General features: G+C 37.4%; 1 protein-coding gene across 1 annotated transcript; it reads left to right on the plus strand.

Annotated features, from left to right (window-relative positions):
• Positions 1-8,002: 8,002 nt before the first annotated feature.
• On the plus strand, positions 8,003-90,368 carry SI (sucrase-isomaltase). The gene is made up of 49 exons (XM_069864963.1): positions 8,003-8,067; positions 9,977-10,148; positions 37,608-37,731; positions 39,352-39,425; positions 43,312-43,432; positions 43,520-43,629; positions 44,325-44,476; positions 47,175-47,346; positions 48,606-48,705; positions 49,292-49,404; positions 50,206-50,331; positions 51,157-51,288; positions 51,456-51,575; positions 52,006-52,119; positions 55,625-55,709; positions 56,325-56,442; positions 56,846-57,017; positions 57,661-57,777; positions 58,329-58,483; positions 59,081-59,165; positions 60,443-60,499; positions 61,140-61,264; positions 61,653-61,741; positions 64,501-64,550; positions 65,878-66,048; positions 67,086-67,235; positions 68,852-69,058; positions 69,866-70,020; positions 71,155-71,323; positions 72,163-72,259; positions 72,366-72,478; positions 72,580-72,705; positions 73,519-73,647; positions 73,765-73,872; positions 74,155-74,217; positions 74,473-74,607; positions 75,107-75,191; positions 76,105-76,243; positions 80,324-80,457; positions 80,897-80,931; positions 81,024-81,140; positions 82,525-82,673; positions 83,637-83,721; positions 83,817-83,873; positions 84,540-84,664; positions 84,930-85,018; positions 86,427-86,476; positions 88,500-88,670; positions 89,787-90,368. The coding sequence occupies exons 1-49, from the start codon at positions 8,003-8,005 to the stop codon at positions 89,847-89,849; spliced, it is 5,670 nt and encodes a 1,889-aa protein (XP_069721064.1). The 3' UTR covers positions 89,850-90,368.
• The last annotated feature ends 53,811 nt before the right edge of the window (positions 90,369-144,179 follow it).

Here is a 144,179-nt window from a genome sequence, read left to right on the forward strand (position 1 = left end):
CAAGATTACAAAATCACCAAATCAAGGCTGTTACTGCAATGTCACGATTATGAGTCAGTGGTATCTTGCTACACGAGAATCTCCACTAGGGTCAATGGATAACCCTTGTATTTGTTTATTGATTAACTTTTGAAACTAAACTGAAAGAATACACAAAGATTGTATGACATTTCAGAAAAGAAACCACACAAACTCCAGACCATCTCAGCAGCACCGAAGCAGTTTTCAATCCAATAAGTCAGTCACCTCTCAAAATTCACTCCTTTTTATGTACTAACTATGTATAAACCCCCCTCAACAATTTTATTTACATATACATAAACTTAAGCATACATATTGGAAGTATTTTGCAGGTGTACTCAGGACTCCAGAACATCTATGTGTCTTGGACTCTTCTCAGAAAGATGAAAACCTGTTAAAAATATAACCGGCTCATAGTAACCACAGAGAGCCAAATTCATTGCTTTCTTACAAGATTTGTCACTGTTTTGTGAAGTACTTGACTGGGCTTTTTGTTTAACTAAAGAAAATGTATAAAGAACTGATTAAGTCCTATGCTATTGTCTTCAAGACAACATTGTAAACTCTGCTTTCCTTAAAGTGCTTACAGTAGTTTCATTATTTGTTAAAAATCATAACAGGAAAATAAACCAACATCTTGTCTTTTTAAGGCAGACTTCTTTTGCATCTTCTTAAGCATTTCTCTTCATTGGATCACATATTTTACAATATAATTGTAATACAGTCAATATAAAATTGACAACAGTTATTCCATTTTAATTTACAGATATGAAGCAGATTGTCTTCACTGAAAGAGCACCATAATGAGCTGAATTACCTTCATGTTAATTTTCAGAAGATGTGACTTTGATGCAAAGCACTGAACTGTCAGGAGAAAATTCCCAGCATAATCTTCACTTATATACAAACATTTGTTACATTGAATGCTCACTTCATTTATACCCTTGTATTCTTGTTTAACATTTTACCTTGGAAATAAACATATGTCCACGGGTGTTTAGCTATAACGAGATATGAATTAGAAGGAAATCTAATAGGTCTACTGGCTATGAACTACTGCAAAACAACAATAATCAATTTGTTTTTTTCTTTGTTTCATTAAAATACTTTCAAGACAAACAGTTGAGTATTCAAATGTTTTAAAGCATTATAATTTTTTTTTTAATTGATTTGGTTGTGCAGTTTCCCCAATAGCCACAGATTTTGGGAGGGGTGCCGGCACGGTAGGCTACGAGCATTTTTTCTTCAAGCGTCTTGAACTCTGGGTGGTTTCAGCTCAGAAAGCCACCAGTAAATTCAATGTACTGATTTCACCTCAACCTGAGGAAGCCAGCTTTGCACTTGCTCCTTTTACCGTGGAAGGAAGAAAGGGACAAGAAAGCAGCAGCTAAAGAAAAAGGAAAGATCCATCAATGTCACCAGTTCAGGGGCAGGTCACTCAACTCCAGAGCAAGAGCTGTGCCTGCAGGTGTGATACTACAATGTGTGGCTGCTCCCTGGGTGTGTGAAAAGCAGCTTTCTGAAAAGCCGTTAGACAACTGAAAGCTCCAATATGAACAGTGGGAGCTGAAGGTATGAGAAATGTTTGAATCCTTACCTGGAGCAAATAGCAAGTCTGAGCCTTCTTTGTGCACGAAGTAGATGACAGAGAGGAGGTTAGTGATATGTCTCATTTAGTCAAGTGTCACACCAGAACATTTCTGACACTAGGTTGTTTCTGTAGAAGCTAAGGTGAAGAAGTAAGCCCTTGGCTGCAGGCAAGAGTGAGAGCAGCTCTGAGAAGCAAGAAGCCTCGTGCAGTATCAGGAGCACCGTGGACTAGTGGCAGCACAGGTGAGAGGACCCACTTATTTCGCCATCTTTCCAGGAAGAGCAGATATATACACACAGATAACCAGAGTGCCCAAGAAATAATCCCATCTGTGATTATATTGCCAGCCTCTGGGATCTGCAGCTACTGATTCCTGATTTATAATCCTGGGCGAAAGAAGTTACAAAACCAAGCCAGGAACTGCAAGTGAAAGGAAGTAAATTTTCCACCCAGCTGTCTTTTCAAATGTCAACCCAGTAAATAACTAGATAGTATTATGTTTTTTTCATTAAATATTTCCTTGTCCTTTCTCCTATTTCTTGTTTACACAATACAATTTAGAGGTGAAACATGCATAGCACTTTTTAAAATTTTTTTTTAAGCATTCTTTCACAATCTGTATAATACGAGTCTTTTTTTCTTTTCCTCATTGCTTAATGCACCTTATTCCATGGTTACTCACATCCTTTCTTATCGTGCATCTTTAAATCTTTCTCCCTATTGCCTGTGATAGCAAATCACGTAGATGTGCTTAAACCTCTGTAGGTGTTGGATACATATCTGCCTCTTCTTGGGTGAGCAAAGCTGCCTATACTGTTTCCCAAAGCCACAAAATTGTCTTGATAGGAAACAAAGCCCCCATGTCTTTTGTCTGGGCTTCTGGTCTGTAGAAGATGCAGGTGACAAGCCAATTGAAACCCACCTCGTTCCCGGCCAATCAGATTGTACCACTTGCCTGTCCAGCCAATCAGCATGGGCATAAATACCCACCAACAGGGCATGCTCTACTTTGTTTGTTGGCTGACAGGTCAGTGGGTGTGAGGTCCTTGAGTTCCAGGTTTCTAATAAAGTGAGAAGGCATGCAGATGCTCAGCTGGATCACATGGGCCACTCAACCTGACATGTTTCTTGCTGTGATATGGCTTGGATGTTTATGTACAGCTTTGAGTTCTCTAACTGTGTCATGCTAGTTTTTTCAAGGTCTTAAGTTAGAAGAGTTCTGTGGATTTTTAGACTAGAGCTGCATGACTGCTTTTGAATTATTACCTGTGCTGCAGTTTTGGGGAACCACATTCAGTAGGCTGCTTTGTTCCTTCCAGTGATCTGTTTGGGTGATGGAAATGGGTTGATCTACTAGGTGATGGAAATGCAGGATTGGCTCTTTCCTGTGATGACTCTTACTGAAGCAGATAGCAATAACCCCCCTTCTACATGGAGGCAGCTGTAAGCTGTTCTAGCATGACCTTCATTGGGATATGAAAGGTGCTAACAGTGCTGGTGATTTTAGTGCTGTCCCCTAGGTAATGCACAAAGATTGTTGTTGACTTATTCTAACAAAACAGAGATCCCACAAAATCCAGATGCGTTCCCTCCTAGGGTGATCACCAGGAAAGAGCAGGGATGGGGCTTGTTTGGTGTAAATGATGAAGCTGTCTTCAGACCTTTTAAATCACAGTCCACACCTGTGAAAACACATCTGGTTGAGTAATTCCCACTGAGTCTTTGCTGTCAATGCAAATAATCTCCTATTCCAGCATTTCAATTAATTTGAAAGGTTAGGGAGCTGTGGGTTAACTTAATAACCTTTTTCATATATTTGTCATCTAAAAAGGAATTTGAATTCTCATTAGAGAATGAGAAGGCTGTTCAGCAAATCATTCCTATTTGGCTATATTATAGGTTTTTCTCATTTAAAGCTACCGTGTATTTGCAGTAGAGGTACCCAAACTGCTGTATATAACAGGCCTCTATTTAAAATGATTGTATACCTTGTCCTCTGTTTTTTTTTCCTTCGTGTAGTTAGGATTTCCCTTCAATCCTACTTGTTTCACATAAGCACCAGAAACTGTGGTAATGCTGTAAACATGCACTTGTTGACATCCTTTTGACATCCACTTTCATGTAAGTAGTATTATGTTTTCCTTTGGAGACTTCAATTTTTTGTGCTAGTACAGAAGTAAAAAAAAGTAAAAAAGAAGAGGTGCTTTGCTATAAGGTGAAGTTCTCATAAATGTGGGCCCCAGGATGGCAGTCTTACAAATCAATGCTCTACTGAACTTGCTCCCTTTACGTGCCCACAGCAGTGTTCTATGCGTATTCTTTGTTTTCCTTATAGTGAGATGGGGGGGGGGGGAAAAGGGTTGTTGGATACCCAGAAAGTGTTTGGATTTTGAGGTTTCTCAGAGTATTTGAATGTGTTCAGCTTAGACCTTGAAGGGGAAGAGACTATAAAAACAGAAATTACTTCTTGCTGCTAAGCTTGCTTCTTCCTTTAGAGTGGCAAGCAAATGATTAGAAGACTTTTCCTTCCTGCTTGCTGTTCTGTAAAGCTTTTCAAACAGAAATGCATATTATTTAAAAGATAAAAATGCAAATAACTTTTCACCTCAGATTTATATACAAAAAGGCAATGTTTACAGCAGAAAACTTCATCATCTTAAAAGCTGATAATAAAAAATTTTATGTCAATTTTCGTCACGTGCATTACCAGAATGTTTTCCGCTTAGCCTATACTATGTGCACTAGTGTAGTTTTTCTTACTTGGTATTAAATTCTCTCCTTTCCTTGGTTGGTTCCTCTGCTTCTGCCCTTCAATCCTCTGTCTCCCCTGACTTTCTTTCAAAAGCCTTTGTCTGCTAATCTTGTGGGACATGTAAGTGTCCCATTCTCTGCAGACCATGACTCTCTCCAGACCCTACTGTATGCAGTGGAGTCACTCAAGCTGCAAGATCATTTTGCCGTAGACTGGATTGGGAGCTTTGCTCTCCCGGCAACCATCAAAGAGGAAAGGTTTGCCTCAGGACACTGGACTGAGTCTCTAAGCTGTTTTCTTTATTTGATGATGTTAAGGGCAAGAGCTTGAGTCAAGGAATGCAGTGTTAAAACAATTTGCCATGCAAATAATGTAGTTTGGACTTATGATTTTGTAGAGGAATTTAAAGGAGGAGAGATTGTATGAGAGAGCATCTTAGTATGGAAATAAAGTGGCCACACAGTAATATACTTGTGCTGGGAGATTTGTCCTGTAGAGAGTGTAAACACATATTAAGAACAAGGTAAAAAATGTCCTATATTAATGGCATAGAACAATACAAAAAAAATTATGGTGCTGAGCCTTTGTGGTGGCTGTGGAATTAAAGAACCTCAAATGAACTTCAGGACACATGAGTCTTCTGATGTTAATGATGATGTTAATAGCTCAAGGTGTAGAGAGAAGGGGATTTTGTGTTGTCCTTGAACGTGTAAAAACTGCATGTTCTGGTTTTGGCTGGGATAGAATTAACTTTGTTTTTTGTTCTTGCTAAGAAATCAAAGACTTGTTCAACTTCCCATGCTCTGCTAGGGAGCAGGTGTACAAGAAGCTTGAAGGGAGCATAGCCGGGCAGCTGACCCAAGCTGGCTATAGGGATATTTGGTAACATAAAATGTGCTCAGTCTATAAACAGGAGGTTGACTGGTGGCTAGAGCTTGCTGATCTGTGGTCATTGCTCAGGGATGAGCTGCACAATTGATTGTTGGGTCATTAAGCAGTGAGAAATTGCATTGAATTGTGCATCACTTGTTTTGTATATTGTTTATTGTTATTATTATCTCTTCTTTTGTTGTCCTATTAAGCTGTCCTTATCTCAAGCCATGAGTTTTACTTTAAGTCCCAATACTCAGCTGCCATCTGGATCTACTGTACCTTGACTGTGTTTTTGTGGTGTTGACTATGATATGACAAGAGTGTCAAGAAATAAGCATTATTGAGAGAGAATGGCAGCCCAGCAAGTGCTTCATGCCATGCAGCTATGTATTGTTTATTACTTCTATTGCTAAAGTAGCTTAGGACTCAAAGAAGGATAAGCATACCCACAGAGCTTTCAGAGAAAGATCTAATGGGCTGAAGAAAAGCATCACATTTTCTAATTGGGAAGAGGGAATATGAGTAGTAACTTTCTACCAAACATGCCAGATCTTCAGTGAGTAGAAAGCAATTCTGTTAAGCAAAGTCAGTCAATGCATGAACTTGTGTCTAATATGAACATGAATGTTTTGATATGCCAGTGCAATGCATGTGTATCTCTGCACTTTATTGCTTTAACTAGTTTATCTGTACTTAAGGCTGTTTTATAAGGTTAAATGCTCTTTAACCAAATGTTATTAGTAGTAGCAGCTGCCAATATATATTGACCTGGATGCTGGAGATTAGTTCTAGTTTTATTGCTGATGTGCAGTTCAATGTTAATGTTACCATGTTCTTCACAGAGGGGTTAGCAGCTGGCTTTGCCTCCTGTGCGGCATGCTTTGCTCTACTGTGCCTCTCAAAAAAAGCAAAATGGGAAAACCCACAAGTTTTACAAAGCTTTTTAAGGCATTGACACCATCTACATTCTCTCCTTCATTTCAGTGGTGATTTTGGCAGTGGCCAGTGAACGTCTTGTGGCAGTTTCTTCTCCTTTCACTGAACTGCAGCCCCTGTGAAACTCCAGGGGCTTATTTATATACATGACATTCTTCCGCTTCACCAATAAGCAGCTTACCCTGTTACCTACTTCTTGCCTGCCCCATGTGTCATGAGCAAGAAATTAGAGCTATTCAGACATTTTGTCAAGTATGCTTTCAACAAATCAGCATCTACCTGTATAAAACAGAATATAATCTGTTTGACTAAAGAAGGAAAGAAAACTTGCAAAAAAAAAAAAAAAAAGTGGGTGGAAGAATTCTGTTTTCTGTTTCAGATGTTTCCATACCATCTTAGAAATTCCTTAGCTAATCTCAGGAGAAAAAATGTTCTTTGTGTGTAAAGTGGTTTGCAGAGAATACTAGTGTTATATTGCAGTAATCTGCGTTATATGAATTGTCCTCAGTAGGATGTTTACTGCACATAGTCCTTAAGGAGTGTTATTTAAACCTTGGGATTAGGGGACATGGTTTAAAACTTGAATAATTGATAAATTTTGCTAATTTATTAGATTAGTCATCTAAGTGATAGAGTTTTCAAAGCTCTTACTTCTGTTTTTCTTGTTCCAATGGTGTTTCTCTGGGTCTACATGGGCAAGAGGAAGTTCAGTGGACTGGAAATCACCCTGATTTCCTCTTCTGCTGGGTGGTGATTGTAGCCTGTGTCCTTATTGGGTTTTTAGCAGTAGGTCAATCCTGAGTTAAAACTACAGGTAAGCACTTCCCATTGCTGCTGTAGGACCTGAACAAAAACCCAGGGTGTGAACTGCTTATCTCTGCTAGCTGAGACTATTGTAAATGCCACAGTTTCAGGAACTGTTGGCATCACTTTTGTCCCTGTTTCAGACTTTTCAAGAACATGTATGCTCAACTGAATAGATGAGGGAAAAGTAAACATAAACACAAATATTTCTCTGCTGTCCTTTGCAAAATCACTGCCGTAAGTGAAACCTTTGACATACTTGCATATTTAACACTTCCATCCCATCTAAAGTCTAAAAATAAATAAATAAAAACCAATACAAACTTAAAGGCACGTCTTCAAGTCTCATTAGAGGGGGGAAGTTTCAGGATGAACATGCTTATTAAGTCAGGCCAAGAATGATTACCTGTCAGAATGGTAGGCCAGTTGGATTATCAATGCTTCCAGTTTAATTAGCAATTACTTTTGTGCTCTTATTAGTATTGTTTTCTTGCTCAGAGTTCTCCATTATGATTGATTTGCAATTATAGGGAGCACAAAAGATGGACGTGGTGTTCAGTTGTGCGTGACTGATTAAGGGGGTATATGGAGGGGGAATAAGAAACTCAGTCCAATGGAACCGGGCTGAAACAGTGCTCTGGAAGATCATCTGTATTTTCTTTAGGCTTCTGTATGGTTGAATAAAAGTGATTGCATTTGATAGATCTAAAGAAAAATTAACATGATGCCTGAATGTGGGTACCCGAAAGAAAGCTGCTGTTATCATGGGATAAGGGCAGCCCCTTAGATATAGATCCTTGATCAGCTTGTTTACTCAAGATGAGTGCTTTCCCCCAGCTCTGAAACAATCAAAGGGTGACCTCTTTGGACCTCATGTATTGTTGCAGTTCACTAGAAAAGTCTTGAATATCCGGACAGTTATAAAGCCTGTGAATTTACATAATCAGTTGTTCCACTTGGCACCCCAAAAGTTTAGAATTGATAATGATCACCATTTGCAAGACAACCTGAGAGACTGCTATAGTATGATCAGAAATACTTTCCTCTCAAAGAAACCCTCCCAGTATAAACGCAGTTTGCGAGAGGATGGGTAAGATGATTTTTTTAACTTGTAAAAAACCCTAAACCAATGTAATGTAAGCAGATTGCAATTGTAATAAGCCCAATCTCCCTTGTTTTTTCTCTTGTTTGTGCTATGTTTGTAATTGTAGTGCACTGTATATTTATGTATATTTGAAGGATTTTGTTAGGCATAAATTTACTAATATTGTCATACTTGGTGATAAATGTAGTTATATTGTACTAATATATCTGAAATGATAAAGTCCCTTAAAAATAATATGGCTGTGTTTGCATAAAGTCAAGAGAAATATATTTCTCTCCCCCATCTAAATATCATGGCTGTTAAATGTCACAAATATCACAAGAAAATGCATTCATAAAGTGTTTCTAATTAAAATGACATCAGTGAGTAGATAAAATCATATTCCTTTGAAATTGTATATGATATGAATACACATTGAAGTAGTCTGCCATCTCAAAGTAAGTAATTTTCTCTGCTTTCAAGGAAAGACTATGTTTCTGCAGATCCCTGTAAGCTCTTGGTTTAATGAAGCTGAAGATAACCTTCAAATCTGAGGATCAGCTCCATTCCAATTGCTCTCTGCTTTAAATCTGGTTTAGCTCTAAGATTAACATGACAAAAATTGCAGTGTTCTTGCCACATGATAGAAAATGAGCACATTTTGGTGCTGTTGTGGGCACCCACCTGGCTGCAGAAAAGATCTCTGCCTATTGTTTCCTCCTTGCATCAGGAGTGAGGAAGCCTAAGATGCCCAATGAAGCTTTTTTGGCACCCTAGGAGACCACAGGCAGGTCGTAACCTGAACCTTTGCTGGTCAAGGGACTCTAGAGTCTGGTTCACTGTGACAGGTGTGACAGCTCAGCGGAGCTAGTGGAAGGAGGGCAAATCAGTGAGTCCATTGCCTTGCAGTGAGCAGCTCCTTGGTGCACCTGGGAGCAGGAATTGGGCTGCCTCCTGCTGCTTTCTGCCTCAGCAATGCTCAGATTTCCCCACTGTTCAAGTTCTTCCCATAGAAACAAGGAGAGAAATGGGATTTTACTTAAGTATTTAAAGCTCTTGTAATCCTTGCTTGGAAGAAGAATTTTTTGACTGTAATGGAAGGGAGTCATGTAAAGTGCAAAATTGAATTAACAGAAGAAACTTTATTAATGAGATTGACGTTTACTGTCTGTTTTGCTAATGAACGTGAAGGAGGAATATTGATCTTGGGCTTGTTCTCTTTGTACAGATATATACAATAGTCTCTGTATCTGTTTTCAACACCATCAACTTCACGTTTCCTAAAAAGCTTAGCAGTTGCTTTATGCAGAATTTGCTGTGTGGGATGAGACAGCCATCAAGAGGGATCCTTTAATGTTAAGGATCACATTATCACCTTAATTTACACTCATCTATGTGTGGTTTACATGAGAGCTTGCATAGAGCCATAGTTTGCTTTACCCTGTAGTTACTAGCGGGATTTGAGAGTGGGCCTTGCTTATTTTTGCTGGCAAGTAATAGCTGCAGTTGATTTGCATAATCTGATGGAGTGGATTATTTTTGTGATTCTGTCCACCTACAGAAATTTTCCATCTGCCCCGTAACTGTGAGTGTCCATGGAGAGTGGATTCAGGATTCAGTGCAACAGATGCAGGGTGGGAAGCTTTGGTGGAAGAGAGGAGTGCAAACATACACCTGAAAATAGATTGGCCATTTGTATGAGAGGTTTCTATAGGATCAATAAGTGCCACTCACCTCCTTCTCTGTGCAAGGGTTGCTCTGCTCCAGCCATGCACAATTCCACATCCCTCTCCTTTAGGTCCCTGAGTGGAGCCCTGAATGTGCTATCCAGCTCTGTCTAAACAGAATAGAACCAAGTCCTGCATTAACTCTTGTTAAAATATTTTTTTGCTGTTGTTTTTAACTTTTTCATCAGGTTTGATACTACCATAGGACCACTGCAGTACGCCGATCAGTTTCTGCAGCTATCGATCAAACTACCTAGCAGCAACATTTATGGTGTGGGAGAGCATGTGCATAAGCAGTACCGGCATGATGTTAACTGGAAAACCTGGCCCATCTTCAGCAGGGATATTGGTCCCTCTGGGGTAAGGACTGGTTTTATTACATTTCATTCTTTGCAGATGACTTCTGGGATTTAAGCCTGTTATTTGGTAGACACAGTGATAATATCCATTGAGTTTTTTCCCTAAAAACTTGTCAGGCGCTGCATGTTACTACTTAAAAGCTCAATGGGACTGATGGAAGTTCCCTGAGGAATAGGGAATATTTTTATAAATATGTTGATTTTTGTGTTGCTGTGCATTTGAAAACCACTTGATAAACATGAGTATATGAGAGCCTTCTGTTTCTACTGATAAAGAAAAGAAATAGCAATATGTGCTATTGCAGTGCTGGGTGCAGCAGTTAGTACTGTTGTCACATGTACCTTCAGTCAACATCCTGGTAGCCTGGAAAATGATGGAAGCATTCCCTTTCACAGCCGTGTCTTTACAAGATAAAATACGCCTGTTAGTTGTTCTTTGTTTCTATAGTTTGTATGGCTGTCTCTGTCTTGAACAATTTCCAGGGCACCCATTTTTCAGTAATTATAAGATGAGACACTTATATCTGCATGGGGACTTCATTAGGCTTTGATCCAACTTCTCTTAGCAGCTGAATGCTCAGGTACATGGGGTTGCTCTGTCAGTTCCTCACTGCCGTGTCGCTAACAGAGATATATTGAGAATTTGCGGTTAAAAATCATGAGGTGCTGATTCAAACAATGATACTCTTTTTCTGCTTCTTATTTTTTCTGACTTTGTAGCTACACAGACAGTCTTTTCTGGACATTGGGGATGTAAATAATCAGGTCTTATTGCTATGTTCCTAAATAGTTTTTGCTTTGACTAGGGAAATATTTGCTAAAGCTTGTGAGCACTCACTTGAGCTAATGCTTTGGAAAAAAAAACCATTGAAAGCCCTACATGTCTTGTGCATAATCAACATATTACAGACATTTTGGAGGCAGAAATTACTGTAGAGCATGAATGAGGGAATATTTGTTAACATTTTTGCTGGTTTTTTATTAGAGTTCCTGAAGTAATTTATTTATAACTATCTAATGAGCCTCAAATAAACACCAATTGTCATTACTGCCTCGGCGTCATAAAGTAACATTCCAATTGTTTTATTTTGAGAGAGTACTTCAGTGTTTTGCTGAAATAGGAACTACACTAACAGAAACTGGAGGGCAAGACCACTGTATGTAATAATTTGGAATTTGTACCACTTGCCTTAAGACAGCTTCTCTGGGAGGTTTTTTTCTGAGAAGGGATGGCAACATTAATTAGGCATCTAAAGTAGATACTTTTGCAGGTGAGCCATTGAGGTTTGTGTTGCCTTAAGCTGTCCCTCTTGTATTTGTACTACCTGTCTGTCCTCCCCTGTTAGCTAGCAAGGATGGGTCATAGAGGAAAGGTCCAGGCTAAGTAGGAACATCACAGCACCCCTGTGAGGCAACTGTAAAAACTGCTTTTCCTCAGCCACCTCCTCTAGTAGCACTGCTCTAACTCCACTCATGAGACATTCCAGGGCTTGACAGGACCTGAGCCTTCTGCTTCTTACCTAGATCCAGCTAGGGTTATGACAGCTGCAAATATATATTAGCAGTCTTCTGTGTCACTGAAATAAACACACAGATTTCCCACCCCCCACTCCTAGTTTTTATTGCTCTTGTCTTCTGAGTCTTTTACCTTTTCTGTGTTTTGGGTAATCTTTTACTTTCTTTGCAAATTTGGTAGCTGTTGGGGAATTTGACAGGAGTAACTAATTATGCCCTGTTGAGAGAGAATTGCTAGAGAAGGCAATGCAAATGAATTTGGCCAGGTGAAATGTCAGGAAGCTAATTCTTGTTTTCTGGACCAAAATCTGAATTAGCTCACAATTGTCTCACTATAAACAAGCTTTCTTGCAGAAATAATCTATTTTCTCTCTCTAATAAATATTCATCTCATAAACTACTTCTCAATAATTAGTTTAAAGTTGGAAGATAGTTCTTACTGGAATGGCCCTATTGAGTGTAGAGTTATTAAGTTAAACTAACAGTGAAGAGAAACAACTTTAATTTATTTAAAATTGCTCAAGTTCTATTTCTTGTTAGTAATTTCTGGGTTTTGTTTTGCAGAGGAAGAAGCACAATTCTTACAACAAGTGTTAAAAATTCTGAGGTTTTACTGGGTGATAAGAATAGCATAACATTAGAAAGGAAATAAAGAAGCAAGGCACTCTTAGATTAGATAGAGAAATGATGAACTTGCAGGATTAATAGAGATATAGATGAGATGTAAAATCTAATCTGGGATGACAGGTGATGAAAACACCTTTCAAGTTCTGTTGTTCACTTGATATGCATATGTATTACCCAGAAATAGCACTGCAATACATACAGACTTGCCTGAAGATCAGTCGTATCTGCTTGCTTGTGTTATCTGTATTTTTTTGAAAACTATTGCTTTAATGGAAAACGTTCTCATGAAGAATGCCAGGAAATAGAAAATAGAATTGTTGGAAAGTGTCAGAATTTTTATTTTTCAGTTATTTAGGATATTTTAAGAAGTTTCAAATTCTATGAGAGGGTGTTGTGGAAATATCCCAGAACAGTTAACTGATTTTAATCAGCTTACTTATCCCTTTTTGTCCCTTAAGGCAATGCATAACTTAAACAGAGTTCAAACTTTCTTCATGTGTTTAGAAGACAGCAATGGAGCCTGCAAGGTTTGGGGACACTTAAATTGTTTAGGCTGCTTTCACAATCTTTTATTGCATATTTTTAGAAAAATTGGCAAGTAGTTCAAGGGGTTGTTCTGATGTGGTTTTTTGAAGAAAGTTTTACAAAATATTGTATTAAATGAATTCAAGGACTTGTATTTCACAGATTTTATTGTTTTATTTGCAACAAACCATAACTTTAGTTCTGAAAGAGTTTGGTTCACAGCACATGCCAGTTAATACTGCTGCATTTCAAGCAGAACTGATCTCCTCATTGTATCCTACTCTAGCCATAGACTACAGTCAATGACAAAACTGTTAAAGCTTTCTTTAGCTATGCTGGAATAAAATGTAGATTAGAAAATAGGAAAGTCTACAACAGTAAGAATTCACAGATAAGAATGAAGTTGGAGTAATGTTACTGATAAATAACACTTTACTATTATGTGCATGCTTAACTAATAATACAGAAAATTAGGTCCACATCCTGCAGACTGTTGTTTATGGAGGTATTTTGTCTAACCATGCAGGTTCATATGCTGTAATACAAATTGGTGCATTCTTGCCTCTGTTTTCTGATACAACTAACCATCTTCTAGATATTTAAACTGTCCAGTTTCTCTGTCTTACCCTCCAGTTGCTAAAAGCTACCTTTATCCTTAGTCAAAATCTGTTTGTTTTGCATGTGCAGGGCCCAGGGCTCTGACTAAACTACCATTAAAGCAATAGCTCTTGGGATTTAAAACTTCCTCTTCCCTTTCCTAGTTGCGTAGCCACCTTGTCCTCTGCTGAAGGTCCCTGTCCTTGTGACAAAACCAGCAGAAGGGAAAATGTGATTGTTTCACTTCTCGTGCTTCAACTCACAGTGTAAGGTTTTCACGAGGGAGAATGTTGGGGCAGGCAGCGAGAGGGGGCAAAACTAGGAAACACTGCACATGGTTGACTGGACCACCTCTGTGAAAGCCCTCAGCTTCAGTCACTGGTCTCCTTGAAGTATTAAAATCCCCATCAGATGTTCTAGTAGGACGTGTACGTCGGAAATCTCAGCTCAGATATCTGTAGTCTGAAAAAATTTCTGCACCCTGAAAGAGAAGGTGGAGGTTATTGTGCAGTCTGAGAGTGGGATAAGTACAGCAAATACCAAAAAATAAGGTAATTTTCTCCAGAGTTAGTGGTAACAATAATATTAACTTAATTGGAAAGAAAAGAAAATAACCTGAGAAAACTGCAACTTGCTGTTGTTGTTTTAAGTATACCAAACTTCTTTCAAACTTTCAAACCTCTACTTTTTTAAAAATTTTGTGGAAGTTTGTGATGTTTTTAAGAAATAGAGCTGTGATTTGGCTGATTATTGCTGCCATAAATATAAAAGGCCTTGAGTGGTTGCTATATGTATGTGTGACAGCTATATGTACTCCTCTGTCAAGGCCTGAAATAACGAAGCTATTATTGTACTTGCTTCTGTTGAGAAACAAAACAATAAAACATCTTATAATTTTATTTCCTGCCCAAAACTTACAAGCTGCAGTCTTTTTCAGGGAAACTGTTTACAATTTGCTTGCAATGACAGTATTTTTCTTTTTGTATATGGAATAAAATGTCAGATTTCTTGACTCAACTTTATATTTCTTTTTCCCAGTAGTGTGTTATTTCCTCTCTTATGGTCCCATGGCATAGATTATTCATGTTATTGTCATTTTTGCATGAAAAACACTTACTTAGGGTACTTTAAGGATTAACTTTGAGCTGTACATCTACATTTAAGAGAAGCTAAGAAAGATTAACAGTAAAATAAAAATAAATATATTTTAAAAGATTATATCAATAAATTTTTTGAAAACTTTGGAAAATTTGGATCTTCTGAGAGCCTAAACTAAGGAAAAAAAGTGTAAGAGAACTGTCAGTTCGTCAAACAATGTCAATAGCAAAATTTAAAACTATCTAGATGGAACTTGTAGTGAATGTTTTATGTGGCTGAATCATGAGCTTCTCTTTGGCCTGAAGAAATAAACATACAGAGAAATTAAATGGAGTCAAGTTACTACAATGTATACTTAGTCTTCATATACATAAGTTTAGGTGTAATTTATGTTCCTCCATTCCTGTGGAAAGCAATTTTCTGGCTAGAAAATCTGTTCTTATGGTCAGAGCAGAAAAGCAACGAGTAATTGCCCCTCTTAATTTTTGTAGGCTGTAGCTTAAGAGACCAATCTGCTTACAAATTTCACTCCTCTGCACAGATTTAGGTAAATAGGACACCAAAAATGAGCAACAAGAACAATTACAGGTTTCAAAACCATGCTTTGTGAGAAAATCTTGTGTTATCTGAACTGCAAGAGAAGAAAGGAAACACTAAAAAAAAAAAGAATGGAAAACGTTAAAGGCTGTTACATTGCAAACAAACTCCCATGTTCCCATGAAAAGGGATATAGAAAAGGCTTTAATTCTTTTCTGTTAGAAACAGGAAATTCTGTCACAAAGCTTAAGATAATTAATCTTAAATTTTTGAGCCTTAAAAGAATGATAAATAAGAATTAAGACTTGAAGATGGTGAAACTACCAGTAATGCTGCATAAAATTGAACATTTGATTTGGCAGCATGCTAAATATAAAAACTCATAACAATCTCGCTCCTTGAAAAATATAATTTTATATTATTTTGCAGTTTGCACAGAATCAGTTCAGTGCAGCTTCTGAATGCAGTAAAGAATAACAATTTATTGGTCTCTTGAAGTGGCACAGTCCTGTTTTTAATATTGTTCCTTTATGCACAGCAAGTGCAACCTCTTTACCTTTTAGGTACAGTTGAGAGTAAAGCCTACATTCACTGTGAGTTTACAGTTTCCAATATAAGTATTTTATTTTAAATTATCTTATTTTCATCTTCAGGTTTTATCAATAGCATCCTCAAGGGGCATTTTTTTCTCCCTCCTTATTCTCCTGTACGATATAACTGAGAAGCAGGATACTTCACAAAGCCAAAGCAGAGTCATGTTCAAATTACTGTAATTTAACTGGAATGAAAATCTTCTATTTCTCTTTTCCTTGCAGTTAAGTATCTAAAGAACTCTGTTTCTTTTCACATAACAAGCGTGGATGCAGCGTTTATTGAGCAAGATCAGTGGCCATAAAAACAGTCAGAAGGGAGGCAAATGTAGTGTACGTGATTGTCAAAATACTGGAAATCTGAGAAAAATCTTTGTACGATATAAAAATAAAGATGAAGAAAAACAGTGAGAGGAAGGTGCCTTGGCAGGGTTGAACTTCAATGGTCCCTCCAACTAAATTCCTCCATGCGCCTCTAAATCTAAATTTAGCAGCATGGACATGAAGACCAGATTTCTCTACTGACTGCTCTTGAACCAGCAGCTGCTGCAGTGGCTGATGGTCTGTCCCAATTTTGATGTACTACTAGGAATATTTTTTGTAGTTTTGGGCATTTGGAAATGCCTTTTCCTGTGAAATAGAACTTTGGTCCCATTGTGGACTCAGTATGTTTTATGCTCTTCCTCAAGTTAAAAGGTGCTTTGAATTTGATAACAACAGATGAATAAATATTCATTAGCAATTAAGATGAGCAGACCAGGCAGAGTTTCATTTGAACAACTGGGCAGGATTGATGGTAAGTATCCAGAGGTGGAAGGCTAATGCATTAACCTGCATCAACCATCTAACCTCACAATACCTAGTTTGAGTGTTTATGTTCAACTGCAGCAGGAAACTAAGTATAATTTTGATCTTGTTGTCTGAAGATCTTAGATAAATAGGATGTAACTCATATGAATAAAGGTAATGGAAAGGTCTCATCTGATGTTTGCTGAATAACTAATGAGTTTTAGGCACATCCCTTTAGTATCCTGTTAATAGCATTTGTCTATGGAGAAAAATGCTTTAAATACTTGGTTTACTTAGCTTGGCTTTATTACAGTACTGGTACAAAGTAGTGTACTAATTAGCAATTGTTTATTAACGGCTTATTAAAGTACTCCAGCTGCTTACTGTTTTATAGAGTTATGATTAGTTGTTTCTCAGGATTCGCTACAAAGTTAGTAATCAGACTAGGTTCTTCCCCTGACCAACCCAATTTTTTGTTTATATGGAAGATGTGGCAGTATTTGCAAACATTTTCAGCATCCCCTAAATTAGCATATACTCTTCTTATATAGTGTTGGTATTTTAAAAATGTTACAAATGAATATACTGTATCTAAATTCTTATGGCCAAAACTATCTTCTGGTTATTGAACCTCATCCCGTTGGTGTCAGCCCATTGATTCAGCCTGTTTAGATCCCTCTTTAGAGCCTCCCTACCCTCAAGCAGATCAACACTTCCAGCTTAGTGTCACCTGTGAACTTACTAAGGGAAAATTAAATCCCCTCATCCTGGTCATTGATAAAGATATTGAACAGAACTGGACGCATTTCTGAGCCCTAGGGAATGCTATTTGTGACTGGCCTACAGCTGAATTTAACTCCATTTACTCTAACTCTTTGGGCCCAGAAAACCACCAGTTTTTAACCCAGCAGAACCTATGTCTGTCCAGACCAGTGGTAGCCAGTTCCTCAAAAAGAATACTGGGAGATTTCTGTGGTTTCACTGCACTAAATACCTTCTGCAACTTGGGCTAGTTAGAAGAAAAATAACTGTCCCCTCAAGCATGACTATACCTGCAGCTGTATCATTGTCTGTCTTGGGACAAACCAGCAAAGTCTTTATTTTGAATGTAACAGCTTTAAAATCGCTGAGCCTGACAATAGAGTTTTCAAGGTACGCTTAAACTGTTTTAAGACTATTTTCCCAAGTCTGTTACTAAAGAAGCTGGTTGCTTACCTAGCTAGGGAGAAATTCTTGCTATAACATTTCTATGAACTTCATTAATACAAATGTTATGTTGTGCAGGCTTAATTGTTGAGCTGTATGATGTAATAACATGTCCACAGTGTTCTTTCTCATATAGTTTAATTTGGAGGTAATTACTTGCCGTTCAGTGCTTCTTTGTCCCAACACACTCAAACAGGATGTGTTGCCTTTTCAGCAGAGGTTTCTGTTGCCAAACAGCCACCAAGGCCATCCAGGGGCGATGCTCTGCATTGTAAACAAGAGCAGTCAATCCATAGACACCGCTTGGGTATTCATTCACAGGGCAGAATGGAGAACAGGTCTGAATATTTTGACCAGCTGTTGGGAACAGTAATTACTCCATGACAGCCTCACCTAATTACAGTAATTAAAATGTGAAATAATTTTTGCTTCTAAGTCTTTCTAGGATAGCCAGGTTTATTGCTAGGTTTGATATTATTTTCAACTTATGCTCTATACATAGGAAGATGAATATATTTTTTCCAACAATGTTAATTTAAGAAGGGCTTGAGTACATCCTCCTTTGTTTAAAGTAAATGGACTAGTAGTGAAAAGGGAACACAGTGACTTTTAAAATGTGAACTATGCACATAAGTCTTTACTGTTAGAAATATATTTTCTCAGTTCCAAGGCAAACACGGATGTCTGTTCCTTTCTCAATAGTACCCTAGTCTGCTTTAGATAACACCTGATGCTGTTTCATTTCCCATTCAACCAGAAAGAAAGGAACAGTGTTTCTTTATAGGTCTTAAGATCTTTAAAGCCCTTGGTAACTGATTTTACCATAAAGACAGAAACTGTCGAGGCTGCTTGAAATTTGGACTAAGTGGATGATATATTTGGTGCCGCCATTGTGATGCTGCCAGTCACAGAATCATAGAATAACCAGGTTGGAAGAGACCCACCGGATCATTGAGTCCAACCATTCCTATCAAACACTAAACCATGTCCCTTAGCACCTTGTCCACCTGTGCCTTAAACACCTCCAGGGAAGGGGACTCAACCACCTCCCTGGGCAGCCTCTGCCAGTGCCCAATGACCCTTTCTGTGAAAATTTTTTTCCTAATGTCCAGCCTAAATCTCCCCTGGCAGAGCTTGAGGCCATTCCCTCTCGTCCTGTCCCCTGTCACTTGGGAGAAGAGGCCAGCACCCTCCTCTCCACAACCTCCTTTCAGGTAGTTGGAGAGAGCAATGAGGTCTCCCCTCAGCCTCCTCTTCTCCAGGCTAAACACCCCCAGCTCTCTCAGCCGTTCCTCATAAGGCCTGTTCTCCAGCCCCTTCACCAGCTTTGTTGCTCTTCTCTGGACTCGCTCAAGAGCCTCAACATCCTTCTTGTGGTGAGGGGCCCAGAACTGAACACAGGATTCAAGGAGCGGTCTCACCAGTGCCGAGTAAGGCACTGGTCAAGGCAGGAACAAAACTGCTGACAGGACAGGAAAGAAAGTCTGATACCTCTGCTACCAGCCAAATCACATGTGCTTTGGGCATTGTAAGCAGACAATAATTTAACAGTAAGAGGAACATTAGCATTGTTTCTGTGTACTAAGTATGAACTGAAATATTAGTCAGATATTTCCTCTTGATTTGACAGGTAATGTGACAGAAATGACTACGATAAATTACGCAGCTTAGATATTTTACACTTGAAATTTATTCAAAATAGTAGTTTACAAAAAAAATATATATCTCTCAATTCCCAATTTACTCTTTAGTACTAACTGAAGAAATACTTGTGCAGCTGAAGATATGTTGCAATAGTAATTAACTTTAATATTAAACCACCCAAACAGGAGGATGTTTTGCCTGCAAAACTAAACTCTCAAAAGCCTGTAACTTCAAAGGGAACAGCTATTTTGTATGTAACTTGATGTCATTCCAGTTCTCCATCTTTTAGGCAGAGGCACCTTCCAGCTATGGGCTTAATGCTGTTCTTTCATAAGGAGGCTTGGGCATAGGCTTGAAAGCCAGAGTGCTTACTAGTGAGTACAGGAACCGTTTGGAGGTAAATTTGGGCTTTGTGATGTGAGTAATTACTTTTCATGGATACAGCTTTGGCTCAGTCCTGAAGCAGAGAGCTGGCACCTTGAGTCAGCAAAACTCTTGGGCATTGCTCATCCTTGAGCAATTCTACATGCAACATACAGGTATTTTTACATTTGAAATTTTAGCTGCAATTTCCAAAGCATTGTTGAAGTGGAGTAAGCCAAAGAGAGGCTGAAAATCTTTGATAGTAGTTACAAAGCAAATAAAAGATACTAGCAAACCCACTGTTTGGCTTGGAAGAAATAATTACAGCACATTCGTCTAGTTTAATTAGTACAGTAATTTAGGTGACTTGTGTATTTTTGCTGTACTTATAGTGTCACTAAAGCTGCAAATCCTGTAGAAAAATGAATAAATAGTGCCTTATTGAAGCAGTTGTTTAGGCAATTCTTGTGGAGCCAGCACTGGAGAGCTGTGCGATTTAATAGTTGTGGCTTTCTCACTGGTGTTGCAGTTTGGTGTTTTGCTGTAATGGTTCACAGTACGTGTGCATGGCAGCAAAGGGATTGTTCTGAGAAAGTGGAGCAGTAATGCACCCATGCCAGTCACATGGCATAGAGCAACAGCATATGCTGCAGAGAAAGGTGCTCGTGCCCTTGGCAGAGGAACTAGGAAGCAGAGACCCTCGGAGAGGCTGCTCTGGGCTTTGGACCACATGAAGGAAGCCTGGTCTAACTCTGCTTTAACTGAATCAAACTCCTACGTTTTTTTTTTTTTTTTTGTATCCCATTTTTATTTAAATGCACAGCACTGGCAAGACTAAAGTAGAGCGCTTTTATGGCAAACGTGCTTAAAGGAGCAAAACTGACCTTGGTGCTCTCAGCCCTAATTGCCCATAATTATCCAAGTAATGGGAAAATGGAGCAGTGTAATAAGATTCTGGAGTCAAACTCGGAAATTTCTGTACTTTGCACATTTGCCACCATCAGATATTGTATTTCTTTTAAGAATAAAGGAAAATAATTGCCTAAATGTAGATCTGTGCTGGCTAAGGACTATGTTGTAGAAAGCTGTACAACAAGATAACTGGAAAAATTAAAAAAAAAAAATGAAAACAGCACTTCTCTTCCAGTTAAAGCTTCAGGTCTAGCAGAGTAGAGCTATTTATATGGCATATATCTAATGGATTAAAGTCTCCTTTTCAAAAACTGTGTGCTTTATCTTGCAGCAGCACACTTTTCGATAGGACTTTTAAAGCCTTTAAAAATGCAGATTCAGGGTTATCATGTTGCTTCCAGTCTTACCCAATTTGCCAAGGTATTGTTCAATATGTTTAATAAAGACTGGAAGTGCCCCCTGACATCAGTCATTAGTGCTTTGGTATCTTCTTGCAAGTTCCAAGTGCTGCCCTGCAGGTAAGAGGGATAATAAATTATTTACATTGGGATATGTCACACTTTCAGGACCCTGCATTAAACGGCTTTCATATTACTCTCCTCTAGGTTTTTCTCACCTTCCTTCTTTCTATTTCCCGTCTTAGAGCTGGCAGTGAAACCTATTGTTTTTAATACCACTTACTCCTTAATTGAAGAATAAATAAATGAAGGTGCTCTAGGCCAGCAGAGGAATTTCCTTGGCTGTGTCTTGCGAAGTTGATTTTAATGCGCATTTGTTAATTACTAACAGGTTAGATGAAGTCTGAAAAGAAGCATATAAAATGAAAGAAAAGATATGTTAAATATGAAGTCTCTTGCAAACATTAGGAATTCCTTGACTTGGTTTTTGTTATTTTTTTTTACTTTTTTTCTTTTCCCTTTTCTATAGGTTTTCTGAACAGAACTATCCATCATGGCTGGGAATGGTCTCTTTTCTTTCAGAGGCAAGATCCTGTTTCCTAGAATTCGACATTTGAGGGCCTCCTGGAGATATTCAAAGCCCAAATTAAAACAGGCAAAACAAACCCCAGATATATGAAACAGAGATTAAACAATTTACCACAGTCCTTGAAAACCACATAATGCTCAGTAGCTGACTTAGGAGCTTTTCTGTCAGTAGTTCTTAACAACAACACAGTTATCCATGTGGAAACTCCAAGCTGTAAGGACCTGCATTGCTTAGTCTTGGAAAAGGTGTATTATGGTGGTTGCTTCTGCCTTAGAAGTCCTTGGTGTAGCATGAGGTGTTCAAAGAGGAGCTTTAGGAGTAGATGGAAATGGGGGACTCTGGTCAAAGCAATCACATTTCTAGAAGACATATCTGAACATGCTTTCAGCGACAAGACTGAAATTAAACCATCAGATTAGCATTATATTCCTGATTTAAACCACATAATGCTATGTTTTATAATATTAATATATTCTATAAATGAAACTCTGCCCTGGACCTAAGGCAACACAGATAACACAGATTTGTTCTCAAACCTATAGGGAAACTTAACTGTAACCATAGATTATGTGGGAATCTTTAAGTAATTTCCTCACTATCACTGAATTTAAATGGTCCTCAGACAAGAGATACTCGCATGTCATTTATCCTCTCCATACAGAGCGTATTACCTGTCTAATAACAATAAGCTATCACCCAAGATTACTGTAAGTAATGCAGAAAATGGTGTTATTTTGCATAATGATATCTAGGGAGGTCTGCAGGATGCTGTTTGTGTGCTTTGTGATGTTTCATGTACACCACTGCATGTTAGCGCTGGAATTCAGGAATGATGGTCGTGTTTATAGAAGTCCGATGATAGATGAAACCAGCATAGATTACAAGTTGCCTGTCACCAGGATGCCTTTGGTGGTGCAGAAAGGCAAGAACCCATAATGCCCATGATTATCAGCACTACTTTGTATTTTTCTAGTGCTGGGTAATAGGATTGATAAAATACACATCAGTGATTTCAAAGAAGCATCAATGTCTATAGTGGTCATGTGTAACTGAAGGGGAAGGACTCTCATGCTTTCATCAGTGCTGTTTTTTGTACCCTGGATCTTCCTGATGCTGTTTGCTTTCTTTTGCCTTTTACCTCTAAAGTGTTCTTATTTTGGTGTTATTTAGATAGCACACAGTCCTATAAAAAAAGGCATTTTATGTCTAAAAGCATATCTTTTGGAAATGCAGAACTTACTTTGACGTAATGCTTATGTGTGTAGTATAAGGAGACAATTCTTGAAATGATAATCCCATTTCTTCTGTAGTTAGTGGCATGGATTGTGTTCTCCAGGGCATTTGCCCCCCCCCCCCCCGCCATCTCCCTGGACAACAAAGTTCAGTACTCCCAATGACAAATGAAATAAATGTGTATAATTGCATTGTCATTCAATACAGCACTCCTGTGGAGCATCTTTCAGGCATGAACAGAGCTGCTGAAGTGTACACTCTTGCCAGTTTTCTGGTAGAGGAATATTGCCTGACCTCTTCTCTTTCTGGAATCTTACTATCCTTCCTTTGAAATTCGCTGTTCTGTTAAGTCTTAGGTCTGTCATGGAAAACCTGAACTGTACACATTTTGTACATAACAAAAATGATGGGTTATAAATGTAAAAAAGAATGAAAGTATCTCATTGTGCTGTGGCCTTTTTGAGATTGGGGGAAAAAAAAGGGAATTCATATGCACAGCTGAATAACAATGTGTCCAAGTTTTGCTGCCTTTTAAAAACTCCTTTTTTTTTTTTTTCCTTCCCTTTCTTAGATCCAGGGCTTTTGAATGAAGGGAAGGGAACAGAGCCTTATGGTCAGAAATCCAAAAATCTGTGCTGGTTAAATTGTTTGTAGTGATACAAACACAAAACCGAAGGAAGAGGAATCAATTCTTGTAACATAAAATGAGAAGCCCCTATACTCTGTTGAACACAGGCAGAGCGGTGACTCTTCACGGTGAAGTTACTAATTGTTTGTTTTGTCTGTTTTTTTTTTCACAGCTCCTGACCAGGCAAAAACTACACTGTACAATAGAACTAATATGCCAGCAAAACAGCATTAGCCATACCACTGAATCTTCTCATTGTTTTAAAGCTATCTTTCAACTTACTTTTAACTAGAAAAATACCAGTGCAGTCAGTTCGAATTCAGGTCTTGTTTATAAAGCAGCCACGTTTCAGTATTATTGAAGGTTACAACGTCTCTGTGATGCAAAATTGGCATTTTGAACAGTATGGCACTTCAGTGTAACTTCGTATTTCAAAACTGACAACTGAATGTAAAACTGTTTTCTCAGAGTAGAATTTCTGAGTGACTCCACATGTGTCAAATTTTGTGAGAAAAGGTACATGGATCTGTATCCATAATTCTGCCCATGATTTGTTTCTGGGCTAGTCTCATGTTGGCTACCATCAGGCATGGATGATCAACTTGGATAAACTCAAGCGGTTTCCTCTTAAGTGAGAAGGTAATTCTTGTTTTAGCGTGTTCTTCTTAAATAAGCACAGCCAAATATTTTCTTTTTTTTTGTGTGCCAAACCACAAAAATTTCATATTATATAGTCAAATGTCTGAAGACACCTAAAACTTTGCTATTAAAGACAGGAATTGGATGAATAAAATTTTTGTTAATGTTTGGTTTTGATGAAGGTGTAAATAGACTAATTGGTCTAATTTACATAACTTATATTTAATCTTCATGATTTTTTTAATCGTTGTAGCCTGATGGGTTGACAGTATACTTTGGATGTTCTGCTGCAAACAGATAGCAGTCCAAAGAAAAAAGAATTATGGAGTCAAATGTTTCCTGAAATATAGCTCTCAAGAAATATAGGCAACCTTCTAGGACCGTTTTACCGAAAAATGCCTCTTCAGATATTAGCATAACGCTTCATTGGGAGCAAGGTGATATCTGGTGTGAGAACAAGCTTTTTGAGTAATGCTGCTGTTCAAAGTATACTATAATACCCTCTCCTTTCTATAGAGAATTTTGTTCAGATATTCAAGAGTAATTTATAAGATGATTGCAAGAGTGTCTCTACGAACCTACCCTTTTCTGATTTGTTGCACAGGTTTCTTGACTTTGTTTTAAAAATTTAGCCTCTTTGAATTGCAAAATCACCTAGGCAGTGATATTGTTTTGGTGATGCCTCAAGCTTTTGACTCAGACAGTAAACCTTAAGCTATGAAATATTATTTTAAAGTGGCTAACACCATGTTGCTTCAGCTTGGTACAAATACATATAGCGGACAACCGTTATATTTTAAATTAGATGCACTAAATAAAGTAGATTTTTTTTTCTAGCAAAAGGGGAACAAAAATTCCTTTTATCTATGAGTCATCTTTATCTAACAGTATCTGATTGCCCTTTGCTTTATTATTTTTCCATTTTTAATGGCATTACATAACCCTCTTTGTCAACTCTAAGACATTTATGTCTATATAAGACATTTTTTCCATTATGTTCTTTTCATGTCTTTCTCACTCATATTTATCACTGCTGTATCTCCACCTGAACATGTAGCAAAAATGCTTAGCTTATTTTGATGGTGTCAAGTTGGTTTTTTGTGGGTGAATAATATTTTTTCAATACCATCACGCTAGTTTTTAATTTTTTACTTAAAGCTTTGCCATTGAGATTGACTGCTGTTCCCTTTAGACATAGGCCACCAGCTGCATTTTTTTCCAGTTCACAAATTAAAATCTTTCATGTAACAAAGTCCTTATTTAATATTAATTTAGATCTATCAGCCTGTAGCACATACCCCATTGCTGCTAGAGGCCATGCATTCCTGTTACAGCTACACTGTGATCCCACTGTGGCTTTGTAATTAAGGGGACTTTTTATTCACCTACAATCTCAGTTGTACATATACTTTCCAGGTGAAATATCAGTGAGGCTACAGAGAGGATGCATTCTTGACCTTCTAGTCTTTTGTAACTGAGAGAGTCTAGACATGAGCTGGTGTTCACAAGGATGAGGCTGTGAGGATTTCAGCAATGGTCATTGGACTGGAGGAAAAAAAAAAAAAGTATGGGTGGAGGAGCACTCAAGGAGGGAATCTGGGAAGAAAAGTAAATCACGCTGAGCTGCAGCACTAACTGCAGGTCCTGGTAGCATAGTTCCTGGAAAAGGAAAGTCACTAAACAAAGGAGACTATTCTTTTCTAGTAAACTAAGTGGAAGTTTTCCTTGGATTCCTCCAGAGGACTCAGTGATCCTTACAACTACAACTCAAACTAGTACCTTTGGGAAGATTTTGAGGAATTTCTGGATTTCATGGATTTAAAGTATAAGAAATTTATAGAATATATTTGGAGAGCGTGTACTTTTTTTTCTATCATTATTTCTTAAACTGTTTTTAATCAACTGGGTACACACTTATGTCCCTTTGTGTAAACTGAGTTTTTATTGGCTTAGTTGTGTAGACTTTTAATAATCCACAGATTATTTAACAGATGGAAGTATTTTCAATGGATATAATGTGTCTTTTAAAAGCATTATCTTAGAGAATTCAGAATTAACACACCTGCAAGTAGTTTTTTTTCCCTTGTGAGTAGTCTTTCCTTTCTTAAAATAGTTCCATTCAGAAATCCCTGTTCTCCTTTGGCTTGTATCTGACAATGGCATGTAAGACAACTGTAAAGCTGTTATAGTGCAATGAAGTGTCCTGTGTCAGTCAGGTGTTTGATTTGGGATAAATATTCTTGGAATACAGCTTTGGTAACAGTGCTGTACTAAATTTGAACTAGGAGAGGTACTAAAAAATTTATGGAAAGTGACCCCATGTATTCTGAAACTTAGACTTTTTTTCCTTCGTGCATAAAATGATACTGAAAAAAATTTACAGAAGACTTGATTAATCCTACACTACCCATGGGTATAACCCCATACCTATTTTAAAAGACTATACACATTTTTAAAGATCAGTTTACCTTTTCTTTTCATCCTTATGACACTGCAATACCATGAAATTACTAGATATGACAAAGTACAAACACATTAGCATTGCGAGATCTTCTTGGTGATGCTTCAGGGAGCAAAATGTCATATTGCATTCCCAATCTTGGAAATCTTTCTGTAAAATTTCCCAGCTGTGGGGCCCTTTGTTACAGGACGTAGCATTTCAATAAGAGTAACAAAAAAGCTTTCTCAGGCTAAAATTTGTTAAACTTACTCCTTTGTGGAAAGATGTCATGTATTGAATTCATTAGCTTTCATATTTCCTTCATGATAAATTAGGACTGTTATGCAAAGTTTCATATCACTGTAGTGACAACTTCATTTGCTTTAATTTTGCAATTTCTTTATTATTTTTTAAATTAATTTGGGTTAATTATATATGTCCACAAGAGTGTTTTATCAACTGAAATAATGTTTTATTTATTCAGCTCTAGTAAACTTTATAGACTGTACAAGGTAATGCTGGTAGTCCATCTATTCCTTCTTTTGAGCAAAATTTTTCTAGGGTGATGAATTGTTAAATCTATGGAGCTAGTAAAAGATTGTTCCTTCATAAATGCTTCTCTTGGCTTTGACTCGTTCAAGGGCCATTGCTGGCTGATACTGTGGGACATGTCCTATTCTCTGCAGATCATGACTCTCTCCAGACCCTCCTCTGCACAATGGAGTCACTCGAGCTGGAAGATCATTTATCTGCAGGCTTGACTGGGATCTTTGCTCTCCCAACAGCCAAAGAAGAGGGGATCGCCTCATCCTAGTAGCTTTCTACCTCAGAGTGGACCACTAAGGTATTTTCCTGCCTATTTAATTGTATCAAAAAATGGCAAGAGCTTGAGCCAAAGAATTCAGTTTTAAAACTATTTGCTATGCAAATAATGTACTTTGAACTCATGATTTTGCAGTGGTGCTTGAAGGAAAGGAGATTGTATGAGAATGTGTCTTAGGATGGAAATAAAGTAATGTACCTGTGCTGGGAGATTTGTCATGCAGAGGGGCAGAGAGTGTAAACACATCATAACAACAAGGTATAAACAACCTATATTAATGGGAGAGAAAAATGGAAAAAAAAATTATGGTGCTAAGCCTTGCAGTGACAGTGATGTTAAAGAACCTCAAATGAGCTGCAAGATACACGAGTCTCCTAGTTAATGAATGACAGTTGTCGAGGTGTAGAGGGGAAGCAGTGCTTTGTGTCTTCCTTGAACATTTAAAAACTCTACCTGGTGATTTTTGGAGCCACTTCTAGCACTGCTTGGCTACTGTACCTTGACTGGGTTTTTGTTCTGTTTGCTGTACCCATGATGTGACCAGAGTGTCAAGAAATGAACATTATTGAGAGAGAATGGTAGCCCAGCAAATGTTCCATGCTGCATACTTTTGTTTGCTGCTTTTGTCTTTGAACTTGCTTAGGACTCCAGGAATGATAAATGTAGCTATGGAGCTTTCAGAGGAAGATCTAATGGGCTGAGGAAAAGGATCACATTTTCCTAATCTGGAAGAGGGAAAAAAAGTTGTAACCTTCTACTGGACACATCAAATCTTCAGCAAGTAGAAACCAATTCAGTTAAACAAAATCAGTCAATGCTTAGAGATTTGCACAAGAGGAAGGCTGAGGTTTCTCTGCACTGGATGCAAGTACAACCCCTTCTGCTTTGTTGTTTGTGGAAGTTGTGACCTACACAACAAAGTTTGCAGAGTTGACAGCCCCCAAAGCTTGGTTCAAAGGCTGGCACTATTTGACGTTTTCATTGAAACTCCCACTTGAGATTACAATTGACTGTAAAAATATCAGGTTTTGGGCTTTTTTCCTTTTTTTTTTTTTTTTTAAAAAAAAGCTTCCAGCTGTTGTGCTGGAGAGAAAAACTTGAAACCATTATAATCAGAATCTTTATGGATTTATAAGGTATTTCTGTGTAAACCAGCAGCATTTACGGGGATTATTTAACATCTCAGAATTTTAATTCTTCATTGTAGTAGGGTGAATATTACCATTAAGTGCAAGGCCACAGTTTAGCAGTTGCAGTGGAGGAAATGACACAGAAGGTACTATGCTAATGGAGATCATGAGCCTTTGAACTTTGAGATCTCCTACATCTTGAAGAAAGAGCTGATCCATACTGCCTGCATGAGACCTCCTGTCACTTACACCCACCAGCCTGCCTGCTGAGTGGTTACTAAATTACCATATAGAAACAGAAGTGTAAGAAAATTAGGTTGTTGGCATTGGTTTTATTCACATTTTTCAGTTATTTTTACGAATATGGAAATATTAAATGTTCACCCTTTTTTTTTAAAAAAAAAGAACTACTAAGCCTTTAATCCTTTTGTTTTCTTACAGTACACATCTATTATTTTTATTGGAAAAATTCTGCAAAGCTCAATAATATGCTAACAAAATGTCTAAATTGTTACAAAGCTGGCAAGGAACCAGTATTTAATAATGGTGGCTTTGCTTTGTTTCCTGCTCAGTAGCAGCAAGAAACAGGCACTGGCTGGAGGACCATCTGCAGCAAGGACAAGGAAAGTCATAGAAACAGTCAGCAGTCAGGCTTTGACAAAAAAATGCAAAGGGTCAAACCAGTGATTTCATTAAGCAGCTCCTTTCAGAATTACCTTTTCCACACTCCGAAAGCTAGGAGACAATCTGTCATTTCAGCTTTTGTTCAATAATGACCTGAAAATAATGTAGGTTAGTAATTATGGGTAATGAAATTAGGACTTAATAAGGTGTGTTTTGAGTGTTATTTACTAACTGAAGTTTCTTATTGCTTTTAGGTTAATGTCAGCATTGTAGGGCTGTAATTTCACCTTAAAACACTCAGTATTTTTTTAATTAGTTTTTCTACTGAAGTGGAGATATAAACCTTCACTTAAAAAGAATAACTGTTTCTGGCCTTACTGGTTTCAAAGAAAGAGTGAAAAATGTGCAGGTGCAACTTCATGTTAAGAAATTGAGAGATACACCCTTGTTTTGTTTTGTTTTTTTTTTTTACTTGCATTAGAAGATATATTGGTTGCTATTTTGGATCTGATGTATGACTCAATCCTTGGAGTTGGCAGACTCTTGGGCTTCCTAGTGGTCTATGCATATGTGTCTTCAACCTGACACAAGCAGACAGTCATAGAAGTATTTATTTTGTGTTAATGTGCATTTTGACAGCATAAATACAAACTGGGGTGATTTGGGCTCTTAAATCCAAGACTGTGGTCTTGCCTGTGGTTGAGTTATTAAACTGCACATGCTTTAGTTAAGCGCATATGTGAATTCATCAGTTTCTAGAAAGCAAGAAATTATTTGCATGCCTTGGGAGGTTTAAAAGACAGCTTTCCCTCTCCTGTATGGATTAAAAAGAGGGAGTGGAATATTTTTTTTAGGAGAGATTTAATACATTTTTGTTTCCTGGAAGAAGTTTTTAAATTTTTTTACCAGTTAGGTACATATGAAGAAATACACTTCTTTTTTTACCCAAATCAGTGAGCTGTAACTTTAATGTTAACCTTGACACGTCCATGTTCAGAAAATGTCTCTGTCTCCAGATCTGCTAGCAGAAGTGATGATTGCTTTCTGCTGATACATTTCAGAGAGGAAGAAACAATAGAAAAATAATCACATTAGGTCGTAGACCTTGAGAGAATGGAGGCTTATAAGTAAAACCTAACTTCTGTTCTCAGCAACAGGACCTTTGAAGAAGAGCACTTAACCCTTGTTATCACTCTCCTCTTCGTTGAGTATTGTATATGTATGGAGTGGAATACTCTGTTGGTCAGTTTTGAGTCACCTGTCCTGTCTGCTCCTCCCTGCAGCTACAGCCCTTTCATCTATAGCGTTTCATCAGCTCTTGGATGGCCTTGGTTTCTATAGGAGTAAGTATAAGTAATAGTGGCCTTTCTGCATACCATTAATCTCGTTACTTGGGGGTAACTTTAAATGTTAAGCATTGTGACTTCTAGAAACAGACACTGTCTGAAAATAATGAAGATACTTAGAGGGTGCTTGGTTGAAAAGTTGGAGAATTGGTTCTGCTTTAGCTCAAATCAGAATACATGGTAGTTTAATAATTCAATGCTATTCACGCCAGAGAGAATATGCAATGACTTTAGCTAAAAAGCTAAAATACTCTTTTCAAATTAAAGAATCTCTAACCTTTGCTTCACCACTGTGTATTTTATTCACTGTTTATGCAAAATAGAGAAATAAGTCTGAAAGCATCCAGTCTTCTCTCCAGATGAACTGAAGAATGGGACTCTGGGGTTAGCTCTAATAGAGTTTCTAAAACATGATCTTTTTGTGTATGAAGAGGAGCTGTGCTCCTATTTTTGAAATTTATTTTTTTTTAGCTGAACACTGGAACAAGTCTTTCGTGATTTCAGTGTCAAAGAGGAAGATTTGGGAAGGAGGAGTAACATCCATGTGATTTGCTTGTTATTTGATGGTGGAATTTTATCAAGGGAGTTCTCTAAGAATTATGCTGAATTTGAACTAGTTTTCTCCTTGTGTGCATCTGCTTCATTAGTTTGCCAATATGTCCTGAAATTCTTGGGAGCGAATTTATCACCAATATAAACTGTCTTATGGCAGCAGAGTTACAGCAGGAACAGACTGGGTCTACTGCCAACAACCTGTTCAGTTGTATCAGGTAGAATCTGAGACTCTCACCAAAATGTTGACTTGACTCAGTTATTTAACTTTTGTCCAGTATTTGTTTTGTCTCAGAAGTAGTAAGTTATTACTCAATGTATGCAGGGGCTGTAATGTTCAGATATATACAAATATATTTAGATATAAACTGTAGAACAACTGTGCCCGTACTGCCAGGGAAGGACCTGTGCATAGTCCCCCTGTCCCCATACCTGGGAGAGAAGCCATGGGATGCTCCTACTGGAGGAAACCAGCACCTCAACTCACATTCTACAAGGCATTTGTTCAGCAGGGCATAACAACCAGAAACTTCAGGGGCTGTAAGGCTCGCTGGCATAACAATCCAGTGACTCCTTGGAGAAGCTGGGCCTTCTTTGAGTCTCTAGGTAGAAAGCTTTGTATGTCACTGATCAAACCATAATTCACTTATATGTCATTCTGAGGTCACATTATTTTTCATTGAGGCCCTGAAATATTCTCTGCATGCCAAAGTAATGCAAGTCTATTCAGATCTGAACTATGCAAGTTGTTAAAGCAGAATCTTCTCACAGCTGACACTGAAACTTTCCCATTATTGCCTGGTCTTGTCTCAGGTTGTCTTGATAAGACTATTACCCTTCTTTCACACAATGCCAATCATCTAAAGACTTCAGAAGCATTCACAGAACTATTTTCATCTTCACTATCTGTATGGAAAAATCATGAAACAAGTGGATGATGAGAGCATGATGATTGGCAGCTGACAGTTAATAAGTAGCTCACCTGGGAGTGGAGTGCAGACCTATGGCTCTTTGCACTGAACTTGTGCTCAATACACAGGAAGATGATAAAGGCTGATATCTCCTTCTCCTAAAGGAACAAGGGCTGCATCTAGTATTTCAGAGAAGGAGACCTCAGTTGGCAGCTGCCTTGCCATGTGCAGAAGGTAAATCAAGATAATTTTTTTCCCAGGCTTGAGGGATGAATCTTCCCCATTTCTGTCTCTAAAAACTGCTCAGCCTCCTTCCTTCCTTGAATATGACCATGCTGAAGAGCTCCCCATTCGCTTAACTGTGACTGCAGAGTGGTTTCAGCCATGCAAACATTGCGTGTGGGAAGTATGGGAGCGTGATCCTGTTGGATCTGTGATAGACGTCTTTCCATGCTGGTTAATGATTATGTTCCTGACTGAACTGGTATTCTGCAAGCCACTTCTTGTAGGCATTAAGGGCTCCAAACTGTAACTTAAAGTAAATGTTCGATACCAAAACAGTGAAAAAACTAACCATAAAAAAAACATAAGCTATTTCTTTTTCCTTGAATGTTCCTTGGCTGAAAACTCTATTATTAGTACAACCACGAGGGACCTAAAGCTTTTTTCAAGATGCATGTGATTTAATTAAAATGGAACTGTTAAAGCTAAGAGATAAATGTCACTTTTTAAATCACTACATTTTTAATTATGCCCAATATCCTACCTTGTTTTCCTACACCATTCTCTACAGTGTAGCCTGTACTCTTGTGCTGGTAATTCTGCTTTACCAGCTGTCAAACATTTATCGGCTCTTAATTTCTGCAAACCAAAGCAGGGCACAGCAGAGACCATGCTGTTCCATCTCGTAATTTATTAGAGTTCTTGGTTGTCTTTATGGTCTCTTGGCATCCCTGAATAAAGAGCCTTCACCATACTTGCTTCTTGGAGGTCAATATTGCTTCTTGGAGGTCAATATCACATCTTGACCTGAAAGACCTCTTGTTGATATCCTTTGTAGACTAATGAAAATACACTTGGTTAGGAAACCTGCTGGTTAACCCTTTTGTAGGACCTTTTTGTTCAGTGGTTTTATGTTCTCAAGTTGAATAGAAAATGTTTCTAGGTGATTGATAGCAGAAGTGTGTAGCACTGTGAATTCAGGAAAGCACTTAAGCAAATGGTTATATTGATGGCAGCGTGATTGCAGGCATGTTTAAATGAAACACAAGGTCATGGGCTTTGCTGGACTGAGTGCTTTCCTGGAACAGTTAAGTGGATATGAACCCTGGAAAACAGGTATATGTCAAAGCAAGCCCCCAGGACTCCCAAACCATTGGTATCTTCATAATCCATGTGAAAACATTATTTCTTAATATGCATTCATAAAGCTGCATATTAACAATGTTGAGGAGGATTTCCAGAGCTTACTTGTGCACATGCAGCCTTGCACTATGTAATGAAATGGAGAGTGAGACAACTAAATAACAGGCTGCATTTCAAAAACAGGGTTACTGAGAGTGGTAGTATTGATTTGTGAACAGATGAATGGTTACGGGAGAGACCCAGTGCTCTATACATATGATTGATTTTCTTTCTTTTAAGTGCTGACTAAGGAGAAGAGAACCACCCCCTTTGTGCTCAGAGAGGACAAATCTCATTTCTGCACTTCACAGTGGGAGGTGAGACATTCAGGAAACTGGATAAATTTGTGAACAGTTCGAAAAATAGAAGTGGCACTTCTCAGCCATTTTCATATAACTGAAAAATAACTTAAATACTGTAACTGTATGAACTGAAAGTTTTGCTTTGGAAAATACAGTTAAGATTCTCTCTGTTGTGAGAAAAAGACAAAACTCAGTTACTTATGAAAGTTTCATATTAAGATGATTGAAGCTTCTTCAGTATAAACTCTTTTCCATGTTACTCTTTCATCTTTTCCTTCTGCTTTTGACATTTATTGTTAATATCTCATGAAATCTGTTCACATTGATAGTAATTTCAATGCTGTATAGTTCATTCCTAAAAACATTTTAATGGCCATAAGTTCATCTCTCTTTTGGAACTGTTTTAATAGCTCTTTTCCTCATTTGGGAACATTTAATGACCTCTTGTGGTGTTTAATCCAGAAGTGATTGACAAAATGTCAAGGTTCCATGGAGGTTCTAGTAGCAATATGCAAAGTTATTTGTGTGTCTTGTAAAGATACGCAAAATAAAGAAAAACGTTTTAGTTATGCAGTATGAATAAGTTTATTGATATTGTATTGCTGCATTTCTCTCATTTGCGGAGTGTGATGCGTCACATAGAAGCAAAATATTATTAATTAACCAGCTATTCTTTGGCTGCAATAATCACAGTGACTATGTTTAGTCCAAAGAGTTTCTGTAATCTGCCTGTAATTATGTATATACTTGCCATTGGTAGTTGGGTTAGCAAACAGCGTAATAAACTGATAACAGCACAGGATAAAGCATGGGTTTTGATGTTGAGCTTTACAATCAAGAGCAGCAAATGAAGGAAGCAGATGGGCTTTAAGGTATGTCATACCTTCTATTGCATCCTAGTTTCTGGAGACCTTTACTTCGCTGCTGAATACACATCATGCAGCATTACTTAGATTTAAAAATTATAAAGTCTTGTTTCCAAGGTCTCGCATGCTGGGAGAGACCATGAGAAGGAAAGAACTGAAATGCAATGTTACAGTGGTTGCATGCCTGATGACATGAACTTTAATAAAATTCTAGTTTTCAGGAAAATGAACGTTACTTTTTATGACTCCTAATCAACATATATTCAAGCAGTGTTAAAGGGAACTCAGGAGGGGAACTACTGGAGTGACATTTCCTCATCGTAAGGAAACAGGTCTTAAGATGTATACTTTTCTATGTACAGTGCAGTTTCAGTCTTTAAGTACAATATTCCCTGGGGCAGTAACAATTAATATAATATTAAAAATGGCAGCAAATTTTTATATTACTGGAGAAAATATGAATAGCTCTGTTATTTGCATAAGCTTCTTTATTAATCAGCATACTAAAAAGCAATTAGTTATCTAAGTACTAGCTTTACCCTTCTGGGGACTGCTGATGGGTCAATATTGTCTTTACTCTTCGTTCATTTCTGTGTCTGTGGCATTTCCATGAATAGGGGTGCAGATAGGTTGATGGATTATACTGGGAAGAAATGAGAGGCAAGAATATACAATAGATTTACACTATTATTTCACAAAAAATAAAGTGCTCCTTTGAAAATACTTTTCATTCCTTTGGTTAGTCACTAAAACACATAAAAGTGTTTTGCTATGTCAATGCAATGCAAATGTATTCCCACACATTCTTACTTTAAGTAAAACTAACAAATTTCTCTGTATTTAAGACTGTTTTATAAGGTTAAATGTTCTTAACCAAATGTAAAATGTAGTAGCTGTTTGCCAATACATATTGATCTGGATGCTGGAGATTAGTTTTAATTAGTTCTTTTGCTGGTGCACAGTTAAATGTTAATGGTACCATGTTGTTCTTTGCATGGGGCTGGTCAGCTGGTTCTGCAGCCAGCACAGCTTTGTTGGTGCAGCAAGCCTGTCTTCATTGTGCCTCACCAACAAAAAAGAAATACCGGGAAAAAGATTACTTTCACACAACATTTAAAGGCACTGAATCATTGATGTACACACCCTCATTTCAGTTGTGTAATGTAACTTATAGTTTTCAAAGCTCTTACTTCTGTTTTCCTCATCCCAATAGTGTTTCTCTGGTTCTAGATGGGCAAGAGGAAATTCAGTGGGCTGGAACTCACCCTAATTGTCCTTTTCTGCCTGGTGCTGATTATAGCCTGTGTCCTCATTTCAGTTGTGATTTCCAGAGCTATCTGTGTTTCATGGCCTTATACGTGTGATGTATTCTTCCACTTTATAAATAAGTAATTTGCCCTGTTACCTATGTCTTGACTTTCCCATATGTCATAAGCATGCAATCAGACCTCAGTAGAAGTTTTTGTCCAGTACATTTTTAGCAAATCACAGTCTTCTTTTATAAAACAGGATCTAGTCTGTGTTTGTACTAAAGAAGAAAACTCAAAGAAAAAAAAGAAGGGAAGAGGATTTGGGTTGTTTTCTATTTCAGTAATTTCAGTAACATGTGAAAAACTCCGCAGTTAATCTCAGGAGAGAATTGTTCTTTGCTTGCTTATTAAGTGGTCTGAAGGGAAGAATAAAAAAATTTCTCAGTGATTGCCCACTAGTGTAATAATGCAGTAATCTGTGCTGTGTGAATTATCCTGAAAATCACAGAATGGTGGGAGTTGGAATGGACTTCTGGAGATCATTCAGTCCAAATTCCCTGCTAAAGCAGGCTCACCTAGAGCAGGTTGTACAGGAATGTGTCCAGGCAGGATTTGAATATCTCCGGAGAAGGAGACTCCACAGCTTCTTTGGGCAGCCTGTTCCAGTGCTCTACCACCCTCACAGCAAAGTTTTTCCTCATGTTCAAGTGTAACTTCCCGTGTTCCAGTTTGTACCCATTGCTCCTTATCCTGTCACTGTGCACTAGGGAAGAATATGACTATCATCCTGACACCCACTCTTTAGATACTCATAAGCAATTATAAAGTCCCCACTCAGTCTTCTCTTCTCCAGGCTAAACAGACCCAGGTCTCTCAGCCTTTCCTCATGTGGGAGATGCTCCAGTCCCTTAATTGACTTTGTGGCCCTCTGCTCAACTCTCTGCAGTAGTTCCTTGCTTTTCTTGAGCTGGGAAGCCCAGAGCTGGACACAGTACGCCACATGGGGTCTTGCTAGGGCTGAGTAGAGCACTCTTCTTAATGTACCCCATGATACCATTTGCCTTCTTGTCCACAAGGGCACGTTGCTGGCTCATGGTTAGCTTGTTGTCCGCCAGAATTCCAGCAGGTCAACCCCTGTACTGGTGCAGGGAATTTGTCCTCCTCTAGGTACAGGACTTTGGACTTGCCTTCATTGAACTTCATTAGGTTCTTCTCTATCCAACTCTTCAGCCTGTCCAGGTCTTCCTGAATAGCCGGGTGGCTCTCAGGTGTATCAGCCACTCCTCCTCATTTTGTATCCTCAGCAAACTTGCTGATGGTGCACTCTGTCCCCTCATCCAGGTCATTGATGAATATGCTGAACAAAATTGGACCTGGTATTGACCCCTGGAGAATACCACTAGCTACACGTTTCCAACTAGACTCTGCACTGAACCTCTGAGCTATGTGATCCAGCCAATTCTTAATCTATTTCGCTGTCTGCTCATCTAACCTTGGCTTCCTAATCTTTCCTATGAGGATGTTATGGGAGACAGTGTCAAAAGACTTGCTAAAGCCAAGGTGGACAGCTTCCACTGCTCTCCCCTCATCTACCCAGCCACTCATGCCATCATTGAAGGCTATTGGATTGTCTGAGCATGATTTCTCCCTGGTGAACCCAGGTTGGCCACTCTCCCTAACCCTCTTTTCCTCCAGATGCTTGGACATCTAGAATGAACTGTTCCATCACCTGAGAGATTACCCGTGAGACTTTTGCACATAGTCCTTAAAGAGCGTGTTATTTAAACTCTGGGATTAGGGGATGTGGTTTAAAACTTGAATCATTGATAGATTTTGCTGACTTATTAAATTAGTAATGTAACATAGTTTTCAAAACTCTTACTTCTGTTTTCCTGATCTCAATAGTGTTTCTCTGGTTCTAGATGGGCAAAAGGAAATTCAGTGGGCTGGAACTCACCCTAATTGTCCTTTTCTGCCTGGTGCTGATTATAGCCTGTGTCCTTATTGGGCTTTTCGCAGCAGGTGAACCTGGAGTCAAAACTACAGGTAAGTACTTCCCATTGCTCTGTTCCTACTGCAGCAAAAATCCTGAATGGGACGCTATTCTCTGCCTGCTCAAACTATTGTAAATGCCACTGAGCTTCTGGAACATTGGCACCATTTCTGTCCCTGTTTGATTCAGACTTTTCAAGAACATGCATTTTCAACTGAAGAGATGGGAAAAAAGTAAACACAAACCGCACAAGCATTTCTCTGCTGTCCTTTGCAAAATCGATGTTTTTACTGTGGCTATCAGTGTTACTGTTATAATTTTCCTATAAACCAAGGTTGACACGTGATTGTTTTTACAGATAACATGAATGACATTACCTGTTATAAATTCAAGGAATAAATAACATATCTATGAATTTATAGCCATAAAAACTCCTTTTATCTCTTCCTCTAAAGACTCATTTTTAGTCTATTTATTTTACACGATTCCTGTACTTTTTAAGATAATAAAGAAAACACTCAAAAAGGAGAAAAATGGTCAGGGAGACTACGTGGGAGCAGAGTGTTGAAAAACAGCCTAAAAACATAAAGTCCCTGTATTGGTACATTAGAAACCACTTGTCTTACAGGGATGTGACACTTTGCTTTACCTACAGTTCCATTTTGTCTGAGTAATCCTATTTGCATGTGGCAATAGAAGCAAAAAAGCTTGGAGCTGTAAAATAAAAATAATTGCTAGTACACAACAATTATCATAGTGTTTTGGTAAAGCTGCCCATAAAAACTAATATCTGTGTATTCTAGCTGTTTCAGTCACAGCATGCTTATGTATCTGAGCAAAAGCTACAAGTGCATGTACTGCAAACAGGCAAATCTGTGTGTTTTGTGTGATCTCGGCCTGAGACAAGATTTCTACACTTTGTAGCTCTCATTCTGAATACATATAGTGTTCCAAAATATATATAAAATAACTTTTACTGTTGGGAGAAACTGAGAACAACCATCAGGTTCTATTTTGTTAGTTAAAGCTGTTAAGAAGTCACCTTAAATTTGGTCCAAAAAACCTGAAATCTAATGGGGCATCTTAATGGAGCTTTAAGGTGCTATAAAAGAATAGTATATCAGGGGAAGGAGCACCAATGAAAGCACGAGCAAAGTACCCTTTAAGAAAAAGTCCTTCCAATTGTAATTTTTCTTGTATTTTCACAAAAAGTAATGCATACTGAGCTAGAGGACTTACTGAAAAATAGATGAATATATATCTTAAGAAATAGAATTATAAATTTTACCCATATGTTCAAAAACTTCAAAGTATACTTGTCCTACCTTTATCCAAAATAGTTGTGTGCAATTTTTCAAAGCACAAACAACACTAGCACTCATTTATAATCATTTGAATCTATACTAACACCCTGGAGTTGTAGAAGGCCAGGTTAGATGGGCCTTAGGCAGCCTGATCTAGTGGGACATGTCCCTGCCCACGGCAGAGGGGTTGGAACCAGATGATCTTTAAGGTCCCTTCCAATCCAAACTGTTCTATGATTCTATAAAGGCTAGGTTTTCAAGATGGTGAGAAAGAGCCAGCAGAGGCAGTTACTGAATTAACAAGTAATCACTTTGTTTCTACCTTTTTTGAAATTCTAGTAATAACCCATTGCTTTATTTCCCTAACAGAATTTTTACCAGTATGTCCGAACATATTAATAACAGAGAGAATTGACTGCATCCCCGATCAAGTAGCAACAAAGGTCAGAAAACATTCTAGAAAGGATTAGAAAATAGCCTCATGCTCAATTGAAAAAATTTAACTGATCTCTACTCTATCCATTTTTTTTCTTAACCTTTTTTAATCTGTGATTGATTGATTGATTGAACAATTTGCAGGGATGTGTAACTCCTGTATAACCTGTTGACAGAAGGTCTGATTTTTCTAGTCAATGTAACAGTTTGCTGTCAAAGGTTGAAGACCACTGTCAGAGTACTCCCCAGCGGTTTGGTTTTGGGATAGCTGGAAACAAATTAGTCAGACATCAAGCATCAAAAAAAAAAAAAATCACTCTATTTTGAGAAGCTTTATCTGAGCAGTTTCTTTTTGGCTGATGGTCAAGTACTAGCATTTATAATGGTTCAGGAAGAGCAGGTGAAGATGCTCTTTATCCACATGGTCAGGACTTTTATACTAAAAAGGACATGGTCACAGTTTCCTTTCAGAACCAAACTGAATCTCAGTGTCTTCCTTTTTTGGTTGTGGTGTCTCTCATCTGGGAAAGTACGGAGTTTAGAAATTAGATTTTGAATTATGAATCTATGAATGAAGATTCCCAGTTAAAAGTATCATCTTCGTTTTTGCAGTGCTCTCACATTCGGAGCATTTTTGGAGTGGTTGATCATGAAAGGCTGCCATTATTATTATTAGTAATAATAGCGGGTAATAGTAATAATATACTAATATAATATTAGTATAATTATAATAGTAATAATAATATTATTAGTAGTAATAATAGTAATAATATTAGTAGTAATAATAATAATAATATTTATAATGGATGTTCTTATTTTCTGATGGAAGCTAGTGGATGCCTGGCATCTTTCTTTGGTTTAGGGGGCCAGCTTAAGAGAAAAATAATGAATATATTATGTTGTGTGATGTTAATGTCGTTCACAGAGGTATTAGAAATGATTAACTAGCTGTCTCACTCTCTGAGGAAATTCCCAGTCTAATTCCAGAAACGACAGTTGTTAGAGCTTCTGTCATGCTGTGGGTTTTGTTGTGATATGTAGTTCAATAAAGTCCCGAGGGCAAACAGGTTAGTAAAGCTTAAATCACTGCCCGTTCCTCTACCTTTTCAGTTCCTTCACCCTGGCAAGAGCGAGAACACCCTGGTAGGAGCAGCCATGCAGATCACTTTAATCCTGAAGTACTATTTTTGAAGCAGTCACCCCACATTAAGTGCTGCACTCATCATGCAGTTACCTGCTTAGAATAACACAACTCTTTTGTAGTGGTTTCCATTAGTAGTTTTCAGAATAAACAGCGGCTGGGAAAATTAGGACTTGCATAAGCTCCTATAGCACGTTAGTGTCTGTCCCGATTTCTTTGTTCACTGAAGATGTCCTAGATGAAGCCAGAAAATGAGAGGATTGCAGAGGATAAAAGTATGGAAAGCAAATATATATTTATTAACTTATCACAGGGTTGATGAAGATAGATATGCTGAAAGAAAGTAGATATTTATTAACTATTCACTGCTGTGGAAAATTGCCATGAAATTTGAATAGGCAAGAAGAATGCACTAGTCAAAACTGAACTACCCTAAGCAGAGCTACTGTAGTCCATTATGGGCTGACACCTCTGAAAGCTTGGGGGGAAGGTGTATTGTTTGGATTCTTTTTATTTGTGTTGTTTTTCCACAAAATATCCTGCTGACAGAGGTTTGTTTGGGTGCACATAAGGGAAGCATTTTAGTTCAGCACATAGAAAATCTATTTTTTTAATCCTTTGTGCTCAGTTCAATATTCAGAAGCCATCTCATACTGTACCTCAGCACAAATTGTTGCCTTGTATCTAGGATTATTTCTAATTAAGTTTTGACTTTCTTGTTGGCTTTATTGGGTAATGGTATCTGTTATGCTGGGTTTATGGCTCAGAGGCTGTGATCAGCTCACATCGTTATTTAAACTAAATGATAGCTTTTATAACAGTTTCTGTAGTGTCTTTGAATGAACTCTGCTTCTTTCCCTGTGTCAGGCGTAACCAATCTTACGCTTCTGTGTTTACCTCTTTCTGTAGCAAGCTCAATGTGCCATGAAAATACAAAGCTATAACTTACAAATCCACTAGAATAAGATCTAGCTAGAAGAATATTACTGGACTGTAAAATAACTGCTGAAAGTAGTCAACAAGTATTCTTGAGAAGTAGCTGGGGAAAAAGAAAAGCATGCTTCTGAAGTTAGGAACACAAATGCTTGAACTACCGGGCTTTAGGAAAATCTGTTGTTCAAGCTATTCTGCTTTGCATGGGATAATCACTGATCTAGAAAGCATTAAAAGGATGGAGGTAGCATCACTGTTCTTATGTATTTAGGATATTTTCCTGTGTATGAAGGAAATCAGGTAAGTGAATTAAGGGAGCAAAGCTTTGATCTGTGCAGTCTTGGAGGGTGCTTGTTCTCATTTATTCTGAAATAGTTTATAAAAGAGAAAATAGGGAACTCTCATAGTGGGAGTTGGGAATGTGGAAAGTAAGGATGGGTTTTTCACAGCCTTAGAAAGTGCATTGATTTGTGGATCGATGTGGGTGAGAATGAGTTACTACATCTTTCCTCCAACCATATTTTTTGCTTGAAACCTGATGAAAATGACAGCATACATGCTTTCTGATGTGATGAGTCTACGTCAGAGGCACAAACACTCATCTGTTTGGTGAGTGTGGGGTTTGTCTTGGGTGGTTTTGCAGAGATTACTGGGCTCTGTTCCATCACTACTGAATTAATGCACTAAGGCTTCCCAAGCCAGTAGCTCTGTGAGCTCCCTCTGTGTTTGCTTCACCATTTGCATGATTTCTGAGCTGGAGCTGGGTTATCTTTGTTCTGTTCAGACACTAAGTAAATCATTTGACCTGTACTGACCAGGCTGGGCTCTATAACCCAAATCAAGTGCCAGCAAGGGCAGCAGCAATAAAGATTTTGAACCACCTCCACCTGTGTCAGGCTGCAGAATATTTTAAATAAGCATGGCACAAACACCAAAAAAATTTGGCCTCGCTCGGATGAAGGCAGAAACAGTTTCTGATAGTGAGCAGGTGGAGGGAAAGGTCTTTAAGATCTGTATGTTCAGTTTGGATAACTGAGATCACTTATGGACACTGCCCTTTACCCTCACTTGAAGCTTGTTGTATTACTACTGTCCTTTGTCCTAAGCTGCGGACTTAATGGGAGAAAATGTGCAGTAATTTAGTGACGTATTACCCAAATCTTATCTTCAAATGTAGAACTCATGCAAACAGTGTGTGAATAAGTTAATTTCTAACAGCAAAGCACAGGTACTGTAGCTTAGTGGACCACTGAAAAGTAGTGCAAAGGTTGGTAACACTACACTTTAAACACATATGCTTTAAACAGTTTCTTGGGTTTCTTAAAAAAAAAAAAAGTGTTTTTTGTCAATTTGATGTTCTGCAGAAGCAATCTGAACATTTCTGATCTTGGAAAATTACATCAATATGTAGATATTATACACGACTATCAGTTACACATACACAGAAGTTTAACAAACAGATCTCTACCAGGTTTTAAACCAATTATAACTTTTAATGCCTCTCCAAGTGTGTGAATTTTGGTCAGACTATAATGCATCTGCCACTGCTGAAATTCTTCAATAATTCTTTTTAAATGTTCATTTTACTGGTGGATATTGTTGTTTAAAGAATGTATGCTTAATAACCACATTTCTACTCTGAATCTAGTAAAAAACTTATTTCTGTGTAGTATATTCTGGCCATTGAATTCACCTGATAGATTTTCAGAGAAGGAGTTGATCCCATTGCAGATATTATTAAGGTTCCTGATGTTTGGCTTAAAATGCACTCTATGTCCATTTTAACTGTTTAATTTGTACCCCTCATATCCTTGAATCAGAGCACCTGTCAACTACGTGGCTGCTGCTGGAGTCCCCTGAGTGATGTCAGTGTGCCCTGGTGTTTCTACTCTTCAAACCATGGGTATAAAGTGGATGGGTCAATACGATCAACTCAGGCAGGTAAGATGAAGGCTGAGCTCCCCAGTTTATGCAAATGCGAATATCCAATTCAAGACAATAACATTGCAATATGTGTTTTTTCCGAAGGATTTGAGGCTACGCTAAATAGGCTGCCATCACCTTCCCTCTTTGGAAATGATATCGACACTGTCCTCCTCACAGGAGAGTACCAAACAGCAAATCGTTTCCGGTTCAAGGTTAGGTTTTTTTCTATGCTGTTTTAAGGTTTATGTTCTGTGCAAGATTTTAGGCTGGCTGATATGGTATATTGAGTTTAGGAGGGCTGGATTAATCCCTCTGATGCAGTTTCATGACTCCCACTGAAGTGCTTAGCTCCTCCTTTCTTCATCCTCTATGCTGTTGCAATGCATCAGATTAACAAGAGTTTAGCACAGTGGGACCTCTGAGTGAAAAATTACTGAGAGCTTTGAAAAGCTCTGCTTTTAAACTATCTACCTTTTTTCCTCATCACAGGAAAATTTGGGGTATGAATGTATTTACTTACTTTTTAAGTAAGCCTGGCCATCCCTGTCAATTGTTTTGACAGAAAACATTAACTCTTCCACTGATTTCCATTTTCTATGGAAAACTCACGGTCCATGCCCTAAATATGGGGTATTCATGGGTTCAGGGGTTGAACAGGACTTCTTCTGTGGAAGATCTTTCTCTTGTGGTAGATTCCTGCTGAACCAGGGAAACACAGGGTCAAGTATTATGAGGAAATTGACTGAGAATGAGTGATGGAAGTTGGAAGTAAATAACAATTAAGGCAGGGCAGACTGCAATGGGGTGGGATTATCCTAAGTTAGAACTATGTGTTAATGCTGGGAAATGTTTGAATTGGGCATTAGTTTTTAAAGACCCAGTAATTCTGTTGTTTAAATATGTGCAGATCACTGATCCTGAAAAAAAAAGATTTGAAGTCCCTCATGAGCATGTCCGTTCTTTCACTGGACAAGCAGCCTCCAATCTAAAGTACAAGGTGGATGTGAAGCAGAACCCTTTTGGTATTGTGGTGACCAGAGTGAGCAATGGTAAAGTGCTGTAAGTAACATTGCTGTTCCTTCTGAATGATACAAACGTCTTTGGTTTTCTCTGAAAGTCCATGTTGCCACACAACAAACGTACATCTAAGACGCCACGTGTGAAGTGCCACATTGGACATTTAATCTACTTCCCTTCTTTTGACTGACAGATGTTCTGCAAGGACTCTTGCAAGGCCTTTGTAAACAAATTCTGCAATAGGGAGAGCTCTATCTAAAATCTTCTAGGCCTTGCTCGCTGTTGTCTTTCCTCCAGTACTAGGGAAATCTTTACAGCTACTTTGTTCCATCAGTTTGGGGAATTGTTATTCTTTGAAGGACTTCTTTACCAGTGCTTTAAATTGCATAGGAACTCTCTTCACTGCATCTTTTATTTTATTTGTCGCAATCATTCTGAAGCTCTGAATCACCAAAATGAGACTGCCCTTTAGACCTCTTTATACCTGTAGCAAGCCACTGGTAAGCTGTTTATGTAATACTGTAAGTGAAACCTTTGACATACCTGTGTGCCGAATGCTTTCCTCCCCTTTAGGGTCTAAAAATAAAGAAATAAATAACCCCTACAATCCTAAAGGCATGTCTTTAAGACTCATTACAGGGGCGGATGTGTCAGGATGAACATGATTATTAAGTCAGGCCAAGAATGATTACCTGTCAGAATGGTAGGCCAGTTGGATTATCAATGCTTCCAGTTTAATTAATTAGCAATTACTTTTGTGCTCTTATTAGTATTGTTTTCTTGCTCAGAGTCCTCCATAATGATTGATTTGCAATTATAGGGAGCACAAAAGATGGACGTGGTGTTCAGTTGTGCGTGACTGATTAAGGGGTATATGGAGGGGGAATAAGAAACCCAGTCCAATGGAAACAGGCTGAAACAGTGCTCTGGAAGATTGCCTGTATTTTCCTTAAGCTTTTATATAATTGAGTAAAAGTGATTGCATATTATGTTTTGAAAGAAAAAAAAAATTACAAGGATACCTGCTTCTGAGTCTGAGTATCCCAAAGAAAGCTGCTGTTATCATGGGATAAGGGCAGTCCCTTAGATATCCTTGATCATCTTGTTTACACAAGATGAGTGCCTTCTCCCAACCCTAAAACAATCAGAGGTGAGATCTCTTTGGAAGAGTGGGGACCAATGTGTTGTTGCAGTTCCTTACAAAAGTTCTAATTATCCAGACAGTTATAAAGGCTATGACTTTCTGTCATCAGTTGTTCCACTTGGACCTGCAAAAGCATTAGAGTTCTGATAGACCAATTACCATCATCATTTGCAAGACAACCTGAAAGTTTGGCATACTTAAATAAGTTATACAAACTTTCTCCTCCAAAAAAAACCCCAGTATGCAAAAATGCATCAGGTGAGGATTTGATCTACAAATCTCTAAAAAGTTAGTGTTTTTAACTTTATGAAAAAAAACACAGAAAATGTAATATAAGCAGATTAAAATTGCAGCAAGCCCAAACTCTCTTATTTTTGTCCCTTTTTTGTGCAGTGTCTGTAGTTGCTATTGCAATAGTTGAAGAACTTCTTTAAGCATTAAACAAATTACAGTTAGTGACGTATTCGTAGTGATAAATGTAGTTATAGCATACTAATATATCTGAATTGATAAAGTCCCTTAAATCAATGTGGCTATGATTGCGTAAAGCCAAGAGAAAGTTCTGTTTCTTTCCCCCACGTAAATATCATGACTGTTAAATGTCACAAAGGACACAAGAAAATAGAGTTTTAAAAAGTGATTCTAATTAAAATGACTGTAGTAGATAAAATGATATTCTTTTGAAATCATGTATGATGTGAATACACATTGAGGTATTTTGCAATCTCAAATTAAGTAATTTTCTCTGCTTTCAAGGAAAGACTGTGTTTCTGCAGATCCTCATGTGTTCTTGTTTTAATGAAGCTGAAGATAACCTTCAAATCTGAGGATCAGCTCCATTCCAATTGCTCTCTGCTTTAAATCTGGTTTAGCTCTAAGATTAACATGACAAAAATTGCAGCGTTCTTGCCACATGATAGAAAATGAGCACATTTTGGTGCTGTTGTGGGCACCCACCTGGCTGCAGAAAACATCTTTGCCTATGTTTCCCTCCATTCATCAGGAGTGAGGAGACCTGAGATGCCCAATGAAGCTTTTTTGGCACCCTAGGAGACCACAGGCAGGGTCATAACCTGAACCTATGCAAAGGATCACATTATCACTTTAATCTGCACTCATCTATGCATGAGTTATTTGAAAGCTTGCATGTAGCCATAGTTTGCTTTGCCCTGTAGTCACTGGCAAGTAATAGCTGCAGTTGATTTGCATAATCTGATGGAGTGGATTATTTTTGTGATTCTGTCCACCTACAGAAATTTTCCATCTGCCCTGTGAGTGTCCATGGAGAGTGGATTCAGGATTCAGTGCAACAGATGCAGGGTGGGAAGCTTTGGTGGAAGAGAGGAGTGCAAACATACACCCGAAAATAGATTGGCCATTTGTATGAGAGGTTTCTATAGGATCAATAGGTGCCACTCACCTCCTTCTCTGTGCAAGGGTTGCTCTACTCCAGCCACGCACAATTCCACATCCCTCTCCTTTAGGTCCCTGAGTGGAGACCTGAACGTGCTATCCAGCTCTGTCTAAACAGAATAGAACCAAGTCCTGCATTAACTCTTGTTAATTTTTTGTTGTTGTTTTTAACTTTTTCATCAGGTTTAATACTACCATAGGACCACTGCAGTACGCCGATCAGTTTTTGCAGCTATCGATCAAACTACCTAGCAGCAACATTTATGGTGTGGGAGAGCATGTGCATAAGCAGTACCGGCATGATGTTAACTGGAAAACCTGGCCCATCTTCAGCAGGGATATTGGTCCCTCTGGGGTAAGGACTGGTTTTATTACATTTCATTCTTTGCAGATGACTTCTGGGATTTAAGCCTGTTATTTGGTAGACACAGTGATAATATCCATTGAGTTTTTTCCCTAAAAACTTGTCAGGCGCTGCATGTTACTACTTAAAAGCTCAATGGGACTGATGGAAGTTCCCTGAGGAATAGCTTTTTATAAATATGTTGATTTTTGTGTTGCTGTGCATTTGAAAACCACTTGATAAACATGAGTATATGAGAGCCTTCTGTTTCTACTGAAATAGCAATATGTGCTATTGCAGTGCTGGGTGCAGCAGTTAGTACTGTTGTCACATGTACCTTCAGTCAACATCCTGGTAGCCTGGAAAATGATGGAAGCATTCCCTTTCACAGCCGTGTCTTTACAAGATAAAATATGCCTGTTAGTTGTTCTTTGTTTCTATAGTTTCTATGGCTGTTTCTGTCTTAAACAATTTCCTTAGTGTTTTGCAGGGTTTTTTTTCTGTTTTACTAACCAAAGCTATACAGTAAGACACAATACATAATAATACATAATAATTAATAAGGTGCCTTACCTGGAGGCACCTTTCACTATTTTTTTGCTTTCAGGTTTCTGCCTGAAAGGCTTTATTGAGTGTAGAGTCATTATGTTAAACTAGCAGTGAATGGAATCAAGTTAGGCTAATTTCAAATTGCTCAAGTTTGTTTGTTGTTAACTTCACCTAAGTTTTCTTTTGTAGGGAAGAAGCACAAATATTACAGCAGTTGTAAAAAATCCTACTTTTTTGTTGCTAATAATAACAGGAAAAAATATTAGAAAGGAAATGAAAAAGAAGCAAGGCAGTCTCTTACTTATGTAGATTAGACAGTAAAATTATTACCTTGCAGGATTAATAGAAGTGGAGATGAGATGTAAAATCCAATCTATGGTGAAAGGTGATGATAGCACCTTTCAAGTTTTATTGTTCACTTGAAATAGTATATGCCCAGAAATAGTACCTCAATATACAGACTTGCCTGAAGATCCATCATATCTGCTTGATTTTGTTTTCTGTAGTGTTTGGGAAAATTTTGTTTTAATGGAAAATGTTCTCATAAGGGAGAATAATGCCAGAAAAGACAACACAGAACTGTAGGAAAGTGTCAGGATTTTTATTTTTGGGTTATTTTGTATATTTTGAGAAGTTTCATCTACTATGTGGGGATAGGTTTTTAAATATCCCAGTACAGTTATTGATTTTAATCAGCTTTCTTTTCCTTTTTATCCTTTAAGGAAATGCATAACTTATATGGAGTTCAAACTTTCTTCCTGTGTTTAGAAGACAGCAGTGGAGCCTCCTTTGGTGTTTTCCTAATGAACAGCAATGCTATGGGTAAGAAAGCTTTCTCTGTAGCTCTGAGCATTGCAATTAAGTATCTTATTTGATCTACGGAACTGGGATCAAAACTGTAGTGTTTAGCTTAAGTGATATAAGCAGTAAGTAGTGCACTGGAAAGATGAAGATTGTGCTGGAAACCTGGGGGTCAGAAACCTATACAAAGTCTGTGCAGCTCTGAGCTCATGTTCAGGACGCTGGAATTGGAGCCTAAATTTGGAGTGAGTAATATTTGAAGGTAAATACCTTTTAGTCTCTTTAGGTAAGCATGAATATATGCATGCTTTATAAAGCTCTTCACATCTCTACAGTCTGGAAAGTTGTACTAAAAATTTAAAGATTAAAGGTTAAGCTATCAGACTTCTAATTCTTTTCTCTGCAAGATGTACAGGAATGGAAATACTGGCATTTACAAGAGTCATCTGAATATATTTCCCCTTTATTGCAAGTTCAATTAATTGGTTTGGATTTCTAAGGTATTTTTGTCTTGTAGGTTTTTTCTCCTAATCATCAGATAGAAAACTACAAAGTTGTTTTAGAATTATGGTATTTAGAATTGCTTTTATGCCCTCTTGTTTGGCAGATTTTGTGCTGCAGCCTGCTCCAGCAGTGACCTACAGAACCATTGGTGGGATCCTTGATTTTTATGTCTTGTTGGGGGATACTCCAGAGCAAGTAGTTCAGGAATACCTGAAGGTACCTTTAACTAGAGAGACTTTGCATTTGAAAATTTTTAAAAGTGCTTGACATTTTTTAGGTTTTTTTTTCCCCCTACCACTTTATATGACAGTATGTCTTCACTATGTTATCTATTAACTCAAAATATGACTCAGTATATATTTAACTAAGAATAGCTGTTCATACATCTCAGATGTGGCTGCTGTCAATAGTAATAACTAACTGGGGTTGAGCTGGGGTATAGATGTTTTTAGGTGGCCTTTTATAGGCATCTGAAACCTAATCACTAATTTCTCTGGAGATCCTGGAGCAGAGACCATGCAGCAGTTTGAGGCCCAAGAAGGTTGTTGCTGCTAAATTCATCAGCCTGCATAGTCTGACTGATCTACACAGTGGTAACTGGAGCTAGAGATGGTCTACGTGGAAAAAAAATCTACTTTCTTGCTGGAGCTTACTCTTGTTATAAGGACAAACTCTTACTCATACGGCAATATTATAGGGTAGATAAATATTCTTACAAGAATGTTATGGTTTTATGGTCATAAGGTAACAGTGATACCTTTGTATTTCCAAAGAGCCACTTACTTTTCTATGACATCTTAAAAAGTGGGTGTTGGCCTAAAACATTTTTATTTCTTAGAAAAAATAATAATCATAGAAAAGTATTGCATTTGGAAGTGGGCTGCTCATTTCTCACACTCCAGCTTAGGTTATATCATTCAAATAGATCGTAGGAGTATGAATCTAGGGAAACGGGCACCAAAGTGACACATGCAGGGTCCACTGACAATGTCTGGGATTTTTGCTCTCAACTTGCAGCTCGTGGGACTGCCAGCAATGCCCTCCTACTGGAGCCTGGGCTTCCAGCTCAGCCGATGGAATTATGGGTCTTTGGATGAGGTGAAGGCGGTTGTGGAGAGGAACAGAGCTATTGGGCTCCCTTATGTGAGTATGGGGTTTGAGAAGGGCAGCAACTCCATGAAGGCAGAGCTTTGGAGGAGAAATCATCCACAGATCCCTGACCATGGTGTGTTCCCCATCCAGTTCATTTCTCTTTGATTTAAATTAGTAAATTTCTAGTGCATAGTCTTCTGCTTTTTACACATTTTAATTGTAGACCCATTATCAGAATGTGGAATACGGTGGAGTATAATTACAGTAAGTTATATTTGAGGAATTTACTGTAATACTTCTTCAATTACACTTTCCAACAATATCCTCTTATCTTCACGTGTTACCTAATGCACGAATCTTTCTTTTTAATTGTCCAGTGGACAATTATGGAATGGTATATTATTGTTAATTGACAGCCAGAGGTAAAGTACAATTAACTTTTAAAATTAGATTTCAGATTAAATTAGCCTGATGGCCTAAATAGGATAAAAGTACTCTAATGTTAAGCTGAGACATGAAGAAGAAACATTTGTATTTAAGGGGATAGCTCTTGAAATCAGGCAACTACAATGAAAATAGCCATGCATGCAACAGCTGTTAGAAAAGATGGTAATATACCTATTCATTTAAATTCTGATACTGTTACATGCAGGTCTTTTTAGGCACAGAAGATGTATCAAAACCATTAATTAGGGCTGTAAGTATGAGATAAGATATGCAGTGTTTGCAAGGAGTCCTGACAACGTACTTTCTACCTGATTGCAGCAAATTCACTACAGGACAAATGAGAAACGTCAGAAGAAATTGTATTGTATTAATGAGCAAAATCTTTAGATATCATTTATCAAGTTAAAACTGAACTCCCTTCCCTTTCAGGATGCTCAGATTACCGATATTGACTATATGGAGGGAAAGAAAGATTTTACTTATGACAAAGTGAAGTTTCAAGATCTCCCTAATTTTGCAGCTTATATGCATAACTATGGACAAAAGTATATTATCATCTTGGTAAGCATTTAGCTATTTCTTTTCCCTTGTTAATACTACTGTTATAGCTTTATTTCTTGATCTTTCCTTATTTTATGTAATTATTGCATTTATTGCCTAACATTCTGTAATAATTAATGGAGTGTATCCTGGGTTGTTCTTAATTTCTGCTTTCTAATTTTCTTTAGGATGCTGCTATAAGCACACAAAATCTAGTTGATGGTAGTCCATATGGAAGCTACGTCAGGGGAGAGAGCAAGAAAGTCTGGGTTAATGAATCAGATGGAGTAACAACATTAGTTGGGGAGGTAATCACATTTTTGTGTATTCGAACTTGTTCTCTTGTCACGATTATAACTTTATTTAGGTCAGGGTGTTCCTTTTAAATTTTCATTTTCAGAGTTATTTCTTTCAGTAAAATGAAGAGAACAGAGGCTCTTTTTTCACAAGGAGTCACATGGAGAATATGAGGGGCAATGGGTACAAGTTGCACTGGAAATTTTTTATAGTGAGAACAATCGTTCACTGGAAACCATCCCTGGTAGTTTCCATCACTGGAGGTTTTCAAGATGCAGTTGGACATGGTGCTACATTATCTCATATAGTTTCTCTTTCCTGTGAAAGGTGGAACCACATGATCTTTCAACGTCCCTTCCAACCTGGGCTGTTCTATGATTCTAAGAATTCTTTTTAGTATCATTAGCAGTTTAATTTGTTGTTTCCCTTTTAATACTGCAGGTGTGGCCAGGGGAGACTGTTTTCCCGGACTTCACCAACCCAGAATGCACTAGCTGGTGGGTGGAAGAATGCAAACTGTTCTATAATGTTGTGCCATATGATGGGATATGGATTGTAAGTAATTCAGAACTTTGTTTTTTATTTTTTGCTTTTAGTTTTAAAAATAAGTAAAGATAGGTGTTTATCAAATTCAGTTTGCATTTTTGCAATTTATTTTTACTAACCTGAAATTCATGCAGGATGTGCATGTCTTCTGGTGTTGAATTTGCCCTTCAAATTTGAATTTTAGATTTTAATTTGAATCATTAATTGTGGTATTTAAATGATCAGTATGCTGGTTTTTGGATGTTCAGTGACGCTTTGAAATGCTTCAGTTGATGAACCATTGCTTAAGGCAAATGCTAGCATGCTCCTGTATTCAGAAGGACAATATTTGGATACCTGGTCAGTGAACATGCACTGAAGAGGTCCCGAATAAAGGTTATAACACATAAAACCTATGTATCTATGCTCTAAGTAGCTCATGGAATTTCTGGTTAGTTAATCTGCAATTGTTCTTCTAGATATGGATTTGGAAAAATCAGGCTCCCTAGACAGGTTCTTCCACAAAAGGACTAAAATAGAGTCTGTGACAGTGGATTTTAGGTACAGATCATGGAAATGAGATGAGTTTAAGAACCATTTTGACTGACTGGATTAGTCTTCCAAAGGAATATCCTGTAATAAAACTCAAGAAATGTTTGTGGGCTCTGGAAGAGGGGACAGGCCTCTTGGGTGGACTACAGGAGGGAAGTGAGATTGTGTAGAGAAAAAATCAGAAGGGCTAAGGCTCAACTAGAAATCAGATTGGCAAAGTCTGTGAAAGATAACAAAAAATCCTTCTATAAATATATAAATAATAAAAGGAGGACTAGGGAGACCATACAGTCCCTATTGGATGCAGAAGGAACAACAGTGACAGGGGATGAGGAAAAGGCTGAGGTACTTAATGCCTTCTTTGCCTCAGTCTTTAATTGTAAAGAAAGGCGTTCCCTCTGTGTACAAACCCAGGAGCTAGAGGAGCAAAATGAGGCTCCCGTGATCCAAGAGGAGGTGGTCAGAGCCTTGCTAGCCCGACTAGACACCCACAAGTGTATGGGGCCGGATGGGATTCACCCAAGGGTATTGAAGGAGCTGGCGGATGTGCTGGCCAAACCCCTTTCCATCATCTTCCAACAGTCCTGGCTGACTGGGGAAGTCCCACTGGACTGGAGGCTGGCTGATGTTGTGCCCATCTACAAGAAGGGTTGCAGCGAGGACCCAGGAAACTACTGGCCTGTCAGTCTGACCTCAGTGCCAGGGAAAGTCATGGAGCAGGTGATCTTGAGTGCTATCATGAAGCACATGCAAGAGAACTGGGTGATCAGGCCCAGTCAACACGGGTTCACAAAAGGCAGGTCTTGCCAGACTAACCTGATCGCCTTCTATGACAAAGTGACTCGGCTGCTGGATGAGGGAAAGGCTGTGGATGTATCTTCCTGGACTTCAGTAAAGCCTTTGACACAGTTTCTCACAGCGTTCTGCTTGAGAAACTGTCAGCCTCTGGCCTGGACAGGCTCACACTCTCCTGGGTGGAAAACTGGTTGGATGGCCGGGCCCAGAGAGTGGTGGGAAATGGTGTGAAATCCAGCTGGAGGCCAGTGACAAGTGGGGTTCCCCAGGGCTCAGTGCTGGGTCCAGCCCTGTTCAATGTCTTCATCAATGACCTGGATGAAGGCATCGAGTGCACCCTTAGCAAGTTTGTGGACGACACTAAGCTGAGTGGAAGTGTTGATCTGCTGGAGGGTCGGGAGGCTCTGCAAAGGGATCTGAACAGGCTGGACCGCTGGGCAGAGTCCATGAGGTTTAACAAGGCCAAATGCCGGGTCCTGCATGTGGGGCACAACAACCCTCTGCAGTGCTACAGGCTAGGAGAAGTCTGTCTAGAAAGCTGCCTGGAGGAGAGGGACCTGGGTGTGTTGGTTGACAGCGACTGAACATGAGCCAGCAGTGTGCCCAGGTGGCCAAGAAGGCCAATGGCATCTTGGCTTGTATCAGAAACGGCGTGACCAGCAGGTCCAGGGAGGTTATTCTCCTTCTGTACTCGGCACTGGTGAGACCGCTCCTCGAATCCTGTGTTCAGTTCTGGGCCCCTCACCACAAGAAGGATGTTGAGGCTCTGGAGTGAGTCCAGAGAAGAGCAACAAAGCTGGTGAAGGGGCTGGAGAGCAGGTCTTACGAGGAGCGGCTGAGAGAGCTGGAGTTGTTTAGCCTGGAGAAGAGGAGGCTGAGGGGAGACCTCATTGCTCTCTACAACTACCTGAAAGGAGGTTGTAGAGAGGAGGGTGCTGGCCTCTTCTCCCAAGTGACAGGGAACAAGACAAGAGGGAACGGCCTCAAGCTCCACCAGGGGATATTTAGGCTGGACATTAGGAAAAAATTCTTCACAGAAAGGGTCATTGAGCAGTGGCAGAGGCTGCCCAGGGAGGTGGTTGAGTCCCCTTCCCTGGAGGTGTTTAAGGGACGGGTGGACAAGGTGCTAAGGGACATGGTTTAGTGTTTGATAGGAATGGTTGGACTTGATGATTTGGTGGGTCTCTTCCAACCTGGTTATTCTATGATTTTATGATTCTATGTTTATTAAAGTGGGTGCCTCAAGGAAATCCATACTTAAACTTCTCAGTGTCTTTCTCAGTGCCTTCATCTCTTTAATCTTCTTGCATTTTTCCTACTTCCTTTTAGTAAAAATAAGTAAATATTTTGAAACAAAACAAGAATCTACTGAATATTTTGCCATTACTTTTTAAGCTGTAACAATTTAGCCTGTTTAACATTTTAATCCTGTATGATGACAAAATACAGTAATTCAGCTGACATATGGTAGAATGAGTTTTTCTCACTTATTACTGCTGACTTTTTGGTTCCATCAAACCAAGCTATGAAGTGTAAGACTGCACAACTCTCCTGCATAGAGCAAATAAATTGAGTGAAGCAAAGTGGCCACTAGACTACAGTGTCTCCGTGATGGATTTGCTCTCTTCTGCCATGCATGTTTTTCCTGCAGAACATTCTGGAATGCACATAGAAATACACTTACAACACTGCCAAATAAAATATTCGTGGAAAGAGACAGCAAAGTTTGAAAGTATAATGGCTTGCAAAGTATTATAAAGGAGATTTTTAAGAGTATCTAGTCACCTTGCGTATTTTGACAGAAACTTAAAATTTACCTTTGCTGGTTCTGCATTTTTCTCCAAACACACGTTCCCTACCAAAGATGTTTCCTTGAGAAATGTGTGGAGCTGTTCGTAGGTAGGGACAGTGTATATATGAGTACCTCTTGCAGTTTTTTTCTGTGGAGGGGTAAGGTACAGTTTTTCCAACATGATGCTCACCTGCTTATACAAGTCTGTCCAACACTGTGAGGCATATTACTACAGATATGGACCAGGTCAATATCTGTATTGTATAATTCTTGCCTAATTGTATCATTCTAGTTCTAAGTAATTATTTCCTAAAGGATAAGAGAATAGAACTTAAGACGTTATTGGGAAAATGTACTTGAGGAAACTTTATCACATTCTCCATCTTATGTTTTCAGGATATGAATGAAATATCCAACTTTGTTAAAGGCTCAATAAATGGTTGCGAGCAGAATGACTTAAATTATCCTCCTTTCACTCCCAGTAAGTCTCTCTGTTTTAACCAAAAAGCAGAATACCAAAACCTTTATGAATTGCTATGCAATTGGCTGCAAGGATGCAAAATTATTTTACTGCAGTTCTCATGTGTGGGGTTTGAACACTACTATTGATAGATAATACTGGTATACTTTGGCCTTTGTCAAAAGTGTGGTTTACATAACTGCCTTTTTTCTCTTTTCAAATTATTACTGAACGTTGTCATTACCTTAATTATGTGTGATAATATAATGACCTTTCACTATCAGTACTTTTCAAGATGTATGCAGAACTAAAACAGAGTTCATAGTTTGTTATTAAGTGGTAGGTTTAAGTAAGCATTTGCAAGGTGTTGACAGATAATGATTCAGAAATTTACAGTGTAGTTCTCAGTTATTCCTTGCATGGGTGCAAAGCTTAAGAGTAGAAAAGGTCACAGAGCAGAACTGAACCAGCAGCCAAGAGTAAAATTATTTTTTTTATAGGAGTAATACTGGTCTTAGTGCAAATATTAAAGAGAAAGAAGGACTTGAATGTCATGAATGGGCATTAAAGAAAAGATTGGAAGTAGTCAGAATTAAAATGTGTGTTAAAAGTGATACTTGTATTCCTCTTTTGAAGGTATTCTCGATAAGCTCATGTTTGCCAAGACACTTTGTATGGATGCAGAGCAGATGTGGGGGAAACATTATGATGTTCACAGTCTTTATGGATATTCCATGGTCATATCAACACAGAAGTAAGGAATGCATCCTAAAATCTTTACAAAACTATTTCAGAACAGTAGGTGGCTTGCATTTTCCAAAGCAGCAAGAGTTTTCACTTTTCCAGGAGTTTTCCAGGATCTCAATTCCTGGAAAATAATGTATTATATTTTAGGCAGTGAATCCAAGGCAAAATCTACTTACTAAAGTTGATAGTGAAAGCCACACAGTGGTTGTCGAAGCTGTGCAGAAGGATTATTTAGAATTGATGTCTTGAAATTCACTAAAAGACACCTGGTTAACCGTGAAGCAGTCCACATCCCTGGGATGAATAATTGTTGTAGAATCAGTCAATTTAAATCTGCCCTATTTAAAACTATTGATACCCCAGTTGTCTTTTTTTCCCTTTGCATAATTCCAGTGTTGTTTCCTTTCAAGAGCAATCGAAGAAGTGTTTCCTGGAAAACGAAGCTTCCTTATTTCGAGGTCTACTTTTATGGGATCAGGAAAGCAGACAGGACACTGGCTGGGAGACAATGCAGCAATATGGGATCACTTAAGATGGGCAATACCTGGAATGCTGGATTTTAACCTATTTGGAATTCCTTATGTATGAAATGCTTTTGTGACATACTTGCAGGATATAAGGATAAACAGTAACTCTACCTCTGTTATAACAGATTATCTAATCAAATACTGTCTAGATAACCATCTAGTTTTAACTTTTTTTTTCAATTATTTATTTTTGGCTTAAGTCATGTTTTGATTACTGTGGCTGAGCTTGTATGATGAGATAAACGTGGATAACATATATATTCTTATATATCCCAAGCTACCTGTTATTTCCAGTAATTTTTAAACACTACTGATCAATGTGAAACACTGTTATTTTTCTTATAATTTCAGATTAAATAGATATCCACTTATAAGGGAAATTCCCAAATTACTTTCCATTTCAATTTTCATTTCAATTTGACTCTCAAGCTTTTTTTCCTAATATATGCATATTGGCATCAAATTGGAAGGTTAAAGGTTTGGAAAAAATAAAACGATCAGCAATGTTAACTAGTAAGCAGTTTAATATTTTGTGCAACATAGTTGAGTTTGAAAGAAGAAAGATACAAGAGTGTTTAGCTGCTCAGACACTCTAGCTAGCAATTAATTTTGAATGCATCACTGAAAACTAGAAGTTATGTGTAGAGATAAGAGGTGTAGCATACTCTACATCCAACAGATTCTGTTTTGATTTAAAGATTGGTGCAGATATTTGCGGTTTCTTTGATGACACTACAGAAGAACTTTGTACACGATGGATGCAAGTAGGAGCATTTTACCCGTTTGCCAGGAATCACAATGCCGAAGGATACATAGTAAGTTGCGTTTTCTATTACTAAATGTTTTGTGTTACTCTACTACATTCCCTTTAACAGTATCAGTAGTGATGCTGACCAGTTCAAAAATGACAGAACCTTAAGCTCTCTTTATGAAATCTTAGATCTGAGACATTCAGCTCCATAAGGGTCAATTTTGACTACCCTTGTTTGGCAACAATTTCGTCACCATTAATTGTGCCTATCACCTATGGCAAGCACTCACTGATGTGTGACCCATCAGACAAACACTTGGGAGTACTTTACCATGAACTTGACAGAAAGCCAGGATGAAATCTGAGCTAACCCTGATGTGCCAGCATTGCACATGAGCAAGGAGGAATGTGCAGTGCTAAACATCATCAGCCTGGAAGAGTAGCATGTCAGGTCACACCACTGAGAAGGAAGACGATGCAGTCCTGCACCACTGAATTTCAGCCTCTCTGATACAGCAGCTACTTTTCACATGTTTGGAAGTATTTTCTGCATTATTAAAATAATAATAATAATAATAGTAATAGTAATAATAATAATATAATATTTGTTTTCAGCCTCAGGATCCAGCTGCATTTGGACCTGATTCAGTCTTGGTGAAAACATCCAAGCATTACTTGAACATTCGCTACACTTTGCTGCCTTACCTGTATACGCTTTTTTATAAAGCTCATACTCAAGGAGACACTGTTGTGAGGCCAGTTCTGCATGAGTAAGTTTACTCGTCAGCTTTTGTGACAGTTTTGTGAGGAATAAAATAGTTGGGCACATTAAGTGTTGTTTGAGACTTTCTGAACACTGATGTAGTCTGTGGAAATGTACATTGCATTATATATAGACAAGTTTTCAATTCATGAAATGCCATTTTGGAATCATCAGAAAAGTAATCAGAAACCCTCTGTAATTTCTGCATATCTGCATGTATCATCAGTCACTCTTATGAGTTGCTATGAGATGTTATTGTCAGCTAATCGAATTGTTCTCCACCATCATAAATATAGATTAGAATACATGTTTCTTTGCCTGGACACTCTTGCATAATCTGTGCCTAGAATACATGCACACCTACACTTTCACACATGTGTAGGGAATGCTAGAATGCTAACCGGACTAGTAAGACCTTGTCTTCTCATCTTCAAAGTGCCTCAGATTATAAGGACAAAAAAAGGGCAATGGCGATATGTCACTCTTCAGTCATGATTCTAGACAATTAGTACCCTGAAATATTGGAGTTACTGATAGTATGGTTAATTTAAAAAAGAAAAAAAAAAAAAAAGCATTTACTGCTATATCCTTCCCACTTGCCCAGGTTCTATTCTGATGAAGAGACGTGGAGTGTCGATAGGCAGTTCCTGTGGGGTCCAGGGCTTCTTATTTCCCCTGTACTTGACCCGGTAGGTTTGGATGGTTTGTTATGTATCTTGTAACTACTTCATGGGCCACAGGGACATGCTGAGTTACCAGTTGCAGCTCTTTTCTCTAGTAAGGGCCTGCAACATAAAATCCCCAAGTTTCTGCATTCTTGTCACTTCTATATTGCTCTGATTGAGAACTGAGCCTTTGTTGTCGAGTCTTTTGATAGTTCTGTTACTCAATGGAAAGGCTAGAGCTCCTCTACTATGCATGTATTTCCTGCTGAAAGCACATTCCCCATCTCTTTTTTTATGCTGAACAACCTGAACCACAAAAGTAGGCTCTGCCATTTCTCTGAGGATCTTAGATGTCCTCTGGGCCTATTCTAGTCCAAGCTCTTCTGTCTTGGCTAGACCAGTAAAGGCTGGCAAAGCAATTGCAGGGGGCTTTGTTTATTACCATTAACATCATTCTGTCTCCAGTGCAAACGTGTGGCCCGAGGTCATATTTGTTTTTTCCTGTGTGCATCACTTGACTGACTTATCAGAATCCACTGTTGGTGGATTCTTAACAAACCTAGGTTTACCTTCTTTTTTCTTGTTTACCCTCTCCCTCCTTAATTTGTTTCTTCCAGTAATGGAGCCCACAGCATCTTTTCATCACTGGCAACATGGAAAATAGAAAATCTTGCACTTTCTGCTATTAAATCCCACCCTTATTTTCCAGCCCTCTAGGATGTCAGAGTCACTGGGTCTGATGTTCTGATTCTTCTCAACCTTGTATCATCTCTGAATTTACTTCAGAATCAGCTTCTCTTCCTGCATTTCAACTTGTTTGTGGTGCAACAAGAAAACAAATTGATCGTGGCATACTCTGTGGCAGAATCCTGTAAATAATGTTTGTTAATGCCAGTAACGCATATGGCATGAAGAAACACAAAACATTTGTTAAATACATAAAACAAAAAGAAAGAATCTGGAAGATGCCAGCCCAGAAATATGTGAACATAAATAATATCTAGAGAGCCTTCTAGATATGATCAGAGACGCTCGAATTGAAGCACAGGGATTTGGGGGTTCATATAATGAGCTGCGACATTGCAGAGCGGTGACTCAGTTGTCTCCCAGTAGATGTGCAGAAATTGTACACAGATTGCTCTCTTCCTTTCTGGACACCATCGTAAAAACCATTAAAGAAACAGTGAAGGGGAGAAGTATCAATAATTTTCTCAATGTGGACTTGTGTTTTATTCAAAAATGTAGTGTCTTTGATTAAGTCACCTTCAGATATGAAAGCTGTTTCTTTGTTCACCTTTCAGGGTGTGGATTCAATTCAAGCATACATTCCTGATGCAGTATGGTATGAGTATGATACGGTAAGTAGGTGCAGAGGACACTATGGGGAGATTTTCTAAACAGCTATGCAACAAAACAAGATTGTCAGCCCTGCTTTAGTGACAGAAGCCCACAGGAAGGAAATAGTGAGGCAGGGCATGAAGGGTGGTGAGGTAAGCGCATTAATTAATGCCACAAGAAAGACATGAGGTGTGGAATATAGTACAGGAGATGGGAAGGCAGATTGAGTGGAAACTTTAGCAAAGACCATATTTGAACTACAATAAACTACAGTTGTTATTTTAATACATGAGAATCTGCAGTTATTGTTTACCAGTCTCATTTCTGCTAATAATTTTTCCACTGCTGTGATGATCCTTTTGATAAGCGAAAAAGAACCTTGTTTGTGTCAGTTTCCCATATTAATATCAGAGTCCCAGCAGAACTTGCTTTCTGCATTGGCTGAACCAAAACTAAACAGTGAGAGATATTGATTTATGACATTTGATTATCTTGGTATGCAGTTTTTTTAATCTTTATGTGCCCACTGGCAATTAGCTGTTTAGCTATTTTAGGGCTTTTCCAGAAGGAAGCATTAAGATGAAACTCAGGACTTAAGAAACCTTTCACAGCAGTGAGTAACGCAACATACCCATTCTGTTTTACATTCCTGTCAATAAGGGGGCAAAAATCTCAATAAGAAAAATATGGACCAAGTTGGACCTGCCAGCAGACAAAATGGGACTCCACTTGCGAGGTGGCTATATTTACCCGACTCAACAACCAGCTGTCACAACAGTTGCAAGGTATGCTTCAAAACTAAATGTTTTTATGGGTTTTTTATTCAAGCATGGGCTGAGGACTTTCAGGGTACAGATCATTAGCAGCCCATTGTATTTAGCTTTTTCACTTTTAAATATGGGAATAACTGTGAGCCACACCTCACTTTCATAATTGCTTACATTAAAGCTTCGGTGATTAATTACAGGCTTATTTGCATAACATTTTGTAAACTGTCTGTATATTTTAATCCATTTAAACAAAAAGAGAAAGCAACCAAGGACTAATCTAAGGTAATTCTCAAGGTATTGAAACCCTGTTGAGTGTCACGTCCTTAACATGAACATGAAGGATGTATTAAGACTTTTTAGATGTTTGATGTACATGTAAGACAGAAACCCTGTCTTTCCACAGCCGCAAGAATCCAATGGGACTTATAATTGCCCTGGATGACAACAATGCAGCTGTTGGGGACTTGTTCTGGGATGATGGGGAATCTACAGGTGAGCAGTTATCTACAGTGAAACAATTGTGATTAACAAAGCATTAATATGTACACGTTTCAACCTTCCTGCTGATCTCATGGAGCACTAATAAGACATTGTTTTGACATGCTATTAATACTTGCTCATATGACAATACTTTTTCAGCACTTTTGAGTGGAAAACTAACTACAATTAACTTATTTTATGTTCAGTTTTCGCTATAGCATTAAATAGGTAAAGGTTTGGCACACAAGCGTGTTGACTGTTAAACCATGCTGTGAAGATTGATATATGTTCTGGTATATACCTAAATTAGTTTCAATGGGTGCAAGAATGCACATAATTAGTGTTTGACACTAAGAATAGGTAGAAGATGAAAAACCAGCATTGTTGTTAACTCTCTGGAATTACTTAAATCGTTTCTGAAAATAGTAGAAATTTTGTTATCTCAAAAGTATGGTATTGGAGCCAATGTTTTCTTTATGCCATCTGGTTTCTACAGCGTACTGGTGCATAAACATACAAGTAGGCATGCACGGGTTATACTTGTCATGCTGCCAACCTCGCCTTTAGTAAAGCTTCTGGAGAATTTGTTTCCTCTGGGACAGTCACTATGATTATGCCAACACCGCTCAACCTGATTGTTTGTGATGCGCTGGCATTGATATTACTTACCTCACCAGTTCTATTCTGTCCAATGATTTTAACACACATACCTTTTTTTCCTTAGGGTAAAATTAAGGTCACAACTAAATTCAACACAACATTTGAAAAAAAAAAAGAAAGAAACACAAAACTCTAATTTAAGGTTAAACCTGCTTTTGGAATGCTGTATAAACAAAGCAGAGTTTGTTCTAGAGTAATGGGAGAACTTTTAAAAAATTAAATATTGTCTTAATCTTGAGATGAACAATATTTGGAAAAATTGAATACCTTGAACTGTGGTATTTTCTGTGGAATTAGTTAGGAACCCTGTTTCTATTAAACTGTAAAACTATCTGAGGTGCTTATATCCTTTAGGCTGTTTTTGCCACACAGAGTTCGAGAATTATTCTGGCATGATTTTTTGAAGAAATTTTACAAAATACTCAGGCTTTTATTAAAAGGATTTAAGGACTTTTATTTGACAGATTTTGTTGTTTTATTTGCAATAAACCATAACATTCAGACCTAGGGATTTTGGTTTATGGCGTATGCTAGATAATGCTGTACATTTCAAGTAGACCTGATCTTCTCTACTTCATACCCTACTCTATCCATAGACTGCTCTGAATGGCAAAAATCTCAGAGATTTATTTAGCTACACTGGAATACAATGTAGGTTAGAAAGTAGGAAAATACACAGCAGTAAGAATGTACGGATAGGAATGAAGTTGGAGTAATATTACCATTGAGGTAAAAATAAATAATGCTCCGATATTGTGTTCATGTTTAATTTATAAATCACTAAATTAGACAGAGATCCTTCAGCTAGAATGCGATGGAGGTGTTTGATACACAAGGTATCAAACTATACACTCATGTTTTCAGGAAAGATCTCTGCCCATGAGATGACAGAGATTTGGTTTAGTAGGCATGGTGATGTTGGCCTGATGGCTGGACCTGATGATCTTAGAGAATTTTCTGAACTTGATAATTCTTTGATTTTATGATTCTTTGAATTAACCTCACTGCTGCCTACCACAGGCAGTATCTGAATTGGTGCATTCTTACCTCTGTCCTTTGATACACCTAACCACCTTCTTCTAGGTACTTAACCAATCCAACTTCTCTGGCTTATCCTCCAGTTGCTAGAAGCTACCTTTATCCTTGATGACAATCTATTTGTTTCACGTGTGCATGGCCAGGACACTGACTAAACTTGCATGTAAGCAAGGAGCTCTTTGGCTTCAAAAGTGCATCCCCCATTTCCTAGCTGCGTGGTCACCATGTTATGCATTTGACCTGTATAACTTCCTCTTGTTATTTTAAGAATACCAATCACATCTCTCAAAAAAACTTTCAAGCCTCTACTTTTTTTAAAATTTGTAGAAGTTTGAGGTGCTTTTAAGAAATAAAGCTATAATTTGGCTGATTATTGCTGCCATAAATATTGAAGGCCTTGGGTGGTTCCTGATATGACATCTACGTGTACTGCTTTGTCAAGGCCTGAAATAACACTGCTATTATTGTACTCACTTCTCTTGAGATACAAAGCAATAAAACATTTTATAATTTTATTTCCTGCCCAAAACTTACAGGTTGTGGTCTTTTCAGGGAAACCATTTAGGATTTTCTTGTGATGACAGCTTTTTTATTTTTGTACATGGAAAATATTGCCAGACTGAATCAACTTCTGTATTTCTTTTTCCCAATGGTATTCTATTTCCTCTTGTATGCTTCCATGGCATTGATTATTCATATTATTGTCATTTTTGCATGAAAACTGCTTACTTCAGGTATTTTAAAGGATTAACTTTAAGCCATGACTCTTTATTCAAGGGAAGCTAAGAAGGAATAACAGTAAAATTAAAAAAAACCCCTAACAGTACATCTTAGAAGAGCTGATTTCAACGAGTTTTTTTGAAAACTTTGGAAAATTATGTGTCAGAAAGAAAAAGAGACATTTCAGTTCCTCAAAGAAACTTTAGTAAATATTTGAGTTGCTCAATGCAGCCTCTGAATGCAGTAATAATACTAATAATTAACAATTTATTGGTCTCTAGCAGGGGCACAGTCCCGTTTTTAATGCTGTTCCTTTATGAACACTAAGTATAACCACTTTCTTTGCCTTTTAGGTACAATTGAGAGTAAAGCGTACGTTTATTATGAGTTTACAGTTTCCAATGTAAGTATTTTGTTTTAAAAAATCTTGCTTTCATTTTCCATTTTTATCAATAGTATCCTCAAGGGTCATTCTTTTATCGCTCCTTATTTTCCTGTAAGGTTTACTGAGAAGAAAAATATTTGACAAAGTCAAAGCAGAGTCATGTTCAAATTACCAAAATTTAACTGGGATGAAAATCTGCCATTTTTGTTTCCTTCTCCCTGTTATGTATCTAAAGAACAGAACTCCTGTTTCCTTTCACATAATAAACTTGGCAGCAATATTTATTGAGCGGGACAACTGTAAAACATCAGTGGTCATAAAAACAGAATCAGAAAGGTGGTGAATGTAGGATTTGTGATTGTCAAAATACTGTAAATTTGGGAAAAGTCTTTGTACGCTGTAAAAATACAGCTGAATGTTTCCAGAGTGAGAGGAAGGGCTACTCCTTGTCTGGACCTAAAGAACCTACTGCATGACTAAGTTGCTGGGTTTTTAATTTTTTTAAAGCTGAAACTGCCTTGGCAGGATTAATTTAGGGCAGGTTGCAGTCCAAATAGTGTTTCTATTCAATATTGACCTGAGATACCATGTGTGGCAAGGACTCCAAGTATTATGATAACTATATTTTTTTATAATAATACCTGCTAAAGATATTCTTTCCTTTGCCATGGTGAAGCAGCAGAGCAGCACCTGAGAAAGAATAAATAGAAAAAGGGTAGTGGAAGCAAGGGAATAGAAGGTGGAAGCTTGTGCATTAATTATTTCTAATTTTAATCATCTGTGGTCATATAATCATTTATAGATAAGCAACCTCAGTTACTCTTGGAGTTTGAAACTCTTATAGCCAAATCATCAGTTGACTATAATGATGTTGAATTAAAAATTAACATAAGCTTTCACATGGAGAGTAATAAAATGGTTAAACACTGGCATATGTGACAGCCATAGTACAGTCTGCCCTTTGGACTCTAATAAGATCTAATGAAATTGAATAGAAACTGGTATTTTCATATGAGGAAAAGTGGATATGAATCTTACATGTTAAATCCCAGCAACATCAGAGCTGAGTAGAGGTTTGCTGCTTTGTCACTGGCAATGTGAACCATTTCTTATTTTAGAAAAAAGTAAAAAACTGAAGTTGAAACACAACTATGCAGCATATTATATATATTTTGGAAAAATATTATTGTGAAAATAAAGAGCAGGGTAATAATTGGTGTTAGGAAAATGTATTGGCTTACTTGATGCTACAATATGAAGATTTAATTTGAAAAATTGTTAAATCAGGAGGATATTTGACAGATTTTTTTTTTTATAAGAATGTGATCAATATATTATTTTTCAGAATGTTCTACAAATGAATGCTATACACAGCAATTACACTGATCCAAACAACTTGAAATTTGAAGAAATCAAGATATTGGGAGCGCTCCAAAATATAACTGCAGTTACTGTATCTCAGAACAATGTTGTCGAAAATTCTTCACCTACTATCACATATTTGCCTCAAGAAAAGGTAAATCAATAATAGGAAAATGGGAAGTAAATATCTTTGAAATTGCATCAGCTTTATTATATATATTGCTAAGGACAATACTCAGTGGCAATGTCATTTCAACGGAGTACATAATGTATTTTGCTACAGAACACAAGTACAATTGCATTCAACTCGGCTGCGTAGGAAGTGCCTCTAAGCTTTGCTTTTGGACCCTCAGTGCAAGTTTAGTAATTCAGTTATTCGTGTTGCAAAATTTAGTTTCTAAGAGGAGGAACAGCTTTGTGATTTTGTTTGATGTTGGAGGAGGATACAAAGTATTTATGGTTTAGATGAGTACTTGTGCATTGTTTTGGTTTTTTTTTTTAAAAAAAATGTTGTGCACTGTTGAGATTTCCTTTGTCACTTTATACAGAGTTTTTCACCAAATGTATACAGGATAACAGCAACACAATGCATTTCTGTGTGAAGGAAGTGAACGTGCTGCTGCTACAGGGAAGCTTTCATTAAAAGTGTTTTCCCACACTAAAGATAGTGCTGACATTGCTTTGAACTTGCATTCTACACCCTGTTATTACAAGCCCTTGAGTTACTTATTATGTTATCTCAGTTACTGAATCAAAATTAAAATATTTTAGCTTTTTCTTACCTCATAGAATCATAGAATAGCTTGGGTTGGATGGGCCCTTAGAGATCATTTAGTTGCCAGCCCCCTCTGCAATGGGCAGGGAAACATCCCACTAGATCAGGCTGCCCAAGGCACCTCTTGCATTCATATTTCAAAACATGGAGGAGCTGTGTCCTTATCTTTATTTCCAAGGAAACTGTGGAATAGACTCAGTTTTTTTAGATTCTTAATTTTTCAGATTTTGATCTACAAGAATGTAAGTTTTATGCATTTGTAAAAGCGAGATCATATTAAATGTTACAGAACAGGGGATTTTGTGAATTGTCACATAGCAAAATGCATTGTTCCTGAGTACGAGCATCTCTGCTGACTAAAGTCATGACAAATGTGATGTGGGATTTAATAACTATTTATTGTTTAATATTTATAGGTTGCTCATATAACAGGACTTCAGCTTGAACTGGGAAAATCCTACACAGTAAGCTGGACTCAAATAATGAGTGAAAATGAAAAGTTTAATTGTTATCCCAGCCTCAATCCCACAAAAGAAAAATGTGAACAACTTGGCTGTGTCTGGGATGTAAGTAAGAATTATTTTTCTAAACTACCGAGATGGAAATATTTCCAGAAACATAGCCTTCTCTTTATCATTGTTGCTGTGGAAATATAGCCTGGCAGATTTATCAGATTTAAATAAAGTAGGGGCACAGACGTTAGCTCCCTGTACTAGCAAATTTTATTTACCTCACTAAAACCAAAGTAGTTGGCAACTGTATATGCTCTTCCAAAGTATATCAGAAGTTGAGGAAAAATATCGGGTTTTTTTTTGAAAGGTGGAAAGAAATAATATTAGAGGTATGAAAAAATAGGTCTTGAGATCAGGCTCTTTAGCTACCTCTCCTACTTCACTGGCACCACAATCTACAAGGCTTATCCCTTTTGTCTCATTTTCAGTCAGTCAAGTGCTTTTTAAGTCAAACCAATTCCTCTGGATCTCAATTTGAGAAGAAATTCTTGAATCTTCCAGAAATTTTGATTCTGATGTGAACCTAACTGCTTATATCCATGCCGAGGAAGTATGTCCAAATCATAATCCCTGTCATGCAGTTCTTTACCACATAGCTGTATTTATTGTTATCCCATGCACATAAAGAGCAGTGCACCTTGGCAGGGCTGAACTTCAGAGCATCCCTCCAACTAAACTCCTCCATGCTCTTAAAAAATCTAAATTGAGCAGCATGGACATGAAGACCAGAATTCTCTGCTGGCTGCTCTTAAACCAGCAGCTGCTGCAGTGGCTGATGGTCTGTCCCAATTTTGATGTACTACTAGGAATATTTTTTTGTAGTTTTGGGCATTTGGAAATGCCTTTTCCTGTGAAATAGAACTTTGGTCCCATTGTGGACTTGGTATGTTTTATGCTCTTCCTCAAGTTGAAAGGTGCTTTGAATTTGATAACAACAGATGAATAAATATTCATTAGCAATTAAGATGAGCAGAGCAGGCAGAGTTTCATTTGAACAACTGGGCAGGATTGATGGTAAGTATCCAGAGGTGGAAGGCTAATACATTAACCTACATCAACCATTTAACCTCACAATACCTAGTTTGAGTGTTTATGTTCAACTGCAGCAGGAAACTAAGTGTAATTTTGATCTTGCTGTCAGGAGATCTTAGATAAATAGGATGTAACTCTCAGTGGATATTTTAAACATAATTTGTGTGAATAAAGGTAATGGAAAGGTCTCATCTGATGTTCCCTGAATATCTAATAAGTTTTTGGGTGCATGCTCTCAGTGAGCCAGGGACCAGAGAGCAATGGGATTAAAAGGGAGAAAGCTTTAGGAATTTCAACAGGTCAAGATTAAGTCATGTTTTGGAACTTGAGCTTAAGAGATCACAGAGTTAGGGAAATTAAATCCACCTCCACTGTGCCAGGATTACATTTCCAGACTGAACTACTGTATTTGTATAGTTTGGACTGTATTGTTTGATTATATCTGACTTAGTGTAGAGGTCAGTGTGTTCTGTATTACTTCTTCACTGTTCACCAGTTGCATTAAGTTTTCCTCCAATTTCTACACTTGACAGATATCTGATAAAAATGGAGCTTTGGATTACACCCTAATAACTAACAAAAAATTAGGCCAGACCAACGTAGCTTACTAACCTTTAACTTATTTCTGTTTGCAGCAGGCAACATCAAACTCAGATATTCCACACTGCTATTACAGCTCTGACAATCCTTACTCTACAGACAAAGTAGAATATACCTCATCAGGTTTGACAGCCAACCTCACCTTAAACCGTGCCATGAGCAGAGCTAATGAGAATGTCACTACATCAATTAGTACGCTACGCTTGGAGGTGAAATATCACCTCAACCACATGCTGCAATTTAAGGTAATGTCATTCCAGAATTTCTATACGTTTAATATCTCATTGTAAAAAAAAAAAAAAAATCCTGTTCATGGAAATAATAAAGGCTTTTTATAGTCAATTTTGTATTACACAGACAGTAAAATCCTCACCTAAATATATTTCTTCATCTAACCAAGTAGCTGTTATTGCTTTTAGCTCACAGGTCTTTTTGATCCTATAATCCTCTACTCAGTTATACCATGAATTTATGGTATAATGTCAGCATATGTGTCATGTCAACTAGAATCTCTGGAACTAAAGACATTTCATTAGTGTATGGGTAAATTTATTGATAAAGATTATCCAGATGTACAGGGAAGATTTGCATCAATTATTCTACTTCTATTCTAAAATTTTTAATACACTACCTCTTAGACTAAAATTATTACTCTTCATTTAATAATCCTGATATAATTATGGTGTTTTAAAAAGGTGAGGCATCAAAGACTAATTTCTGTCATCTTTCAGAATACAGAAAATTTTAAAAAACATCTCTTAAAGTTGGCTAAAAGATTAACCAGAAAGATATTTACCAAACTTACTTATATACCTATATATAGAAATTATTAGAAAAGCTATTCCTGATCCAAAATATACCCCTAAATTTGTTTTTTCCCAATCCAAATACTGAGAAATAATTTGTTGAAGAACAGGTATTGAAAGAAAATACTCATCTTGGCAAGTGTTTTCAACTTTTTTTCTGTATTCATTTTAACCAATTCAATTTTATATTACCATAGGTAAGATTTTTAAAAAATTAATTAAAATTAATTTATTTTCATTTCATAGATTTACGATTATCAAAATGCAAGATACGAGGTTCCAGTACAACTAAATACTCCAAGCTCCCCAACCAGCACAGACAAGGAGCGACTCTATGAAGTATCAGTTCAAAATAAACCATTTGGTATACAGGTTCGGCGCAAAAGCACAGGGACAGTCATGTAAGCCATAATCATCTTAAATTATTTCATTTGGTTTTGTTAGCTCTTTTCAAGACAAACCATTTTCTTGTGTACTATGTTTTAAATACATTAAGACTAGCTCTTGTATCCTTCCCATGAAATGGCTGTCTACCAAATGCTAAGTACTCCTCCAGCAGAGGCGGCTTCACCATTGCATTGAGAGTACTGACCAGGGGGAGGACAGAGAAGGTGCACAGAGCAATATCCTATTTTTTCCTCATAATTACATAAGGATTTTCCCCTGTCACTTCACAACCTGTCACTTGCTGAAGGTCCTCTACAAGCAGTTGAAGTGTGGAATAGACAACTCCGATTTCATTCCTTGATTAAGTTTAAGTCAGACCTAGACAACAGGGAACAATTATGTTAGTGGTTGTGTGTGATTTTTTAATTAAAAAAAATTCTTGTCACTTTTTTAAGTGTTCAAAACTAAATTGCAAGCCAATTTCCTTTTCACCAACCACACTAGTCATCAGAGTATAGATGAGGCACTTTAGGACGTGGTTTTGTAGGCATGGTGGTGTTGTGCTGACAGTTGGACTCGACGATCTTAGAAGTCTTTTTCAACCTTAACGAGTCTATGATTCAATGATTCCATGATTCAAATTACAATTCATCCCCTTGGAATGATGTTATTCTTTGGCAGAACACCATCAAGTTGTTGTTTGGCTTCTAACTGTAAAGATGTCAATTTACAAAAAAATGAATACAGTTTCAGTGTAATCTGCATAAAAAGTCCAGTGAACAATAAAAAGTACCTTATTTACTTTATTCAATGTGACACCAAGGATCAGTGTAGGAGCAAAATACGATCATACTCTCCTGAAACACACTTTCTCATTGAATTACCAAAATATGATGCAACTTGCCATGCATAATATATATCTTTCTAAGAGATATAGAAGACTTTGTGCCTCTGAACTGTGTATCGAATTCTTAGACATCCTCATTTCATGTGCTTTAAGTTTTCTCGATAGCTGTAACAGTTTTATTCCACCTTTACTGAGAAGTGTGATTTTCAGAGAAAAAGAGTAGCATAAAAAAGCAACTGCCAGCTAAACATGCAGTGGAAGACACTATGTTCTTGTTTTTATTTTCCTCTTTCTGTTTTAGCTGGGATTCACAGCTGCCCACCTTCACATTCAGTGACATGTTCATTCAGATTTCTACCCGCTTAGCATCCGAGTATATATATGGATTTGGAGAAACAGAGCACACCATGTTTCGACATGACATGAACTGGCACACCTGGGGAATGTTCACGAGGGATCAGCCTCCTACTGTAAGTAGAAGCAAATGTAGCTTTTGCACCAATGAGTCTAAAGTGTGGAGGTGTTTTGCAGGATTTTAAAGTCCAGTGGACGTTCACTGGTATCGGACACACTCACTGACTTTATGAACATTGAATCATAGAATCACCAGGTTGGAAAAGACCCACTGCATCAGGCCCTTAGTCAGATTTTGGAAGAAAACAAATGGCTTAGAAAGAACATTCTTCCTCTTTTTTTTTTTGTTCTTCTCTGATAATTATTCTGAAAGCTACAAATGAGTCAAGACAACTCCCACTACTTTGGGGGTAAAATTGGTACTTACAGAGATAAACCAGAAATGTTATTTCTATGGTGTATACTTGTGTTATTTCAAATGAAATCGCACAATGCTTGCAATTTGCAGGGAATGACCAGTGAAATAGCAGCAGTTGATTATAGTTCTAATTTCCAGTTCAGGTTTCAATATATCTTTTATTAAATGAAAGATAATAGAATGTCACCAGCACCTCCTGATCATATAGACAGCAGGATAGATATCCTGTTACTGTTTGGAAAGAAGGAAAAATTTTGTCCTAGGGAAACAATTTCTCATTAGCAAGTTTTAAAGGTAGCAATACCTTTGCTTTCTTTCCTATCTGGTCAATGTGAACAAGACTGACTCATATTGTGAAGCTGAAAGTGATCTTCTGTAGGCTGTGTTGTGGGTATGTAGGGTGTAAGAATATAGTTTTGGAGTTTATTTCTTGTATGTTTGGCAGTTGTGTCTTTCGTCTTTTAATAAATTTATTCTTAAATGTAAGTGGATGCTTGCATTATTGCCTCAGTAGAATGAATTTTATTTTGTTTGCAGTACAAGTTGAATTCCTATGGTTATCACCCATTTTACATGGCTCTTGAAGAAGATGGCAATGCCCATGGAGTTCTCTTGCTTAACAGTAATGCAATGGGTAGGAAAACCTTTATTTTCTCACTGTATTTTATTTTCGCAGTCAGTATTTTGCAATTTTGGCAAATTCAGGCAACTTTTTTTCATTTCACTTCCCCCATTTCCAGATGTGACGTTCCAGCCGACCCCTGCCCTGACGTACCGCACCACGGGAGGAATTCTCGACTTCTACATGTTTTTGGGCCCGACACCAGAACTTGTTGTTCAGGAGTACACTGCAGTAGGATTCTTACTTTATTACAGAATAATTCTGGCGTATGCCTTGTTAGTGGGTTTCTTTTGTTTTCACCTACTCATCACAAATATTCTTTTTTTTTCTAGCTGATTGGACGACCGGTCATGCCACCCTACTGGTCTCTGGGATTCCAGTTGTGCCGCTATGGATACAGGAGTGACTCAGAAATTGCCCAGCTGGTGGAGGACATGAAGGCAGCTGGAATTCCCTATGTACGCTGATAGCAGTTAACATTTAAGTTCATGCCTGAACTTTTGGCTTCAGTGTATTAACAAAATCAATTTAAACCCCCAAAAGAAAACCAACCGCAAAACCCACCACCATGATGGAGTAGAGCAGACTGGGTTTTATGCCAGAGCTGAGCATCTCTGCACACTCTGGGCTATGTTAAATGTAGACATCAGGCTCCTTTATTTTCCTTATCATTCACACCAAAGGAACACTCAGATGCCTTAGTCAGTCAAAGACTCTTGCCACACCAGATGTGAAAGAGCAGTGATCAACAAGAAAAACAAGCAGGAGAGAAAATGAGGCAGCATCATTTGAATGGTATATTACTCCATGACAGGTCAGCTATGATTTGGCACAAGCTGTTGTTGGGAACATAGAAATAGCACATAGATCTAAGAAAATGATACTGTTCATTGAATGGGTCTTCATATTAAATTCCATCGACATCACTATTTCAATACAAGTTTTCACAGTTTCCTTGTAGATATGGTAACACGTGCAGTTTCTGCATATGTATACACATGTACAAATCCAGGACTTTTTGATCTACCACATATTTGTTTCTACTCTTAGACTAGATGCAATAGTGAAATCTTTGTTTTACACTGGACTTACTGATTGATAGACTATGTAATATTCATTTAGTTGCTTTAGCCTGAAGTTACAGTTGCTTCCAAAGTTGCAGTTCAAATGTTCAGTAGCTTACCTATTTTGGCAATTTATCAATAAATATATATTTGTCAAAAAAAAGATTAAAAAAATCATTTTACATTGATTCTTTCTGTGAACTGCAGGATGTCCAATATGCAGATATTGACCATATGGAAAGGCATCTGGACTTCACCATTGGCACAAATTTTGCTGGATTACCAGCTCTGATCAACAAAATAAAAGAAGAAGGAATGAGATTCATCATTGTCCTGGTCAGTTTTGAATATTGGTTTTAAATTGCAATAAATCCTTGCAGAATGCAGAATTTATTCAATAGTGCTTCAAAATTTCTTTTTTGAGCATAAGGGTAAAAGTGTTTTTAATTTTAGGATCCAGCCATCTCTGGAAATGAAACCAATTATCCTACCTTCTCAAGAGGTTTGCAGAATGATGTCTTCATAAAATGGCCCAATACCAATGACATTATATATTCCAAGGTACTGTTTTTAAAAAGTTGATGGCAGTAGAGACATGCTGTATTCAAGTGAGCAACATGTCAGCTTAGAGTTCAATGCTGGCTCTAGGGGGAAGTCTGCTAATGGTATATTCATTCCAGGCTGTAAATGACACATTGAATAAGTACCACAGACTGAGTTGATGTCAGTATGTGTTGCCATTCACATAGGTATCAAGAAAGAATGGTTTTATCTGTCTGTTGCTGATGCTCAGTTTACATTCAGTGTGGTCTGATTATTTAAAAATGTCCTTTATCCTATTAGGTCTGGCCATTTCTTCCCAATGTACAAGTCGACAAGTCACTACCTGAGCAAACCCAGATAGAGGTAAATGCTGATATTGTTTGGTTATGTTTGGAACATAGCAGCACATTAATTAAGGAAAATAGCAGCAAACTGGTTGATAAAACTTGTGGGATGAATAAAGTGCAAAATCTTGTTATACTTCCTAACTGAGCCAAAAAAAGTAGTGAATAAGTAATTTTTTTCATTTTTTAAAAAATATTTTAAACAAATTCCAACATTTTAATGGCAGGATACTTTCCCTCCTGTATCTGTTTTGCTTTTGTACTATCTTAACAGGTCTATGGAGCACATGCTGCTTTTCCAGACTTCTTCCGCAATTCCACAGTGGAGTGGTGGAAGAGAGAAATCCTGGAGTTCTACAACAACCCCACCAACAACACAAGAAGTGTCAAGTTTGATGGCCTGTGGATAGTGAGTGTAGAAATACATTTGATTTCTGGACTTTTTTTTCCCCTGCCAGACACTAGCAAAGGGGGTCAGATTTCATGGTGTCTGTGCTGCTATTGAAGCTCAGAGGGTATCTGGTGTTAAGTAGCCATTAAGTGAAATTTAAAAATATAGGCTTGAGGGAAAGCAAGTAGAACATGAGGTAGAACCTGAGCCCGCAGCCAAAGGCACATCTTTGGCTCTAGGTTGCACTTGCACTGCCTTAGTGTATTGTGACTTTCTTCCTCTACTGTGACACTCTGCACAGGGAAACAGAACCCAGACTGTTTTTCTATTGAAATGCTTTGTGTCTCCCTACACCATTCCACACGTGAACATGTCAAGAAAACATAGAACAGCAGACTGAGGCTGCAGCTGAAAGGACTACTGAGGAATTCTACAATGCTGCTTGCTTGTAGTTTAGAATTTAATGTGTTTTGTAGGCTTGAAGTAATTACAATCAGGTTGTGCTTTCTGTTTTTAGGACATGAACGAACCAGCAGCTTTTCTGAATGGTGCCATTGGTGGTTGTAGAAATGACCTCCTCAATATGCCACCATATATACCTTGTAAGTCCAATCACTCCTTTAAACAGTGTTAAGTTATTCTGCTTACTGCATTCTTTCTTTCATGACATATGTGGAGTAAATGCCTAAATGTAGGTATATAAAAGCACAGCTCCTAACTGAAAGTGGCCCTTTACTTTTGAGATTACGGACACGCTTCAACTTGATCTCTTTCTGTGGGACCAACAATTGCATGACAGTTTTTAAAACTAAAGTTATTTTCAGCTGCTTGCCTGTATACGGATTTTGATACCTATTTTATATCTAGGTGCTTTGTTTTGGGCACGGTAGAGAATGAAGTTTTCTGTTTCACAGTTTTCTCAGATGAATAATGCAATTCAAAAATATCCTAGTGTCTCCTTCTCATTACCATTTATCTGTATAGTCAAATACTTGAAATATGTAAATTTCTTAGCTTGACTTTACTCAAATACTGGTCTAAAGTGCTAATTAGTAATTATTTATAAATAGTTTGTTAACATACTCCTGTTGTTTACTGTTGTCTTCAGTTATTGACTAGTTTCTTGGAAATTGTCAGAGATGGACCATAACCCATGCCAGAACCATATTTCTATTTATATGGATGATATGACAGCCTTTATAAAGATTTGCAATATATGATTCTATGATATCTTCTGAATTTGGATATCCTCTGTTTATTCTTCAAGCTTCTTCAGTAAGAACATCTGTAATTCAACTATTAAAACAATTGCAGTTACAGTTACTTGCATAGGAATATTAGAAATCTTCCATTTTGGAAATGTTATTTTTATAATTCTAAGTAAAAAAAAGACATTATACGTGGCTTAAAAGAGGCGAGAAGCCTAAGAGGTTGTGAAAATTAAGAGAAGGTAACTCAAACTATTACTGAATGTTCATTATTAAAAAATAAATGTTTTTGTTCCCTTTCCATTAGATTTGGGATACCGATCAGAGGGATTAGCTTACAAAACCCCATGTATGGAAGGTCAACAATATCTTCCAGATGGTACTCCAGTTAGACACTACGATGTCCACAACCTTTATGGATGGTCACAAACAAAACCTACCTTAGAGTAAGTGAAGTTTGCATACTTTCTTGTCATCTCCAAAATATGTTGCAGATGAATATACTGTGTCTACATTCTTATGGCCAAAACTTTCATCAGTTTATTTAACATTCCTGAGAATGCTTTCTTTTCATTCTAATATATTTGATTCTTCAATTCAGCTAGAAATGGCGTTTGCCAGGAACTGGAACAGGCTGTCTGGGGAACTGGTTGAGTTACCATCCCTGGAGGTAATTACAAGATGTGTAGATGTAGTGCTTAGGGACATGGATTAGTGGTGAACTTGGAAGCACTAGATTAAGGTTTGGGTTTGATGATCTTTAAAGTCTTTTCCAACCTGAATGATTCTGTGGTTCTGTTCAGAATCTTGAGCAGCGGTGCTATAGCTCTCGCAGTTGATATAATTTGTCATGTTACTGCTTAATTAGGTCAGTGACCTCACCCATGGTGCAAAAAGGATGGTATGAACCTGAGATTCTGGAAAGGATGTGCAGGAGAAAGTGAGGTGGGTCTGTGCAGGGCTGAGCTGAACCTTTATTTCCATGGTTTCACTGCAATCTGCACTTGGAGCTAGCTAAGAAAAATAACCTGCCTACTCAAGCACATATACACCTGCATCTGCGTCACTATCTTGTGACAAGACAGCAAAGCCATTATTTTGAATTTAACAGCTTTAAAATTGCTGACCCCAACCAGACTCAATTTTCAAGGTGCATTTAAACTGTTTTAAGACAGTTTATCCAAGTCTGATACTAAAGCTGGTTGCTCGCGTATCTGGGGAGCAATTCCTGGTATAGCAATTCTGAGAACTTCATTCATACAAATGTTATGTTGTGCAGGCTTAATTGTTGAGCACTGTGATGTAATAACATGTCCACAGTGTTCTTTCTCATATAGTTTAATTTGGAGGTAATTACTCGCCATTCAGTGCTTCTTTGTCCCAACACACTCAAACAGGATGTGTTGCCTTTTCAGCAGAGGTTTCTATTATCAGAAAGCCACCAAGGCCATCCAGGGGCGATGCTCTGCATTGTAAACAAGAGCAGTCAATCCATAGACACCGCTTGGGTATTCATTCACAAGGCAGAATGGAGAACAGGTCTGAATATTTTGACCAGCTGTTGGGAACAGTAATTACTCCATGACAGTCTCACATAATTACAGTAATTAAAATGTGAAATAATTTTTGCTTCTAAGTCTTTCTAGGATAGCCAGGTTTATTGCTAGGTTTGATATTATTTTCACCTTATGCTCTACATCTGTGAAGGAAGACGAATATAGTTTTCTAACAATGTTAATTTAAAAAGGGCTTGATTATGTCCTCTGCTTGAAACAAATGGAATAGTAGTGAAAAGGGGACACAGTGACTTTTAAAATGTGAAACATGCACATAAGTCTTTACTTTTAGAAATATCTATGTCTGTTCCTTTCTCAATAGTACCCTAGTCTGCTTTAGATAACACCTAATCTAATGATAATATATCTGTGCTGTTTTACTTCCAATTCAATGAGGAAGCAAGGAGCAGGATTTCGTTATAGGTCTTAAGGACTTTAAAGCCCTTGGTAACTTTGATTTTACCATAAAGACAGAAACTATCGAGGCTGCTTGAAATTTGGACTGAGTGGATATTATATTTGGTGTCGTGCCATTGCGGCGCTACCAGTCAAGGCAGAAGCAAAACTGCTGACAGGACAGGAAAAAAAGTCTGATACCTCTGCTACCAGCCAAATCACATGTGCTTTGGGCATTGTAAGCAGACAATAATTTAACAGTAAGAGGAACATTAGCATTGTTTCTGTGTACTACGTATGAACTGAAATATTAGTCAGATATTTCCTCTTGATTTGACAGGTAATGTGACAGAAATGGCTACGATAAATTACACAGCTTAGACAGATATTTTACACTTGAAATTTATTCAAAATAGTAGTTTACAAAAAAAATATGTATCTCTCAATTCCCAATTTACTCTTTAGTACTAACTGAAGGAGTACTTATGCAGCTGAAGATATTGTTGCAATAGTAATTAACTTTAATATTAAACCACACAAACAGGAGGATGTTTTGCCTGCAAAACTAAACTCTCAAAAGCCTGTAACTTCAAAGTGAACAGCTATTTTGTATGTAACTTGATGTCATTCCAGTTCTCCATCTTTTAGGCAGAGGCACCTTCCAGCTATGGGCTTAATGCTGTTCTTTCATGAGGAGGCTTGGGCATAGGCTTGAAAGCCAGAGTGCTTACTAGTGAGTACAGGAACCGTTTGGAGGTAAATTTGGGCTTTGTGATGTGAGTAATTACTTTTCATGGATACAGCTTTGGCTCAGTCCTGAAGCAGAGAGCTGGCACCTTGAGTCAGCAAAACTCTTGGGCATTGCTCATCCTTGAGCAATTCTACATGCAACATACAGGTATTTTTACATTTGAAATTTTAGCTGCAATTTCCAAAGCATTGTTGAAGTGGAGTAAGCCAAAGAGAGGCTGAAAATCTTTGATAGTAGTTACAAAGCAAATAAAAGATACTAGCAAACCTACTGTTTGTCTTGGAAGAAATAATTACAGCACATTCGTCTAGTTTAATTAGTACAGTAATTTAAGTGACTTGTGTATTTTTGCTGTACTTATAGTGTCACTAAAGCTGCAAATCTTGTAGAAAAATGAATAAATAGTGCCTTATTGAAGCAGTTGTTTAGGCAATTCTTGTGGAGCCAGCACTGGAGAGCTGTGCAATTTAATAGTTGTGGCTTTCTCACTGGTGTTGCAGTTTGGTGTTTTGCTGTAATGGTTCACAGTACGTGTGCATGGCAGCAAAGGGATTGTTCTGAGAAAGTGGAGCAGTAATGCACCCATGCCAGTCACATGGCATAGAGCAACAGCATATGCTGCAGAGAAAGGTGCTCGTGCCCTTGGCAGAGGAAGCAGGAAGCATAAATTCCCCTGAAATTAGCAAATTGTTTTTCCCCCTAGAGCTTACTTGGTCCCTTTGCAGGTATTTTGTGGCAATAGCCAAGGCTTTATTTAAGAAAATTAAATATTTTTTTTTAATTATTTGAGGGATATGATTAATTAGTGAATTAATTTTCCTTCCAGCTCATTCACAGCTGCACATCGGGGGCCTCAGGATATTTTCTCCTGAGTCACTGGCAAGACACAGTCTCCCCTCACAAAAGCCTGGATGCATAGTGTAGAGCATCTTGAAATGTCCATGACTGTCCTTGCCTGATACAGCAATTTCCTTTTGTCCCTCGTATTCCAGTATGTTTCCTGCCCTGTAGGTTTTTGCTTCTAATTTGAGAAAATGAAATAAATCCCACTGTTGTCAAAATATTACTAACCTCTGGCTGAAATCTTTTCTGCTCATGAGAAGCCTAATGAGATCACACCAAATATCAGCTAGTGCCAAGGTAATCACACACATTGGTAGTCGTGCCTTAGCTGTGATGGCTGTTACCTGCCCTGAGCAGAAAACTGCTTATTTAATATATTTGCTTGTAGACACATCCTTGCTGGTTATTTCATATTGATATCATGTCATCTTGATGCTTCTGAAGTGACTACGAACCCATGACTTACTCTTTTCTTTCAATCGCTTTTTGGCATCTGGAGACCAATATTCCTGACACCTCTGTTTTCCCCCTTATGATATTTTTGATATGAGATTTTTTAAATTATTTTCAACTGTTGCTGCAATTTTCAGGTACTTTTTGAAAGGAATGACAAGCACTGGACAGTATCGTAAAGACCTTAGAAAATGTGCAAGTTGGGCTACATTTGTATTTTCCCACACAGTAACTTGCCTGTGCTGGAAATCTGTATTTTAGTACCTTCTTATTTTGTTTTGCCAGTTCTCTTTACAGCTGCAGGTTGACTGACACTGCTGAGTTTCTGTGTATGTGTGAATCCTAGTGAATTGCTGTAAAAAGCACGTCTGGATCAGATGTATGCATATTCATGCATACAACAATGCTGCCCTTTGCTATGAAAATATCAGCCCTTATGTTTATTTTCAAAGAGGAATTTATGTAACAAGTAATGTAATAATTCTCATGTAATTTGGGGTTTTTTTTCTGTCTGTTTTTAATGCCAGTGGTTTGCAGAGTGCCACCAAGGAGCGTGGGATCGTTATCACCCATTCCACATATCCCAGTAGTGGAAGATGGGCAGGACACCGGCTTGGTGATAACACTGCAGCTTGGGATCAGCTAGCAAAATCTGTTATTGGTATGTAGAAGGAAAAGGTCTGTATTCAGTTAACTGAATATTTTCAGCTATTTCTTTCTTTTCATCTACTTCCCTTTAGTATTCATGTTGCTTTAGCTGAAATAGGCCCTTTAGTTCAGGAACTATATTTTGTGGGCAATGCCTCTTTTACTCCTACTTCGCTTCTGCACCGGGTGCTGGGAGCCCTTTTTTCCTTTGGGACTGGCCACCTTCACACCCTGTGTCCTGCCACAACTTTCTTTGTTTGCTTCAGACCAACCAGCTCCTGCCTCTTTCTGTAGCCGAAAAACACTACACTTTAATGAAATCATGGGGGTTGTGCTTGTTTTCTCTTCTTGTCTTTCAGCATTATAATATGTATTATCTATGTAACCATTAGCATACCAAAGGGAGAAAAATAACGACTAGACTAGTAATGTTGAATTATTTTCCCTTGCAGGTATGATGGAGTTCAGTCTCTTTGGAATATCTTATGTAAGCTAAATGAGTTATTACCATATATTTAATTATCTCGGTGCTGTACTAGATGTTATAGTATTCCAATCAGATAATTTTTAAACTTTCAGACAGGAGCTGATATCTGTGGCTTTTTGAAAGACTCAGAGTATGAACTGTGTCTTCGCTGGATGCAGCTGGGTGCATTTTACCCATATTCAAGGAATCACAATGAGAAAGGAACAAGGGTGAGTCACAATTTTTTAATGGTTGTTAACATCTGGGCCTTTGCAACTCTCATGTAGAGGCCAATCAGAACATTGCACAAGATGTTCAGATGACTGGCTCAAGAAAAGGTACAATCCAAGCAAAATGGAAACGGGAAAAACATGTTTGGCTCTTTATCAAATAAATAATTGTCTTTATGCTACCTCTGCTGTAAGCCTGCCCCTCAACTGGGAGATTTTATGTCCCCGGAGGGGCTGCTCTGGGCTTTGGACCACTTGAAGGAAGCCTAGTCTAAGTCTGCTTTGATTGAATCAAACTCCTACATATTTTTCCCCATATGCTGTTTTTATTTAAATGCATTACATTGGCAAGACTAAAATAGAACGCTTTTATGGTAAATTCACTTAAAGGAGCAAAACTGACCTTGGTGCTCTCAGCCCTAATTGCCCATAATTATCCAACAAATGGGAAAATGGAGCAGTGTAATAAGATTCTGGAGTCAAACTCGGAAATTTCTGTACTTTGCCCATTTGCCACCATCAGATATTATATTTCTTTTAAGAGTAAAGGAAAATAATTGCCTAAATGTAGGTCTGTGCTGGCTAAGAAAGTGCTGTTATAGAAAGCTGTACAACAAGATAACTGGAAAAATAAAAAAAAATAAATAATGAAAACAGCACTTCTCTTCCAGCTAAAGCTTCAGGTCTAGCAGAGTAGAGCTATTTATATGGCATATATCTAATGGATTAAAGTCTCCTTTTCAAAAACTGTGTGCTTTATCTTGCAGCGGCACACTTTTCGATAGGACTTTTAAAGCCTTTAAAAATGCAGATTCAGGGTTATCATGTTGCTTCCAGTCTTACCCAATTTGCCAAGGTATTGTTCAATATGTTTAATAAAGACTGGAAGTGCCCCCTGACATCAGTCATTAGTGCTTTGGTATGTTCTTGCAAGTCCCAAGTGCTGCCCTGCAGGTAAGAGGGATAATAAATTACGTACACTGGGATGTGTCACTCCTTTGGGACACTTTGCATTAAGCAGTTTTTATACTATTCCCCCTGAGGATTTTCTCACCTTCCTTCTTTCTAGTTCCTTTCTTAAGGCTTATAGTGTAACCTATTGTTTTTATTGCCACTTTCTCCTTAATCAAAGAATAAATAAAGAAAGGCACTCTAGTCAAGCAGAGGAATTTCTTTGGCTTTGTCTTGCTATACTGATTTTAATGCACATTTGTTAATTACTTATACTAACAGGTTAGATGAGGTCTGAAGAGAAGCATAAAATGAAAGAAAAGAGTTGTTAAAAGTGGAGTCTCTCGTGATCATTAGCAAATTATATTTTTACTTTTTTTTGGGTTTAGATTTTCTGAACAAAACATTCTACCAATGGTCTCTTTTCTTTCAGAGGCAAGATCCTGTTTCCTGGAATTCAACGTTTGAGGACATTTCCAGGAACGTGCTGAATATAAGATACACCCTGTTGCCCTACCTCTACACATTAATGTATGATGCTCATGCCCATGGCAGCACTGTTGTCCGCCCTGTACTCCATGCGTAAGTGTGACTCCTTTGCTCTCCTTGTCAGGAAGCTGCACTAAACCTTCTATAGTTACAACCCTCCTAACAATAAAATTTTCTTTGAGTTACAGCAATTTTTATTTAAATGAAAACAGGCACAAGATTGAGAATATGAACTTTCAATATTAAGTCTCACTTGAATAGCAATAGTTCTATGTTTTTCACTATGCAAAATTGAACATTTGCTTCTCTAGAAGTAATATTTAAATTTTAAAGCTTACCCTCCTTAGGAGCAAGTAACAAAAAAGTTTCATCTGATGCTGGGCATGCAAATGTTGCAAAAAGAGCTAGACAAAAACTTTGGATAAAAAGGAGGCAATTCTGCCACACATCATGAGTTTTGCAAGGAAAAATGTCTTTTGTGTGTGTGTCTGAGGAAATATAGCAGATTTTTTTTTTAAAAAAAAATTGTTAGAAATACAAAATCACCTTTGCTTCCGATCAGGAGGGGCAGTATCTGCAAAAGCTTTAACTCCTGCTCTTAAAAGATGTTGTATGTACACGTATGTCTTGGGTGAGAAATATTGACTTCTTTGCATGTTTTGACTTGCTTTTTTAAACTGTCAAAGAAAAAAAGTGGCACAAATTATAAAGCGGTTCCCTGTCTTTCCATGACCTAATCTTAGTATTGCTGATACCAGCCACGCACAATGGGTCTGAGTTCTGTGATCTAAATATACTGCAAAGTAAATGCAAAGAAAGGGCAAGAGAAGAAAGCTAAGTAATAGCTTGCATTCCTCTAATGATTTTCACATTAGGATCTTTATGCATTCCTGCTAAGCATTTATTGATCTCTGAATTATTAATACTATAATAAAGACGAGGAAATAGTAGATATTAGGAATGGTAGGTTCAATTTCTGAGAAAAATATCTGAGAGACGGAACATTTTGGAAAAGTTCAGCACGCAATGTCTAATCATTATTCTGTGAACATACAGGTTTGTGGAAGACAAAAAAACCTGGGATATATATGAGCAGTTCCTGTGGGGACCTGCACTGCTCATCAGCCCTGTGATGCAACAGGTAAGCTTTTAAGCACTTAAGAAAATACTGAAGTCACTTTAGGTAAAATTCACTTTTAGATTTAAGGTACCTAAACCATGTATGTTTAATTCCAGAATGCTGTAACAGTGAATGCTTACTTACCCAATGCCCGCTGGTATGATTACTACACAGTAAGTAATTTTGTAAATTATGTTATTTCTCTTCTTCACAGCACTGCTCAGACAGCACCAGGTTGGGCTGAGAGCAGTGGGGAGGTCTAAACACTCTCTTTCTTTTTCAAACTTGCATTGAGTTTCAGTTCTTACCAATGCAACATCGTCTTAGCTGCTAAAAAACCCTCCCGGATTCCTGTATAATACTGCATAATAACATGACCACAGTTAAGGTAACTTTAAAGTTGAAATAATACCTTTAATTTGAAGTCATTCTATTGATCCTAAATAGGTTTCTAACCCTAATGTTATACACATAATGTCTTTGTAACAAATGCTTTAATGGAGAAAGACAAAACAGGTGTAGTTGCATTAGCTTTCACAGAATAAAAGAACACACTTCTGGTATTAGAAAGTGTAGGCATCAAAAATCACTTCATTAATCACAAAATTGTAATTCACCTGAATGGCCCCTTTGGTTCAGCTGCTTTCACCTATGATCAAGCCAATCTTTTATTGAAACAGAATTTCAGAGATTCTCTTAAAAGCATCAGGTAGTTACTCCTGCCATAACAACTTGTAATTAATCTGTCTGGGAAAAAGATAATAATTTCATACTAAAAAAAGTCCTGAAAAACAAGGAAAATTCAGTAGAAGAATTTTTGTTTTCTTTTTCATAAATAGGATGAAGATGTTGGCTTTAGGGGACAGTTCAGACTTTTACAAGCTCCTTTGGAACACATCAACCTGCATATTCGAGGAGGATATATCCTTCCTTGGCAAAGACCTGCTACTACAACTTTTTACAGGTAAGATTAACTGAAAATTTAAAATTTAGCTTTGCAGAATTACGTATAATACTACCAGTCCTCAGAGAAGCTACGTATATGATAGCACTTGAGCTTTATGGCTGTTTTTTCCTTTTTTGTTTACTCCTAATGGTCTCCTGTAATTTCATAGTGTGGGCTTAGAAAGATGACTATGGGAGATAGATTGAGTGGCATACAATATTTATTAAGAAGTCGTAAACATGAAATGCAGTATGCTCAGGAAACATTATTCTGTTTTCCACAGCCGAAAAAACCCAATGGGACTCACTGTCGCTCTGAACGACACTCTGATGGCAGAAGGACAGCTTTACTGGGATGATGGTGTTCGCATTGGTACGTGTGGCACTTCTCGCCTTTATAAAATCCCGTCTTTGGGAGGATGGTCAAACACTGCAACAGGTTGCCCCAAGAGACTGTGGAGACTCCACCCCTGGGGATATTCAAAGCCCAAATTAAAACAGACAAAACAAACACCAGGTCTATGAAACAGAGATTAAACAAATTACTGCAGTCCTTGAAAACCACGTAATACTCAGTAGCTGACTCAGGAGCTTTTCTGTCTGCAGTTCTTAACAACCCATTTAGCCAAGTGGAAACTCCAAGCTGTAAGGAACTGCATCACTTAGCCTTCAAAAAGGTGTGTTCTGGTGGTTGCTTCTGCCTTAGAAGTCTTTGGCGTAGCATGAGGTGTTCAAGGAGGAGCTTTAGGAGTAGATGGAAATGGTGGACTCTGGTCAAAGCAATCACATTTCTAGAAGACATAGCTGAATGTGCCTTCAGAGACAAAACTGAAATTAAACCATCAGATTAGCATTATATTCCTGATTTAAACCACATAATGCTATGATTTATAGTATTAATATGTTCTATAAATGAAACTGTGCCCTGGACCTAAGGCAACACAGATGACACATTTGTTCTCAAGCCTATAGGAAACTTAACTGTAACCATAGATTATGTGGGAATCTTTAAGTAATTTCCTCAATATCACTGAATTTAAATGGTCTTCAGATAAGAGATACTTGCATGTCATTTATCCTTTCCAGTCAGAGGGTGTTACCCTTGTAATAACAATAATCTATCACCCAAGATTACTGTAAGTAATGCAGAAAATGGTTATTTTGCATAATGATATCTAGGGAAGTCTACAGGATGCTGTTTGTGTGCTTTGAGATGTTTCATGTACACCACTGCCTGTTAGCCCTGGAATTCAGGAATGATGGCCGTGTTTGTGGAAATCTGATGATAAATGAAATCAGCGTAGGTTACAAGTTGCCCGTCACCAGGATGCCTGTGATCTGCCTTTGGTGGTGCAGAAAGGCAAGAACCCATAATGCCCATGATTATCAGCACTACTTTGAGTTTATTTAGCACTGGATAATAGGATTGATGAATGAAGCATCAGTGTCTATTGTTGCCATTTGTAACTGGAGAGTGAATAGAGCTGAATATGAGAAGGGACTCCTATACTGGTCTTAGTACCCTTGGTCTTCCTAATGGTGTTTGTTTGCCTTTTTTATATATTGCCTCTAAAATGTTCTTATTTTGGTGTTATTTAGATAGCACACAATCCTATAAGAAAGTATTTTATGTCTTCTGGAAAGACAGAACTTTTCTGTATTTATGTATATATCAATATACCATATATTTGTGTGTAGCATACAGAATACTTGAAATTTTGATAATGTGTCAACTAAGGTGAATAGCTAATATGTTTTATTTTATTCTTTCCTTTTAATAGATGCATATGAAGATGGTGTGTATCTGCTAACATCATTTACTGCTAATTGGGTATGTAATGCTATCTCAGTTTTTGAATAATCACTTTAGGAGATTGTTGTTATATTTTTGAATATAGGTGTTCTAATATGGGACTTGCTAATGTCTAGATATCCTACCCTTACATTAACTGATGATACTGATTTTGGAATATTGTTAAGTAATGTTTGCATTTATGGCATGGTAATTTCAGATATAATTCTGAAAATAGAAGTTTATTTCATATAGATTTCTGCAAAGTGAAAGCACTTATCAATATATAACATCTCAAACATGTAGATGGTTCAGAACAGCTGAGCTGGGAAAAACAGCCCTTGCTGGTGAAAAAGGAGATGGAGGTTGCAGACAGAAGGGTTTAAGGAGAAAAGGCTTTGGAACCCTGGCTTAAAGCTACAGAGAAATACCTCTGCCTGGCAAGGAATTTGGGTTTCTTCTCAGGAATGGATACGTGAAGTTGTTCCTTATCCATTTGGCAAGTTCAGAGTCCTTCCTGCTGTTCTCTACATTGTTGTTCAAGCTATGTCATTGCTCTAAAAAGAAAGAAGAATGCACAGGGTCAGAAGGAGGGCATTTCTGTTAGCAGTGTGGTGCTTTTTCTCCTATTTGTGGTAGAATGTATTTATTTGCTGTGTGCAGTCTTAGTTCTGGTAGGAAGCAGAACACACAGTCATTGGCAATCACAGAAGAAATCACTCTCTAAAAGAGCAAATAGGGGAGAACAGGACTCGCCTCGTTCATAAGTCCTAATCATGCCCTCCCATCAATGACAAACCAGAGGTGTGTTTGTGGTTCTGAGACATAAACTTGAGCCCCAGTCCTAGGATGTGTGCACTGACCCCAGTCAATGTATTTTATAGAAAAAGAGATTGAGAGGCAGCCTGATAAGACAGCAGAGAAAGTGCAGTGACTGGTGCAGAGTCACTGCCTCTGTTCAGGACTGCTTTTTCCCTTTGCTCATAAACACAGGAAATCTGGGATGCATTCATGGGTAACTAAGTCAATAAACAGGAGTGATCCCTTTAAATACTGGCATTTCTGGGATGTTTGGTTTCAATTTTTTTCATTATCATTTGAATTTCTGTAATTCAACTAAGCTGTGATCATATAAACTTTTGCTTTAAAAGACATATTTTTCCGTTTTAATAGAAAATACATTTTTTTATTTCATTAGTTTTTTAAGGCACCAGAATATTTTCTAATTTTTAGCCACACTGTTCTTTCTTCTCATAATTTTCTTTGTCAAATAATTGGATGTTAATTGCTAAGGAAAAGAAGTTTGTTTTGCTAATATCTACTGTTTGCCGTTGCAAGAAGATTATAAAATAAATGCACTTTTTCCTGTTCTTAAAGCAAGTTGGTAAGGAAATGCATAATTAAAGAGATCTTGAATCAACCAACAATGAAAAATAATCACACTAAAGGCAATACACCCTAAGCACTGAATATGCAGAACTATATCAAATACACAATTGCATTGGATTGCACTTGGGCTGTGAACCAGCAGACACTGTCTCTGGGCTGCTTAACATGACATTTGCTCTCTGGAGGTATTTAGTCCTTGGTACATCCCAAAAAGAAACTGTGTGCTCATAATCTACTTAAAATCACAGCAGGTGGAAATGGGAGGGGACTTGTGAGTGCTGAGGGAGATGATGGGGTGAAGGAGCTGCCCTAGGAGGGCATGAAGCAGGGAGAGCAGAGCCTGGATCAGAAACCAGGAGATGAGGCTTAGCTGTTGTCCCTGTGACTGTGGAGGAGGGGGTTGTCAATGCAGCAGGAGTTAAGAGCATCTGGTTGCTTTACTTCTCACATCTATTAGCAATTAAAGTGGCAATTAAAGACACAGCAGAGCCCAGGATCTAGGCAGATTAACAATGTGAAGAAAATTGAAGCCTTCAACATTTAGAAAATAAATAAAAATGTACAGGTATTTTAAAAAAAAAGAAATGGGAAGACAGGAAAGCAATTGAACAGCTCCAGTGGACTAGTACCAGTCTAGTAACAATCTCTGATATCTCTTTCCTTTTCCTGTCAGAACGTTTTAGACATCACAGTTTTGCATCATGGTTACACTGATCCAAACAACCTAATGTTCACTGAAATTAAAGTCCTGGGGGTGCCCACCAAGATTACCGAGGTGACCGTATTGCTGAATGGTGGGACAATTGCATCGCCTCACATCGTGACCTACAATGATGCCAAGAAGGTAAGATGCCATTTGCAGGGTAATGCCACTTTCACAATGGCACACATGCTCTTAAACATTTAGAGATTCAACTCTAAGCTGTAATATAGTATTTAAAATATATTTCAGCAAGATATACATGCTATCATTAGGTAATGATTATATAAATCATCGTTTAATTTATAGTAAAGATTGTGCAGGGAGTCTAGTAGATCTTTTAAGCAGAGCAATTACTGTCAAGGAACCCAAAACACTTCTGACAGTGGAGTTTGGTTTGTGTTTGTCTTCCTAATAGCTTACTTGCAACCTGTGAGATTTCAAGGAAGGTGAAGCCAGCTACAAGAATTTTCATAGTCTCTACATGACCCCATTGTTGTCAGTCTTGTCTGACAACACTTTCATTTCTCAGCCCTGTTCGTCTACCACCCTTTCTTACTTTGTCATGTCATATTTTGGCTATTGGCATTGCAGCACAGGGCTCCTACCTGTAAAAGTCAAATCCCACTTCTCCTAAGGTTATTAGCATACCTTCCACCAGAGCACAGGGTTTTCCATCTGCATGTGTTTGTTCCTGGTTCCTGCCCAGGGCATTCCCCTCACCTCCTCCAGTAATAAAGGCCAGCAGTACAAAAGGCAACTGAAATAAATGTGTATAATTGCATTTCCATTCAAGACAGCGCTCCTGTGGGGCACGTTTCAGATATGAACAGAACTGCTGAGGCATTCAGTCTTGCCAGTTTTCTGGTAGAGGGAAACTGCCTATCCTCTTCTCTTCTCTTACTGGGATCTTACTACTTTCCCTTTGAAATTCAGTGTTCTGTCAGTCTTAGTTCTTTCTCCCTTTCATGAAAAGCCAGAACTGTATGCTTAACTAAAAAGATGAGTTAAAAATGTAAAAGAGAATGGAGTTCTAAGAGAGCCTCTGAATGAAGGGAAGGGATCAGAGCCTCATGGTCAGAAATCCAAAAATTTAGGCTGGTTAAAATGTATTTAAAGTGGTACAAACACAAAAGCAAAGGAAGAGGAATAAATTCTTGTAACCTGAAATGAGAAGCCACTATATTCTTTACTGAACACAGATGTAGCTTTTCAGGGCAGAGTTATTAATTGTCCATTTTTGTCTGCTTTTTTCCACAGGTCCTGACAATCACCCAGCTTCAACTAGAATTAGGCAAAAACTACACCGTGCAATGGAACTAAAATGCCTGGGAAACAACATTGACCATACCACTGAATTTTCATGTTGTTTTAAAGCTGTCTTTCAAATTCTCCATTTTCAAAATGCTTCTCTGTCATCTTAGAATAATTTTTATTATGAAATATATACTGGTTACAGTCAGTTCATATTTGGGATTATTTGTATAAAGCAGTCATATTTCAGTGTTATTGTAGCCTGACTAAAAGGTCTCCATGTGATGCAAAATCAGTATTTTAAACTGTATGGCACTTCAATCTAGCATCATAATTCAAAACTGAGAACTGAATGGAAAATTGTTTTCTCAGAGTAGAATTTCTGGCTTACTTAATGTGTGCCAAATTTTAATTGTGGCTATTTGAGTCACTACTATGGAGAAGTACTTAAGACCAGATGAAGAAAAAGTAACTGCTTTCAGATCAGTGATTTATTGTCAAACAAGGTTTCAAGTTGTTGATCTATAAAACTCTAAAGTACTTACAAAAGTCATTTTGAGTTTTATTTTTCCTATGGCTTAGGCCAGACATCTGTGTTCCCCAGTGTTCTGACCTAAAGTTGTAAAATTAAACATGAAGTTTCAAGGTTAACTGATTAATTTAATAATTGGTCTCTGAGTGTTTATTTCACTGAAGGAAATGTTGTTGCATGTTTACTATAATGGAGTAATTCACGTTAAGAATCTTCGTATCCCAAGAGTGCAACAGATGATCTAAACAGATTGGAAAAGCATGTTTACAATTAAATTTGATGGGAATAAACTGCTGTCAGAGGTAGTAGTACTCTCTAGTGACTGTGCTTAAGATTAGATTAAAGGATACGTCTCTGTTTTAGGATTTTGTAGTAAAACAGGTAAGTAGCCAACATTTCATTGCCGGATCAGTGTGATTGTAGGGCTGAATTTACTGAAACTTCCCTGTAATGTAATAATGAAACTGACAATCCAGAGAAAATTACAATCTAGGACTAACACTACCATTTTGACAAATATTTTTATCTGAAGGAACCAAGTACACTGTTTCTCCAAAGCTACCGATGACCAGAAGCATAAGTAAGCAGATGCAAGGATGTGTCTCAACACTGAGAAGAGGGGAGGTGCAGGTTACTGACCCTTCACATTCCCTCTCACACTATGTTCTACTGGTTTGCACCCACTCGAATGGTAGGTACAGCCTAAGACTTGAAAGAGCTTATTTTCATCATTGTTCTCATTAGATTTATCTGGGGAGTCTCTTTGATTTGTTTTCTCAGCTTTGAGAGGATCAATATGTCAGCTGAACTGCCTGCATTTTGGCCACAGAGGAAGGTTTTTACTGAGTGAGTCCTCAAGATGGTAATAATTAATGAGGAACTCATATAGACTGAGAAATCACAGCTTCAAAGATGAGTTGGCCACCTTAGAGCGGTGCTCCCTGCTGTGTCTCTCCCAGAGGGCCTGGGAAATGAACCACCTCTCCTGCAGTTTGTAGAAGCAGATGCAGCTCAGCAAACCAGGCCCACAGCTCACTTCTGAAGCATCTTTGTAGCATCACGGCCCTTAGCTGGAGTCCAAAGACACTATATGCTGCACCAAGTGGACTTTTTTTTTTCCTTCAGGTTTACAGTAGCTTTTTATGCAGTGTCTCTCTTTGGGTCAGATACACGTGTGTTGTGAAACATCTCTTTCTGCTGGAAGTGCCAATCAAGTTCATGAGCTGTGCTGAGTACTGGGACAGTTTTCAACACAATTAAGTGAGCAGCAACCAACATACTACTTGTGTTGTAGACAGGATTTTTTTTGACTATCGCTCTCAGTGTTACTTCGAGTTTCAAACACTTACTTAAAAAAAGTACTCATAAAATAGCATAATAACACTCAGAGGTTTGATATAATCCTGCTGCCCATTGCACCAGAAAATTCTCATTGAAGGCACAGCATCTTTCCTGAAAGCCATGAAGTTTTGCTTTCAATTTTCTTTTTCTGAACTTTATGGGCTGCTGTCCTGGGCATACTTGAAAAAATAAATCCAAAGAAAACAGAACTTATGAAAAGTCATAACTTTGTTTGGTGTATTAAAATTTTCAGCTATTTTTTTTCCTAGTATTAAAACACCAGAGTTACATTATGAATAGCATATTGATGTAGATTAGCCCCAATACACAGCTAAATAGTGTCAGAGACCCACCAGACTTTTGGAAATGAGAAGAGTGCATTCAAAATGCTGCCCTTCATGCATCCTGGTCTGAGACTGCTACTAAGCATGCCTGAGAGGTGAGATGTTGGGTGATGCAGTGCCTTGCACTGAGCCAATGTCTATTTTGCACCTGCATTGTTTTCTGGATGAAAAAACTCAGGAAAGTTCACTTCCTAGTGAGACATCTCGTGTCTTTAATTCCCTAAAACAACAGAAGTTTAATGCAAACCATTTTCAGCAGGGTTCTTCATGTCATACACCTGAAATCTGCCTGAGACAGAAAGAGAGAATGTATGTGTGTGAGTGTGGATATTTGTACAGTGTTAGTACATATACACACACACATATATATACACATATATGTTTATATATACATGCACACACATAGATATACAGAGGTACATATATACAGATCTATTTATCTGCGATATATGCTATATATATATATGCTATATGATTCTATGATTCTATGATATCGACATATAAAACCATAATATATGTGCATGTATATGCATATGTAAATCCATGTGGTTTATTTCATCATTTTTATAACTAGGGTTCCTCTTTACTGAGGTATTATAAAATTTTAATAATGGTCAGGTTTCAGGGAAACTGCACCAGAGAACAACCAGATGCAAACAGGTTCTTAGGAGTACACTGTTTTTTCCTTGAAACACGTTCAGGTTCTTAGTAGCTCATCCCAGAGCTGATTCAGACCTTGCAGGAATCAATGAGTCCCTTTCTGTAGGCTTTGGATGAACTCCTGAAAGATTAAGTCTCTGTTTTAAAACCTGCGCCTCCTGCCTCTGGCATGGGTCCCAGCACTGGTACAGCTTCATTTACCAGAGCAAAAATGACCTTTAAATGCATTGTTGCAGACCAAGAAAACAGCCTGGAGATTAAATAAAGGACAAGTAACAGGTTAATGAACTTCATGAAACAGTCTCTCTCTTAGCTGTGTTATTAGGAGCTGTGCTCAAACAAAAACTTGGCAACATACAGCAACTGTGCTTAAAAGCTAATGATGGCCATGTAGATCACCCAAGCTTTGCTTAACATACTCCTGCAGGATGAACAAATGTGTTATCACTGTAAGAAGGCAGAAGATATAGAGAAAAGTGACCAATTAATCCCCCCTCCAGATGACTGCTTTTCAGGTTAACCCTGACCATTTTAAAGAAGATCACTGATTTCTCTGTATTTGACTGATATTGGTAATTTATATTGATATTTTTATTTAGCCATATAATGAGTGGCTAATGTCGCAGTTATTTATCGCTGCGCCAGTGATGGTGCTGTAGAAGCCTGAGTGTGTTCCAGCTCCCCAAATCAGCATGAGTGCAAAGCCACCAGCCAGCCAGCAAAAGGACTGATGGAGGCCAGGTCCATAACTCCGCCGCAAATCGAGAGGAAATTGCATTTCCAATGACAGGTAGCACGACCTTCAATACCTCACAGTACAGAAGCCTTTTATATCCAATTATTATTAATTCATCAAGCAGGCAAGCAACTGCTGGTTTTGCCCTTGTGCACTGAGCCCACACAGACGACCCGAAAGGGAACAAGCTCTGACGAATCATGGCATATTTGTGTTTGAAGGCCAAGGTGAGGGGTTTTAGTGAATCCCCACCTGGCTTCTGTATCCCCTGCTAAGAAAGCTCTGCTTTCAGTCTTAAAGAGAGAGAAAGCAGACAAACTGCAAAACTGGGGTTTCATTTCACTCCTTTTCCTTCCTATTTCTCAAACAGCAACTCTAGCAGACCTCCCTGTAGACTCCTGCCTGATTAACTAGTTTATCTTTGTATTTTAAATGTGGTTACATCGTTGTAGCAATGTGTAGTATTCAGATCTAATTACCTTTCTCATGCTTGGAAAGTGGAGGAATCCAAGAATCCTTCAATAATACAACACATGAAACACAAGCCTGGAAACAGCTGGAAGCTTTCTTTCTAGCAACTGTACTGTGATGAGCACTATCGAGGTGACAGCTCTGTAAATTACATCCTTGCCAGATGAGTAGCTGGAGGATATTTTCAGAGGTGTGACCTCTCACCGGAGGGTGACTTACCTTAAACAGATTCTGACTCAAAACCTATAGAAACAATAATGAAATACCTGCATTTCCAGGATGCTTTTGGGTCAGAACCCAGGTCTCTAAGCTGCAGGGTTAATTCCTGCTGTAGCACACTTGATATTATTGAAATCTGGGAAGATGTCAGAAGCTACAGATCTTGGTGATAGCTTTGTTATGGCATATGCTCTATAAATAGTGGATTTCATAAAATATTTCTAGCTCTTATGCAGTAAAATGTAGTGGGGATTCTTGCATTTTTGCCTTTTTGAAGATGCTGCCATGCAATTGTCCTTCCTCCTATCTCATGTTATGGCTGAAGGGTATTAGCAGCAAGCTGTGCAATACAAGATCTCCTTCATTTAGGTTTTCTCTGTGAAACTATTTCATTTTGAAAACAGCTCTTTCGCTCCAAAAAAGAAGGGTCTGCTTAATGCCAGCTGTAAAGAAAACCACCACTAATTGGTGTAGGATGGAAATGATAAAGAATTGGCTCACACTTACCTTCTGTGTGGCTCTGAAGGACTTCTCTCAGGTACAACGTGTATGAGTACTTGGGTGGGCTGTCTGGGGACGGAGTATTTCTGTTGAACAGGAGCAGGTATCATTGAGCTAAATAGACATTGATGGCTCTGCAATTACTATTCCACCAATGTAAAAGACAAAACCATGTCACACTTGGCTGTGCTTGTTCTAATGAAGCTGCCACATACGCTCAGTTAATTGGATTTTTCCTTGGAGTCTGGAAGTAACAGCTGGATAGCAACATCTGGCGACATAGTGGGAGCGTGGTCTGCTTTGACAAGCGAGTGGGATTTCACCACTCCAGAGAGCACAGCAGGTGAAGTTTTCAAATGACTTCACTGCTCTGACATAAGGAGCTCACCTCTACTTCCCCTTTAGGATAAGGAGTTCTTTCTTCCTTACATTATATTTATCTTGAGGCAGTGAGGAAACTAGCATGGTTGTATGTTTTAAAGCTTATCCCAAATCCAGCAACAGGCACCAAGAGAAACATTTTAGTTCTATTTTATAAAAAAGCCAGGATTTTTGTACTATCAATCGATAAATTGTTTGAGTTTTCTTTAGCTAAACTAGGAAATTTTGGTAAAAAGCTATACGAGTAATGAAGAGTTTGTACATTTAACTGAAAATACTAATCTCATATTTTTCTGAGGATTCAGTCCAACTTGATGGTGGTTTCAATGTTATTAGTAATACGAATATACTGCAGTATTAACTGTTATGAATTTTGAATGATGGTGAATTGAAATTTTGAAAACTAATGGAATGGGAAATAACAATTCAAATGATCCTATGTGGGGGAAAAAGGTGTTTAAATACACATTTGCTGTATGCTATATGTAATTTTTAAGTGTGTGTACAATTATACACACCATGTATATACTCTTTAAATTATTGATATTTTAAATTCTATTATGTGAAATAATGTGGGGTTTACTTGTTATATGGTTATCCTCAAATTTAGAGTAATTTCAGTTGAATTTTTAATACATATGAGGCATTATGCACGTTATTATAATTATGTAATAAGCAATTTAGAAATGCTCTCTGACCAGTGGTTCCCTTTTAATAATCTCATGAGACCTTTCAGGCAGATATAGTGCACCATTTACTCCCACTGATATAAACCCTATATTCAGGGTCAGGTTATAATGCAGCTGATACTAATATATTCTAGCTATTTTTAAAAATTAAAGCAATTTGCATTGAACACTCAGTGCAGGAAAGACAAATAAAAGTGACATTCAGGCAGGATGGCCAAAAAGTGTTTGTTAAAAGTGTAGTTTGGCATACGTTGCCTCTTAAAAATACCATGGGGATGAAGCAGGGCAAAGAATCTGATCTAGATGAGTCCCTTCAGGTCCATAGCTTTTTTTTTTTTTTTGCTGGCATAGGAAGAGCTGAGCTGGAGGATCTAATGTGTAACATAGAAAATGCTCAACTTCTATGAAGATCTGAATATCCACACTTACAGTTCATCAGGACACAGCCCCAGGAGTCAGAATTAAATCAGATGTGTGCAGTAGTCGATACAACATCCTTCCAATTCCTTGTATTTAGTGATTGTTACTGTATGAGGTGTCACAAAGATGGCTCAATTCATTTTGAAACAGCCAGTTAAAAAAATGTAAACTCGTTTTGATATTTGGATAAAAGTCTAGGACCAAGGAGTATAATCTGATGTTTTAAGCCAGAAGAGTTGCTGCCCAAAGTTGTAGAATTTTGATGGCTTGTTTTATTTTCTCATGAATACGAATGTAATAGAGAGCAACACACTGTGACTTGTGATTGCAATGTTTGAAATGAAGCCAGCAAATGGAAGTTTGAGAGTTGGGTTCTTTCTCAAGCCCAACCATTTTGTTTCATTCATTTTTTTACTGCATTTGCTAATATAATTAATTCTATCAGTTATTATTTTTAACAGATTCATGAGAAAATAAATAGCATTTGTTAATGATATTTACACTATCAGATATATATTTAATAAACATTATCTGTAATGACATTTCCAGCCTCCCTGAAAAGACTGCAAAACTCAGTACATTCATTTAAAACAGTGGCTGTAAAATCTTTTTTTCTCCTCTCTGTTATCTCCTATTTGATCTATACAATGCCTCACACAACTCCTGACACCTATATCTTATCATTTGCCCTGCAACGTTTGGATTAGGACAGACAGGGGAAAAGAACAGCTCAAGGATCTGTCTTGTTAAGAAACACAGCTGGGTTTGCTGTTTAATCGTGACGCTGTTATCCACTGCGCTGGGATTAATGTGCTTCACTCCCTCTCCGTTGTCACTTGCTGGGGATGAGCGATGCAAAGGAGGGACTTGGCCAGCATTAGCCGATCCAGTCATTGCTAAAGGGCAAAACTAATCAGAGACAGGTAAAGGGAAACATTTTGTGCCTGTGTTAATACCATTAAATAATATTTCCTTAGGTAATAACTATTATAACAGTGTCTGCAAACCTAGGAGAAATAGTAATCTTCATTAAAATGATTCTGTAGTAAATTGCAGTGAGTTCAGACACTGCTCTTGATCCACACTTTTATTTGCCATTTCTTGTATCCTGTCTCTGTGGTATAGGAGAAGGTGCACGCCTATGGGGCTCCTGCTTTTTTAATGCATCTGAGCTTAAGACAGATTCTGCTTGTAGAGTTTAGACAGCAGCAGCTTCTGAATTTCTCAAAGCCACAACTTCGGGTAGCAGAATTGGATGTTTTCTCTGCCACCTACTGACAATTCGTAATTTTAAAAAGGAGAAAACTATCCGTGGGTCACTCTAACTGGAAAATCTTTGCAGGCAAGCAATGGGAGAGCTTTACCTGTTCGCCCTGCTGTGCCATCTAATCTTCACTCCCAGTAAGTCTTCTTTCCAACTCCCACACAGATCCACTCCTCAGCACTCACCCCCAGTATTATGTGGTCTCCTAGCTTCCCAAGGAGCAAAGCAGTGCCTTGGCAGATGCCATCTGTCTGGATACTCCAGTCAGGAATCTCCATGAAGCCCTGACATCCAAAGGCTAAACCACAGCTCAGTGCTGTTATACAGCAAGGTATCAGTCAAGGTTTTTTCTGATATTTCAGAATTATACATTTCCCTCGTACTAAATAATGAAAAGAAAACAGAATTTCCTCCACTGCATGTACAAACTCTCAGTTTAATTCCTTGCTATCCAATATTCCTGGGTTTGTTTTCCATTGCAGCATGTAGTGACACTCAGGAAGCATGCTTTGTTATTTTTCATACCAGGCAGCTTTTGCTTCCTCTCCAAGTTTCCATCTGATTCCTTTAATGAAATGCCTCTCACAATTGAGCTAATCTCTCCCTCAGCTCCTCCTTTTCTCATTTTCACTGCCAGGCTTTGCCTTGCGTTCACTCTGTGCTGCTATCTGTCTTGAGAAAATGCTTTTACGGGTTCTACCTATTCCATCTCCAACTTTAGAAAACGAAATATTTTCATGCCACCTCTATATGCTGCAATTTTAAATGGATCTAATCAGTTCTGCCCTCTACCTTTTAAAACTAGAAACATTTTCAAATGAAAATTGAGATATCCCATCCTTCAGTGATAGCCTAATCTCTCAGTTTCTTCCCATATAACCTTTCAAGCAATAAAAAAAAGTTTACCTGACTTTGAGAATTTAAGCACAGCAGAAAAGTATTTTCCAAGTGTTTTAATTGAAGCCAAACATCTAATTAGGTTACAATGTCCTATCCCAACTACCCAAGTCTAGTACTTACAGACAGCTTCTGTTAACAAATTTAAATATTCCATTTCAGAATATGTATACTTGCAAGTATGTAATCAAATCATCTCCATCTAACAGTATCACTCAAAAGAACATGAGGTTAAAAATAATAATTAAAAAAATAACATAAGTAAAAAGTTAATGTGTTGAAAATTTTGGATCATCTGATTTTTTTTCATAAACGCAGTGCATTATTTAGGATGTTCTAAACTATTGCTTACCTTGGTTTAAGTTCTTGCATTAAAAAATTCCTTGCTTCAAGGTACACACAGGTAACAATCTTGCACATTAACACGTCTCTAAATGAATTCAGAACAAAGAATTTAATTTCTGTATTCATAATATATGGACTAGCAAACAGTTATAAATCCCCTTTTACCAAACAGTTTCTAACTATACAGATCTAAGTAATTTTTAATTAATGTGCCGCTTCCAGACATGGCACACATGCAAAAAGGGGTTTTTTTGCATTTTCTTTTGAAATATTCTTTTTCATCACATGAGCTTCCCCTACTCCTTTCACTATCGTATCCTAAATTAGGAGTAAATATGCACATAAAAATAAAATTACTTATGAATCCTCATTGAGAGTGGTCTCTCAGAAAACCAGAGAGCAGAGTTGCATGTAGAGGTGAGGTAGCTACAAGGATGGAATGACATGGTATGAAACTTCTGACTAGAGTCTCAGTACATTTTGACACTCAATTTATTACAGGCAAGGGTACATATTTAATTTCAAAAGGTATTCCGAATATAGCTGGAGATAGCACCATTCTCCCTCTGCACATCTTCCTTTTTCCCCACTTATATGAGTACCTAACAGCCCCTGAAACACTCCCAAGGACAATTTATTCCCCGTGCACGTCATCATTAATGCAGCATTAACACACAGGGGTTTACTTCAAAGTTTCCAAACATTCAAATAGGAACATGGTAAAAACAATCTGCAGCTGAAATAACCCAACAGTCTGTTTCATTTGGAGAACTATTGCTCCGTATCTTAACATAACTTTCCCTCTATTGGGTGGCAAGTTTATAAGGATACTGTAACATTAATGAATGATGGTGATAGAATTGACATTAGGGTGAGGCTATTTGCCATCAAGGGAAGCTGAGCTGGTTCCTCACTGCCAAGGTTCCTGAGAATGCTCAGCTTCTTGCAGTATATTTTTTTTTTCTTTTATGTCAGCATGTTCTGCATGGCAGCACCTAGTGAACAAAGCAAAAGAAAATGTTTTGAATGAAATAATCTGAAATCAAACTATTTCTGAAACTGAGGTACATTATGAAACTGATGATAAAGGAAGATCATTTAATTGAAACTAAAAATATATGATAAATAATACTGCTGAGAAGGTGAGGTGCCACTCAGGAGAGTTCAGTTAAGTGCTTTCTTTGAGCACCTTTATGCTGGTTCTATTGTGCATCAGAAACTGAAGAGAATGCTAGTTCACAGGCCTTATTTCACTGGGGTGAAACCTCTGTGCTCAGGCAATATTTTATAGTGTGCTTTGAGTATGAGCCAAGTATACTAGCATTGCTCAACTACGGTAGTGCTGGGTGACATCTCAGTCAGAAACACCTGCCTTTATAACTGAAGGCTGTGAAAAGTGCATGAGTACGAGGAATTTTTATTTGCAGTTATAAAAATATCCATAGTTAAAATATTTTACCTGCCCCAGTGATTTTTACACCTGCAGATACGCTTTTAAACATGATTTAGCCAGGCTCATTTTAACCAAAAGTTATGTGCTAAGGTGAACTAGGCAGTGAGTCCCTGTATATTGGTTTATAACACAGAGCTTGAAGAATACCTCAGATTTTTTTTCATTATTCCCCAAGATGAAAAATGGGCTATATAATGCTTTTTCTCCTAATTATGTGACTGCTGAAGGAACAGGACAGGACGTTGATAAGGGGAATGTCCTGTATCTTTATATTGCAAAGGTGCTGGCAGGGCTGTGGTTGGTACCAACAGCCTGGATGGCAGGTGGAGAAAAATGGACCTGCCTGCCTGGTGGGTCACCTATCACAGATGAATTTGACTAGAACTGACTGGTGCTGGAGGTATGAGTGCATCCCCATGCCCTGATGTACACCAGGAGGCATGGATCCTTTGCCCACAGATAACTAACCCACCCTAAAATAAACTGCAGCACAGAGACATTCAATATACTAGAATAATTTATAGCTCTGGTCTGTGAGAGAAAACAAACATTTGCATAGTCCAAACTAATGAGACTATCTAAGTCTCAGTGCATTTTATTTTGCTTTAATGGTTCCTCTAAAAAAATAATTTGCAAATAATTTAAAAGTACTATGCATATATAGACATACACACACATCTCCCACATCGGTATACAAATATATCAGTACTACTGCTCCATAGAAGTATTAGACAACTATGCTGACATGACATTATATACCTGTTGCCATGGTAAGTGACTGAATATTGTGGAAGTTTTTTTCTTTTCCCTTCCTGCACGGGGAAAAGCAGAGGCAGACCCCGGAACGTGGCACTGCTCAGGACTGGTGCTGCAAAGAGGAGTTCAGAAATGTTAGTGGGAAAAACCAGTAAACATACCCCAAAATGAATTCTCCAAAGCCTCAGCAAATTAAATTGCCCTGGTGTTAATATAAGACCAGCTAAACACGTCTCTCACAGGATCATTTTCTCAAAATTTTTGACTTAGATTTTCTCACAGGGTATAAGTCAGGTAGAAATTTACTGAAATCTCTGGACTTGTAGTGAAAAAAAACCTACTAGAAGATATTCCTCTGTAGTTTCTAGCAGTGTTCTATTCTGACTGTTTCTCAGTTTGTTTTTTCTCATCTATATACTGACAACATTTTTCAAAACAGTATTCTCTTACCGGATGTATCTTTTGACCTGTTATACCATCTTCCAACAAGATTAAGGTTTTGATATTTCTTCATTCTTTTTTATACTTTTATGACTTTCAAAAAATGAATATTTCTATCGGTCAGTTCAGGCTGGCAGCACCACATGCATGACCAGAGTGATTATTTAAATACTCTCTCAGTACCCAGAAAAGAGAACCATTCATTAATATCTTATGAGGAGAATTTTGGGTCAGGCTTTTTGCCTCTTATAATACATTTTAATTCATTTCTTATTGAGTCCTGTATTACAGTTCTGAAGAGGTAATTCATGCTTTTCTTCAATTCAATATTTCCTTGCAAGAGAAGAACAAAAGCTGGAATTCTCTTCCTACTGCTAGATAATTCCTACGAGATGTACTTTATTTATAACTAATATAGTTAGGGAATATACTTTCCACCATACCATAAAGCATATTTATGAGAATAAAAGTACATATGTGGGTCAAAAAGGAAATTATTTTTCCTCAGATAAAGGGGGAGCAAAATCAGAGGAAGCTTTTTTTAATGACTATGTATTGAAAATGTCACTTTACAAGTATATATTTTCAACACAGTTTGATTCAAAGTTCCTCCACATATTGAGTAATGAATCATAATATTCTTTTTGTTCTTGTGTACAAACAACACCCTTAGAGAGGAAATATTTTCAGCCACTAGAAATGTGGCTTTCACATTTATATATAGTATATAGCTATATAGAACATGTCTGTTATGATAAATATTTAGACACAGACACACACCCACACATTGTGCAGAATAGATTGTGTCAAGAGGAAACTACTTAGTTACTTGATAGAAGATATCATTTGTATTTTTTTTATTTTATTTTTAATATATAACTCTTGCAGTTAACCCCAAACAGAAACTAAGCCTCACACTGCTGCTCACTTACCAGCCCCTTGTGGGATGGGAGAGATAATCAGAAGGGTAACAGTGAGAAAACTCACAGGATGAGATAAGGACAATTTAAGAGATAGAAAAAAACCCACGTAGGCAAGCAAAGAAAACCAAGGAATTCCTTAACTTCTTCCCATCAGCAAGGCAGCTGTTCAGCCATCTCCAGGAAAACAGGGCTCGATAGTGTGTAAGGATGACTTGGGGAGACAAACACTACCACTCCAAACATTCCCTCTTTTCCTTCCTCCCCCAGCTTTATATACTGAGCATAAAATCATATGGTATGTAATATCCCTTTGGTCAGTTGGGGTCAGCCGTGCTAAATGTGTCCCCTCACAAATCCTCATGCACCCCCAGCCTACTCACTGGTAGGATGGTAAGAGGAGCAGAAAAGCCCTTGTCTCTCTGTAAGCACTGCTCACCAATAACTAAAACATCCTTATTTTGAGCACAAATACAAAACACAGCCCATGCTAGCCACTATGAAGAAATTTATATCTACCTCAGCCCAAACCAGCACAATAATGCGTATAATTAAAATATAACAGACTGTAGTGTGCTTTCCAGAATCTATGAAGAATACTATTTTCATATTACAGTGACTTCTGAAAGAAGCTGACATGTTTAGAGATTGTGCACATTTGGTTTTATGGATATTTATGCATAGAAAACCTGCAGTTATCTACATGCCCTGTATTCACAGACACATCTCTCCAGCTACCTGTTCAGATGTGTAGCTGTATCGACATAAGTAGTATGCTTACTTCAGTTTTTATTTATCTATCTATCTATTTATTTATTTATTTAAATAATAAAAATAATTGAAACCTCTGTAGTAGCAAGGATAAAAATAACATATTCTTAATATCCGGTAATTACCTTCAAGAATTATGACAAAATATATGCTTACTTATCTGTAGCTTGATATTTTATAATTATTAGACTTTTTTTTTAAATAAAACATACTACAATCCCTTCAGATTTTTACACATGTGTATGACGACATCATCATCATGCCTAGATGCTCACTGGATATAGCGCTGGTTATCTGTCGTAAATAAAAACAGGATTGTGCTGTAGCAAATCCATAGAAGTTTTTAAGCCCTCTGCAGCCAAACAGCATTGGTGACTGTGATACATGGTGAGAAAATTCTGCTGAGACACTTTAATTCCTTGGTCCCTTTATTCCAAGGGCCATGCTTTTATTTTTATTTACTTTAGAAGTATCTTATAAATATTTAATTTTGACAAGACCCATAGAATAAAATGATCTTTCAGCGTAAGATGACCAAGTGGTCATTTGGTTTAATATTACGATACAATTAAAGCTTATTGTCATCCTACTGGAAAAGCACAGATAGTAAAATATGTGAGATTAGGAGTTTCAGCTCAGGTGGAGTCTCCTGAAATCACTGAGGCCACAAGAAGGGGAACAGCACTGCCCTGCACCCCAATAGATGCAGAGGAGAGGAGGGAAGAAGGGAGAGGTTTACATGTAATACTGTGGAAAAATAGGAAAAAAAAAGGAAATTTTTTTTGTTTTTTTTCAATTCTAAGTCACTTGTTTTAACAATAGGAAAAATAAAATCATTGTTGAAACCAAAGAATTTCAACTTCCCAGTCGTCTTTTTTGTTGTCAGCTTCAGAAGTTTCCAAAGCTTAACAACATTACTTCAAAAGCATTTGGTTTAAATGCACACTAGATAATGAAAGAATATCTTTTAAGAATACTTTGAGACACATAAAACTCCCCAGCAAGCTTCCATCGCTGACATTTTGACAAACAATGTACCAAAAAAGATCCGGTCACGGAAATAAAGATGGTGGGGAGAGTGACATTTTCTCTCCTGCTAATTGACAACTTGGGAAACAAACACATCAAAAGAAATACATTATGATATTACTCTAGTGAATACAGTCTGTCAGGAAACACAGCCTGTTTATTAGTTTGAGATAAGCATTCATTTAGATCTCAGGCAGGGTTCAGAGATGAGTTCTGGAAGAAGAAGAAATCTATCCATGAGGGCTCACAGCACAATGAAGGTGTGCTTGAAAGCCCATTAGACAGCAACAAGAGAGTCTGAAAAGGCAGCAATTTAAATATTTTTAGTGCTATGCAGCTTCTTTCTTATTTAACAGCTTAGCAGGACTGCTTCTATTATAACCAAGTTGGAAATAACTTCAGGATGGGAAGTTGGGAGAACAATACGTTAAAGACATTACTTAGCCACTTGAATGGCTTTGGATTCAGGGCAGTATAATTCAGAATAGAAACCATCTCCAAGATCTGTTTTGAGAAAAATCCAGAGATTTGACATTTGATATCAAGTGCTTCAGACCCAATCCAGTTTAATGCAACTGCTTACCTGTCTTACTGTCCTGGCAGTCCTGTGGAAATGAGGACCTGGGAATCACATCATCCCCAAAACTGTCATCCAGCAGCAGGATGAAGTAGAATGTTGTTCAATCGAATAGCCCTAAATGTAAACCTACCCCAAACAACCAAAAAACCTGCGTATTTTTAATGTTATTAGTGCCACCCATAACATTATGTCCTCCAACCCTCTTTTAAAGATAAAACTAAGTAGATAAGGAAAAGGGAAAAGAGTGTAATAAATGTGACATCCTGTAACTTACTATGAAACAGATAAAATATTACTGCAAGACAGAAATGAGAAGGAAGTAAAACAATATGTTAAGACCTTCAAAAATAACCTTCAACAAGGTAATGCAGCATCTGACACATCTTAAAAAGAAAGGTCTCTTGATTTTCATGCATGTTTACACAAGTTCATGGTGATATGCTCATCAAACTAAGCATTAAAATAAAAATCACTGCTTAAAACTGGAGATACCTTTGACCAGTCTATGGTAGAGAACAATTTCCAGTCTACTTTCCAGCAGTGATGGCTTTACTACGATGGTTATTTCCATGTACAGGTAATGGTCTGACTTCCAGCATGAGGCTACGCAAACAGCTGTAGACAAGATCAACTTACAAGCAGAGACTAAAGTGAAGCCTTGTCTGAGCTTGGCTTAGTAGACATCACTGTCATGAACCTCCAAAGGATGGAGGGATCATTGATCATCAATATACCCACAGTCAGGCCGTAGCTCCATCAGAGCCTTGTATGCAGAAGGGAGCACAAACCAAATAATCAATTTCAATGTGAATGTGTCTAAAAATACGCCTGTATCAAGTCAGAGATTGCCTTCTCTTCAAAATTTACACTTATTGGAAAATGACTGAAAAGAAGTAACCACAGCAAGCAATCAGAACAGATAAGAGCAAATGCCATTTCATGTGGCTCATTTGACAGCCTAACAGCAAAGCCATCCACAATAAAATTATTGTCTAATTTAAAAGCTCAGACAAAGTTTTCTACAGGAATGAATGAAAATTCTCTGCATTTGGTGGTGAGTAATTTAGATCTTCTGGACGAATATAATGCACCCTTCCACCAGCCTTTTCAAAAAAACTTCCTTTTCTATCTTGTGGGAATTTTCCACTTTTAGTTTAATGGTATTTTCTGTTGGCAAAGGAGGTAAAGAAAATCATTCCACTGTTGTTCTTTAATAACTCCCAAGCACTGGCTGGGCAGTAGCCTGTCTTGACATACTCGAGCCCTTTCTCATGTATATTTTTTTTCCAAACAAATTCTTCAGTTTTAATAAATAATTGCAAGCATCAGGTTGGCATCATCATCAAACATCCTCAAACACTAAAAATAGGAGGAAGAAAAAAAGCAAAAAAAAAGGCACACATAAGCCCGCCAGCAACAAACCTAAGAGTTTTCACATATTATTGCAGAACAGCTTCGCATCCCTTATGTATATAAATGAAGACCTGTGCTTAGCCCTTAGGACAAAATCCATCACACAGCCTGACTGTCCTCAGGCATTTCTACTATGCGTAGGTGAATATTGATAAAACATCATTCAGAGTGCTGAAGATCCTCCATCAATTCCCCACAAATCTTGCAGAAAGGCTTCGCAGGAAGACATCGGTATGAAGAGTTGGGCTGCTCTCCTGGCCTATCGGTGAGGGATGAGTTAGCAGCCAGGATATTTGAGCAGGCTAGAAAATCAGTGAACAAATTACTGATACAAACTTAAATTCAATCTCACAAATAGGTTGAACTTGCCGTTTGAAGCAGCACCACGAGAAGAAATGTAGACCTTGAAGTATGCATTTACTTACAAGAATATTTGGTTACGTGATCGAGAGATTTGTGCAAGCTCAGTATGCTGGCTTATTGGTTTTCATAGTAATAAATCCTACTGGTTTCCTCCTAAATAGGGTGATTTTATCTTTTTTTCTCAGTATTGTGAAATCAACAATTATCTGATATGCTTCCTATAGAGCTCCTTAGCCATTCCACTGTTATAGCTGCCAAATGTTTTTGACTTTGGTAAATGACAAAGTCTGAAAAATATTAGTTATTTTATTAACACTCTTTGAACGCACTCTCTATGAAGTCATGAAACAGCCTGAGGTTTTATAACAGCATGTTGCACTAGAATTTTTTTCTAAAAAGACTACAAATCAGATTTAAAGAAATTTAAGGCCAATTTCCTACTAGATATTCTTAATGACAAAAAGAAAAGACATTGAAGAGGTGACCCTCTGAGGAAGTAAATCTGGGAGAAAATAATAATTTATTTACAAGAGAACTTGAATTTTTATTCATGGTACAGACCTAGTATGTACAAAACATGTCACCAGGCTGCTTTTCAAGTATACTTTTGTATACTTTTGCTCTGCTGCCTACCTTGCTTCTGCCACAAGACCATCAGCCAAACTGAGTGTTTCCTCATGGCTGAAATAACTTCTCCTGGAGAAATGTGTGATGTTTCTTAGGCAGAGCAGAGAAAATCTACAAGCAAAAATTTCCTGAGGAGAAATGCTATGCTAGGTGTGGTGTTACCCCACGGATTGCAACAGGGACTGTTCCTCCCAGCCTCTCACCACTGGGTAGTGGCATGTTTGCACAGACGCCTGTGTACAGACCTTTCTGAATCAGGGTATATTTTATTCTCTAACTTTTTGCATTTTTTCCTCTGCAAACTTTTTTAATGAGGTAGAATTTGTACAACTTTATCTTACAAGTGAGCATCCTTGTGCTCTTTTACTTGTTTTCCCTGAACATAACGGTAATACCTTGTCTATCTGTATCAAGAGAGCTCTTAAAAATGGTGTGTTTTACATGAAAGAACACTGATCTGGTGGCTTTTTTTCACATTTTTATTTCTCCCTGCCATAAAACCAATCTTCAATGAATTTATCACCATTGAAGACAATAATAGAAAACAAAATGCATGGATGGAAACTTTAGTGCTAAGTCTCAAGCAGCTGCCAACTCTTATGGCTACATTAGAAATGTTATAAAATATGCCTTGTTTTCAAGAAAGCTGACACATTCTTTTTGTGCCTGTAATCCCTGTAGACCACAGCTGCTCTGAGTAGTTTTGACGATATTGCCATCAGTTATGAGAAACTTTAGGGAAAAGCCTATATCATATATTTTGGATCCAAAAATGGATCACTCATGTTTACTATAATGATGATATAATTTAAAGAATTATTAAAAATAATATGACTACATAGAGATTTCATGGCATTTCCTTTGCAGGCTCAGCTATTATGCATTTTATTTCACTTTGCAAAGAATTTTGTTTGGCCTACTGCAGAAATATCATTATCAAGTATTAATAGTTTTCTCTATTCACAGTCATAATATGTCAAGTGTTTGACTGTTTTCCATCATTCTAATAAACTATTCTGAAATGAAAGAACTTTGAATTTTCTTAGATGATGAAGGAATATTACACTCACAGTTAACGACTAAGTTCCAATTCCAAAAAGTATAATAGAGAGAAAGCCTACATGATTGATGAAGAAATGTTAGGTCTCTTGATATACAAATGCAATTTGTCAATCTTCTTTTTTTTTAAAAAAAAAAAATACCAGAACACTTCAGAAATTCTTGTAGCTTCTTCACACAATTCAAAACCCACTTGAACTCCCGTGGGAGGCAATTAACAATAATGAAAGCTAACTTCAGTTTTGAGTACATTGTTTTTTAATGCCACCCACAGAAGTTCAGGTAGATCCTGAATACTTTATGTGAATTAAAATTTCTCTTTCAAAAAGGAAATGGATGGAGTCTACCGTACACCAAGAAATTTTGTTTGCCTTCATTGCAAATTCAAAAATTTGTTCTCATAACAGAAACCACAGTTAATTTTGAGAAGGTGAATGCATCAGGTACAGACTCATTTCACTTACTAGGACTAACCATGACACAGGTTGGAAGGAACTCAGCCTCCACATTCACCTCAAATTCTAGGGAATCTATCTAGATCAGATCTTGATTTCATGAACTCTTATTTTTCAAGTGGATGTATCTAAAGACAAGTAGCAAAAGTTAGCTTTTATTTGCAGTGATTTAATTTTTCACAAATGTGTATTTGCTTTCTGAAAAGTTTTTAAACAAAAGCTGCTTACAGATACCTTGTTAAAATGAATACGTTATAAAATTTTAGATCAAATTAATGATTTATTAAATGCAACTATTGCTATTGCTTCCACAGCATTTCAAAAATGGCTAGAAAAAAATGTGAAGATTATGGCTAGAAAAAACCTGAAGAATTACAGCTAAAAAAGACATGGTCAAACACACTCTAAGCTCTTGTTAACTACAAAAACTAATAAAGTTTCAAGAAGGTAATACAACAAATATAATGATTTGCTTTGCATCTTAAATAGATAATGGAGGAACTAGACTCAATATATATAACAGTTAATGCCCTTAGTAATAAATAAATGAAAGGTTACTGTAGAATTAGTTACTACGCTAATAAAACCAACAAATAATGATCTTTTGCAAACACAGCTGGTTCCAGCTGATGATATTCTCCCACTAAAGTTAGTGGGGCTACTCCCATTAATAAGACAACTTAGGTCCATTAGAGCCAAACATAAGCTAAAAAGCTAATATTCCCATTTGTGCATAATAGTCAATTTTGTGAACAGGGAGAAAAGGTCAGATCTTTAGGAACAGTGTACCAACAATTCCCAGAGCAGCATTCACAAGTCTCCCAGGAGACATCCTCCCCACCCAGGTCAGGCTCTGGCTGCTACTCCCTGCCCTGATCCCTTGTCCCACCCATCAGTACCTTCAGTTCAGAGAGGAAAGAGCTATTGTGTCATGCTGGACAAGGTAAACAGTTCTCTAATGGCAGCAGTCAAGGCTTAGGCAGAAAGTAAACAAATTTGTACCTAAACACTGTGCTTCTGTTCACACTAAGAAAATCCTCTTGACATAAATTAATTACACCTGAGAGGACATTATGCCACAGCGTAAGCAAGAAAATCTGAGAATGTCATGTCATAGCTGATGACATTATCTCAGTCACTTTTGATGGGATTAATATTGTTTAAGTAAGCTGAAAAGAATTTCACTGCACAAGACATAACAGCAACAGAACAACAGTTCCAGAGGGTGAACAGTGCTGTAATAAGCAAGGGCAGATAATTATGAAATGTAATTATACATTGAGTTTCTCAGGGAAAGGAGCATGCCTTGATAAACTTTTTAGCACACTCTTGCTGCTAGGAAAAGGCAGATATTTCAATGAGATTAGAAATATTAGCCAGTTGTTTTTGCAGCAAGTTTTTGAAATGTTGAAACCTGGGATTAGACAAGCAATTTAAATATAGGAAAAGATTACATATTTCATGTAACCTATACTTGTACAAATAAAGCATATGAGATGTAATGTCAATATCATACAGATGTGTGCACGTACATGAATGATGAGAATTTTAGAGTCTAGACAAACTAAATCATCAGAGAAACCTAACATGGACCTCCCATTGCTGGTGACTTGTCTTCTCCACATCACACAAAAGAAATCTCATCACTTCTCCAGCACCAGTGAGTACAGGGTAGATCTAGCCTGGATGGAATTCGCTAAACTTTGAATCATATTCTGAAGAAAATTATATGAAAAAAAATCAGAGAAAGAAATTGAGGTAAGGGATCCTATTTATTCTGTTTCCCTATATCTTTGTACTAAAATGTGTGACATTGAGTAGTTCACACTGACATTGCTCAACATGGTCTGAAATGGATTTAACATGCCTTTTCTATTATAAATTGTGAAAAAGGAGAGGATAATAGGGTGACAGTAGCTATGATTGCCAAAATAACCAAGCACACGCTACTGGATAAATCAGCAAAACTCTTGTTCACTCCTTACAGTTAATCGCGAATTAAACTTTTCACACACAGCAAATCCTATGCGATATTATTGATCTGCTCCCTCTCCATTTCTACATGCGCAAAAAGTGAGATTTGCTTTGCTGAGGACCCTGAAAGTATATTAAAAGAGACGTGAATAGAACTATTTTAATGGAAATATTTTTAAAGAACTCTACTAATTGAATAATGTCATTTGTATTAACGAAAAATCCCTTCTTGATGCCACTGCAAGATGTGGCCTCAGCTAAACTACAGTTTTGCTAATTGGAGTTACTTGTGCAAAACTGTCATTCTAACTTATGTTTATCCAATTTAGGACAGGTATTATGGGGCCAGAAATGTGTGATGGCTGTAGAAACAGATGTACTACAAACCAGGAAAATCTGTAGCTGCTTTAACTGGGATGCTGTATCTTTTGTCAGTTCAAATTGAGATTTTTTTTGTGTGTAGTAATGCATAGTTTTGGCTACTTCAATGAGTTTATTTTTTGAATTATTTTGCATATATTGAAAAGAAATCCAGCAGATCCAAATCTTTTAGTACAATTAGTGACAGACTAAAAATATGCTTTGTGATGTTAATTGGGAGTGAGTAGAAGATACATCTAAGTGTCTATTTTTGTCATTTGGTGTCCCCCTTAAGAATAAAACCCCGTAAGTTGTCAAAATGTCAAGGTGTGTTGACTTCACAACAAGCAAGCAAAGGAAAAACCTTATGACATAGCACAAGAATAGAAATGCTAAAAGAGAAAAAGAAACTTTAGTTTACTGTACATTTTTCTACATTAATTCAGAACAAGTATCTAAAAATAAATGTCTGCCTTTTCCACTAAATTAACCTCAACCAGAGTATGTTGTTGGATACATACATTATATAGAACCAGAAGATAAAGGTATTAAAAATAGAAGAAAACAAATAAATCAAAAAATAGAAAGCAAGCAAGTATCTAACTTTGAAATGAGAGATTTGCTTTCATATACATAAATACAAATAATTCTTTTATCATAGTGTGTGTATCCTTAATTAGATGTATATCTAAAAGATTTCTCAAAAACTACAGAGGATCTGTCAATATAGTTCATAATATACGTCTGAATAGTCACGCTTCACAAAACCACTGCATGCAGAAATTTCTTTTGTAGAACAATGCAGAGGCTTGTTTACATCAGTATATGTATAAAGGTTGTTCCATAAAACAAACCGAAAAATGAAAAAGCAATCAATTCTGCACTAAATATTGCCTGAAGAGACTATTTAAACTATGTTCACTCTCTGATATTTTTTTCCATAAACTTATTTCTATATCCACTTAAAATGATTCTGAAACTACTTGACTTAGCTCAGCATCTAAATGGGAGAAGTTTTTACCTTGTATCCTCCAGTACACTCAGACTCTCCTTCACCATGAAGCTGGTTGGTTCTTTGGACCTGAGAAAACTCGTGCACATATTGCACAGTCTGGCACCAGTCTCCCAATGGGACTGTCAGAAGGGAAAAGGAGAAAAAGAAAGGCAGAAAAGGACAGACAGACAGAACTTCATCCTTTCAGAAAAGGAACCACAACCAAAAGATTCAGAGTGCTGCAGAACATGCAGAGACACAACACAGTAGCTGTAATTTCAGAGGATCCAGAAAGGAAAGAAGGAAAAAGGAAAAGGGAAAATGCAGGAACACGAGAATCTTGGATTACTTAGAGCTCCCATGATTTCAAATTCATAAGGTTGAAATCCCTGGGCGCTCAGGTCTGTGGGTAATTCACAGGGTAAGAAAACCCATAGGTTTCATTCAATCATTTTCCTGCGTTCCTGACACATTTTTTCAAGTAAAACTGGACATCTCAAATTGTACATCCACTGACTGCTCAGGATTAAATCTAATGGTCATCAAATGATTGTGACAAACATAACTACGAGCATGTGAGGTGCTTCAGAATAAAATCACAAAGAATTGTCATTGAAGTTCAGTGGGTGGATTTGCAAGAAACTGAATAATCAGACAAGAAAAGAAATGACTTGCAGTGAGAAGGAATTATTTGTCGCAAAATATGATGGAAAATTATTTTCTTGGAAGGACTGTATTAAATATCCAACAGTTTGGGTGTATTAGTTAAAAAGTGCATGAGACTAAGTACCAGAAAGAAATTTTTCACAAAGTGTGTCATCAGGCACTGGCAGAGGCTGTCCAGGGTGGTGGTTGAGTCACCATCCCTGGTGGTGTTTAAAAGATGGGTAGATGATGTGCTCAAGGACATGGTTTAGTGGCAGATAGGAATAGTTGGACACAATGATCCAAGAGGTCTTTTCCAACCTGGTAATTCTATGATTCTAAGTAATGGAAAAATAGAATTACTTTACACACTGATGTTGGGAATGAAGTGGCTTTTTTGGACATTCAGAATTTTTCAGGTTCTGTTTGCCTATTCAGATGTGTTCAAAATAACGTAAAGGAAACACAAAGAAATGGCAGCAAACTAGTTCACTAGGAGTGAACATGAAGACTTGGTGGTTCAGCTGTATTTAGAATGATAAATATTAAAAGATTTGATCCTTTAACAGTAATAAATGTAATCTAATAAACTTACGTGCCATTTTTTCTGTGCTAAATGCCATTCTTAACAATGGACAAAGTGTTGGTCTGGGAATGTATCTGTGGAAGAATGCAGATTCAGGTCAACAGAACTATTTATATCTAATTCACAAGATTGTCTCATCTGAGGGAAATTGTCTCATCAGAGGAAAAAGTTTTAGTAAACATCAAAGTGTTTTATTATGTTTCAACATTTCAAAGCAAAAAATGTTTCTATTTTTTACTTTCAATGTTTCATTTCAAAGTACTTCCTTTTTAAACAGTATAACATAAAGACATTTTTAAAATTTTTGTTTTGTTAGAGAATCTAATGAAAATAGTTTATATTAACATAAAACAAACCACTAGCTGTCTGAGGTATTTTTGGCTAGCAAAACAAGTATTAGTTAACTACATAAATTCATAAGCTCACAATTCAATTGAAATAAGAAAATAGGAGAAACTATAACCCATCACTTGACAAATAGAATAGTCAAATGGTCATATCACATGTGTCCCCATTCCTCAAAGTACACTTTTAACAAAGTTTCATTTTCTTATTTTTTACAGAGTTGCTATGAAATAACTCAAGTCAACAAGGCTCCATGCAAACAAGAGCCTGAGAGTATGCCATGAAAGCTCAGAGCTTCTGGTGTGCTTCTATCTGTGTGCATCTATATGTGGTACTTGTACATTTTTTGTTATGAAAGTGTATTAAAATTCCGTATATATTTACGTATACTTCATACAAACGGTTTTATATAAAGACACCAAACTGTCTTGAGAATGAGTATGCATTTTTAAAACTTCTGCTTCTTCTCTGGCTTGGTCCCAGAAATGTAGATAGCATAGTTTAAGTGTTAAAATGATGCTTGTTTCTTTTTTATTTCCTTTCTTTTATACATTTTCTTCTCTTCTTAAAATTCTGTGACCTATTTGCTAAGGAAAGAGCTTACCTGTTTGTTGGGAAGAAGTCTGTCTGCCTGTCCAACTCGAACAAAGCCATCAGCTTGATCAGAGGAGATGCAGCCATTTTTCCCAGCTCATCAGCACACAAGAAAATATGTTCCCATCATTCTTTACTTCTAAGCATACCACCAATCTAGAATACTTGGGAAACATATTTTAGCACTATTATTTTTCACGCAAGAGAAACGTCATCTCCATTAAGAGAATTTATCAAGCAATATTGTAAGAATTTATAGGGTATTACTAACAACAATTTCAAAATCTAGAGTCTGTTTCAAAGAGTTTGAAAACCCTGTAAAACTCTGGGGAAATGTCTGGAAGAAGACATTGCTTTGCCTGCACTCTGGCTAGCTATGAGGGGAAAAACTACGTAGATAAAACCTCTAATTTCAACAGCTAAGTGTTTCAAAATCATAGCAAACATCATCAGACAGATTGATCAACGACAGATGTATCTCAAACGTTCTCTCCAGACTTCAAAAAGTTAGTCCATTAGCATACTCATTCTTTGAAAAATGCCTGAGAACAAAACCATCCCAAAGGATGCTCCAGTGCTGGATTGGGAATCAACAGCAACATTTTGTAACAAACTCTTCTGATGGGCCACCAAACAAATGAGGAGAAAAAGGCATTCCTGCTTTGTAGTGGTAGAGGTAGGACAACTACATTTAGAAGTGAGAATTTCATCCTAGGAAAACAAACAAACAAACAAACGACTATCTTTTACAAATCTAGGAAACAGAAAACAAATTCCAGAATGCTATGATTATTTTAAAACATAAATGAAATAAATCACAAATTCATAGTTGAGTACACTAAAGAAGAAAAATTAAGCAACATAATTTCCTTCAAGCCCGTAAGATTCAGTGTAATGTGTTAATTATACATTAAAAAATAACTGGATCTTTACAACAGGTCAAAGTCTCAGACTTCAGGCATTATTATGGAATGTTCCTTATAAGCTCACTGGGGAAAACAGCACTTTAACTAAAAAAAAAAAAAGAAATAAAACTGAAGCTTTCCATTGTATTTACATAAAGAATGAGAAAAAAGGACAACGAAAGAGCTCTCCGGGAAGGACATGTTTCCATAGAGCTGCTAACTTCTCGAGGCAACACAATAAATCCTATAACAGATCATAATTTGATTTCCATAGCAGAATCCTCACATTTTGATATTATTCTGATTCAATTTCTCAAGTCACTAGGACATATTCTCTGAGGGTCTCATGAAGACCATTTTTCTTAACTGCTGTGGGACTCCAGCAGACAGAAAAGTGTTGGGTAACAGATGGCATGCTTACTGCTTAGTAATATCACAAGGCAGCTTGCTCTTGTTTTGTTTTCCAATTTGTTTAATTTTACAGATCTGTAGAAATGCAAAATTAAATAAAACCTTCTTTTCCCTCTGCCTAATGTGTAGTTATGATTTATGTTCTGTATAGCCCCCTAAAATGTTCAAGGACTCCATTATCAGAGCAACTGTTCAAACATATAGGAAATTACAGTCTTTGTTCCAAATTCTTTGTAACATGAACAGAAAAAAAAAAAAAAAGATGAAAATCTGGAATTGCTATTTTCTTATCCTAAAAGTAGCCAAAGATACTTTCAGCAAAAGACAAAACAGAGTGTTGAGTGGGAACGTGACAGCTCAACGAAGTGATCCTTTCCCCTGCTGATAGACACTTTCCACAGAGGTACCTGCAGAAAACAGTTAAATGACAGAGAACTAATTGTAAACATTTAATTGTATACTAAAGCCTAAAAGGTACAAAAATTCAGAAAATCTGCAAGCCTTATGCCGCCCCATTGACATAGAGTCATGGAGATGGATAGGGCAAGGCAGAGCTGCAGGGCAAGGCAGAGCTGCGGGGCTTTCAGTGATGCCCACAGGCTGCACAGGCAGCGTAGGGGCTCGCTGAAATCCCAGCACTGGCCCTTCTGAAATCTGGCTTCACCGCTGAAAATATAGGAGACTCAGAATAAGTGAGTTGCAATCAATACCCATCAGCCCCCTGACTGCTGACAAGCTCAATGACAGGCACTGGCCTCAAGTTTTGCAGTATTGCTTTAGCTGGCCAGTGTCTTACAACAGAGTAATCTGGTGGAGGAGGTTGGCAAGAGGTTTAAAACCTCTTTGTTGAGATGCAATTTCCCATTTAACCCACTCTGTTCTACATTATGCAAAGCAACATTTCCTTTCTGAATCAGGATTGCCATTAGGATTTCCCTCCTCCCAGCTCAACAAGAAACATGCCAGGGACAGCAGCGCTCTGCAGTGTGATTCGTGAAGGAAATGGATCCTCAAGGAGAGGTAGATGTGCTGAAGACACACAACAGGTCAGCCAATGTCTCTTGGGGTCTCCTTGGATGCATCCTTATACTGCCTTCAACTATTACCCTTAGCTTACGGTATGCGTTATTGATTTGAGGGAGAAGCAGCAAGGCAGACTTGCTGGCTGCTTTGTTCCTTACTAAGCAGGTTGATGGGAGAAGGTCAGTGCCATCAGCTGCATCCATTTAGCTGACGAGCCACAGCTCCTGATGCAAATACAAAAGTAAGTGGGTGATGGCCAGAATAAGCAAAGTACAGAAGACAATTTCTGTGGGAGAGCAGGACACTTTACCAATTGACCTTACCTAGATCCAGTGAGGCTCAGACGTCTTTCTGGGTGCCAATGCCAGAGCTTGGACTGGTGATTTTTGTGCTGCAATGTCTGAGTAAAAGGGATGAACCCTTGCTTAACCAAGTACCTTATCCTCTAATATTTAAAACAGTGAGAGCACTGGAAATATCCGTGACCTAAAAGGCATTCCTGGAACTCACTGCCTTTTAACAACACAGGTTGTTAATGAAAGCAACCCCTGTAGGTAGGGGAATTCAGGACCCTGATACTATCATGGTGGGAATATGTCTCTGCAAGTGCAAGAATGCACCTTGGCTGTGTCAGAGAAGATGGTGTGTCAGCTTTCTGAATAGACAAGGATCAGCTCAAACGAGGGTTTTTTGTTTATTTTATACTATATGATGCAGATGAATAAGGATAACAACAACTAAAGAGACTAGATTATATATATACATGTGTATATATATGTATACATGTGTATATATATGTGTATGTGTATAAATATCACACTTCAGCTCTCTCCCAAATGCTGTGAGAATTGAGATAATTACACTGTTCACAACTTTAATTAGAAGATTCTGGGTTTGCTACTTTTCAGAAGCCTTGTTTATTTTTTTAAATGTTGGGGGAGGGGAAATATTGCATCTGATGTAATAAACTCCCACATCTTACTTAGGTCTGGAAATTTCAAAAATATATTTGAATTCCCTATTTATGTTTTCCGTAAGTTTCTTAACATCATGGGCAAACTTGTAATGAAAGTCTAGACTGTGTATTGCACAGTAACCACTTACTGAAACCTCCTGCTCCCCTGCCTTGGCAGTAAATCACACTTTTCATACAGAACTAGGATTTTTTCCCTTTTCAATACCTGCCCTGGAAAATCTGTTGATTTTTTTCTGCAAAACTCAGCCCCTCAACTTTTAAACTTCTCTGAAAGATACCTTGTGATATCAAAAATCATCCAGAAGCCTATTTGGATTTAGGAAATGAATTTTGCCCAGACTGTCCTCAAATCCAGGCAATCCACATTAGGCTTACAGGGTATCTGCTCTGTGGAAAGCGCAGAGTAATATTTACCACACAGGTTCTTCCTCTTGCAAAGCAAGTTGAAGAAAACAGAAACAACTAGAAACTCTTCAAAAGAAATATCTTTACAGCTACAGTCCCTCCACAACTTATTCCTACAATTAGAAAAAAAAAAAAGACTTTCACATAATAACCATGTCATAATAACCATGCTCATGGGTGAAATTGCTTTCTAAGTTATCAGATTTTTTATATATCAGTGACATCAGGACTTATTTTATGTTAGCATGCAGATGTACATATTTGCAAAGGAAATGGCAAATTTGTAATCAGGATTCACCTGCTGACAGACTCAGTGGGATAATATACCAGTGACTGTCAACAAAGTGTCAAATGAAATTATGCAATGTAAATGTAAGTAAATGTAGGAAAAGATCATTTGGGAGACATTACTAATCATGTTAAATACACACAGCAACACTAAAAGTCTAAATTTCAAAGGCCTTTAGGTGCCTAATGAGATTTTTAAAAATGCCATTTTAGCAGTACTGAGACATGGGGGAAGTGTCTTGCTACACCTACCTACCTTTGAGATGGTTGTTTTATATTTCTGCCATCAAAAAATACCCTTCTGAAGCTCTGGAATGAACCAAGGTGACTTCAAGGAGTAATGCCATCTCTGCATATTCAAGATTAAAGAAGCTTTTAAAGGAGATCTCTGACTTCAGCTGCCTTCAAACAACACCTAAAAAGAGACAGAACTGGAATTTCTACAAATCTCCCTGTATGCTCAATTTGCACTGGCTCCTGGAGTACACATTTCCTGGGCTGAGATAAGACATGTGCCACATCATCCATTTATTACCTTCTTTTGTATTTAAAATAAGAATAGTGAAAGAATTTCAGTGGGATGTATATGGACATCTACATTATTTACATCCAGAGGTTTCTGCCTGACACAGCTATAAGTGGCTAGCTGGCAGAAGGGCTCAGAAGTGGCCTCTTCTGAAGCATTAGCACATCCCCTGACCCAGGGCATTTCTAGGGCTCAGATATTCTCCCTGTGATTCCAAGATAAGGGTTCCATGATTTTTCGGCTTGATCTGTAATGAATGAACTGGGCTGCAGCCCAGCAGAATTGCTCAAGCATGGGTCAAACAACATGGAATTTCATCGAGGAGTCTTAGGATGGCTTTGGAGCACTGTGCAGAGTCAATCAATACAAAAAATAGGAGGAAAAATATCCTGAATTTTATTTTACTTTGAAATAAGCCTTGTCTTGCTGAGCAAAATCATGAATACTAACAGATAAGTGTGGAGGACTGAGGCTTGGGACCAAACTGGGGAGCTAAGCTTTTGACAGCACAGATATACTTGCAATTTCAAACAACTTTTTTTTTTTCCTTTAAATTTGTTGTTTCCCTCTTGGTTCATAAGAGATATATCCCCTTAAAGACAAATGGTAAACATTGCATTTGAAAAATGCAATAAAAAAACGTTTGCTATATTTTTACCCCCATAAAAAGTAAAATATTTGCATAGCGATGCCCAGGCCATTCTCTTCCTCCCCATGGACAGGCTGTGATGCTTCAGAAACACAAAGAACAGAATACAAATCAGTTCCTACCTCCATGACATCTCATGATTTCAGTTGAGAGCAATTTACTTAAGATATATTTCTTCAGCTGGGAATACGCAGCACCAGTTCTCCTTATTGTCCTGGACATTTCACCCACTAAACCATTAGTTTCCTCTGAGGACAGAAGTAAATAGCACAATTTGTTCTCACAGAAGACTAGCTGTTTCTGAAATGTGAAGAAGCTCATGGCAAATGGATAGAATGTTAGGAATAAATAAGAAAAATAGGCTAACAGAAATAAATCTTCTACATTGACTGCTCTCATGCATCAAAATGGGCACCAGCCTCTGTCTTTTGCAGGAGTCAAGACACGGCTAAGTTTGCAAGTTCCAAACAAGTATCTTTAGTTCGCTGGTAATTTCCTACCCAGATATAAAATATAAACTTTCAAGAAAAATGTGAAGACACAGGCTTCCAAGAACAGGTAGCAATTTAAGAAAATTATACCAACAAGGGAAGAAAAGATGTATGCTCTAGCCATTTAAGCAATAAGTTACTTTAAATATGTAAGTAAGCCAATGAAAATAATAAATTTTGACAGAATTTTCAGAAAGCTACTGTTAGACCAAGGCAGGAATTAATTAATACATATTGTACCTGATGTTACAAAGAAATTTAATCTATGTCCCATCTCATAAATATCTGAAACTCCATTGGCCAAGACATTCACCGTTGCCAGGTACTATTTCATTGAGTAAATGCAGAAGAAAATATCTCACGTGTCTGAATTCTTCTTGAATTTTCAGGTAATAGAGTGATCTAGACAGTTTTTCCCAGAAGACTTTCAAATGATCATACTTACTGGGCCAACTTAAAGAGGATTTATCATCAAAGCTGCACAATCAGAGAGAAAAAAGGATTTATTAGACAATGAACACTTTGGTTGGAAACATTGGTGTCTAAGTATTTCAGGATTTTAATTAATGCCAGGTAGAAGATGGCCCAGGTCAATTAGTCTCATAAGTGTATCTAAAGAAGTTAAAACCCAATCTCCCACCCAAAGTGAAAAGCTCCAGTGCCCTTCCCTGTGCATTGGAGATGATCCTTCCTATAACCCCCCGCAGTTGCCTCCCCCTCCATCCTCCTGACCCCTTACCCTCGGGAGCAGCAAAGGTACTGTGACCTACAACATACATCTCTGATATCCCAAGTAAATGTCTTATCCAAAAGGGTTTTTTAATTACCTTCTTTCCTATCCTTTTGGGCCAAGGAGAAAGTAAAAGAAACATTCGTAACCAAATGTGTTCAAAGAAGGTGGTCCCTCAGAAACACTTTATTTCAGTAAAGAAAGTCCATGCATTTGTTGAGTAATTTCTAACTTGTTCTCCTCAATATAATATCAACTGTGATTTCAATTCCCAAACAGCATTTTCATTCCCAACCTGACAAACTGATTGATCATCCTTGTTATCTGTCTCAGAGCTTCATCACTGAATGCTGAGGAGATGTTATAGGGAGAAATAAATTCAGAAGATGAAGTGGTTGAAATTAGAAACCTTGAGATTTAAAATCAAATTACAACACCACCATTTTCTCTAACTTTAAACCAGAGAGGATGTGAGCATTACACAGATACTAAAGTACCACAACTTGTGCGTCATGGATCAGAACAATGCATAGGCTACATTGAAAATAACTAATTTAGAATTTCATAACATTTTACACTCACATCAAATGACTAACCAACTATGCTCCTTCCCTTTATATTCAATCAGAGGTAAATTTGGGTCCTTCTAGCATGAGAGGGCAAAGTAGTTAATTGTAAATATGTTACATTGTGGTGAGAGTGAGTCCACACCTATCTATGCAAATGGGAGGTGGCATCTCTTATGCACAAGGGCATTAGCAAATGGTGTGTGTTACCTCTAAACACAGACACATTTAGGAATTTGATTCATAAGCTTTAATGATTATTCAATTAATTTTTCTATTCCAGTGTGTGCCTGGCTTAAGCTCCGTTAAACCTTTTGTCAGTAATAATGTCACCAGCCAGCCACCAGAAAATGCACCCCAGCAGCCTCTGCAGATAGCGCACAGCTATTTTTGTGACAATGATTGTCAAAGGAAAAGAAATGTCACGTCACAAGTGCAGTTTTCCAAAGTGCATTGAAACACAGCTTCATCATTAACAGATTTTTACAAACCTACAGGATCCTACAGAAGGAAGGTAAGAATTTCCTACCTATGTGTATGAAGAACTTTACAGTTTCATAGCCAGTAAATTATCGTTGACCACAGGATATGCAGCACTGGTTTTAGTACACAGAAGACCTATGCATCAGCATGAAAGTGTGGCATAACATGCAGATTAGTGACAGGTTATCCACCTACCATCACAGATCTGGACAACAGCACTGCAAGGAAGCTTTCAGACAAATCTGGGAAAACATGGCACAAGAATGATTTAGATCATTAATTTTTGAAACGTGAATAAATGCAGATTTCAAGAAGCTGCAGGCAGCTCAATACTGTATTAAATAAGCCTACGCAAAAATATTTCACTTACCTCTCTACCAAATCTTAAAACTGGTAAGAAGAAAGCAGAAATAGCCTTGCAATGGGATCTTGGTGGAAGATGTAAGATATGGAAGGTTGGACTATTAGTCCTGATCATTAATTTTCATGCCTGAAAGTAGTCTTGCATATTTTATTCTCCTTTAGAATGCCTGAGAACAATAAATGCCAAAAAAGGAATGAATGCTTTGTAAGTTCACCCAAAGTGATTAATAACTCTTAACTTCAATGCAACAATAGGACATGTCTGACCTACACCACTGAAAGAAATGATGAGCAGACATGTAAATCTTCCTTAATTACCTCTCTTTGTAACACAGAAAAAAAATGGGTGGCAACCTGAAGAAGAAGTAATCAGTCAGTCAAATCACAGAGTAGTGGAAAGGTCAGAGTCTTACAGCCTAAACAACGTGAATTACAAGAAATATAAAGCATTAAAATTCCAACCGACTTCTTTTGGACAGAGGCTTTAATGAGAATGGAGAAAGAGAAAGCAATCTGTCCTCACGACAAAAAATGTAATGAGAATATTCTCCACCTCTTTAAATTATCTTCAATGAGGGGAAATATGCTTTTGTACCAAGACTATGAAGGATTCAATTGGTGTTTGTATGTTACACATTTCAAGAAGTCCACATGATTGATTCATTTGCCTGTCATCTCTCCATTAGGAAAACAACTGTGCTGATTCATCTGGCATGGCTTCCAGCTGCCCTCTGCCCGTTTCCCACTTGGTTTGTAAAATGCATATCTAAATTCTCTAGTTGGCAATCAGTAATTAGGAAAGAAGTGTGAACATTCACAAATAAAAGCTAAGCAAGCCTATCTAAATTACAAGATTTTTAAAGCCCCCATTAAAGCATGTCCATTAGCAAAACCATCAGAAGAACAAGATTTTATTTTTCTACTGCAACACTCCAAACTCCAGATCGACCTTGCACAAAGATCCCTGGAATTGAGGGTCAGGTCCCTTCCCAGACAGGCGCAGTGGAGTCATGGATGGGCTGTGCTGGGAGACCAGTTCTGTCCTGCTCTGGTGGTCACTGAACAGGTTCTCAGCTCCCACTGCCCACCTTTCCAGCACCAAAGGGACTTTCACAGCCTCCTTGCCCAGCTTTTCATGAGCTCCACACTAAGGACTTCACAAGTCCCAGATGGCATTTCTGTACTTAACCACTCTTGTTAGAAATGTATCTAGTTATTTTAATTTCCTGTGAAAAGCAGCATTTTTAAAGCTTCCCAGTGTTTCTTTACTAACATAACTCAAATATGCCCAGGAGAAAAGTGGTTCCAAAGTGTGAAAGTATCTTATTCTGTTCCTGGCTTCTCTACTGCACATTTCACAAATGATGTAAAAGTAAGTTTGTTATTTTCATAAGAACTAGAAAATAGACTTTTTTTCTGCATGTTGTTGGGCTTGGATTTTTTAATACATCACTAACCATTATCAGTTTTTGTTAAGTAGTAGGGAAATTACATGCATTACTTCAAGGTGATTACATGCAATGCTATTTTTAAAGGAGCCTCACACTGATACCATCATTACCACTACAAGTGGGTATAACAAGTCCTCCTTTCTATGTTTAAAAAATAATCACGATATCATGGTGTTTTACCGTTGCAGTTCAGTTTTCTCTTGCTCTCTTTATACATCAAGCCCCATAGGAAGCAATCATTTCTATGCAAATGCTACATAATAGAAATATAACTTCTCCATAACCTGCCTTTCCTTGAGGAAACAAATCTGCTGTCTGTGTTGAGGTACATAGAAAATAAAACCACTGTGGTTTCTAAGAAAAGCACTAAGCTGCAAAATTTTATTATATGAATGGCCTTCTGCATCATTTACATAATCATGTATCACTTTTCTAACTTTGTGCATTTTATTATTTTTGGAAGAGCAATAATAATCTCATTTGCACTGTACCTGACACCAGCCAGATTCAATAATCTCAGGTAACTGACACAGACACCTCACAGACCTTATCAGCCATGCCACCCCCTGTAGTATTATTTCATAAAGCACTTGGAAAAAAATATTTAAAGGACAATGATAGCTGGGAGGGAGACCGCTGGTTAAGAACAGTTAATTGAATTGTGCTTCTTATTTCCTGACCTCAATGGGAAATGTCAAAGTTTTAGCACTCAGTGACCATTTTAAGCTAAAATATGAGAAAATGGCAAGTTGACAGTGAGGTATGCAAGAGGTCACTTTGCATATGGACTGCTTGTCCCCTACAGCTCAGAAGTGAATACATGGGAGATATGGATAATAACAGGAATTATTAGCAGGCAGCATTTCTGTCATCTCCATCAATCTGCAAAACATCTGGTAATCTCTTGAGCAGGTACAGTCTTGTTGATGAAGCAAATAACTCACTCCCTCTGGATTGCAGGACATACTATAGCACAGTTTGGGCTAAAAGGGTCAGATTTGTCCTTTTTGCTTGATGTCTAAAATGTCACACTCTGTGTCTCACTATGGGAAGGAAGAAGGGGCTCTGCCCAGCATTACATAAAATCTTCAACACTCCTCTTGAATACACAAGCTATGCTGTATGAATTTCAGTCCAGGCACCAGAATTCTCTTCAGCTTTCTAAAAGAAATAAAATTCCAGGGAAAATTAGCAAAATGTGGGAAATGTATTTACGAGAATCTTTGAATTAATATAAGGGGTGCTCAGTGCTACTCAGCAGCACTGCTAATGCTTTCCAGAGCTTAAAACTTGAAAAGTGAGTTGAACTATGCATCTTTTTCACATCTGTGCTCAATTACCTGAAGCAAACAAATACAGAAAAAATGTGAACCCTTTGTATGAATAACACAAAGAACAAATTTATCAATAGTTATTTCCAGTGAGCCTGCACTGAGTGCTGTTGCGTATCCTATAGTCACATGGTGGATTTGGCATCTCCTGATCTTAAAAGACCAACATATCAAGAAAACAGGCCCCTAAGACCTTCTTGTCTATAAACACTACTAGCATGTGCCACACCAACATTGTGTCTCCTCATTGACTTTTGTCACTGCCCAAGGACATTGGAGTTAGTCCTTAAAACAATCATTGCAAGCAGATGTAGAATAGGTTCTCAAGCCTATTTGTGGAACAAATTTGTGTTAATTTGCAGTTACCATGAGGCATCACAAATTATAACATTGCTTTCCTGGACATCCTTTTTGTACTTTGCAGAAAATAATGCCCGGAGAAAGGACTTCTTCATGTACAAAGCCATAGCTCCAGAGTAGTCTTTGAATGGAGAGCAGTGCTGAAGTGCACAGCAGGGAAAGAGCTTCTGTCTAGAAAAGGTTAATCCAGAGAGGAATTTGCATTCTGAAACCTTAGTATATAATTACCAGCTCACTCCCTGAGATGGAAAATGTTTTTGAATATGGATAGAGTATCAGATTTCCTTTAATGGTACCTTTCTGGCCAGGAGTTGCAGTTGCTGCTAGATGCATATTTTCAAAACAAGAGATCTGATCCATTTCCACACAAAATAATATAGAGAGAACCATTTTTTGCTCATGGTTACTGTGGATATCTTCAGGAAACAAACACATTTCTGTCCTTACCTCCAGTGGCCTTACCTCCTTATCTCTTAGGGATCCAACCATTTCTGACCACCAGCATCTCCCATGCCTAACTTTCCTCCCTCAAAAAAATTAAAAGGTAGTTGCACTTCTCTGCTTAATGTGGCTGTTTAGAAAAACAGTGTAGGAGAAGATGAGAGGATATAAACCTTGCAGTCCAGTAGATATGGGGGCTATATGAGATTAAATACAGATACAAAACAAGCATCAGCCACGGATATTACAGCAGGTTCTGAGCATCAAGATGTTCTAAATGTAAAAGGAAGACATGGTGAACTGCAACCTCAGAAGTGAAAGAATTTTCAACTTCATAAAAAAAAAAAAGGCTGAGATATAAAATTCCTTTCAAACAAGAACTTTCCGAAGGTAGTTGCATAGAAATTCAAGTTTTCTATAGTTTCAACATGAAAATTGATAACTACACAAAGATCAGTTAAGTTAAAAAAAAAGCTCATAAAATAACTCATAAAGACCTAAAAAAATGTTCATTGTAAATTTAGCAGATTTTTTTCTTTCTTTTCATCAAAACCCTTGGTTGTACTTCACTTGAACTTGTTCTTCTCTCTAATCTTATCCTTGGGGAGGTAAATGAAACCAAATGTATTGTTTCTGCTTGATGAAGCATTTTAGCCTCCCTCAACAGGCTCATCTTTCCATTAATAACACAGTTCTAACTCTAACAGCAGATAATGTTTTCAAAAAAGAAAACAAAGAAGAAAAACAAATCAATGCATAGGTGGCATCATTTGAGGAATTAAATTTGAAAAAGCATTTCCATTAATCAAACAGAAATAAAGCAAAGCAATGCATGAATTGGCAGTTTGGAGTCGAATCACCATCCCTCTGTGGTTTCTGGTGTATGCTGGTGCCTCTAAGTTTTTACTCTTTCTGCCTTTACTAGTCTGTTTTGGTTTATTTTTTTTTTTTCGTATTGATGTATTTCCACAGCTAGATAAGACATGGCAGACTTGTGTGCTAAATCAGCACATTCTTTTATCATCCAGGACATCCCATTTTTCCTGCTGCTGAACCAAAGTCCCATTTTAGGAAGAGCTGAGATCGCAACTGGGTGCTGTGAGTGCTGCAGTTGGGTGTCGTCCCTTATACACACTGGGAAGAACTGAGCCCCAAACCATTTGTGTTCAAAACGGCTGGAAGTGTCCTTTTATAAGCTTGTGGGAATTTAAAAATATTAGCCTAATTAAAATTGTTGTTGTATTTGTTTTGTCAGGCTCTCCCTTTTATCTGCATTATAATGATTTTGCCTCATCAGTTCAAGAATTGTGTGTGGGTGGAAGCAGTGACTGATAGATTCATATAATGAGGCTCTAAATGACTACAAAAGACTTTACATCACTGTGAATCATCCATCTATAGTGCTGCATTATTCAGAAATTAATGCAACTCTATAAATGAATAATGATTTAAATGTACTTTTAAAAATTGTTAATGCTCCAGCATTTTTTCCTTCTTTACAAAATCAGAAAATTGATTATGACTATGACTAGACCTATGTTCTTAATTTAACTTACGTAATGGTAATGTAGAAAAAGTCTTGTGACAACAACGAAAATGGAAAGATTTCCAAGAGAGTGGAAATGGGTTTATAACCTTCAGAATTCCCTAGCCAAATTCAGTCAACTTCAGAGGGAATTAACACCATAAAAAGCCTCCTGTAAGGATGCAGGGTATAGAAACAACTGAATTACAGCTGAAATTCACAAAAAATAGCCAAGATAGATTAGAATCTATGTCAAATAACTAAGTGTAATATGAACATGGAAAATATTTTGCTTTTTTTTTTCTTATAGTACTCATTTAGGAAAAAAAACTTTGCAGAAAGGGTCATTGGACACTGGAACAGGCAGCCCAGGGAGGTGGTTGAGTCACCTTCCCTGGAGGTTTTTAAGGGATGGATGGATGGACGAGGTGCTCAGGGACATGGTTTAGTGATTGATAGGAATGGTTGGACTCAATAATCCGATGGGTCTTTTTCAACCTGGTGACTCTATGATTCTATGATTTTTTAAAAAGAGTGATTAGGAGAATCATAATCTAAGGAGCTATATGAACAGTAGAAATAATACAAATTGATTTCCCAAGTGTTTGTCTGAGGATGATCTCTTGCGTAGGTTATCTGATGAACAAAATAGGGTGAATGCAACCACAGCCTTCATCACAGTGGGATCTGTATAAGGATTTCACTACTCTGGGTTTTTATTTTTAGAAAATACTGATAGCTCACTCTCTTTGAGACAAGATTAATAAAAAGATTCAAAACTGTTGAAGGCAGGGGGTTAACATATAGACAAATACAGACAAAAAATTGTAATGAACAGTCATATAAATCTTCAGAAACCAGGATAAAATCAAGCATGATGTTACAACATTGGTTTGAGCGTTTCTGAGATTCAAATACACTGGCTGCCCCTCCAGCCATATCATGTACTCAGCCTATGCCAGGGTAGTGAAATGCCGATTATGCTCCCAGTTCTAGCCCTGTAAAGCTCATTATACTGAATTGACCAGAAGTATTCTGCTGTTTTTAGGAGAATGGAGGATCTGATCAGGATTAGAACTGGGTCTATGTGCTTTACTGAACACCATGTGAACAACACAGTTTCTTTAGAGACGTTTTAAACCAGATATTATGTAAAAAATTGAATACCTTTCTATTCATGTCATAACAGCAAGTTTTCAGAAGAGATCAAAAATGGGAAACTGTTCTCTTTGCATTAAAACAAGTTAAATGTAATAAGTCTTCACTAACTGTTAAAAAAGGTTTCTCTCTTTTGCAATAATAAAAGACACATTTAGTGCTTCATTGAAACTAGATACGTAAAAAGAATCTTCAGCCAGAGAAGATGGTTTCAATAAAGTCATCTTCCACTAGGATTGTTTTATATTCTGCAAGACCCTATTAAACTATCACAAATTATTGATGCTATAAAGGACATGAACTCTACTAAGGCTACAGTCACAGATGTCCCCCTTATTAAAACCTTGTAAAAATCTCTACCACTCGAGCAGCAAAATTGAGTTTGTATCAAAAATGTGGTGAAATATTGCCACCCACCTATCAAACTGCTGCTCTATCCAATTACTTGGAGTTTGATAATATTACCAGTATGTACTTTTGTTATTATCTAATTCTGCTGATACATTGTAATCTCAACACTTTTGTCCACAAATTATTTACTAGGCTGAAAACAATATTGCCTATCTTAATTCATTTTAGAGAGACTTTAATAGAATGTTGGATGAACACTGGGAGTATGCTGTTATCTGATAAGAATCAAATACAAGACCACCCTCTCTGCAATGAAAATAATTTCAGGAGTAGCCCAAAGATACCTGCTTTGCACTCACCTATATTAACTAACCTTACAGTTATGGAGAAATAAAAACCATATTTAATTCTAGTAGTGAGATTTTGACAATACTCAGACACACTAGTAATGACCAAAATCCATTTTTTTTTCTGTTAGCTGCTAAGCAACATTTCTGCAGTTTGATTACTTGTACCGAGTCAAACATTTTTTTCTGAGCTTCATGTCCAGGATTACATGTTTTTCATAAGTGCTGAAAAAGAAAGGATAAACTTTTCAATTTTTTAGACTTAAAGGGAGATGGATCTTTGAATATGTAAAGATATTTTTCCCGTTGCAAGAAAAAAAATTTTATCTTAATTACACAAAATTTTACCTTAATGATAATTATTAGCCAATTATTGAATAATTCACATCTAATCTTAGACAGGATCTTCTATCACAGCTGACTAAACAGTTAAACCAACACCACCAAAATCAAGGTAGCTTCAATTTTCTGATAAGTTTGATTTAATTATTCTTTTCTTCCCCTTCTCCCCCCCTTTTTTCTCTTTTCTTTGCACAGAAAACATACAAAATAGGGCTCTCCTATATTTTCAGTATCACTGGGAACATAGTTATTACTTGTATAAAATCCCACAGGAAGATACATGAACAATAAGTAATGAATCCAACTCATTTAGCACTTCTGGACATTTACACAAATAGAACATAGTCAATAAGTCTTGTACAGTCCTGATCTTCATTAAAACCTGCCAACTTTAAAGGAAGTTTGTGTTACTTGTTTTTAAGAATTCCATGTCCTAATTCCCGAGGTCTGATCACAAGAGGTCTAGGAAATGTTTTACTTGAAACTTCTAATGTTAAACAGAGATTACTATGATTCATAAATTCTTCTTTTTTTAGTGTTTAAGACTGATGAGTGTGCCAGCTTTTCAATTTAATTAGAGAAATTCTCAGTGAGAGATCTATTTTAGTCAAGTTCTGTTCTCCTAGTTTCAGGTTAGCTTTCACACTTTGCATCAACCAAAGAAATATACTCCACTTGTTCCCTCAGAAATTGTCTCATGTAGATAAAAAACAAAGTTTCATTGTACGTAGTTACATTTTTCTTGACAGATGCCTTCAAGTCCTCCTCTGTCTGTTAGGGAGATCCATCGCGCTCTGAGATTCTTAAAGGAACAGCTTCCCAAAGGAACAGCTTCCCAAAGTAGAGGAATTAAAGGATGTGATTTCATCATTATGCACCTACCTTTCACAGCCATTTCACTTGTCATCTCCAGGCCAGGAGTTCGGCCACTTCATTTTATTCACAGTAATCTGCATCATGGAAAGACCAGTGGAAAGAGGGACAGAGAAACAATGAGGGAGGAATAAACAAACAAGTTACACTGAATGTTTAAAGTAAAAAATTTTGTATAGCATTCCATATTACTCACAGAATTTGCAAACAAACAGAAAATATCTTTTCTTTGGAAGGATTTCAGACATTAAACTTCCACTGCTTTTTCTCTGCATTTTTCCCTGAGACACAGAAGTCATTGGATCCTGAAGCAATGGGTTGCAAGTTATAGTCTTAACTATGGATTTACTGCTATTGATTCATAATACAGTAGCATAGGAGAAATACATCAAGTTGATTAAAATTACCCGTTTTTATTGAACACTTTTGTAATGAATTTTCCTCTAGCTGAACAAAAAGTACATTAATGTAATCTAAATTTCTCCTGCAGTGAAGAATCAGAAGCAGCAAAATGGACAAATGTCTTTGAACTTAACATGCGTTGTCTATTCTAATCTCAGCTATGACTGCAAAAATAATATTCCCCACATTACATTAGATGTACATAGCTTGAATGCACATATTGCTGTTACAATGCAGCAGCAATATTAATGCTATACACAATAAAATATATTATTTGAATATAATTAATTTTATATTTATTATTATACTTGGAAAGGCTCTTTTAGTGATTTGCAGAATATATAGGGACAGGGATTCTTAAATAAGATGAGTGGTGCTTATCACTAGTCTTAGAATTACAAAAGAACTCAGACACCCTCCCCTAACTTTTAAATGAAGAATAAAATAATAAAACAGAATTTGTAGAGAGGCTCTGATGTACACACACAGGTAGTGAACTTTTCCCTGACTTCCTGTTTCTTGGTTTTCATAAATTATAATATTTGAAAATTTTTGAGCTACCGTAGCTTGAGTTTTTTAAAACTTAGAGAGTGGTGATATGACATTTAAAATATAATTTCTTGCATTCCTGAACCACATGTGCAAATTCTATGATTTAACAGTCTTTTTGTCATCCTGGGTAATTGTTTAGCCAGATATATTAATTCATTTTCTAAGACCTATATCTGTTGGTGAAATTATTTTTTGACATATATATAATTCTGCAAACTTTAAACATCATCAGCTGACTGAATATGCGTATATGAGAAATTAATTAAAATTTAGTCCTCACCAAAAATTCCTCTGCAGAAGAAATTAGCATAGTTACTTTAAATGAAGAATTACCAAATTGGAAATCAAGGTGTTGCTCCCTCAAACACCAAGGCAGTAAAAGGTAGGCATGGACTAGACAATGAACGAAATCTAGAGAACATGGCCAAGGGCACAATGAAAGTAAGTATTTTCAGATTTTTTTGGGGATAGGATTTAGCTTCCTTCCCTTGATGAACAAAACTTTTGTAAGCATTTTAATGGCTTTGGAGCTCATGGGTCCACGTCAACTAAATCCAACAGCTGAATAAGATCTAGTAACTATTTTCTTACAAATTTTGTATTGCAGATAGCACAGAGAATAAAGAGAGTGCCTACACCTGTTCCCTATTCAGAAGCAATGTGACCTCAAATCTCGCTCTCACATTCAAGCACAACCAGGTTCCAAAGGTCTGTAGAGGAACATGTTTTGTAAAAACAGAAGTGTGGTTTCTATCTCAGATCCTTGATCTGATGTCCAACGATTGTCTTTGCTTTAGTCATAAGAATTTTGTTCCTAACGCTGTTATCCTTTTGGCAGTTTTCAATATTGGTCTGTAAATCTCTTGACTGTTTCTTGTTATTCTCACAATCCTGTAAATTATATCGAAGGCCATACTGTTTATTCTACTTTTTTAGTCTTACTTATTTGTGAAGTTATTTATTTATTTCATGGTGTGGTGTTTTACGGAGCTCATGACTATGTCTGTGTGCTTTTTCCCAACAAACTGCAGCAGCAAAAGATGCAAAGAAAAAATTAAATTGTTCCAATCTTGTAAAACTAAGGGGTTAGATAAAAGAGAACCCAGATTTTGAACAATTTTATCCTAATAAGCATTGATCCAGCTAGGGAATTTCTGCAGCAAGGCCAGTGCCAAAATATTCAACAGAAAGGGATTATCAGCATATGAAGAGATACAATATTCTTCATATAAATCAGTTAAATAGTCAATCAATCAAGAGACACAAATCCATGTGAATCCTAGCTTCATTAGCTTCATTGCTCACAGAACTAGTTGGATTTTTTTTAATGATGCTTTAATCCTGTTAGATTTCAGAAGCAGAGAAGTTACAAGATTGAGCTAGAATTTCTTATGCATCATTTAACAACTCCAGAGTGAATTAATTACATCTGATCAACCCACTGAAGGCAATGAGGCCACGAAAGGTGCAAGTTAGGGGCTGCAAAACATTTATTACTGGTGAAAGGGCACCAGACAGAAACCTCTTTGACTTTCAGATCCAAGAATGAGTGAAAGATCTAAGCTTGATTTAGTAGGGCTGGTTTCAGTGAAATAACTCTTTTAATCTATAAAATGGTTGCATTTGAAGTGGAAAAATGGAATACACAATGCTGTGACCTTATTTTCATTTTTACAGGGCCATTTTTAGCATGACGCTACAATTTCATTTTGATGCTTCGGGCTTCACCACCGACCTCAATTCCTGTAGGACTATATTCAGCATACAAAAGAGTATACTGGGCAGAATCTCAGGAGCCCCCACCAATCTGGATGGTAACCCAAGAGTCTGTTTATGAACAGCAGAAAACACAGTCACATTTGCTAATCACAGCCTGTTCAGCTATGTGCAGGCTGTCACCACATCCTCACCAGGCTCTCAGTCTCATTACCAAAACTTCACAGACAAACACTGCAAGTCCTGTGAACCGCAAAAGGCATTATTTATGCAAGGTAAGAAGCGTCATGAATGCGGTGTTATCAGGAGTGTTAACCAGTTAGATCATGGCATAATTTTAGACAGCTTTTCCCTTCCTCACCAATTGGACAAGGCTGCATCCTTTTCCCAGTTTGATATAAGACCAAGATGTCACTCTACAGTGCTGAGACAACTCTTACCCACAGTAGAAGCTGAATCACGTGGGAGTAACGGTAGCTCACTCACTCAGTTCATCCAGAAACTGAATCTGTAGGAACAAGGCTGGGCTTAAAGCTGGATTTAGTCACTAGCCATAAAATATGAGCCCTATGGGACAAATCAGGCACCATCACAACTGAATCATACCAATCCATAATGCTATGTGCATTTATCTCTCTCAAATTAAAGCTTCTCCTTATCTGAGCTGTAACCCATAATGGCTTGTGTTCTTCATCCCCTAGATCTGCGTCCTCCTGCCACCACCTCCGAATACAAAGCCTCCTTTGCAAGCCAAGACTTTTTCCTGCTCAACACAGCAAACCTGAAATCTTTTCATCCCTCCAACAGTCAAGACTAGCAAGGAGGGTCCATGGGCCAGTGGTCCTGCTAGGGCCACATGGGTCTGCTGCCCTCCACAGGAAAGGAAAAAGGGAAACGAGAGAGACATCTACATCACTGATGGTGATAACTATCAGGCTGAAATTCAGAGAAAAAATGTTCTGCTTTAGCCCAAACCAGCATAATTGTAAAATAAATGTGATGTTTACATCAGATTAAAAACCTGGCAGTCATAGTCAGTGAAGAAGAGTATGATAAAAAAAGATGCACTTACCACATTATTTGATTTTCGGCAAATATGAAGTGGCAGTTACACCTGCAAGAAGATGGAAGGGACACAGGAGCACAGCCACTCTGGTGGAGAGTCCGACAACAGGTAATGTTAACAGCAAAGCAGGGATGGATCTAAGTTTAAACATTCAAGATGATGGTATCTGATCACACAGAAGAGTCAAAAGCTACAGACAGAAAATATCTGCCAGATTTTACAGGAAAAGCAAGTTAATTTACTGGAGGAATCTTCATCCAGTCAGTTTTCTAAACACAAGTTGCTTTCAAACTGAAAAACAAGATATCTGTGTTAAATCTTAAAAGAAATATTACAACTGTAAATGACTATAGATCCTTTTGCTCCCTTTCCTCTGTAAACTCTGACTTTTTGTGGTTTTGTAACTACTGTTTATACTATATTTACTATTATGAGATTCTGGATTACCTGGAAAGTTCCTTGTTTCCATTTCTCAATCTGAACTTAAAAAAGAAATAAAAATATAACTGCTACTGGATATTGTTTAACTGATCTTGAATGTGTGTTGGCATGGTGCAAGGTTGATTGACTATTCAGACTTTTTCCTGAAGCAGAGAAAATTGGACTTTTCCTGCCTCCTTAGGCTAGGAGTTTTATTTATAGATACAGGTGAAAAAAACCCTGATATGCAGTGGTTATTGTGTATCTGCTCACAGGACCTTTTCTTACCATAAAAAAACCCCCAGCATTAATTAGTTAATCTTTACAAATGACCTAGCTTTACCATTGCTGTAGTTGTCTAAATAGGTGTTAATGACAAGGCATTTCAGTATTTGCTTGGAAAATCAATAGTCTCAAATTAGAAATTGTGATTTTCTGCCAAAATTAATGAATTTGCTGCTCTAGAGGTCAGGATGTCATTTGCAGCGTACTGTGCAGACCATGAAAGAAATAATTTCTCAGTGCATTTATTCACATTGAATTGTAGCATTGGTCCAGCATTAATATTAATAGATGTATGAGAAAGAAGTTAGAAAGTATAGACTGGAATATAAGGCAAGAGGCAGCTAAGTCAGGAAGATAGCTGAACTAAAAAAAGATATTATTTAAGCTTTTGTTGTAACAAGAACAATGAAACAAAGGACACAAAGTCCCCAGAGCAGGATTTTTTTTGTGGCTAGCTTGCTAAGAAAGGTAAATGAGTTATGAAAAAAGCTCATTTTTCCAGCTCATTTCAAATATTGTCCACTATCTCAAGTTGAAACAATACCAATAAACCCTCCAGGCCTTTTCTTCTCCTGGATCTCATTTCCACAGCCCAGGCCAGCACAATAATTCTGTTGTCCCAACATGTGAGAAACTGTCAGTTGCATTATTTACTGGAATGTGCTGCCCATGCTGGTGGCTGAGGAAGCCTTTTCCTGCTCCAGACTATGACTCCATGTTCTTTAGTTACAACCTGGAGTCACCCATGGTGTAAATCCCACTGGTTTCATCCTGGAGTTACCAGTTATACAACGAGTAATGCAAGAGAGGACCCAAAATCAAGACTGCATTGAACACTTGCATGACAATTTTGTAGCTGAGGTCTGCATATTAATCTCTATGAATTAAAGAAGTTAAAAGAAAAAAGTACGTACCTAACTGCAGCTATTTCCAGAGTATGTGACTACTTTAACTTGGATTTGAAAGATATTTCTCCATTTAAAGTATTCTTCAAACTTTCTGTAAATAAAAGTCTCCCTTGTCATATTTTGTCATATGTCCCCTAGGCATATTTTCCCAGAGTTTCACAGCTCTAATTATTATGAGCAATATCTTCATGGCCTCCTGTTACATCGCTCAAAAAATATAACGAAAAAAGACCTATTTTGAAAGTTTCTTTGAACCTGGGAGTCGATGGTTTCTTATATAGCTGCAAGAAAAACCTCTGGGAAAGAACCTATTATGAGTACTGTGTCAGCAATTTTAAATTATTACAGATGGCTTGCTCCCCTTTCCACATAACTATTTAATGAATTTAAACTAAGGATTGGATAATTTCATAGCTGCTAGCAGCCATGAGCTTTTACTGTGAGGTTTTTAAGCTGAGATTACAGACCAATTTAGGAAAGAAATTTAATTAAGGAGGTAATTCTTAAGTCCAGCTGAGTGGTGTTGGACTTCAGCCATTTCATTGGGAACTCAGCACCAGACCACATCTTCCAGAAGCTGTAGCAGGAATCCTACAATGCCTTTCAGCACTACGGGAGAACATGGAAGATGTGTTGGAGATGTTGGCTGGTGATACCCCAGCATGGTGACAGCTGTTGTGAGAAGCGAGCGGTAGCGCAGAGCTGCTATGTAACACAACCAAATACCAAAATGCTCCCTATTGCCCTGCTTTCAGGTGGCTGGTAGAAGTTTCAGTTGCTAATGGTGAACTCCAGGAGAAGCTGTTAAAAGACAGCAGATTGTCTCATTCAAGCATGCTGGCTATTAGTTCTCAACCATTGAATGGTCCTTTATTTTGTTGTTTTTAATTTCTCACCCATTTTCCAGGCAATTGTCCTTACATTTTAAAGCAGTTACTGTAAGAAGTATTCTCTGACACTATAGGAAGTGCTCTTTGTCCTCCCTTTGTCCCTTCACTCTGGTATGAAGTGGTTGTTATGGCTCTCTGCTAGAGCAGCAGTTATCAATAAAACTATTTATAACCTTATGGTGTGCCCATTAGCTGGTCAAAGTTTAATTGTAGCAAGAACTGTAAACAGGATAAAAATAAAACAAAGTGGTTCTCTGTCTCCCTCTCCTTCTCCCCATAAAAAAAAATCCCAAACTGTTCCCACCAGAATGCATACTTCTAGGATAATAAAGAAAGCTGATGAAAGAAACACAAAGTGAGGATAGAATAAGAGTGTAAAAATACTGTATCGACATAATCCTTTACTCACATTACAATACCGTCACAGCCTTTAGTATCAATAGGAGGAGAAGGAGGTCTTTTTTACAATGCGAATTGCAACCCTCTGCCTTTCAAAACAATTTTGATAGGTGACAATGGCAGAAAAGACAAAGTTTTGAAATTTTAATATAACTTTTTACACTCTTGTTTCTCAGCATGGATTTTGTACAATAGTGTTTCTGTACAAAAGTTTTGTACCAACTGTTGAAGAGTTTCTATTTAGTGTAAAGCATAAACTTATTCTTGGCTAAAAATGGAGGAAATCTTGTATGCTTATGGTAACCATATACTTTTATGAATCTAATTTTTTACATTTTTGATGTTGTAGACCTGAAGGACCAGACCAGATGTTCCAGTGAAGAAAATTTTGGTTCATATCTTACACTGACATTACCTACACTGAAACAGTGATACTTTTGCTTTTAAAAGTCATTAAAACCAAAACAACCCGCCACCCACTGACACATCTTCCCATCATGGCCAGATATATAGTATCACTTTTGGCACTTACCATCTCAAATAATACCAGGATGCAGCTTAAAGGTGTGTCCCCTGACTTACAGAAATGAGAAAGAGAATGGATTTAATTGAGTGTGATGTTTATCATTTGACTAGTAAGTGGGAAAAATACAAACCTGAGCACTGCTGGGCTGGATAGGCTTTTTTTTTTTATTTCTAAGCTAAGCTATGCAACAGCATCAGAACAAAATTCCAACATTTTTGCAAACAGAGAACTAAAAGCAAACAAATAAATTTGTAAACATAAAGCTTTCAATTACTTACATTCTAAACACTGTGATAACTTAGATAAAGAGCGCCAGAGAGATTTCATCTATGTTGGTATTATTAGCTGCAAATATTGCTGCAGTAAGTCAACAAATAAAGTTTTTATTGTTAAATATGTAATTTAAAAGAAAACATCACATTCACTTAGGAAAATCTGAACTGATTTGAAAACGAAAATCTCATTTTGAATGAGCACTGCAGAATCCAAGCAGAAGCCCATACAATTAACAGCTCAAAAATTTGGTTTGCCCATTGTTTATTACTCCATAGTCCTCCCACAATGCAAAATTGGTTCATTTCAACTAAAAAAGTCCATACTTAATTGTAGCCTTGCATAATAATAGCCTTGGAAAAACCCACTACCTTAGAACTATCAGGTGTAGGATGAAACAGAAAATTAAAGTAACAAAATTTTTGGCAGTTTTTCAGTATTTTTGTGACTAAGATTCTGACCTACTTTCCAGTATTTTCCTGAAGGTAGTGTAAATGTGTAGCAATCCCTAAACTAGAACTGAAAGAAACTTATGGTTTAAAATGAACAATTCCTTTTGGAAGAATTGACTCTCCATTATCCCAGAAGTCACTGTGACATTTGTATTTCTCATTGTTAACTTGCACATTTGTAACTTAATCCAGTTTCTATTTTAACAGCAGCATTTAATGGTAGACTCATTACTAGGAAGATACTCTCGGGTCTGTCTTTTTCTGTCTTTATGGTATCTTTTACACCCTTGGTTAATGGGTACCTCAGAACTTTAAAACCAACAAATTTATATTAATATGAGGGCTTTACTTGATAAACATAAGATGTACAAGATGTACAAGATGTACACAGATGTACAAGAAAATTAGAGAGGAAAAAATATCGGTATGTAAAATTTTACTAATGAATTGATCTTTATAAATGGCTTCTACTATTCAAACTGGTTTTATTGTGTTCTTAAAATACCTATCTAGACATATGCCCTTCTTGCATTATGCTATAATATGACATAATTTCTTTTATTACAAATCAGTGATAAATATCGGATGCATATGAGGATGTGAGATAAAGAGATAAGTTGCCTTATTTATTACACGTTTACTGCAATAATTATTATTGGAAAAGATCATAAGGAAATACATTTCAGTATGCATCTATCATTTTTCCAGAAATATGTCAGTTTTGAAAAATGCAGTGAAACTGTGCTTAATCAGTATCTGCATCATTGCAGCCATTAATCTTTCCCAGGAAAAGTGGAAGTTCAGTGCTCAGTTCCACAGTGTTGCTTTCTTAATACTAAAAATTTATCTGCAAACATTATTTCTGTATCTGTTACTTGCCAGCCTGCGCAGAACTGCCTCCCCACGACCTCTGCTGGGATATCTCTTTGCTATACCTTTCCCCACTGTGAAATTCTGCAGTTATTTGTCCCCTTGCATCTAATTCTGTTCTTCTACATTTCTTTTTTGAGATCAAATCTGGCTTTCTCTGGTGTCCAGCCGTGAGGACGCTGCTTGACCACAGCCCCCTGCCACAGCCACCTCCCTGCCCATGGTGAAACCAGAGTACAGACAAGGGATGCTCCAGCATGACCACTATAATAAAAATGAGTGAGCTGAATGAAAAAGAGCCATACTGAAAAAGAATCTAAGAATATCCTCCATGCACAAACACTCATGAAAACAGATGAAGGATTTCCCTTGATATACATTCAGACACAGATTGTGTTTACCTCTCTAGGATGTGAAGCTGATTATTCATCATCAGTATCTCATCACTAACACAAGATTCAGCTTCCACCCGCATGTAATGAAAATGATATTATGATCGCATCAGCATATTTTATTATTATTGTTACATCAAATCGCCCTCCCGAGGTACACGTAAACACTCTTTTTTTCATTCCAGTGAAAGAGCTCACTGGGTGGCTTCTTTATAAAATAAAGCATAATAAAGGTGTTTACATAGATTTGTGTCAAAAACTATCTGCCCAAGGAATAGAATGAAACAGCATTTCTGTACACCAGTAATAAAATCTACATGACTGTTTTGATAGCACTGAGTCCCTAATCAAGTAAAAGGGAGTTAACATCATTAAGCAGAAACATCCTGAGAGGCAGTGATAGAACATATTCACCCTCTGTTCAGTCCCCACAGATACATAGAAACATAACTTTAGACAGTATCAAACAGAAGTTCACACTGTCCAATTTTAAACTTAATAAGAACTATAAGACTAAGAAGCAACTTCTGGCATATAAAAAAAAAATATCAATACAATTATGGGATATAACACAGAGAATGAGTCCTTGCCATACTAATGACATAGAGCTTCATAAGAAAAATTGCAGGTGCATATAGTCATCAGGGCCCAGACTTAAACCATTCCTTTGAACTGACACAGAATCTCCAAGACCTAGGCGAGCCTTGAATAAGAATAATAGAGTGGTTGTGACAATGCAAGTCTATAAACAAAGGAGAGGTTTAGGAGAGAGGATTCCAATGCTTACAAATACTTTTAAGAAGCTCATTAAGCAACTGAAATTCATAAATCTCTCGAGTCCCCTGAAAACAGAAGCCCAGACAGGTACAACTGTCCCAAGCAGCACACTTGCCTCTTTTCATAACCTTCAAAGCAAAGACTCCAAACACTCACTTATCCTGAACTGTCTCAACAGCTAACATAATTGAGCTTAAATTTCAAGACATTGTTCGAAATTAAATCAGTTTTGCTGTTGCATCTACCTTCAGGGATGTCTTTCCAGCTCTAACTATCTCCTGTGAAGCAGCATCTTTAACCACTGCTTGCAAACCACTCCGATGTTTTTCCCTGCCCTGGGTTGGAAGCCTTTCTTCCTAATATTCAGTCAAAATACTTTTTTCCTTATTCACCCTAATGTAAAGCTGTCTATTTTTATAAAAACCCTTCACATAACTGAGAGCTATCCTACAATTTTCCCAAGACATGACAGCCCCTGGAATGTGGATTAAACGCAAGAAGCACTTTCTGCCAACTCATACCCCTGTACTGTTCCTGTCCATGCAGATATATGCATGATTTTACATGGACACATGTGAAAAAAAAAATGAAAAATATCTTGTTTTATGAAACACATGCTGGTGTTCAGTCTGAGGACAATATTTTATTATGAAGTTCCAAGTAATCTTAATAACTCAAATATTAACAAGTCTAATGATACAATCCATGGGACTGAAGAAAGCTAAACTTATGAAATGAGCAATACTGTCACTTAGAAGCTGCCTCTACTAATACACAAAAGCATTCCTGACAAAAGATTTCAATTTGGCTGGGGTTGTTTAGCCTGGAGAAGAGGAGGCTGAGGGGAGACCTCATTGCTCTCTACAACTACCTGAAAGGAGGTTGTAGAGAGGAGGGTGCTGGCCTCTTCTCCCAAGTGACAGAGGACAGGACAAGAAGGAATGGCCTCAAGCTCCATCAGGGGAGATTTAGGCTGGACATTAGGAAAAAATTCTTCACGGAAAGGGTAATTGGACACTGGAACAGGCTGCCCAGGGAGGTGGTTGAGTCCCCTTCCCTGGAGGTGTTTAAGGCATGGGTGGACGAGGTGCTAAGGGGCATGGTTTAGTGTTTGATAGGAATGGTTGGACTTGATGATCCAGTGGGTCTCTTCCAACCTGGTTATTCTATGATTCTATGATTCTATGAATTTGGATGGGAACATCAACTGGATGATCTACTGCAATTTTTTTTTCCATAACACCATTTTTTTAATTACAGGTTTTATATTCAAATGCAAATTCACTACTACACCAGCTGCCGTTCTAATAATAAAAGTAAACAAATAAAAATGGATTTTTAAAAATTGTAACATCTAAACAGTAGACTTGACAATGTTCTCTGTCTATCAAATAATAAAAACTTTTCCCATTTACAGGTATTTAGATTTCCTAGGAAAGACCATTGGTATTTGAATAAAAATGAAAAAAGCCTTCCAAAACCAAAGTGAATAGTTCGTTTTGATTAACAGAAAGGACTTTTCACCACCCATTTCTCTAAATCCTGAGGCTATATATGACAATATATTGCCCAATGCTGTAAATAAATTCCCAGAGATATGAAAAGAGAATTAAGTCTTCGGTTCAACATTCAGCTTGCTGAAGACATTTATTTCATTTGTTTCTCTCCTTAATAAGTTTCTAGTCCATGAAAGTTCATTATGTCCTACCTTGTGATTACACTTAGTTTCCTTAATAACCTCTTCAGCTTTTAAAAACTCAAAATAAATTATGTGTATTGCTTCTTAGTTATCTGTTATTTTGCTGACACTGTGGAGGAAAGAAAATATCTCTTTTGGGAGCACTGCAATTTGTCCTTATAATATCACACTCATTACAACTCTATAGTTATTTTTCAGTTAATTTACTAAATACTGAAGTTAGGCCCAGTGGTTTATAGCTACTGAGCTCATCCCTGTTATGTATTTTAAAGATGGAGAAAACGTAGTTTTCCCTCTCGTTGTCCAGACTTTAAGAATAAGGTAGTTCAGGAAGCTCATTCTTTAGTTTTTGAAGAAACCTCAAGAAGGAATTGCCTCCATGTCAGGGGATATATGTTAATAATGCCACCAGTTGTCTTCTGTAGTGCTAAACCACAGCATCCCTTGGTGTGCCGACAGCACAGAACACACACAATAGGCCTATATTGCTAGGAAAAATGTGATTATTACAAAACAATGCTGAATAGATCATCTGCATCTTTAATCAATAGTTTAAATGTTAAACAACGCATATCGAGTACAGAAACACAGTGTTTGCTGTTTTATCCCTTGTGGAATATAATTATATTTTATATACATGAAAACAATTTCATTTGTTTGTATCGAGAGATACACTTGTGTATTATTCAAAGTGATAATAATGTGCATAATGATCCAGACAAGATTTAAAGGTTTTTAATAACTCTATGTTAAATAACACATACTTTCGTTATTTTAGCAGACTATCAGCATTCAGCAGCGAGCTCAAGGAGAAGTGAAAGGTAGTTTGATTAAACTCCACGTTACTCCAGTCGTCCTCTGGAGTAAGTCTGTTCATTCAAGTAGGGTCAAATAAATCAAATATGTGACAAATCAAGTCTATTTCTCTTCCATCATCTAAGCACAGGATTTAAACTCATCCTGACCTAAGAGTGCATATTTACGGGGAGACCTGACTGTATATGCTTGCTTCTGCAACTGACATGACATGTTTCCCTGATGTTGTAGACATTACATATAAATTCTTCCCTTTGTAAGACTTGGGTACACCTGGGACAAGGAAAACAAACACTAGGGAGATCCAGGTTTCACTCTTTGTCCTCATGGAAGTCCTCTGCAATTCTTAGCCTTAGATCTTCTGCAGCAAAGAAGCAAAATATAAAACAAAACTCATGGATGCTGGTAGTGGAATAAGCCTATGTTTGGTATTTTTTATTTTCTTCTTTCCATAGATTTTGTTATTAAAGTATATTTAGGTAATTTAAACGTTCTGTGTTCACATAAACGTCATAAAAGTACACAATACTGAATTCTCCCCTTTTCCCTTTCTCTGAGCAGCAATGTCACTCATCCCTTTCTGCCCCTGTTCTTTCCAATCAACCTTGTGCAACTGGGCAATCACTGCATCCCCTCTTCCCATTGCTGGAGCTGGGTACAGAACACCAAAGAATAAAAATAGCTGCTTTTTGTAGAATTTTTGATAAAAGACTTCTATAATGACTAAGTGATCAGTTCTGACATGCAATGCAAATCTGAAGTTAAAAATATTGTTTTCCTGAAAAATTAATTATGAATCATTAGAAAGACTGAAATAAAATCTCCTAACGCTTTTCTTTTGGCTTTTCTGAGCAAACATGGAAAATATAAATCACTTTAGAGAACTGTTACAACAGACCCTTATTAACATTTAGGGTTTTTTAAAATAGTTTAGTGTCTCTAAAACATACGGTTTTGTTGTTGCACCTGGAAGTTCTACAGCTAACTTTAGAGGCTATAAATGTCTTCTGCTGAAATGTGTTAAAACTAAGAGGCACATGAATAGACACATATTACATGAGTGTGATGAAAACTTGATACTTACAATGAAAAAACCAAAAATCAGTTACAATAAACCAAAATAGAAACAGAAAAGTAAAGTATCTCTGTATCTCTCTCCAGAAAGTAGCCCTTGGTAAATTTAAATTTGATTGCTTTCTATGGTACAGCGTCAACTTGGGCCGTAGGAGGAAATTATCAGCATTGCTGAAGCAGCAGAAAATTCCCTTTTTCTCCCCACATCTTTTAAAATACAAAGAGAGGTAATGCTCCCTTCTTCTCTCCTTAAGTCATCCAGGAAGGAACAGTGTTTCAACAGCACTAGAGATTGGTTTGTTGACGGATTTTTTTTTTACAGAAAAGCAGAAGAAGACAGAAATAGCAAAGTATACTCCCCTCTATTTTCTTAGCACTGTACCTCAACTTAGATCTCTGAGGAATCTTTTTCTGCCTTCAACCAACCCCCTGAATGCTTAAAAACTTAAGTTAAATTTTGCTGTGGATGGGAAGAGGGAATTGAGACAAAGATCAAGGGGAATAGAGGAAGAGGGAAGAAAAGTCAAGAGTATTTAAACTTCCACGAACATACTAAAAGCAAAAACAGTAAATTGATGCACATCTCTGTGTACACAGTGTGGCATCAGCAACCTGTGACATCCTCAGTAACAAATATCAGAGAGGTTGAGGCTTAAAGAATTTAAAGGATTAGAGTCAGGCAAGTAATTCATGAGCATATCCACAAGTACAGGAGAAAGACT

The sequence above is a fragment of the Phaenicophaeus curvirostris genome, chromosome 10 (genome assembly GCF_032191515.1).
Source record: "Phaenicophaeus curvirostris isolate KB17595 chromosome 10, BPBGC_Pcur_1.0, whole genome shotgun sequence".
In the NCBI taxonomy this organism is placed as follows: domain Eukaryota; kingdom Metazoa; phylum Chordata; class Aves; order Cuculiformes; family Cuculidae; genus Phaenicophaeus; species Phaenicophaeus curvirostris.

Coding starts and splice junctions, on each gene's coding strand:
- SI (XM_069864963.1), top strand. CDS start 8,003: ATGATCAGAAATACTTTCCTCTCAAAGAAACCCTCCCAGTATAAACGC. Junction 57,018..57,660: donor ACCTATTTGGAATTCCTTAT/GTATGAAATGCT, acceptor TTTGATTTAAAG/ATTGGTGCAGATATTTGCGG. Junction 61,265..61,652: donor GCTGTCACAACAGTTGCAAG/GTATGCTTCAAA, acceptor GTCTTTCCACAG/CCGCAAGAATCCAATGGGAC.